Source organism: Hirsutella rhossiliensis (assembly GCF_020360975.1).
Source record: "Hirsutella rhossiliensis strain HR02 chromosome Unknown scaffold00014, whole genome shotgun sequence".
Lineage (NCBI taxonomy): Eukaryota > Fungi > Ascomycota > Sordariomycetes > Hypocreales > Ophiocordycipitaceae > Hirsutella > Hirsutella rhossiliensis.
In genome coordinates, this window is record NW_025408680.1 from 734,851 (window position 1) to 874,867 (window position 140,017).

General features: G+C 45.9%; 26 protein-coding genes across 26 annotated transcripts; 11 read left to right on the forward strand and 15 right to left on the reverse strand.

Annotated features, from left to right (window-relative positions):
• Positions 1–1,579: 1,579 nt before the first annotated feature.
• On the forward strand, positions 1,580–2,101 carry HRG_09968 (uncharacterized protein; the record flags this gene model as incomplete). The annotated part of the gene is made up of 4 exons (XM_044868439.1): positions 1,580–1,619; positions 1,704–1,753; positions 1,817–1,945; positions 2,030–2,101. The coding sequence occupies 4 exons, from the start codon at positions 1,580–1,582 to the stop codon at positions 2,099–2,101; spliced, it is 291 nt and encodes a 96-aa protein (XP_044716436.1).
• A 2,672-nt stretch (positions 2,102–4,773) lies between these two features.
• HRG_09969 (e1-E2 ATPase domain-containing protein) lies at positions 4,774–8,144 on the forward strand (the record flags this gene model as incomplete). Its single annotated transcript, XM_044868440.1, has 5 exons — positions 4,774–5,011; positions 5,080–5,151; positions 5,275–5,446; positions 5,531–6,230; positions 6,309–8,144. 5 exons carry the CDS (start codon positions 4,774–4,776, stop codon positions 8,142–8,144), a joined length of 3,018 nt encoding a protein of 1,005 aa, XP_044716437.1.
• A 394-nt stretch (positions 8,145–8,538) lies between these two features.
• Positions 8,539–10,128, reverse strand: HRG_09970 (fungal zn(2)-Cys(6) binuclear cluster domain-containing protein; the record flags this gene model as incomplete). Its single annotated transcript, XM_044868441.1, has 1 exon — positions 8,539–10,128. One exon carries the CDS (start codon positions 10,126–10,128, stop codon positions 8,539–8,541), a length of 1,590 nt encoding a protein of 529 aa, XP_044716438.1.
• Positions 10,129–11,102: 974 nt separating this feature from the next.
• On the reverse strand, positions 11,103–13,115 carry HRG_09971 (cytochrome p450 domain-containing protein; the record flags this gene model as incomplete). The annotated part of the gene is made up of 6 exons (XM_044868442.1): positions 11,103–11,228; positions 11,280–11,763; positions 11,828–11,953; positions 12,018–12,367; positions 12,431–12,627; positions 12,908–13,115. 6 exons carry the CDS (start codon positions 13,113–13,115, stop codon positions 11,103–11,105), a joined length of 1,491 nt encoding a protein of 496 aa, XP_044716439.1.
• Positions 13,116–14,265: 1,150 nt separating this feature from the next.
• Positions 14,266–16,062, forward strand: HRG_09972 (methyltransferase domain-containing protein; the record flags this gene model as incomplete). The annotated part of the gene is made up of 12 exons (XM_044868443.1): positions 14,266–14,268; positions 14,431–14,466; positions 14,529–14,619; positions 14,688–14,710; positions 14,792–14,810; positions 14,881–15,009; positions 15,067–15,089; positions 15,143–15,180; positions 15,233–15,370; positions 15,451–15,713; positions 15,781–15,937; positions 16,026–16,062. 12 exons carry the CDS (start codon positions 14,266–14,268, stop codon positions 16,060–16,062), a joined length of 957 nt encoding a protein of 318 aa, XP_044716440.1.
• Positions 16,063–22,330: 6,268 nt separating this feature from the next.
• Positions 22,331–24,133, forward strand: HRG_09973 (alpha amylase, catalytic domain-containing protein; the record flags this gene model as incomplete). The annotated part of the gene is made up of 1 exon (XM_044868444.1): positions 22,331–24,133. One exon carries the CDS (start codon positions 22,331–22,333, stop codon positions 24,131–24,133), a length of 1,803 nt encoding a protein of 600 aa, XP_044716441.1.
• A 1,525-nt stretch (positions 24,134–25,658) lies between these two features.
• On the forward strand, positions 25,659–26,418 carry HRG_09974 (uncharacterized protein; the record flags this gene model as incomplete). Its single annotated transcript, XM_044868445.1, has 3 exons — positions 25,659–25,848; positions 25,943–26,137; positions 26,321–26,418. 3 exons carry the CDS (start codon positions 25,659–25,661, stop codon positions 26,416–26,418), a joined length of 483 nt encoding a protein of 160 aa, XP_044716442.1.
• Positions 26,419–27,050: 632 nt separating this feature from the next.
• HRG_09975 (uncharacterized protein) lies at positions 27,051–28,202 on the reverse strand (the record flags this gene model as incomplete). Its single annotated transcript, XM_044868446.1, has 1 exon — positions 27,051–28,202. The coding sequence occupies one exon, from the start codon at positions 28,200–28,202 to the stop codon at positions 27,051–27,053; it is 1,152 nt and encodes a 383-aa protein (XP_044716443.1).
• Positions 28,203–33,244: 5,042 nt separating this feature from the next.
• On the forward strand, positions 33,245–35,313 carry HRG_09976 (permease family domain-containing protein; the record flags this gene model as incomplete). Its single annotated transcript, XM_044868447.1, has 5 exons — positions 33,245–33,325; positions 33,422–33,690; positions 33,760–33,785; positions 33,889–33,918; positions 33,992–35,313. 5 exons carry the CDS (start codon positions 33,245–33,247, stop codon positions 35,311–35,313), a joined length of 1,728 nt encoding a protein of 575 aa, XP_044716444.1.
• Positions 35,314–35,783: 470 nt separating this feature from the next.
• HRG_09977 (Clavaminate synthase-like protein) lies at positions 35,784–37,100 on the reverse strand (the record flags this gene model as incomplete). The annotated part of the gene is made up of 4 exons (XM_044868448.1): positions 35,784–35,814; positions 35,893–36,390; positions 36,442–36,519; positions 36,568–37,100. The coding sequence occupies 4 exons, from the start codon at positions 37,098–37,100 to the stop codon at positions 35,784–35,786; spliced, it is 1,140 nt and encodes a 379-aa protein (XP_044716445.1).
• A 704-nt stretch (positions 37,101–37,804) lies between these two features.
• Positions 37,805–38,728, reverse strand: HRG_09978 (NADH-ubiquinone oxidoreductase complex i, 21 kDa subunit domain-containing protein; the record flags this gene model as incomplete). Its single annotated transcript, XM_044868449.1, has 4 exons — positions 37,805–38,085; positions 38,248–38,453; positions 38,575–38,591; positions 38,654–38,728. The coding sequence occupies 4 exons, from the start codon at positions 38,726–38,728 to the stop codon at positions 37,805–37,807; spliced, it is 579 nt and encodes a 192-aa protein (XP_044716446.1).
• A 267-nt stretch (positions 38,729–38,995) lies between these two features.
• On the forward strand, positions 38,996–39,907 carry HRG_09979 (replication fork protection component swi3 domain-containing protein; the record flags this gene model as incomplete). The annotated part of the gene is made up of 1 exon (XM_044868450.1): positions 38,996–39,907. The coding sequence occupies one exon, from the start codon at positions 38,996–38,998 to the stop codon at positions 39,905–39,907; it is 912 nt and encodes a 303-aa protein (XP_044716447.1).
• An 813-nt stretch (positions 39,908–40,720) lies between these two features.
• HRG_09980 (leucine zipper domain-containing protein) lies at positions 40,721–41,981 on the reverse strand (the record flags this gene model as incomplete). The annotated part of the gene is made up of 3 exons (XM_044868451.1): positions 40,721–41,026; positions 41,095–41,632; positions 41,686–41,981. The coding sequence occupies 3 exons, from the start codon at positions 41,979–41,981 to the stop codon at positions 40,721–40,723; spliced, it is 1,140 nt and encodes a 379-aa protein (XP_044716448.1).
• Positions 41,982–45,987: 4,006 nt separating this feature from the next.
• Positions 45,988–48,315, forward strand: HRG_09981 (GMC oxidoreductase domain-containing protein; the record flags this gene model as incomplete). Its single annotated transcript, XM_044868452.1, has 3 exons — positions 45,988–46,502; positions 46,792–47,360; positions 47,420–48,315. The coding sequence occupies 3 exons, from the start codon at positions 45,988–45,990 to the stop codon at positions 48,313–48,315; spliced, it is 1,980 nt and encodes a 659-aa protein (XP_044716449.1).
• A 404-nt stretch (positions 48,316–48,719) lies between these two features.
• Positions 48,720–50,375, reverse strand: HRG_09982 (permease for cytosine/purines, uracil, thiamine, allantoin; the record flags this gene model as incomplete). Its single annotated transcript, XM_044868453.1, has 2 exons — positions 48,720–49,850; positions 49,908–50,375. 2 exons carry the CDS (start codon positions 50,373–50,375, stop codon positions 48,720–48,722), a joined length of 1,599 nt encoding a protein of 532 aa, XP_044716450.1.
• Positions 50,376–54,238: 3,863 nt separating this feature from the next.
• Positions 54,239–55,763, reverse strand: HRG_09983 (decarboxylase; the record flags this gene model as incomplete). The annotated part of the gene is made up of 6 exons (XM_044868454.1): positions 54,239–54,781; positions 54,853–54,895; positions 54,948–55,068; positions 55,125–55,264; positions 55,322–55,530; positions 55,617–55,763. 6 exons carry the CDS (start codon positions 55,761–55,763, stop codon positions 54,239–54,241), a joined length of 1,203 nt encoding a protein of 400 aa, XP_044716451.1.
• Positions 55,764–57,333: 1,570 nt separating this feature from the next.
• HRG_09984 (uncharacterized protein) lies at positions 57,334–58,051 on the reverse strand (the record flags this gene model as incomplete). The annotated part of the gene is made up of 2 exons (XM_044868455.1): positions 57,334–57,662; positions 57,901–58,051. The coding sequence occupies 2 exons, from the start codon at positions 58,049–58,051 to the stop codon at positions 57,334–57,336; spliced, it is 480 nt and encodes a 159-aa protein (XP_044716452.1).
• A 511-nt stretch (positions 58,052–58,562) lies between these two features.
• On the forward strand, positions 58,563–59,255 carry HRG_09985 (snf7 domain-containing protein; the record flags this gene model as incomplete). Its single annotated transcript, XM_044868456.1, has 2 exons — positions 58,563–58,907; positions 58,971–59,255. The coding sequence occupies 2 exons, from the start codon at positions 58,563–58,565 to the stop codon at positions 59,253–59,255; spliced, it is 630 nt and encodes a 209-aa protein (XP_044716453.1).
• Positions 59,256–59,708: 453 nt separating this feature from the next.
• Positions 59,709–63,607, reverse strand: HRG_09986 (rRNA-processing arch domain-containing protein; the record flags this gene model as incomplete). Its single annotated transcript, XM_044868457.1, has 5 exons — positions 59,709–60,389; positions 60,446–60,761; positions 60,834–61,883; positions 61,935–63,076; positions 63,155–63,607. The coding sequence occupies 5 exons, from the start codon at positions 63,605–63,607 to the stop codon at positions 59,709–59,711; spliced, it is 3,642 nt and encodes a 1,213-aa protein (XP_044716454.1).
• Positions 63,608–64,221: 614 nt separating this feature from the next.
• Positions 64,222–65,456, reverse strand: HRG_09987 (transketolase, pyrimidine binding domain-containing protein; the record flags this gene model as incomplete). Its single annotated transcript, XM_044868458.1, has 2 exons — positions 64,222–64,980; positions 65,061–65,456. 2 exons carry the CDS (start codon positions 65,454–65,456, stop codon positions 64,222–64,224), a joined length of 1,155 nt encoding a protein of 384 aa, XP_044716455.1.
• Positions 65,457–66,827: 1,371 nt separating this feature from the next.
• HRG_09988 (uncharacterized protein) lies at positions 66,828–67,121 on the forward strand (the record flags this gene model as incomplete). The annotated part of the gene is made up of 1 exon (XM_044868459.1): positions 66,828–67,121. The coding sequence occupies one exon, from the start codon at positions 66,828–66,830 to the stop codon at positions 67,119–67,121; it is 294 nt and encodes a 97-aa protein (XP_044716456.1).
• Positions 67,122–69,177: 2,056 nt separating this feature from the next.
• On the reverse strand, positions 69,178–69,504 carry HRG_09989 (uncharacterized protein; the record flags this gene model as incomplete). The annotated part of the gene is made up of 1 exon (XM_044868460.1): positions 69,178–69,504. One exon carries the CDS (start codon positions 69,502–69,504, stop codon positions 69,178–69,180), a length of 327 nt encoding a protein of 108 aa, XP_044716457.1.
• Positions 69,505–71,565: 2,061 nt separating this feature from the next.
• Positions 71,566–72,277, forward strand: HRG_09990 (copper/zinc superoxide dismutase (SODC) domain-containing protein; the record flags this gene model as incomplete). The annotated part of the gene is made up of 2 exons (XM_044868461.1): positions 71,566–71,824; positions 71,901–72,277. The coding sequence occupies 2 exons, from the start codon at positions 71,566–71,568 to the stop codon at positions 72,275–72,277; spliced, it is 636 nt and encodes a 211-aa protein (XP_044716458.1).
• Positions 72,278–72,839: 562 nt separating this feature from the next.
• Positions 72,840–73,964, reverse strand: HRG_09991 (uncharacterized protein; the record flags this gene model as incomplete). The annotated part of the gene is made up of 2 exons (XM_044868462.1): positions 72,840–73,222; positions 73,754–73,964. The coding sequence occupies 2 exons, from the start codon at positions 73,962–73,964 to the stop codon at positions 72,840–72,842; spliced, it is 594 nt and encodes a 197-aa protein (XP_044716459.1).
• A 21-nt stretch (positions 73,965–73,985) lies between these two features.
• Positions 73,986–75,553, reverse strand: HRG_09992 (uncharacterized protein; the record flags this gene model as incomplete). Its single annotated transcript, XM_044868463.1, has 3 exons — positions 73,986–74,247; positions 74,645–75,107; positions 75,463–75,553. The coding sequence occupies 3 exons, from the start codon at positions 75,551–75,553 to the stop codon at positions 73,986–73,988; spliced, it is 816 nt and encodes a 271-aa protein (XP_044716460.1).
• Positions 75,554–78,426: 2,873 nt separating this feature from the next.
• HRG_09993 (phage tail assembly-like protein) lies at positions 78,427–79,173 on the reverse strand (the record flags this gene model as incomplete). The annotated part of the gene is made up of 1 exon (XM_044868464.1): positions 78,427–79,173. One exon carries the CDS (start codon positions 79,171–79,173, stop codon positions 78,427–78,429), a length of 747 nt encoding a protein of 248 aa, XP_044716461.1.
• Positions 79,174–140,017: the final 60,844 nt, after the last annotated feature.

A 140,017-nucleotide genomic window follows, 5' to 3' on the forward strand; every position in this document is an offset into this window, starting at 1 on the left:
CAATTTATTTACCAGTTGAGATACTCTGCTTTGCTGTCAAGTGAGACGCTTACCGAGTTGATAAATGAAGGCCGTGACAAGAGAGCACATACCTCTGCCTAGGGAGCCCAAAAAAAGTAGAGAAGTATTATTATGCCTAGTCAAGGCGCAGCGCCGATACGACATATAGTATAGTCAATTTTGCATCGTTAATAACTTAATCACAAGTAAAGCTGAGTATTCGCATCCCGATTTCCGCTCCAAGCAACCGCCGCAATAGACTCTCTTTTTACCCGTACCTTCCCTATCTTCTAAGAGGCCCAAGCCGCTTGCGACACGGTGGCGCAAGCGCGACGAGGAAGAGGCATAGCAAGATTTATATGCAGACGAGCTCCTCGAAGGATAGTAACGTTAGGCAGGCGAGCAGGCGGATAGGCGGGCGGACATGCGGGCGGGCAGGCAGCAATTCGACAAATCACGCATCTTTAGGTTCTAAGCCCAAATATATTGAAATAACATTAAGCAGCCTACACCTTGGTGCCGTAGGTGCGAATAGCTTCACTTTATATAAAGGCAGATAGGTGCGCGTAGGGGCGTAGGGAATATGCGCACCTAATTATGGCCTTAGCCAGCCACACTACCCCATTTTTTGGGCTCCCTGGGCAGAAGTATGTGCTCCCCTAGTCACGCCCTAAATGGAGATCTCTGGTCGAGAAGTCGTAGACGTGTTGCGTAGGGTAAACTTATGCTGTTATTCCGCCTGACGCCTTTGCGGATGTGAAGCCCGGGCGTTGGCAGCCTCCATTCTTCCCCCGACACAATCGTCACCGACTTGGTGCAAACCTGCGCCGATCCGGATACAGGATAACACAAAACATCCGAAAAATGAATATAACGCAGAGAAGCCTGTAGGTGCTCTGCTGACGGGATTATCCAGCCAACTGCTCTACCGGCAGCACCATCCTGGACCTTCAAGTTTGGCATGTCTCAAGCCTCTTAAATCATGAAGTCATTTCCCGCCTTCATTCCAACATAGCGAGCCACAATACCGTGGCCGTTACCATTTAGTAGGCCAGCATCGTCAGTGGCTGAGGCAGTTGTCAAGTCGCAGCGTCGCAAGATTACAATACATGTTCCCGAGGCATCGAATTTTCGGCCAACTCGAGCAAAGAACATGGCTCACTTGATGCGCCATTGCCATAAGTAGGCCATAACTGTATTACGTAGGTGGTTGAAGACTGGTCTCAGCCCCTGAAAAGAACGTTCGGCTCAGCAACAACAAGGAGCCGCCCTGCCCTGTTGCGAAGATTAAAATTATAAAAGCGGCTTCGTTTCCTCTGGCAGAGAACCCCTTGGCATCAACATTGCAAGTACCTCCTCGATCTTCACAGTTCAAACAAAGTACAGCTTGCGACACGATAAACGACGTACAAGACTTCCTCGTCGGAGCCATCGAGACCTTTGAAAGACCTACCAAGCAATCAAGATGAGGGTAACGGAGCACTCCAGTCTCTTGCGAGGGCCCGATCCGAACGACAGTAATCTGAGACATTAGCAGTTTTCGAGCATCACCCTTGCTGCTTTTTGCACTTCACTCGCCATGGCGACTCCCGCACGCATGGGCATGGCGGCAGATCCTGGTAATTTAACACTTTTCCTTTCTTCCAGTACCCATGATGCGCCTCGAAACATATCAAGTGCGTGGAAGCTGACAGAGAACGTAGATGCAACAGTATCCAAGGCGGATGAGCTGTTCCAGCAGATCGACAAGCAAGTAAGTCAACTGCGCAGGCACCAGGGTTCTGGCCCTGTTGTCAGACGCTGACGCTCGATCTAGTGCACCGACTTAACCCCAGAGTGCGCCAAGAGTATGAAAGGGTTGGTTGGGGCAATCAAAGATGGAGCGTCCAACAAGAACGCCGAGAAGATCCAGCAGTCTGCTGTAGACTTTGGGCAGAAATTGCAGGTAACTGAAAGATTCCCTCCTGTCGAAACTCGAGGGGAGTCGACCTCTCCTCCATCGGACCTTGGACTGACGACGGTTTACTAGGCCAACGGTGGTTGTGTCCAGGCCTTGACGGCATGCGCGGAAAAGTTGAAGCAGACTGTGGCTCCGGCCTAATGACGTGGAGCGGGCACGTCGCGGCGGTTCATTCCGACCTTGGTCTCGCGCGAGAACTGGCGATCTATATTTTGGGTACATGCATGGCTGGCCAGGCAGTTGATGGAACCAAAGATGGAAAAGGGTCATGCTGACTGTCGGAAGTGCAATCATCCTGTACGCTATGCGACGTCTCCACGAGGCTATGTTAGATGTTTCAACGAATAGAAAACTTGGGCCATCTTGAAGGCATGGAGTCTGTAAGGTTGAATTGAGATTGACTTTGCTCCATCTCTGAGCATTAACCCTTGATGCGTGTCGAAACCTGGACTGGTCGGACAACCTGTGGCGACGGCCTGCTGAATGCACTACGCTTCGAAAGCCGTGCGAGGCAGAGGTGGCAGTTTTGACAGTGCATTAACAGAACATAAGCAGTGGTCATGCAGAGAAACATGAAGACGAGGGACCCAGCTCGCGCAGAATATCCACGTTGCGAGAAACGAAGTGACTTGACCTACGGGTTGGGGAGGGAGAGGCGGCATCGTTCTGTGAGTCTGTGAACTGGCCATCAAGGCCCCCGAGCAACGACATATGTGCGGGAGTAAGACGTCTGGACAAAGGTTGAACGTCGGGGAGTAGAAATTTGCTCCTGGTTTGAGCAAGCGCTGCGTCAATGTAAATCTGCATCTCCAGCGCCGGCTCCTGAGACGGTGTGACATGTTGGAAAACCACCACGGAAGTCCGATCTCGGATAGGGGCATCAACGTCGCACAACATGACCGGCATTGAATCCCGGCAGCTACCGCCGACCCCACAGCTCACACAAGCATGATTGAACAAGTCGGTGTGCTTTAGGAGCCTAAACCTGACCGTGTCACCTCTTTGGTGTCGTCTTCGCATGTCTACTTGCACTTCGATGATGGGCTGTCCGAGCAAGCCCGACGGCGTGTGGCGTCACGGGCACTGGGCTCGACATGGGGGGGATAGATAAGCTTGGTCTCGATGGCATCGACCAGTGGATAGCAAGCAAGCTTCGTCCTGACGCGGCTAAGCAAACCACTCTACGGCAGCAAGCTTTGAAGAGGTGGGTCGAATTAGGGTCGTAGGAGCACCCTTGAGGCAGAAGCAAGAGGCCAAATTCAGGGAACACGGCGGAATAGTCCGTGTACCACGTTAATGGCAGGGCGGGAAGGAGAGTGGACGGCCCATGTGCACTTGTGCGCGTCCAGCCCGAAGGGGGCGGGGGGGGTCCGAGGTGAGGCTGATGGGCAGGCGCGAAGACTACAGAAAACAAGGAAAACGGGGGACAAAGTACTTTTCCTTCTCTTCGTCATGCGCGTATCAAGTAAGTATAGAATATCCGCAGGTGACATAGAGGTTGAGCCGGTGGCTGCCACAAACTTGCGTAACAAGAAGAATGCTGTTGAGAGCCACGACCTCGGCTGCCCACCACCTGAAATGGCCAAGCCCTCCAAGCTCTTCACGCAAACTAGGTATCTATCTACCAGGTAAGCTTATGTTCTCTGCGTCAGTATCACGAGGGCGCCGGAAACGTGGCGTACTGCGCATGCATACATGTACACGTGCAGCCCTTGATCGTGCATACACTTGGCTCGAGCTGGACTGGACTCGAAGGCGAACGTGTCGGCTGAAAAAGAAAAAGCAACAGCGGGAAAAGAAGCGATGTGATGCGGATATACCCATATTGCCGGTGGTGCAGAGGTTCAAGGGTCTTTACACGATGAGCCGGCCGTTGCTGGAGGCGCGATTCGGATCAACTCCAGTTAGACACGGAACACTTGGCGAGTAAGTAACGCGAAGAGCCTGACGAGACATGTAATCGTCTCCTATCCACAGATTCAGGACGCGGACACAGGAAAGCAAATCAGGCCATCCCGGCTGGACTTAAGCTTTTGCCGGGGAACCTGCAGTGACATGGCGCTTCCCGGTTGCCACGCATGCCGAGGTCTTCCTCTTGAGAACTGCCTATTCCATCCTTTTCTTTTCTTTTCCTGTCGCTTGCTTCCTCCCGCTTCTGGACCCATCCACCATCGCGCAGGGATAAAGCCCCCTCCAAGAAACAAGAAAAACAATATCTGGCTTCGTGGCAAACACTAAACAGCAAGCCCCCTTCTTCGCCTCACGCCCCGCCTCCCCTGCTGCCTTCCAATCCCTCGAGGTTAGCCAAGAGTCCCCCCTCCGGTGACGAAGAAAAAGGGGGAACCATCAAGTATTGTTAGGTGTGACGTGCTGAGCACGTCACCCCATCTGAGAGCTGGTTAGACAGAGGACGAGGGGGTGTGGCCTCTTCGAAAAGCAAACTGACGACAAAGGCGCTGGCGTCGGCTGTAACAGTTCTTATGGCGAAGATCACTCCCATATTTGGGCCCGTCGAGCAATCATAAATCATGTAGACATCCATATGTGGAACGATTCAGACGAGCTGCAGATACGGCGCTTCAGAGAACCAACTGACGCCGATACCAAGGCGTATGCGGATCCAAAGTAAAAAGGGCAACCATCTCGCCATCTCCTCGGCCATATAACAGCGTCCATCTGGCCTCTCCTGTTGCCTTCTTTCGGCCGTCTTCTCTTTCGATTCTCAACCCTTTCCCTCTCTTATGCACCCTCCTTCTCGCGAATCATATTCCCGAATCCCCTCAAAGATTCCGTCGCCACCGACATCACCACCGATGGCAGCCGCCGGCTGCTGCCCGAGTGATGGGAACCAAGACGTCGCCCATTGTCCCGAACGTGCGGAGTGCCACGGCCACGGCCACGGCCCCGAGCACGACGCCTGCCACCACTCTCCTCAAACTCCCTGCGCCGACGAGTGCGAGTGCTGCGACGACGAAAGCTGCTGCGACGATGCCTTGCCCAACTGCTCCCCGACGCTCACCTGCTGCGACTCCGAGGAGGAGCGCTGTGACGGTTCGTCTAGGCCCGGTTCTCTCTTCGAGCTGTCTGGGTGCGCCCTCGAGTCTTATGCTGTCTTGTAGAGCAGTGCATCCTCGCCGCTGCCGCCTTCGAGTGCGAGAAGACTTGCGAAAATGACGTAGCAGGCCATGCTGGTAAGAATCTTGTTCCAGTCTGATGCACTCTCCCTTCTTTCATTCAACGTGTCGCGTCGACACCATCCACGTCGGACAAGAACGAGACTCGGTCGGCTTACACCGAACCCCTGCCCCGTCTAGGCACAACCAACCACGAACACGCCCACGACGAGTACGGCAATCATCCTGCCTCTGCCTGCAGCACCCATCTGGCCAAGGCGTTTGAGCAGTATAGCGCCTATCTGCAGTCGGCGCGCTGCATTTGCCGTGGCATCCTCGAGCGAGGTTGGGCTACTACCTGTTGCGCTGAACAGTCCGAGCGAACGGCAGTCACCTCGACCGACACATCCGTCGGTGGACAGCAAAGTGCGTCTGCAACCAGCCATGGTTTGCCCAGGCACGGCAGGTCCCATCATCACCATGGCACGAAGCGTCGCGGCAGGGAGGCGCACCACGAGCACGTCGGAACCACCGTCGTATTCAACCAGGAAGGCGGTTGCTCCGACGGCCAAGACGCGGGTCAGGGTCACTCGTCGGAGAAGACGGCTGCCGTCGTCAAGGTCGGAAGTGACGACGTGGAAAAGGCCGCGGGGTTTGAGCATGTCTCTCTTGCCGTCGATGGCATGACCTGCTCTGGATGCGGCAACAAGATGGCGCGCACCCTGAAGGCCATCAACGGCGTCTCTTCAGCGCGAGTCAACTTCGTTATGGGGTGTGCCGAGTTCTGCCACGACACGTCCGTCGCTTCCTCCGACCAAGTAATACGCGCGGCTGAACGAGCGACGGGCTTCCGCTGTATCAAGCTCTCAAGCGACGACCAGACCATCGACCTGCTGGCCGGCGGCCATTCGGCGAGGACGCTTGCCGACGCCGCGATACCGGGAGTCACCCAGGCCGCCATCCTCAGCAAAAATGTCGTCCGCGTGTCCTACGATCCTACCGTCGTGGGGGCCAGAACCTTGATGCAGAGGATCGGGACCTTGTCCGGAGGACTGGCACCCCCGTGCAGTGATCCCAGCGTGTCCAGCGGCAGGAAGAGGCTCTTTTACCAGCTCATCAAGACAACCGCCGCCGCTTGCTTCACCATCCCCGTGGCGGTGATGGCCTGGTCCAAGCATCTTGTGGACGCAAGGACCGAGGCTTACGTTACTCTCGTTCTCGCCACAATTGTGCAGCTCATCGCGGTGCCAGACTTTTACCTGCCGGCAATTTCAGTCCTTGTTCGCAGTGGTGCGCTGGAGATGGACATGCTGGTGGTCATCAGCATCACGGCTGCGTACACCTACTCCGTCGTCGCCTTCGGCTTCTTAATAGCCGGTAGACCCCTCGAAACCAAGGCCTTTTTCGAGACGAGCACTCTCCTCATCACCCTTGTTCTCCTCGGCCGTCTTGTCGCGGCCTATGCGCGCATCAGGGCTGTTGCTGCCGTCTCGCTTCGGTCCCTGCAGTCGACCACAGCGGTCATCGTTGAGGACGGCAAAGATGTGGAGATGGACGCGCGACTCTTGCAATACGGAGACACGCTCAAGATTGGTTCCCACACCGTCGTTCCCACCGATGCGACCGTCCTGAGCGGGTCGAGCGAGGTTGACGAATCAATGATGACGGGCGAGAGCATACCCATCTTCAAAAAGGAGGGCGACGGCGTCATCGCGGGCACCATAAACGGCTCGGGCGCATTGACTGCACTGCTAACACGCCTCCCGGGCAGAAACACCGTCACCGACATTGCCCGGCTGGTGGAGGAGGCTGCCAAGTCCAAGCCCCGGCTTCAGGATATTGCCGACCGCGTCGCCGGTTGGTTCGTGCCCTTTGTCACCTCGGTTGCCTTGATCGTCGTCGTTGTCTGGATCGTCGTCGGCCTCAAGGTGCGCAACTACGGGGTCGGAAAAGCCATATCCACCGCCATCACGTATGCTGTCGCCACTCTTGCCGTCTCTTGCCCCTGCGCGCTCGGGCTCGCCGTCCCCATGGTCCTAGTCGTGGCCGGCGGCATCGCGGCTCGCAACGGCGTCATCATCAAGTCGGCCCAATGCACCGAGCGGGCTCGCAAGGTGACGGATGTGGTGTTTGACAAGACGGGAACCATCACCGAAGCTGTCCTCGACGTCACGGACGAGCAGCTCCTGAATCCTGACCGGGACGAAGCCATTGCCGTCTCCAAGGCACTCGTCGCCGGCAATCGACACCCCGTGTCGCTTGCGATCGCCAAGCATCTCAAGCAGCGCCCTGTCCCCGAAGCGAAACTGGCCAACATCCACGTCGTTTCCGGGGCAGGTGTCGAAGCCGCCTTGGAGGGCAAAATGGTACGTGCCGGAAGCCCCGAGTGGACCCAAACCTCGGGCCATCCAGCCGTCGCCCGACTTCAGGAGCGCGGCATGACGATGCTCGTTGTGGCCCGCGATGCCGAGCCCATGGCCGTGTTTGGCCTGCGCACTCGCCTCCGTGTCGAGGCGGCCGGCGTCGTCGCCCAGCTCGGCCGTGGCGGCATCGACGTCCACCTCGTGTCGGGCGACCAAAGGCGCGCTGTCGAGGCCGTGGCGGCGCAGGTGGGCATATCATACGCCGTCTCGCACTGCAAGCCTGCCGAGAAGCGCGACTACGTGGCGAGGCTCATGGAACGGGGCAAAACCGTCATGTTTGTTGGCGACGGGACCAATGACGCCGTGGCCGTGACGCAGGCCAACGTGGGGGTTCAGCTCGCCAGCGTCCAATCTGCCAGCGACGTTACACGGGGCGCCGCTGATGTGGTTCTCCTGAATGGCCTTGATGGGATCCCCTTTCTGCTGCGCATCAGCGCCGTCAGCTTCCGCCGCATCGTCTTCAACTTCGTCTGGTCCGCCACGTACAACCTGCTCGCCGTCCTCCTCGCCTCGGGCGCCTTTGTCAACGTGCGCATCCCCCCGGCCTACGCCGGCCTCGGCGAGATTGTCAGCGTCCTGCCCGTCATCTTCGCAGCTATGACGATGCTGCTGAAGAAGAGCAAGACAAATAACACATGGGCTGGGTGAATGGGTGTTCGGAATTTGACGAATTGCACTGTCAAATCAGTCATCTTCAAGCACTTGGTGTAGAGAGATGGCGTGCAGAGGAGCCAAGACGCCAAGACATGGGGACAGCGTCGTCGCTGCATAGTTGAGCCGTTTCCAAGGCCGGAAACAATATCAATTACTCCGTACACGGTAGGGGATTATCTCCCCCTGTTGTTTTCCCCAGACTCAGCTTTCTGTCATGGTTTGACACCGTCGTGTGCTCTGCCCATCAATCCGCGGACCAGCCAGCTGAGATTCTCGGCCATCAGCCACTCCGTAATCGGCTCGGTAATGCGTAGACCTCAACCGTGCGTTGGGTTGCATCGAATGGGCGCTTAAAAGAAAAGACTCGTTTCCTGGTCGTCATCGTCCATCATGTATTCGGACTCGCACTGGCGATGTCCCCGAAGTCTATCGCCCCGTAGACATGCTGCAGGGCTTCTAGCTTCTCGCGTAGATAATCACGTTGATGCTTCTGCGTCCTCTCAAAGCTAAACAAGAAGCGCACGAGGAAGAAGAAATCCTCTATACGTGCGCGCGCCTCCTCGGGCGCCTGGCTGGTGGCGCGTGGTAGGGCCAGCACATCGGCGACGGTGCTGGTGATCTCGAAGAGCTTCTGAAGCAAGCCGCTGCCGTGATTCACGACACTCGAGATGCTGCCGAGACGGCCGACGAGACTGCGCAGTTGTGCGGAGAGGCGCTGCGCGGGAAAGTGCAGGGAGAGGCCCTCGTGAGAATTTTGTGGAGGGGCGGAGCGGAGGAGCCTGTGCGAGAGGGCGAGCTGCCAGACGAGTGTGCGGAGCCAGAGGCGCGTGACGAAGAGATCGACGTGCTGAAGCTCGCTGAGCGCGCCGTGGCCGCCGGTCGTCATATCTCCCGCGGCCTCGGCTGCGCGGGCCTCGTCTTGGTCCAGCTCGGCTTGCTTGATTTCGATCCACCGAGCTGTCACGGCGGGCGCGAGTTCGGTGGGATCGTGCTGCGCGGCCCAGTGGGTGAGCAAAGGCCCGTCCATAATGCCGAAGAGATGGATGAGGCGGTTGAAGCCGAGAGTCACCCACGAGGGGACACTGCTGTCCGTGATGGGCAGGCCTGTGCGAAGAGGGACCATGATGCAGGGGAACCCCGACACGATGCAAAGGAAGCGCTCATGTATGTAGGCTTCCCAGTACATGCGCTGCCTGCGAGAAACCTCCTTGGGCCCAAGCAGGGTATCGCCGTCTGTATATTGGTGGACATTGAGCATTTGAATCATGGCGATGGCCTCGCGCAGGGCGGCAAAGCTGCGGTCGAAGCGCTTGAAGGCCATGAGGGAGATTTCGTTGAAGATGCACGTCATGATGCGCTTGACGGTGATGGGCAGCTCGCTTTGCAGGCCACTGGCGTCGCTCTCTCGGGCCAATTCAGCCTTGCGATGGGCCCACAAGCTGTAGTGGACGAGCGAGGTCATCTGAGCGGCGACGTCGCCGTGCAGAGTCCACGACGTCTGCGTCAGGTTGATGGTGACGGCGCCAAAAGCATGCACCAAGGCGGCGTCCTCGAAGTTGGAGTGCATGGTTGCGATGGCGGCGCGTATCTCGTCGGGGGTCAGGACGGGGTTGACGGGATAGACGAGCTGCTCAAAGTCCGGGAGCAGCCCCAAGAAGAAGTCCCGGGAGTAGCCGCTGCAGCCGATGGACTCGGGCTGGGGGCTGGCGGAGTGGGTGGCATCGACGATTCCGGCGATGGAGGTGACGGCAGCGGCGGGAGACGGGTCGGGGTCGAGGGCACCCCGGATCTTGCTGGTTCCCTTGTTGCGCAGCTGGGCGACGAGGCGGCCCCGGACTGCGGGCTTCCTCTTTGCCGGGGCGGGGGCAAAGGCGCAGGTGAGGTTGAGGTGTGCGCACTGGGCGCAGGGCTGGTCACCGCTGCATCTCACCTTGCGGACCCGACAGGCATCGCAGGCTCGCGTGATCTTGCCGCCCATATGGGCCGGGCTCGGTGGTTGTGGGCGAGTGGGCGTGGCGCTGGTGATGGTGAAGGTGATGGTGATGGTGATGGGAGAGGCGGGAGGCGAGGATGAAGAGGCAGTGGCGTCTTCATCTCCGGGGCCGGCCAAGGGCTACCTGCTTGTCCGCCGGCGCATGAGTTTGTCTTATGCTGTTGCTGGTCGCATGAGCTGCGGGCAAAGCATGATGACGGAGCACTTCGAGATTGGGTTCGTGGTGTTACTGCAAAGTCGGGACCAGCTTCTGGCAGCTTCTGGGAAGCCTCGGCTGGTGGTAACGTTTATTTAATAGCGGCTTATGTAATGGGCCAGGCGGTACCGGGCTCTCTACTTGTGCGACAGTCGTGCAACGTTCGCCAGTCGCTCGGCCGACGGAGGCGCTGGAAAGGATTAGCACGGCCCGCATCATGCGACCCCTGAATACCTTATAATCAAGCTTATTGGCACCCGGCGCCGTCGAGTCATGCTGCTGCGTTTCGAAGACGTGGGCGTTACAAGTGCCCAGCTCAAGCCTCTTGCTTCTGCTTGCAATCGGAGGCAAGCAAGCGGAATGGAAGCAAGAAACGAGTCATTCCCCTTGCCCTCTCCTCGTCGATACGTGCCTTTTTCGAACCTGCAACCCGTGATGCATGAGTTGGGAAAGAACGGCAGGCGAGCAAAGGTACCTCTGCATAACCTTGACTGGGTGCACATGATGAAGGCAATCCAAGGTAGCAGCTGGTACTCTCCATCCACTGACTTGTCCTGTCTGTTAAATCCTATCCTCACCGACAGACATCAAACGCCCGCCCTCAGACTCACTGCAGCCACTTGGGATCGAACCATGATTTGACACGCGCGACTCAAGACAAGGGGCAGTCTGTCCGAGTTACGGTAGAGACTTTGTGCATCTCGTCTGGTGCATCAGGCTGAGAGGCTCCCACAGAGAACACGTCTCCGTCACCGCCTAGCGCTCACGCAGCCCCCTCGTCCCGTCGATACGCCTTGATCCAGTATTCCGACTGCAGGAAAATGCCATAATTGCTCGACTGCCACGGCCTGGTGGGATCCACGAGACAGAGGTCGAACCGCTTCACGAGCTGTGGATAAGGTCAGAGAATGGCTCCTGCGAGGCCGCGGGCCAGTCTTACCTCGACAATCACCTTGTTCAGCTCCATCAGCGCCACGCTGCGGCCTAGACACTGCCACCTCCCATACCCAAACACCAGCTCGACGGTGCCGTCCATCTCCCGGAGCTTGTCGGCCGACGCCTCAATCCACCGCTCTGGACGAAACTCGTGCGCATCGTCGCCCCAGATGTCGGGCCAGCGAGCAACGCCCCACGCACAGTATCCGATGCGTGTGCCCTCCGGGAAGAACATGCCCTTGTAGCTGTCGCCGCCTGCAGGCACCTCCTTGGCCATGAGCCCGGCCACCGGCGGGAACATGCGGAGGCCTTCCTTGATGACGGCTTGGAGATAGGGCATGCTTCGCGCCTCGGCATCGGTAATAATAGGCCTCGTGGGGTTGGTCTCGTTGATGTCGGCACGCAGCTTGTTCACGACGCGGACGTTGCTGATGATGTGCAGCATGGTGGCTCGGATCGCCGTCGCCGTCGTGTCGGAGCCGGCCAGACTGGCCCCATCGTGAGCGGTCGCTGCCGCCGCGGCCATCCGGGGGCGTTTGGTGGGTGACTTACATCTGCATGAGGATTTCGGACTCGGCCTCGGACTGGGTGAGGCCGCGGGCCACAAACGAGCCCAGCATGTCTCGCTGTACCTTCCTGTCGGGGCCAAACCTCTCGGCTGCGACCTGCTTGGCAATCCTGGTCACTCATCATTAGCCTCTTTGGCCAGCTAAGCTGCCGCAGGCTTGCGTATTCGACCTACGCCATGGTGCGACCGACTCCGATCACGTCCTTGTCCGAGGGCAGCATCCACCGAAACAGCGGCGAGCCCAGCAGCCCCAGCAGCCACGGGAGCGAGCTGGTGAGAATGATGTTGGGCATGTTGGCCTCCATGGTTGAGATGTACTGGTGTACATCAGAGTCCGTGGCAACATCGCCAAACGGCTTCCCGAACGCGAGGTCCGAGATGACATCGAGGGTAAAGTACTGAGCCTTGCGCCCAAAGTCGAACGGCCGCTTCGCTGACACATACTTTGTGTCGAGAAGATCGATGAGGGCCATGACGTTCTGGTCGATCTTGACCTCGAGGTTGTCAACCTCCTTGCCCGAATACTGGCGCCATGGTCAGAGCGCGCTCGCCAGAATCGTGTCGTGGGGATTGCTGGGTATGCATACACCGGCGGCCATCTTCGTCCGCAACTTGCCATGCAGTTCGTCGTCCCGCTGCGATAAGACATTGTCCTTGCCCGGATCGAGTCTCATGCCATTGTACCAGACGGAGCGCTTGTACGGGGTTCGCACGTTCAGCATTCGCTTCATGAGCTCGGGGTCGCTTGTGACGAGATCGTTGGGGCCCACACGGGCCACCGAACCTGAAGGACGCGGCAAACCGTTAGTTGTGTGAACGAATCTAGGTCGCTGTGTCCATTTTTACAGGGGATGGGCGGGTGCTCGATCGACTTGTTGGTGGCTGTCTCGAAATCGACATCGTGTTGTATCGCGGCCCGTCGCGGAATCGCACTCAAGGCTTCCAACTAGCCGCTGCCTGTTCCTCGGAATCCTTTGACTTGGGCGCAGGTAGTGTGCAAACGGCCCCAGGGCTACGTGTGCATTACATGCATATACATGTGCGAGCAAGGGGAGACGACGTACCGTGTTTCTGGCATGCTTCGTACAGGTCGAGATGCGTTCTGCCTCCTCCCACGGCACGGATGAGCCACCATTTGGAAAAGCCAGCACTGCGCGGGCCGGGGATATGTCGCAGGCGCCAATACTGGCGCAAGGTGGACAAGGTCCTCCACACGACGACAAGGACGAGCACGCAGCCGACAAGCGACGCATGGAGCAGCTCACGAGCCATCTCGTGGGGCGTCTCGGGGCAGCTTCCTCGGCAGAGGGCTCGTCAGACTCAGGGGACGGGGTCTGGGACTTGGTATCCGGCCAGGAGGGTCAGCACCGCACGACCAAGGGCATCTGGGAGCCAACGAGAGCGCGCAGACGACGGGGGTCATGGCGGATTATGAATGAAAACGCCCGGCATCGCGATTCGCATGAGACACAGGGACCGACGCCGCCTACACGAGATGGAGCAAACGCTAGCCATGAGAAGGTGGAGCGGCAGCGGCTCTCCGACTAGTCGTCTCCGCGAAGCGCCAATATAGTTTAATTATCCGGACCCAGAAATCAGCACCATCTGCCTGCCGAGGCGAGCAAGGAAACAAGACGAGGAAAAAAGAAAAAAAAAGGAGCCTGGCTAATACAGAGTTGACAGCGGCAAAACAAGGTGGGTGTGTGATGTGGGACTGCATGGTCCCCCAAGTGTGGGATGGAATGCAGCTTGGCGGAGCACCAGTCCCCCCGGCCACAGTTGAAAGCTGGGCCACGGCGCTTTTAGCACGGCAGTAGTGGCTGCGAGGCAGAAGCACAAGCACGCAGACGGTTGGACAAGACGGCCGTCGGATGGATGAGTGGGAAGCCGTTGCGGCAGATGGAGCCAACATGCTCGACCGGAAGCTCCACAGAAGCTCCAGGGGTCAAACGAACGCCGGGGCGAACCTTGGAATTATGGTCCCGGCCCAATGGACGGCGACCCATGTTGGCTGAAACGCAGCCCCGGCCGCGGGTGATAGGTATGCTTGAGCAGAGGGGAAAGCATGTTCCGCCGTCCGATGCAAGCTCGCTATGTACAGCATGTATGTATATCGTGTCACGCGAGACCTGTCCCACCATCATCGTCCAGTCTCTCGTCAAATGAGCATACATACAAACACGGCGTTGGGTCTTTTTCGCCCCCCTCCCGGACCGTCGCTTCTCTCCTCTCCTTGGACACTTTCTGAAGAATCCACGTGGCGTTTGTTTGCCCTCAATTTCCGTCGAAGAAACCTCGGCATTCGATATTCTCATCGCTGCAACAGCCTGGGCGCGAGTTTGGGAGAGGGCGCGAAGCCGAGAGCGACGGGTCGTTTCTGCTCCTATCAGACTGGCATGACAACGCAGCGCCTGTCCTCACCATGGTAGACCTGTCGCTGCCGTCAATGGAGCCGTTGCTGGCTTCCGAGGTTGGTTCCATCAACCGCTCCGCTCCCCGGCGCGGTTCTGCACAATCGGCGACAGACGGCGCATGGGGCTTGCTGAAGGCGTCGACTCGCTAACACTCATCTCCTCTTGTTGCGCAGGATGGCGATGACGATGTAGACGACGGGCTGGGCGCGGTTGGTCGCCCCAACTCTTGACGTGTGCGCGCGGCTGACGGGAGCGACGACGTCGGGTGCAGTCTATTGCGAGCTCGTCGACGTCTCTGGCCTCAAGCATCATGAGATATCGCGAAGAGAATGGGAGAACCTACCACGCCTTCCGAGCCGGCAGTATGCTAGTCCTCAGCCCCCTCTCCCCGACATGCAGCGCAACGAGGCTGACGGTGGGCGTTTTGGAGGGTATGTCCTGCCAAACGACGAGGTAGGATACACAACCCTCGGCCTGCATCCGACGACTTGCCAACGCATTGTCGCCCGCGCCTCGGGCTAACCGGCTGTGCAGGTCGAGAATGAGCGTCTAGGTAGGAAAAACCAGAATGACACTGCGCCTGACGGACATGGAAGCTAAGGGTGCTCTCCGTCCCTGAACAGACCTACAACACCACCTCTGCACCTTGACATTGGGGGGCAAGCTGTTCGCATGCCCCGCGGGAAAGGAAAAGCCGCTCCAGCGCGTACTCGACGCCGGGACTGGTACGGGTATTTGGGCGATGGATTTTGGTACGAGGCCAGCGAGCGAGGAATATGCGGGCCCGGAAGACTGACGGAGAACGGCAGCCGACGAGCACCCCGGGTCTGATGTACGTGAGCAGATGCCACACTTGTCGCGAGGCCAGAGGCTCAACATCTCCAGGTGACTGGCGTCGATCTCAGCCCGATCCAGCCTTCGTTGTACGTCGAATCGCATGTCCAGGCCCGGCCTTTCTAACCTTGCTGCCTGCAGTGTCCCGCCAAACGTATCCTTTTACATTGACGACCTCGAGGACGACTGGACTTTTTCCTACAAGTTCGACTTTATCTACGCGCGCATGTTGACGGCCTCGATCTCAGACTGGCCCAAGTTTCTGCAACAAGGCTACGAGTAATCCACCCCGTGCCTCTGGACAAGAGAGCCTTCTGGCCCCCTTGGAACAGTGGTGGCTGACTTGTTGCGCGGGACAGAAACCTCAACCCGGGTGGCTGGATCGAGTTGCTCGACGTCCACCTACAGCTCAAAAGCGATGACGGGACAATACCCAAGGACTGCGCCGTCGCAAAGTGGGGGGACTACATGCTCGAGGCGGCGGCCAAGCTGAACCGACCGCTCGACAGCATGACGTTTTACAAGCAGCAGCTCCTAGACGTGGGCTTCACAAACGTGACGCAGAGCCTGTACAAGTGGCCGACCAACTCTTGGCCCAAGGAGCGCAAGTTCAAGGAAATTGGTACGTGGCTCTCGACCAGCCAGAGAGCATGGGACTCGCTCGACCTTGTTAACCGGGTTGCCTGCAGGGATATGGACGTACGAGAACCTGGGCAACGGCGCTTCAGGACTCAGCATGGCCCTGTTCACGCGTGCACTGGGATGGAAATCCGAAGAGGTCGAGGTGTTCCTCGTTGATGTGCGGAAACAGATGAGGGACCGGTCCATTCACGCGTATTGGCCCATGTAGGTTCCAGCCCCTCCTCCTCACCCTTGACGCGCTTTCCGCTTTGCGCGGCCGACAGTGGGTTGCTGACGCGGCGGAACCGCACAGATACGTTGTATACGCCCAGAAACCAGAGCATGTGTGAGAGAGCTGAAGGAGGCGGCGGGCGCTGCTGCAGCATTGAGGGAGGGATTCGGCGAAATTGAGGCTGTCTGACAAGGGGACAGACGATGGGAGGGAATGGCCGATCGATTACAGTACATGCTGGCGGTGTCCTTTTTTTCCTGCTTCTTGTTTCTTTCTTTCCGCTCATCTCCCGTCGGATTTCAGCCATTGCCGCTGGATTATACGATACCGATGCATGCATGCAAGCCCTGACGAAGTGAGCAATGCAAGATGATGATCACCGTCCCCAAAAGAAGGAGATGATGAACAGGGGGAAGGGTTCTCTCACCGCGATTTGTCACGGATTGCAAATTGTGACGGAAATGCTCAGATCGCCCGGCCGTCTTGCGCTCCACCTTGTACGTCAACTGTCTCGGAGCCGGACCGTGGCCGTGGGATTCTTGCTCTGTGCGAGCCGCGCCAGGACGGGGGGTCCATGGGGAAAGGTTACAGATGGCAGGGGGAGAATGCACGAGGCAGAAGCAATAGGTCAGCTGTGATATATACTGTAGGGGACGCTGCATATGTATGAACGGAGCATCTAAGAGCGAGGGAGGCGGATGGAGGGATTGGAAGGATTGAGCCCCATGTCCTTCCGAGACGCACTGCTTCGCATTGGACAATGCTCTCCGCTGGTTTGCATCCCGTTGCTTTTCCTCGCTGACTCTGATTCCCCTTTCCCTCGATTCCGTTTCACCATTTGCCACATGCCGTGGCATCGACGTGCCAAAGATCTAAGAATAAATGCACACTCAGCAAGGGCAGCCGCATTGTCTGTCTTCCGGCTTTCTTATTTCGGCGCCATCCAGCAAGAGGCGCCCGCTCCGTACCGATCAAGCACATCCCAGAAAGGATGGTCAGCTCTGTCCCCATTCCCTACCTACTTTCTTTCCCCCTCCCCTGTTCCCGTGTCTCTCCACCTCTATCCCGCTCGTCAGTAATTATGTTGTATTTCTCCAAAGGCGTGGGGCGGGTTGCATGCGGGCGTACGTGCGGTGCCAGGCTTACGTTGTGTGGAGGAAGATCATGCAACATGATTATTCGAGAAAGAGGGGAATCGGGGAGAAAGGGAGGGCCAAGACCTTGCTGAGGATGAGAGGGGGGGTGTTCGTTCACCTTGGGGCTCCAATGTGAGACACGGCGGGCCCGGGGCTTCCGAGGCGTCGCGGGCGGTTGCAGACGCCGTGCGTGCACGTACGGGATGTGGGAGGATGCATGTGTGTCATATCATATCCACTGTTTCTCCTACTGGACGCCGACGGCTTCGACCCGGGCTGGCCATGGCCATGCCGCGTTGCAGCACGCCACTACTTCCTCGGTCAAACGCAACTTGTATTTACCTTGCATGCATAGGTAGATGGATACACGAGGTCCCCGGTGATCGTGTGATCGGGCTCCTAGAAGAGACGCATGCCCGATGCCGCGGTCGGTCCTCCCTCTTTTCCTGAATGCCTCGAATGCTCGGGTTGGATCCAGCCGAGCCTTGTCCTTCTTGCACGGAGCAGGGGGAACTGGTGTGCGGAGAGCGGGTGTTCGCAACACACAAACTGTTGTTGTCTGCAGCATCCTCAGCGGAACTTGTTGGCTCCTCCTGTGCCTGCTTATTTACACTCGTTCTCCCGCCGAAATCGCTGCTTCGACATAATTACAGCGTCGTACAGTACAGTACTACCCAGTGCTCAAAGAACAACCACGCAGATATGGATACGCAGGATATTGACGCATGTGGTGTATGCGGTGCATCACAGGCATTGTACGCAATGCCATGCTGCTATCCCACAGAGACTCGAACTGCATCGATGCCGAGGCCGTTGCCGTTGGAAGATGCAGGCGAGCAGGCAGAGACCGTCCGTTCGAAAGTTGCCGAGCCTGGTCTGGTATCTGAATAGCCTCGGACGTTGCCCGGCATTGCACTTCGGCCTATGACCTTGCTCGGCACAGATGACCTTTCCACGCCATCATAACGTATCGTGGTTGGCATCGTCTCCCTACCGTCCAGAGGCTGCATCTTCCTCGCGTGTGATGGCCGTCTCCGACTGCCATGAATAATTCCGTCACCCGCCTCACCGCATATGCTTGTTGGTCGACTGCACATATGTATAGGCCCAAGAACCTTGCACGAGTGGGAAGGAGAGCCATTCATACGCACAGACGTGATGTTTTGACATGCGTCTCTGGTTACACAACCACTGCTCCCTCCCGTCCAACAAAGCCATTGTCCCGAAGCGCACAGCGTAGACGATGTTTCTGCCCCTTGAACCAACGGCAGCTAGTGTGTCGTTGCATCCAGGTGGCAACGCCCCGGCCCGGCTTCTCAGAGGCGCGATAGTTCCCGTCGTCAGAATCGCGGCGGCATTCGCCACAGCTCACACCTCTCCAAGGGCAACAGGGGTCGTGATCGTAGTCTATGGCAAAGGCGCAGGCGATTCAACTGCCAAAACCAGCAGGGCCGTGAAATCTACCTCGTCCCGACTCTTCCTGTTCAACGTCGGGTCTTTCGCTCACCCTCTGGAGTAAAACACAAAATCATTGCCAACGCCGCCGCACCAAGCCAAATCACCCATATACAAGTACAGAAACATACGCTCGTCTAACGGCGTCTACTCGTCGTCTCGTCCGCGGCTCTTTCGCGGCATCCAGCCGCCCATCTACTTGCTCGCCGGTCGATCCTCAACGCGCTCCTCAAGCACCTTCTCGCCCTCAGACGAGCTGTCGACGTGGCCGCCGTCGAACCTCTCCACAGATGTCGACTTGAAGTTGCGTGCGCTGACGCGGTTCTCGAACAGGATATCGAGCTCGCCATAGGTGCGACCCTTGGGCTCAGGCAGGCGAAAGTAGGTCCAGATAGCGCAGAGGAAGCAGGTGCTGGCCCAGAAGAAGCCCGACTTGGCACCCCAGTTCCAGGCGCTGGGGTTGAGCATGCGGGGCGTGATGATGTTGGTGGTGATGCCGACAATGTTGTACAGGTTGCGAGCCAGCACCACCGACTTGGTGCGCAGGCGCGTCGACGACAGCTCCGACACGAGCGAGTAGCAGACTGGGCCGACGGTGGCATCGTAGATGAAGGTGTAGACGAGGAGCATGGAGCCAATGGCCCACTGGGCCGGCACGTTTTCACGGCCGGCAAACGAGGTGCAGCCGATGGCCAAAAGCAAGCTGCACATGGTCAGTTGACCAGTCAAATACAGTGTTCGACGCCCGGCCACGCTCATGAGGAACCAGGCCGTCATGGTCCCGATGGCGCCCAGGCCGTACTGGGCAATCGACATGTTGAATGAGTTCTCGACAGCCATGCCTGCCTGCTGGTAGAAATAGGTCGAGTAGCTCATAAAGGTGGAGCCGCAAAGGGTCTGCACCATCCAGGTGGCGCAGACAATCTCGGTGCGGCGCAGGTTGGTGCCCTTGAACAGGTCCCCGTACGATGTGCCGGCGCTGGCCGCCTTCTCCATGGCGTTGGTGTGTACCATCATCGACAACGTCTCGTCCGCGCGGAAGGCGACACCACTGTTGCGCGACGTCAGGCGAACGATGGACCGCTTGGCATCTTCGAGTCGGCCGTTGCGGACGAGCCACCAGGGGGATTCGGGGGCGAGATAGATGCCAATCATGAGGGGGATGGGCCAGATCCACTCGAGAGCAAAGGGGATCTTGTATCCCCACTTGTCGTCGCGGAGAATCATGGCACGCAACACGCCCGAGGCCAGGAACTGGCCAATGACCCAGCACAGGTTGACATAGGTGGTCAGATAGGCTCGAAGATGGGTTGGGCAGACTTCGGCGGCATACGTCGTCGTCAGGGTCTGGAAGACACCCCATGGGATGCCGATGAGAATCTCGCCGACAAGCAGCATGGGCAGCGACTCTGCAAAGACGAGGATGAAGATGAAGCCGATGCAGCCGACGAGGGCACCAATCAGGGTTTTTCGGTAGCCGATGCGCTCGGCAATAATGCCGTTGAAGAAGAGGCCGAGGATCTGTCCGCAAAGCGCGCCGTTGGACAGGCCCGACTGCCAGGCAGCCGTGAGCTCGAACGAGCCATCGGACTGCTCGACACCAAACTTGCGCTTAAAGGGCGGGTAGGCGTAGAGGTTGTTCAGGATGACAATGTCGTAGCCCTCGAGGATGATGCAAGTCGAGAGGAAGACGGACCAGAGACAGGCCTTCTTATAGACCTTTAGGGACTTGACAAGGCCCATGTTGCGCTCGGCCTCGGTGGCAGCCGCGGCCTCTTCGGCCGTCGTCGAGTCGTGCATCTTGGACTCGGCAATGGCAGAGGCTCGACGATCGTCGACGGAGGGCGACTTTGCTGACTTGGACATATCGGCGGCGTCTAAGTCGAAGGGCAAGATTTAGCCACGACGCTCGCTGACAACAAGAGACCGGACACTCGCTGAAGACAAGTCGAGCAAGAGGTGGAACGAGAAAAGGTTGGCAATTCTAAAACATGAATGCGGGCGTCCAAATTGTCGTTTCCGTTGACTAATAAGGGGGCCCAGGGTGAAAAAAAAGTCGCCTCGGAGAAGCCGTGGAATTCATCCGAATGCTCGCCTGATGGGGTCAAGCAAGCCTTGGCAGTCTGGAGGCGGGGACCGTCCCAACTTTATAAGTGTTTACAGGCTCGGGTTGTATGAGGCAGTCTCAAGCACGACTCATTGACAATTGTGCGGTGGCAGACTGGATCTGTTTGCTTCCCCTGGTCTGGGACTGCGGCGCTGACCGAATTGATGCATTGTATTAGTGGCTAGTCCAATAAGAGACAGAGGTCGTGCCAGAGCGGAGACTATTGGCGGCGCCTAAGAGAACCAGGGTCCGGGGAGTTGGCCAAGGTTGTTTGCTCAACACCGCCACCCGCTGGGAAATCCCGAGCTCTTGGTGGCTTCTCGTCGGCCCGGCATAGGAGCAACGGCCAACCGCAGGACGGGAGGCTGAGACATGGCGGCCGGACACGGTTGAGAGCCGAACAAGTCGTACATTCGCGGTGAGAGGTCGACAAGCCGGCAGCACGTTTGGAGGAGACGGTCTCGATGCTTCTCTCCCCATGGGGTGTCTGATCAGGAGAGGGAGTGGATCGCAGGCAGTCAGCATCATGGCGCCAAGCATCATCGGGCCGACCGTCTGTTTTCATTGAAACTCGCGTGTTGAGGGGCCATGGCCCGCCGGGTCTGCATGTTGTCCATCGGCCGACCCGCGTTGAGGGCCTTCTAGAAGTCGTCATGTGAGCCATGTGGAGGCGCGCCCGGCTGTCAAGGCTGAATAGGATTGGCAACAAGCCACTGCCGGCGAGGGCAGAAGCGGGATGCTAGCAACGCATTGACGAAGGTGCGTCATGGGCCGTTGCCGTGTCTTTTTCGGGCTGCTCGATTTGGGGACGGACGGCCTGAGCGTAACACAAACTTGGGAGCCACCATCCGCTGATCTGCTGCATACGAGCAGACGGTGCCCTGTATCTGTACGCACGCACATGCAGTCGTTTACATGTACGCGTACGTACACGCCTGTCCTCGTGCGGCGAGGAATGCTCGAAGCAGTGGGCGAGGAGCGACGTCCAAGGGCGGAGCGGGATGAGCGAGCGAAGCGGGATGAGCGAGCGGAGCGGGATGAGCGAGCGGATTAGGCCAAGAATGACAGGCAGGGATTCGACGGTGATTCTAGAATAGGGTTTCTCCCAATGCCGTAATATGCGCGCCTCGGCCAAGAGAATGCTGGATGAGATGGGATGGGCGAAGAGGGCGGATCTGGAGTCCTACTCCTTCCTACTCGGGCCACATGCGCGGCTGGATCATCGCTCGGTCCGGCATGCGACCAATCAAACCCCGCCGGCCCGACATTGATCCAATAGGGCCCGTGGCGTCAACGACCTTCATTTTCCTTTTCCTCGTCCTTTTTGGCTGCATCCAACTGGCAACACTGCATTTCCCCAGGTTCCGACCCAAACCACCGGCCTCCTGAGCTTGTTTCTCCTCTCGCCAGGTTTCCCCAGGTTCTTGGCTGTTTCGCCCCGCGCCTGTAACGTCGTTTCGGTCCGACAAAGACTCAGTCTCAGACGGCCAATCCAACCCTGACCATGCCCTGCCATGCCCCAGAGCCCTCTCCACACCTACCTCCGGACTCGCTCTTTAAGGACAATGTGTTCTCGTCGTCAATTTACTCGCTGCAGGCCATGTCCTCATGTCCTTTGCTCTCCCAAGTTTATTCCTAGCTAGAGTAGACTTTCCGCTGAGCCCATATCTCGTCCCCGAAAGCCCAACATGACGCTCGTCAGCCACGACAAGAAATGGTGGAAGGAGGCCGTCATCTACCAAATTTACCCTGCCTCGTTTTGCGACTCCAACGGCGATGGCATCGGCGACCTGCCCGGCATCACGTCCAAGCTCGACTACCTGGCCAGCTTGGGCGTCAATGCCATTTGGGTCTGTCCCATGTACGACAGCCCCCAGGTCGACATGGGCTATGACATCTCCAACTACGAAGACGTCTATCCGCCGTACGGCACTGTCCAGGACATGGAGACGCTCATCCGCGAGACGCACGCCCGAGGTATGCGCGTCATGCTCGACCTCGTCATCAACCACACCTCGGACCAACACGCCTGGTTCAAGGAGGCGAGGTCCGCCAAGGACAACCCCAAGCGCGATTGGTACATCTGGAGGCCGGCAAGGCACTCTCCAACAGGCGAGCGCTTGCCCCCCAACAACTGGCGCTGCAACTTTGGCGGCGGCAGCGCCTGGGAGTGGGACGAGCGGACGGGAGAGTACTACCTGCATCTCTTTGCCACGGAGCAGCCGGACCTCAACTGGGAGAATCCCGCGACCCGCAAGGCCATCTTTGCTTCTGCCATGGAGTTCTGGCTCGACCGCGGCGTCGACGGCTTCCGTGTCGACACGGTCAACATGTACAGCAAGCCCCCCGGCCTGCCCGACGCCCCCGTCATCGATCCGCAGGCCCCCTTCCAGCCCGCCGGCTTGCTGTACTGTAACGGACCGCGCATGCACGAATTTCTGGGGGAGATGAACGCCATTCTCTCTCGGTACGGTGCCATCACGGTCGGCGAGCTTCCCCACACTCCAGACATGAATCGCGTGCTCGACTACGTGAGCGCAAAGGCCAAGCAACTGGACATGGTCTTCCAGTTTGACGTGGTAGACGTCGGGTTCGGCGCGACTCACAAGTATGAGACGACGCCCAAGAATTTTGCCCTCGCCGACTTCAAAGCGGCCATCGATCGAACCCAAGGCTTGATTCGCGGCACCGATGGCTGGACCACCGTTTTCCTCGAAAACCACGACCAGGCCCGGTCCGTGTCTCGGTTCGCGGATGATGGCCCCGAGTATCGCGTCCGCAGCGCCAAGCTGCTGGCTCTGCTGGAAGTCTGCTTAAGCGGCACGCAATACGTCTACCAGGGCCAGGAGATTGGATGCGTCAACACCCCCAAGGACACGTACCCGCTTGAGAATTACCTAGACATTGACAGCTGCCTCTTCCTCAAGATGGTCAAGGAGCGCCACGGGGCCGACAACACGGCCGAGCTTGACAAGGCGTTTGATGCCTTGCAGCACCTGGCCAGGGACCACGCTCGAGTGCCCATGCCCTGGAACGGCAAGGCAAGGTTCGGTGGCTTCTCTGAGGCCGCCGAGAGGGCAGGCAAGGAAATCAAGGAACCGTGGATGAAGCACCACCCTCTGGCGGGCGAGATCAATGCTGCCTCGCAGCTTGACGACCCCGAAAGCGTTCTAGCCTTTTGGCGCAAGATGATAGGATTTCGCCGGGAGCACGTGGATCTGTTCGTGTACGGCAACTTTAGGGATCTGCGGCCGCAGGACGAGCACCTTTTCGTCTTCGTCAAGGAACCCCAGCACGAGGGCGGTGACAAGGCGCTGGTTGTCCTCAACTTTACCGCTCAGGAGAGACAGTGGCAGGTGCCCGGCGGGGCAGAGCTTGGGGTGTCGGACGCGACGGAGAAGCTCGAGGCAATCATGTCGACGCATGCGGGCAAGGCCAAGGCCGGAGTCCTTGCGCCCTTTGAGGGCCAGGTATATCTGGTCCGCTCCTGAGCGGGGCTCGGCAGACGGTGGAAGGGGGTGGGATGAGTGGGGAGAGCAATACCGCTCATGCAGACGACTGGGGTACTATTCTAGAAGGATCTGCTCCGACGAGGACGAAGGGGTGACGATGTACTGTATGTCCAGAGACTGCTCGCGCCGCGAACTTGGATCGCACCGAGCGACCTTGTCTACAGTTGGCTCCATATCAAGGCTTTGTTTCCTCCAAGGCCTCCGCGTTGACACGGCAAGTTGTAATTATTTATCGGCCGACTGGCAACGACTCATTTAGGAAGTACGCCATCAGACCACGCCGAGTCTCTTGTTCCCAAACTGGAGTATGTTGCGAACATTGAACGCGCATGGGTCAAAATATTGGTCAAAATATTGGCCAGGATGGGGTTCCGATATATTGGGAAAAACTTCGTTTCCCGGACATCCCGCTTCAGGGTATCCCTGGCTCCAGCTCTGCATGACGCATTGACCCCTGGCACCGGCTCAGCTGTCATGTCCCGATTAATAGCCAGCAAAGGAAATGGAGCGAAACAATGCCGGCCATGCGAATCGGCCCGTCACGAGCCGGTCCTGACACTGCCGGGCCGGAGTCGGCGCCGGCGGCCTCCGGCTCCGGGACTGAGAGAACGGTCTTTGCTTCCGACACCGACCTACTGGAGCACACACCCGCCCGGTCCAAGGGCGGCCTGGGGCTCCTTAGGCCGTCTGTAATAAGCATGTACGTCCAAAGCTCGCGCGGGCTTCACTCCCATTGGCGCGGCCGCTCTTCCTCCATCGCACACCCAGTCAGTTTGAACGTCATGCTGACGAGCTGCTGACCCTTTGAGTGCGTCGACTTATCGTCACGCTCGGCCGCACGGGCTCTCCTCTTCATTCACATGTTGATGAAAAGGGAAGCGAAAACCTGAACGATGCATCGACAAGCGCTTCTACACCAGTCCAGCCCCGCGGCGCCCCTGGATGCGAGCCGCCGTGGCAGCGGCACGAATCTCCGAGTCACGCTTCTCGCTGTATGCAGAGCGGTAGCTCTGTGCGCTGTCCCGTAGCCCTTCAGCTGGGCTCGAATACGAATCCGACCAAGCCAGAAGCCTAGCCGGCCATTGGCGCCCCCGCGAGCGCCTCGTCGTGACTGGCTGCGTCTTCGTATTCCCTTCCACCGGCGCGACTTGTGTCTGTGCCATCGACGCCGTCATTGTGTCCCATCGCAGCTTGCTGCTGCTTGTTGAAAAGGAGGCCATCGGGCCGAGTCGATGGTGCCAGCATTGAGACTAGGCCGCCCCTTTGCGCTCTCTCTCTGCGTTGTTCTGGACGATTCTCGACCTAGCCCCTTTCATCGTGTCCATCTTGTGCAAGAATGGCGGTCAAGAGTATAAAACGGCTCCGTCGAAAACGCCTTCCTGTGGGATGCTTTGTGAACATGGTCTTGCCTCATCACGCGTGTGCAGAAGCCTTCGCCTAACCAACCGCACTTTATTTCTTTGTTCCTTGCTCCAGATCCCTCACCAGTTCACATATTCTGGCCATGGTGTTGACCACGCTCTCCGCCTTGGTCCTGAGCCTCGGCCTGCTCGCCGGCAACGTCCTCGCCACTCCCGCACAGGAGATGGACGCCTGGGGCGATGTGCAGACGGCTCATCTCAAGTTCCGCGCCGCTTCGTCCCCCGACACGTACGACCTCACAGTCCAGGCCGACGGCAACGCTGTCAATACAGGTGCGTCCCTCCTCGCCCCTCTTTTGCGTACTGATATCCGACGCCGGCGAGAGTACATCCATGCTGGTAGCCCTGACATGGACAGGGCGAACAGGGAGAGAAAAGCTCGATATTGGCCTCGTCGATGCGCCAGACTACTTTGCCGTGTCGCTGTGCAAGTTTAAGACGCCTGGCAAGGTTGAGATCTCGTCCAAGGTGGCGAGCGACCGGTATACGCAGCAAGTTGTTATCGACCCGCCGCAGCCTATTATAAGTGTCAAATGCCAGGGCATGTGCGTCCAAACGTACGGTACGTCTGCTTCCACCATGAATCGTCCCTCCTGCCAAGAGCCATTTGGATTGCCCCTCCTTCTCTGAAGCCTGAATTCCCCCTTTGAGACTATCCTGAGGACATGGAGAAACGGGATGAGGGCTTGTAAACGCGCATGATGCGATGCGCGATTCTGCTCACGACCGTGAAAAACGAATATAGGCGCCTGCTACGACACACGCGGCCAGCCCGTGGGGCCTTGCTGCAACGGCTTCTGCATGGCAACCCGCTGCCGCCCTTGGAACATTGGTCACGGTTGATTAGGAGCGTGGGAGTGAGAGGCCGAGGGAGGAAGCGAGTGAGAGTAATGGACGAATGGCCCGGAGGCGCCGACTGATGTGGCGAGACTGAGTGGTAATCAACTGGTTCTCCCTCCCTGTCCATAGGAACACGGCTTTGGCGTATTGTATGATCAGTGTGGCGGAGTGTATCTTGAGAAGACTGTTCTCGATGCCTTGTGTGAAAGTATTTATAGATTATTGCGAGGAGACGAGGAAGTTGAATCAGGGGTTTGAGCCTCACGTCAAGATATTACAAATGCAATGATGCATGTCAATAACACAACAGTTGACCATCGACATACAATATTCAAGGCTGTCAATTCCCTCCTAGTTCCTGCACACATGATACAGCCTCTGAGCATAATGTCCTGTAGCATCGTAGCTCGTAATCGCAATTGCTCGGTGACAGCATATTCAGATTGTTCTGGCAATCCCACCGATTCTTCCAGAGTCGAGAAGCAGAAACCGAAAACGCCCCCAGCTACCGGTGAGTTGAGTCTATACCTCCAGATCGGCCCTGAACTTGGACAACGCGGGCGTGTGACAACGGCCACAACATCCACAAGTTGGTTGAGCTAACCACCGTCTTCTCGAATCAACCGCGTCCTTGCCTAGTGGTGATGGCGTCTCCTACTTCCACCACCACCACTGCTGCGGTGGAAGCCTTCCTTCTCGCCCGCGCTCCGCTTCGAGACGTCGCCAATGACGGCGTCCATGCCGTGGCGCATCACGTCCTGCCGCATGGTGCCCGGGTGCTTCTCGGCCATGAAGCCGTCGACAAGGGCGGCGCCGAGGGCCGCCGTCGCCACCTTGGCACCCTTGGCGCCGAGCCACGGGCTGGGGTCGTGCCGGCTCTGCATGGCGGCTTGCGCGCCGGCGCTGAAGGCGGTGCGAGCCCCGGCCTTGACCAGCGGGTTTGCCCACCATGCCGCGCCCTTTTTCGCAATGGCGGCCGGCATCGAGTTGCGCCGTGCCGCACTGCCAGACTTGCCGCCGCCGCCGCCACCGGCCGCCAAGGGTGGACCGCGATCACGGCCTGTTGGCTGGGGCGACGGCGCCGCGTCCCTGTGCATCGATCGGCCTCGGGAGCGGGCCTGGCGTCGCCGCCTGTCCCCGTCGTGCTCGTCGCTGTCGGGGTGGTCGCCAGCTCCACGAGCCGTCTGATAGGGAGGTGGCGGAGCCTGAGGCGGGGGCTCGTCGCCTCGTCGCCTCCTCGGCCGCGCGTCCTCGGAGGACGGTCGAGAGCGGCGGGAGCGAGGGTCGGGGCCGCCATCGGCATACGGCGGCGGTGGCGGAGGGCCCTCGCGGCCTCTGTGCCTCGGGCCCGGGGCGGGAGGAGACGGCGCCCGCGACCGATGCGAGCGCGGATCGCCGTCGCCATGGCGGTCCCGCTGCAGCGGCGACGGCGGGGGCACGAAGCGGCGATCGTGCCGGGGCGGAGAAGGCGAGGGCCGATGGTCCCGGCGACGCGGGGGCTCGCGGCGCGGTGGCTCGCCCGAGAAGTAGTGGGGAGGCGGCGGGCTGCGCGGACGGCGAGCCGGGGCCGCCCTCCACTCGCGAGGCGGCGGCGGCGGCTCCCGGCCTCGCCATGGGACGAAGGCGGGCTCCGGGCCATAGCCGGGCGGCGGCGGCGCGCGGCGGTGCCGGTCCGACTTGTGGCGGCGCGGCGGCGGGCCCCGGTACGGGTCGTCGAGGGGATCGTGTAGGTAGTAGTCGTCGGCCTCGAGGCGCGGCACACGACGCAGAGGCGGCGGCTGGGCCATGGCAGCAGCGGGTTCCTTTGATCGCTTTTACTGCTTTGAATGATTGTTTCGACCGAGTTGGAGAGGCGTGTATACAAAGGTAGATAAGACTCGAGTGTTTGAGTGGATAGACGCGAATGCAAAGAGGATGCTTGATATCGGAATTTCTATCTCATTGGAGCCTTTGTATATTAAGGGGGGGACGGACGGCGGCGACGGCGAGCAGATGGCGTACATAATATGGCTCGCCCCTACACAGTACACACGCACGCACGCAGGGCCTCACACGTCAAGGAGGAATAAAGATCAAAGATAAGAAGAAAAGGCGAAATAAACCCCTCAACGAGCTGGAAAGGGGTCTCGACCGTCGAACCAACAACCCCCGAAAGGGGACGCAAAAGGAAAACCACGGGGGCCTGACGTCACGCGGAACCAACGGCGCATGCAGCCGTCTGTCGACGTGGAGGGTCCGCGAGCCGCAGGACGAGATCATCTGACGTCAAGGGCCAGAGGGGGCCAGAGGGGGCCAGAGGGAGAGACGAGGGCGGGGGCGGAGGCCGCTTTCCATCATGCCATCATCCGGCATGGGCCGCGAGGCGGTGTCGCAATCAGCCACGGGGGGGCGTCACCGGGGGGATTGTGTGGCCACGATGGGCTCGCCCGTCATTCTGGCTTGGCTTGATGATGCTTCGATGTGGCAGAGGTAACAGGGGGGCGGCTCGGTCAACGCGGAGCGGCTGTCTACAAGGTCAAGTGTGTGTCTCTCCAGCACGGCCAGGCAGCTGAATAGTCTAGCCCCCAAGACACATACAGGAACAGAGTGCAGAATGGGGGCTTAGGGGGGGGGGGAGACTTGCGGGGGGAGGGAGCAAAGTCTCAGAGTCCGAGGCAGCAAAGAGGGCTCGGAAGATGACGCGGGCGGGCGCCGCCATCGGGTCGGCTCGCAGCAAGGAAGGGCGCGCGTACATGCGTGCATTCCAGGAATGAAGACGGAAAGGAGAGAAGACGTCTGGAGTTGCACGACGGGGGCATGCGGTGTTGGGGAGGACCAAGGGGATTTGAAGCCGCCGATGGGCGGTGTGGAAAGAAGAAGAGGAAGAGTTGGTATTCTTGGTTTCGGCCTGCGAGGAATCAGGTATGCCCTGTGCGACGTGAGGTGCAGGGGAGGCAACACGTGGGTAATGGAGAGAGAAGGAAGAGGAGAGATCGAAGGGCAAGGCGCACAATGTGTCATGAGGTCGAGTCCCTCTGCACCCTCCCCTCGAGACAAGACCAGAGGGACAGGCGACTGGACGAATGGCTTACACATGCCACCAACAAGCAAGGGAGGACGAGGGCCAGACCGACTGTAAATCCCGTTCCGGGCGTGGTGGATCAAGGCAGCAAATGACACGACGCGATGCCGGTCCATCACCGGGCCCCGGCAGGCCCGGACAAGGCGGCGGCCCGTCCACCGACGCTCAGGGCACGAGGCACCGCGGCACTGGCCCGGACGAAGACCGAGACGCTCTCGGTGCACAGTCTGATGGCCCGGGCTGGGCTGCTGTTACCTGGTTGTCTCTGTGTCTGGTCCACGCTCGTGTGCGGACGTTCTGTCTCCTCTCTGCAGGGGCAGATAGATGCCTTGTATCATGTCTCCGGCGCGGTAATAATTCTGGCGACTGCAGAACTGTACGTCTGGGAATGCAATGTGACTCGCTTGAAACACGGTGCCGCATGTACGTGGATGGACGAGGAGAATCCGGGGCCCGCGTCGTGACCGATCTGTACGACGCCCGCGAGGCCTCCTCAAACACGAGCAAATGATACGGAGCCCCCATCGTGAGCCAGCTGCTCTCCGCGGTCCAGGTTCCGCGAGCAGCCCAGCAATCAATGCCGGTCTCGCAAAGTCGAGTCCAGACTAGGGAGGTGGCAACATGAGCAAGTCCCCATGACCTCGCAAGACATACATATATCGACACATAGACAGCACGGCGGTGCCCAAGTCCAGACCGTAGCCAGCACACACCCATATCTGGAGGCTGGCTTAAGCACCGCACACGCCACGCCCGATGCCTTTCCCCTCACTCACTCATCGTAAAGGCAGGGGGGGCAGGGATCGGAGGGCGCCGGCTGGAGGCGTCGCACGGAGAGGCGCACAGCTTCAAGCATACCTCTATACATACGTATTCGTGCATGCATCCCAAACACAGGACCCGTCTGCGTGCCCTCATACACGTGTCGTTCGCCTGCACCGGCCCTTTACGAGCTGAACATGGCTCTTCTTCCCCTTTCCCCGCAGAGGCAATGGAAACCAACAAGACGAGACTACGGTACGATGAGGGCATAGCACTCGAATCTCCCGGTCTGCTTGCTTCCCCTCTTTTCACTCCCCGTCTTTGCCTCTCTTCTCTTCTCCTCTTCTCCAGCCTCACTCGGACTCGCGTCAAGTGCTGACGACACGTCACACAAGCGCATCCTGCCAGTCCCAGTCGGTCTGCCTGGCCTTGCAGCCGGACGCAAACCCCCTTCATGCTCCTCAGCGTCCATGGCCATGGCCGCTCTTATGTTGGTAAGCCAGAGCCACCACCGAAGCAGCAGCAACACCACGCGTACATACCGTATGCTATATGAAGGCCGCCGCCGTGGCCACGCGACGTGGTCCTGGGCTGCTGCGTCTTCTGCATCTACACTGCAACTCGAGGCATCGCCCTCAGCTGCACTCGAGGTCGCACCGAGCATCCCGCGGCCCAGGAAGCCCCTCGTCCCCTTGTGAACTGCTCCGTCTCCATGATAGCTTGTCCCTGCCGGGCCCCAGCTTCTCCCAAGCACACGATGCAGTCGGCTGTGGCGGCCCTGCAACCCTCGGGGCCTTGGCCGTCTTGGGGTCCGTCCGTCCCCGGCCCCGTCGCATGCAATGCACGCCCGGCTGTTGCGGCATCGCCAACGCCATCCTCGGACTGACAAACTAACCAACAAGCCCCCGCCGCAGGACCAACACAAACAAACACATTCGCCGCCGGACCGCTGAGAGGGGGGGGGGGGCGAGAAGGGGGCGCCGTCTGCACCGCTTTTCTTCAACAAGGTGCCGCCCGCCCTTGGTCGCGGATACAGCCGCCCACCCCCGGCACGGATGAAATGGAACAGGACCATGGCCGGATAGAGTTGACTTCCACCGCCTGCAGGCATCCAGGTACGGCCCTCTTGTTGCACCACCTGGCATGAGCCGTAACGGTTTCCGGCCGTAGCCTCCCTCCCTTCATCTGCTCCGTCTCCAAGTCCTCTCCCCATGTAAGCTTCAATGTAATTATAATCCAACTCACACGCCGCGCCCCCGACACATGACCCGTATGCTCTTGGCGCCCCCAACGGCCTAAGAATGCTGTAGCTTCCTCTCTCTGGCGTCTTCCCCTTGCCGTGGTTCCCTACCTGGGAAGGCCTTTGGACCGGAGGTTTCCGGTGTCTGGAAGGAAGGGGATTTAGCTCAGAGTCAGGTTTGGCGATAAGAGCTTGTGCCGGAAACGGTCGGGGTGGGGACCCTCGTGGTATCAGAAGGAGGTGGAGAGGAGCGAGCCCGCAACAGATGGCACCCCCCGGACGGGCCGTTATCTCCATCTATTTATAGTCTTCCTCGTTCTGTTCCTGCCCGTCCGCTGGTTCACGGCCGAGGCGGGACAGTAGATAACAAGGTCGGAGTCGACCGGCCAGGGGCGGGAGGAGGCCGGTCCCTGGCCCTCGTGCAACTCAGTAAGAAGGACGAGCCTCGCTCGACCTGCGATCGAGGGTGGGCTACACAACCTTGATGTTCTCCGTCTCTGGCTGGCAAATAGCGTGCTGCTTCCTCTTGGCGCCGCAGGGCAAATAAAACAAATCGACGCTCCTACAGGGCAGGCTCTAGACATGAGCTGTATCCGGACATCGCTGCAGTGCGGATAACCTACATGTCCACAGCATACAGGCGCGCGCGTGCATGCCTCCTGTAGAGTTCATGTGCGTCGAGTGTTTTCTTTTGAGCCTGTAGACTGCTGGTCCTCCTCCCCTTGCCATCATCGCCACTTATCGTCCTCTGCTTCTTCTTCTTCTTCTTCTTCTTCTTCTTCTTCTTCTTCTTCTTCTTCTTCTTCTTCTCCTTCTTCTTCTTCTTCCCCTTCTTCTTCTTCCTCTTCGTCAGCCTCTTCCCTCCCGCGCTCTCTCTTCCTCTCTCGGCTCCTCTCTTACAACCCTTGATTCCGCGCCGGAGACACTGTACACACATACACACGCACCGACAAGCAAGACCAGGCCCCGTCCAACCATAGCTCCCGGCCGCGAGCTCGCCGGCCGCCAAGCTCGTCCCGCCCCAGCGTGCCCAGTCCCGATCCGCGCGGCCCCACAGAGAGAGGGAGGGAGCCCCGGTCCGCTCGAATCCCCCCATTTATTTTCCCAAATTCTCTCTTTTTTCCCTCCCGTCACGAAGCTTCACCTCCCTCAAGGCCCTCTTCCTCCTCGTCACTCGCTTGCTTCCTCGCGTACGCTACTGTACGTGCGTTGCGAGCCTCGGCTGCCCTCTCGAACTGCGCGTGCCCCATGCTCGCTCTCCTCCGCCTCCTCCAGACTCGCGCGTTACATAGCCTCAAATCTCCCCCCGCCCTCGTCCGTCCCTCCATCTCATCCTCCCAGCCGCCCACACTAGCCCTGCTGGTAGTTTGTCATCTCTCCTCTCTTGTTTGGTTCGCTGGGCCTGTGATTCTGGCCGGGCTTCTGCATCCTGCTGGCATCGACGTCGAGTCAATTCCCGTCCGATCCTCCTGCTCCTTTGGTCGAAGCCTCGAGATCTGGGCTGGCCTCGCGCAGATCCGAGGGGACTTGAGATAACTTCAACTGCTAATATCAACTCGGCTACACCCTCTCTTTTCCCCTCTTGTCCGAAAACACGCACCCTCTCAATTTCCCCTTTCCCAGGATCCGGACTCCCCTCTTCTATTCGTACTCGGTGCATGTGTGCGTGTAAGAGCGGCTGTGTGTGCATATACATACATCAACTCTGAATCATCCGCACAGCTTTCATCCCCTCCCCCCTTCCGGCCCGTCATTCTTCATCCACCATGGCGTGGACTCACACAGTCAACACCAAGGTGGCAACCAGCCCCGTCGGCCGCTGGTTCCGCCTCGACGGCTGCGGCCATGTAAGAGCCCCTTCAACCCACCTCCTTGGCCTCTCTCTTACACGCACACGGGCATGGGCTGATGAAGCATCTGATGATGTTCTCCTACACTTGCAGCCCCGAGAGCGCAAACACTCGTACTTCCTCACCGAGATTCGCGCCGGCCTGGCCACCTTCTTCGCCATGGCCTACATCATCGCCGTCAACTCGTCCATTGTAGCCGACTCGGGCGGCACCTGCGTCTGCGCCCGCACGCCCGTCGACCCCGTCTGTGACAAGGACCAGGACTACCTGCTCTGCGTCCAGGCCATCAAGCGCGATGCCGTCACGGCCACGGCTGCAATATCCGCCCTCGCCTCCTTTTGCATGGGCCTCTTTGCCAATCTGTGGGTAGATGCCTCTTGCTGCCGCCCTGGTTGGAAACATGCAAGTGATTAATGGCTTGCCACATACAGACCCGTTGGCCTCGCCCCCGGAATGGGTATGTTCTTGTCCGCCTTGGCCCGCGCCTCTTGTCGCCTTCTCCCGTCCAGCCTCGCATCACTGGGTGAATGAATTCTGACGGGCTATTCCCCCTCTCACAGGCCTCAACGCCTACTTCGCCTACACCGTCGGTAAGCCGTGCGCCAGTCTCCCTCGCTCCCGTCCCCATGCCGTCCGCATAACGCGCTCGCTGACTGCTTCCAGTCGGCTACCACGGCAAGGGCCCCGTCCCCTACCAGGTCGCGCTGACGGCCATCTTCGTCGAGGGCTTCATCTTCCTCGCGCTCGCGCTGCTGGGCATGCGGCAGTGGCTCGCCCGCGCCATCCCCCACTCCATCAAGCTGGCGACGGGCGTCGGCATCGGCCTCTTCCTCACCCTCATCGGCCTCACCTACAGCGAGGGCATCGGGCTCGTCGTCGGCGGCACCGCCACCCCGATGGAGCTCGCCGGCTGCTCGCCCGGCCGCCTCGCCGCCGGCGCGTGCCCCAACGGCGACAAGATGCGGCGCCCGGCCATGTGGATCGGCATCTTCTGCGGCGGCATCCTCACCGTCCTGCTGACCATGTACCGCGTCAAGGGCGCCATCATCGTCGGCATCCTCCTCGTCAGCATCATCTCGTGGCCCCGCGGCACCGCCGTCACCTCGTTCCCCTACACCGACGTCGGCGACAATGCCTTTGACTTCTTCCGCCGCGTCGTCAGCTTCCACCCGATCCAGCGCACCCTCGACGTCCAGCAGTGGAACGTGGCCGAGTACGGCGGCCAGTTCGGCCTCGCCCTCATCACCTTCCTGTACGTCGACATCCTCGACTGCACCGGCACCCTGTACGGCATGGCCCGCTTCGCCGGCCTCATGGACCCCGTCACGCAGGACTTTGAGGGCTCGTCGGTCGCCTACATGGTCGACGCCATCAGCATCTCCGTCGGCGCCATCCTCGGCATCCCCCCCGTCACGGCCTTTGTCGAGTCGGGCGCCGGCATCTCCGAGGGCGGCAAGACGGGCCTGACGGCCATGGTCACGGGCCTGTGCTTCCTCGTCGCCGTCTTCTTCGCCCCCATCTTCGCCTCCATCCCGCCCTGGGCCACGGGCTGCGTGCTCATCCTCGTCGGCTCCATGATGGTCAGCGCCGTCACCGAAATCAACTGGAAGTATATGGGCGACGCCATCCCGGCCTTTCTCGCCATCGCCATCATGCCCTTTACCTACTCGATTGCCAACGGCCTCATTGCCGGCATCTGCTCCTACATGCTCATCAACACCGTCGTCTGGCTTATCAAGGTCGCCTCCCGCGGCCGCGTCGTGCCCCCCAACATGGACGACAAGGAGCCCTGGACGTGGCGCATCCCCGGCGGCTTCTTCCCTCCGTGGCTCGTTCGCCTCTTTGGCGGCAAGAAGGACTTTTGGCGCTCAGACCTGTCCCCCGCCGCCGATCGGTCTGCGCATCAGGAGCCCAAACTCAGCTCTGACCCCGGCGCAGCCTCGGACACAGGACACGCTGCGGATACCCCCTCGGCCAAAGGCTAGAAGGGGCGTCGAGGTGGTCGGAGATGCGGCTTGGCCAGGCGAGGAAGCGAGGCCTGAGTGGCGGCTCCCGGCGGCGTCATGCGGAGCCCAGGGGATGAATACAAGGCGGCATATGGTGCAGTGGCAGACGATGTTACGTCTTTTCTTGGGTAGAGCCTTGCGCCTGCAACGGCCTTTTTGCTGAGGTGGCGAGTGGGATGTGCAAATTGGGCCTTAAGAGCATGGTTGGGAGTTAAACGAACGACAAGGACGCTCTCGAATATGAACAGAGATGGCAATAAGATATGCTTCTGGTCCTTGGGGTACAGTGGCACTCGTTACCAACATGGACCAAACACTCGTCGATGCGTCACAAGCACTCGAAGCGAGCACCTGTACTAACAGCAGCAAACCTCATCAACGTCCTCTTCATGTCGTCGCCACCGCTCGACTTCCCCTTTGGGAGCTGACGTCGTACACGGCACCGCGTCTCATACCATCAAGGCGATGTGCTTGAGCTCGCTTGCCGTGTTGAAGCATCGTCAGTGGCAGGTTTTCGCCTCGCACATGACCTCGAAGGCGGGAGGGAACGCAACTCACCCTTGGACTTGGTGGCCAACCTTGATGGGGGGATAAGCAGCCACGTCGCCCTCGTCGCGACCAATCTTGGCCTGCTCAGCCCTCAGCTCGCGCGCACGCTCCACCAGCTCGGGCACGGGATCCAGGTCAAAGTCGGAGTTGAGGTGCCAGAACAGGGTGCTGGAGATGCGGATCAGGGGCCGGTCAGGGAACTCTCGGGAGCGCCTCTCGACGGCGGCGATGGTGTCGTCGTTGACCACGACCTCGTGATAGCCGGCCTTGATGAGACTGCCGGTGATGTGCTCGAGCTGCTTGCCGGCCTGGACGAGCAGGTGGTTGCCGGGCGGGATCTTGACGGGGATGCGGTTGCCCGTGTTGCGCGCCCAGATGTTGAGCCCCGGGTAGCGCGAGCGGCCGTGGATGGTGAGGAAGTTGAGGTCGGTGTGGAAGCCGGCGAGGATGGTGTCCCTTTGACCGTACTTGGCCAGGTCCGAGGCGGTCGGGGCGAGGAGATGGGGCCTGGGAGGGCATGTAAGTCGGGAGACGGGAGCTCAGGCTTGCGAGACGAACCCGTATCGTCCAGCGTCGCTGAAGAAGTGGGCGGGGAGGCCCAGGCCGATGGCGACCATTTCCGAGAGCTTGGAGACGCTGTGGGTTTTAGACGTAGTCATGGTGACGAGACAGGGGCAAACTCACGCATTCTTCATCGACGTCCCCCACTGATCCATGCACGGGGCCCAACGGTCCTTGATGTGCGGCGCGTCGGGAACCACGTTGGGCGCATTCAGCCCCGGGAACTGCGTCTCGTACGGCGGCGGCTCGGCCATGCGCCAGAAGAAGCGACACTTGGGGTCGGGCGCGTGGGCCGAGATGTCGAGGGGCCGCTGGGACGGGTGCAGGCGCTGGATGACGTCGAGGCAGGGCTCGTCGACGGCGCACTTGGGCTTCTCCGTGTTCTCGAGCGTGACGCCGATCTGGTAGCTCAGGTCGGGCCGCTCGTCGCGGCGCAAGTCGGCCTCGGGCTGGGCAAAGTAGTCCTCGACGAGGTCGAGGAAGCGCTCGTTGTCGCGCTCGGCGACGCGCGAGTCGTGCAGCACCAGCGCGCCGTAGGTGATGAGGGCGTCGGCGGCCCGGCGGCACTCCTGCTGGACCGGGGGGGACGAGGCGCACGGATTGTCGAGGTAGACGTCGAGGTTGATGACGGGGAGCTTCATGTGCTCTTGCTCCATGGTGACTCGGGGGTGAGCTGGATTCTGCATGCACAGGAGGAAGAAGGGGGACAGCGGACAGCAGACAGCGGACAGTGGACAGTGGACAGCGGAGAACTTGATATGCCAAAAGGAAGCGAGGGAAACGGCCCAAGTTGCAAGTTGTGAGAGGAAAGGCGAGACTCGACTCTTCAATCATCCGCCTCTCCTGCCCTCTCCTGCCCTCTCCTGCCCTCTCCTGCCCTCTCTCTTCAACTCTTCATCATGCAATGCAACTTGAGCCGGCCAAAAGTCGCAAATCGAGCAAGAGCTCGGAGCCGGCCGACCTCGCAAAGGAGCCATGCCGTTCAAAGACTAGTGCTTGCCGCTGGCCGGCCCGTGATCGCAAACAGCTGCTGCTGACCTCGGAAAGGCCTCTTATTGGTGCCTTTTCCTCCCTCTCTCGCTGTGCTTTCCTACCGACGACTCGACATGCGTCTGTCCAAACCCCAGACAATCGACACGTAACGAAAGGCAAGCCAAAGACGGCGGGCGCTGTTGTCTTTGTTTCGCTGTTGCTTCGAGCTGAGGCAGGCCTAGGGTAGGGCAAATCAACCAACTCATCGCTCAATAAAAACCCGCCAAACCACAGACTCTCAGGCGCATAAAACCACTTCTCCTTTTCTACGACGGGAGTCAAACGATGTCGAGGCACACCTCACCACTAAATATACACGCCTTCTCCCTCACTGCCCCTTGCTCGTCCGCTCCGCCTCGAGCTCCCGCTCTGCTTGCTGGTAGTACTTTGCCGTGTCGACGCCGTGCTGGTTGTGGTTGACAAAGTTGAACCACGGGATCGCGCTGAAGAAGAGTGCCGAGTACCTGCTCTGCCGCGCTGCCACTCCCTGCAGGTACGGACTCAGCTTGCTCTCGCCGTACAGCGGCTGCCCGGCCTTGACCTTGTCCACCATCTCGCGCATGTCCATTTCCACTTCGCGAGCGTTTTCCGTCGCGCCGTAGAGCCGCACTAGAGTCATGCAGATAGTCCATGGTTAGCCCGTTGCTGTGCTTCTCTCTGCCAGCGCCTCGGCTCTTGCCATGCTCTCCAAATAGTGTGTTTTTCGGCTCCATGTATACTCGGCCGTATCGTAGCACTGGGAGAGAGAAACCGGGACTGGATCAAACGTACGGCACGATCGTTGGTAAAAATAGAGAAAACCGCCCGCCAGGCCGATGAAGCCGGCCAGGCGCATGGCCTTGGCGAACCCGCCCTTGCCCACGTGAGACGGCGCAAACCTCTCGAGGGTCAAGAGCGCCGCCGGGCCAAAGGCCGCCGCAGTGGCGCCGGCAACGTAGTCTGATGTCCGCGCATATCCCACGACACGCTTGAAATGGCTGCGGCAGCGTCAGCAACCTCACACCCCAGCCATCCATATCCTCCAATCTGCAGAAAAACCAGCAGCTCGTCATCCGTCGAGAAAGGGCCGAGCGAGGTTGTGCGAGCGGAGAAACGTACGGATCATTGTCGATGAGCTAGAGTGCCAAGGTCAGCCAAAGCATCCGATTGCGCCTGTGCATCGCCAGTCTTTTCGTACCGGATAGTCCGTCTCGACGACCTTGCTCACCCCGACGTAAGACGCCGGGTTCTGCTTCGTCGTGGTGTCGGCCATTGATGCGGCTGCTGTTTGCCCGAGGCGTTTCCTCCCGATTGCGTCGCCAGATGGGGAGGAGTCGAAGCTCAATGCCTTGGGTGGATGGCTCCAGAGACATCACGTGAGTATAATACCGTCCAGCACGTGACCAGGAGCATTTCGTCACGATACGTACCTTCCTGGCGTCACGTCGCGTTCCGCCAAGAGAAGACGCGTAGAGTGAGAGACGGAGTCATTCTCCCATCACCAACACCACGAAAACAGTACGCAGCACCACCCACCACAATGCCCTCGGCCGCAACCACAAACGCCCCTCCTCCCCGGCACGACGACCTAGACAACTACGGCGTCGACGCCCCCCTCTTCTCCGACGACGACGACGACCCCTTCGCCTCGCCGCCGCCCACCACCACCAAGTCCAGGAAACGCACCGAAGCCGACGCCGGCCTCGGCATCGACGAGCAAGTCGAGGTCCAGAAGCGCGCCCGCGTCCCCAACGTCAAGCTCGACGAGGACCGCCTGCTCGGCCCCGCCGGCGTCCCCAAGCTGCGCGAGCGCGCCCGCAACCTTCGCCTCAAGGGCAAGGGCCACGAGTTCTCGGACGCCTCGCGCCTGCTCTCCCTTTACCAGCTCTGGCTCGATGACCTCTTCCCCAAGGCCAGGTTTCTCGACGCCCTCGTCATGGTCGAGAAGACGGGCCACAAGAAGCGCGTCATGGCGGCGCGAAAGGACTGGATCGACGAGGGCAAGCCCAAGCCCGCCGAAAACGATCGTGACGAGGAGGAGGAAGAGGTCGCCAACGAAGACGCCCGGAACCCGCTGCAAGAGTCTACTGGCGGTCCAGCCGAGTCAAGTCCTCGGCCGCGCACGCCAGCGCCGGACCCGGGTGTTCCTGACGACGACGATCTATACGATGCCACACCCCGGGCGCCTGCTCGCAGCGCTGATATGCTCGACAACGCGGATGACCTCGACGCCCTCATCGGGGAGGCGGAACAAGCTGACAGTCATCCGCTCCCGCCACTGCGAGCACGGCCCTCGAATGCGGAATCCGAGGAGGATGATCTCGACGCCTTAATCGCCGAGGCAGAGGGACTCGATCACGGAGGTGGCAAACATTCAAGTATTCCGCCCGGTGACCGCCAGACCAATGACTTTGCCGATGAGGAGGCAATTATGGCGGAAATGGCAGGGTAGTGGTGAAAGACAGACCTGGGGAAGGCTCTCAAGGGGTTCAGGGCCGAAAGACAGGCATCCTATGGAGGGCTCTGAACGGACCAGGGATCCAAGAGGCGAGCAAGCGGTTGAGGAAGGGCTCACAAATAATCTACAGCAATGCACAGCTGCGACAAAGGAAAATTATCGAACGGAACATCATGAGTCACATGAACGACAGGGTTCAGGGACCACTGGGGTGGGCGAACCGGTTCACGTCTAACCAGTTGCGCATCGGGATGCAAATCGTATTGCACATAAAATAATACATTTGACGCCTCACCGGTTGCGAGTTGCTCGCACTCGTTTCCTCGTGATACTTGAACCGACTTGCGCCTATATACCTTCCCCTCTTGCCCCGTCCCATCCAAACAGTCACACAGATTTTTGGTCTTGGAAAAGAAAAAAAAGCTCTAGGCCAGGCGATAGCGCTTCTTTATACCATCACCGGCTCCACGCCCACTCCGAGACGTTTTTGAAATTTGGAGTACATATTTTCTGGTTGGCTGCTCCGTTGGGATGCCACGACCGGCTCCGAGTAGTGCCTCGCTCCTCCGCTTAAGCCTCTGCTCCTCGAGCCTGAGGGCCCAGAGCAGAGTCAGGAGAACTTCACGAGACGGCAAGTTTGCGCCTCTCAGACATTGTGTCAGCTGGGCATTCTCGCCGCGCGTCGCACAGGACTTGGTCCCCAAGTCCTCGACCCGGTCATCGCATCTCTCGGAGACCAACCGCAATGCCTCCATCGTCGCATCCATCAAGGGACGCGCCAGATTGGGGCTGCTGGATAGGATCTTCCTAAGAGACTTGAATCTCAGAGTCGTGGACTTGGGGCTCGAGGCCGTGGTCCGCAGCGGCGTCATCGCTCGCTGCCACAAAGTCTGAGGCGGCGTGGTTTGCCTCGTCGTTGAGGAAGTCGTCGATGTTGAAGAAGTCGAAGGCTGACTGGGCCGAGAGGTCGGCGGCAGAGTCACCAACCAGATAATCGTCGTCAAGAGTTGAGGAGATGGGAGAAGCGAGAAGCCCGCTTTCGAGGACATAGCGATCTGCACCAAGGGCCGATGACAGGCCGAGAGAATCGCCGAGGCTGAAAGGAGCATCATCCTGAGCTGCAAGGTCCAGGCCAGGAGTGGCGAGGTCCGAATCTGCGAGCCCGGCAACGACTGGGACACCTCCGCCGACGTATGACACCGCAGGTCGCACAACATCTCTGCAGGACGTTGTGTCAAGTCGGGGGAGGTGGCCGTGGTCTGTTGGCCGGGCTGCGCTTCTGTCTTGACAGGGGCGGACGTCGGGGCCAGGTCCGGGACGGGGGTAAGCTCGGGAGAGAGGGAGGCGGGGTTGACGGTGGGATTGGCAGACGACATCATCAGCTCGCCGAGGTTAGAGTGCTCAGGGGCGGGCTTGAGCTCGTCTTGGGAGCCAAAGAGCTGCTGCGACAGGGTGATGGGGTTGTCGCGGAGCGAGTCTAGAGGTGAAGAAGAGCGGGTGACGACACCCGAGTCGCGCCGGAAGCGGTTGAGCTCTTCGACGAGCATCAGGTTTGCCTTTCGGGCGTTGAGAAGTAAGTTCTCGAGCTCCTTGTTCCGGATCTCGAGAGCCTCAACCTCGAGCCTCTTGCGCTCACGAGAAGACTGGGCGGCGCGACGGTTGCGGAGAACGCGCTCGACACGCCGCTGCTCCTTTTCGTCCTCCGTCTTGGCTCGTTTCCTGCGAACATGGGTCAGGCAGGAGTCCGAAATGGGAAACGGAAGGCAACATACCTCGGAGGGAGGTTGGTTTTGGGCTCGGGTAAGACTTGGCCCCATGATTTTCGCTTCTTGGAAGACTTCTTTTCCGACGTGGGCCCAGGGGTCTCTGACTGATCCTCAGGAACTGAAGATAACCGCTGGTCGTCGGCTGTGGGCTCGGGCGTCATCATGTCCATGGGGTTCATCGTGGTGGGCGCGGGAGACGAAGGGCTGGGTGACCGGAAGAGGCCCTCGCTGGGAAGCGTCGAGATGAGCGGCTCGGTCGAGGCCTCAAGCTTGACGGTGGGCGAGGGTTGCTGAAGCGCCATGTTGGGGACTCTTTGTGGTGTTGAGCGGTGAGTTTGGCTTTGCTTGGGTGATGACGCTACAGGAGCCCGTTCCGTCAAAGACTGTTATACGTGGGCGGCATGGCAGGCGGCGAGTGAGTCAGCGGCCGGAGCGGGGCCTGGATAAAGCGAATGAGTGGGCGTCGGGTCAGGTGACGATGGATGAGGGAAGAGGACAGCGTGTCTTGATGTATTTGGCGTTGGGCCAGGTGCAATCCCGTAGCTGGACGGCGGGCTGTGGAGGGTCTTTATCTAGAGGACACAGTGGTAGGATCGGGGGTGGGATGGGAGGAAGGGGGGGGGGGGTGCCTCAGGCAGGCAAGGGCCGACACGGTACGTACTCCGTACTGACTACGGATACAGGACACGAAAAAAAGGGGGCCCCCGCCACCAAGGGCAGTTGCGGAGGGGAAGGGACGACGGAGGGGGCTGCGCCATGATTCCAGGGAGGAGGAGCGAGCGGATACCGCTTAGCTTCAGGGGAGTGGAGCGGGGGAAAAGTTTCCAAGTTGCGGGAGCACAGCTATTTTTCACGGCATGCGCTTGGCAGTAGGTATCCGTATCTCGCCAGGGGAAGGCAAGCACCGAGAGGGAAGTTGCGAGTAGCGCCTGCCCCAGGCATGGAGACGCTGTGCCTTGGCAACGCTCGGCGGCAGGCATGCTGAGTTGTGCCTGCCATCCCGAGCCTGGGAGGTTCGAATTCTATCCGCGCCTTCCGGAGGATACAGTGAACTAGTGTCTGTCTTGTCAAAAGCCGGCAGCCAAGAGAAGGGAGACGCGCAGATCACCACAAGCATGTTGGACGTACTCTACAGCACGGTATTCCCGTATGCTTCTCGTATACCCGTGGTACCAAGTAGCTGTGCCCCAGTCCATCCGCATAGCCGGTACTTCGTATTTGCTGAAAAGGAGCGGCTGGAATCGCCCACGCACCTCCCAAGGTTCTCGCCCCTATTATCTCTAATAAGCAAGTCGCACCTTCCTGTATACACACGAGCCAAAGCAATGAATGCTTTCCCTGGTTTTTGATGCAAGCTGCCGACTTGGACTCGCGTCCGTCCTGCTTGCTAAGCTTGCTCGCCGCTCAAAGGCAGGGAGCACTCCCTCCTCCAAGGGCCTGGATCGCCGAGGGAGACGGCCGAGACATTGGCCAATCTCGACCCTTTTCGCTCATTCACTGCATTACAAGGCCTGCGACATTCGCATCGACAGACGTTAAACCACCGGGCCTTGCTATTGTTCAGGGCTCTGATTCACATTACACAGGCTCGGCATTAAAACCAATGCTTCGGGGATCCAGATAGCTTTTCATGACCAATCCATGGCCAAAATAGTGCTCGACTGCTTCGAATCTGTCGACGCATCCCAAAGACGCCGCATCTAGAATAGCCCCCTACTCCCTTATTCATTAGCCCGACTCAGACGCGACCCACGAGCGTCTGAGCGGCAGGACTATTCGGATACACAGTAATTACGGATAGGCCCACGGGGAGACCAAGACGGCATATTCCCTTGCGCCCCTGTTCATCTCCTTTCTTCTTTTTCTTTTTTTCGTACCTGACTTGCATGTTGCACGTCTCCATGTCTCCATGTCTCGCCCTCTCTTGGCGGGCTTTCACAACCACCTTCGGCGGCGTAAGGGAGCGCCCGAAACGACGGGACGAGGGTTCGGCCCGCCGCCAATCGGGATGGAATCGAAAACCTCGGCCTCGCGCTCGCGCCAGAGACACAGCTAGAAAACAAAACACGATGAGAATGAATGCCAAAGGGAAAAGAAAAAACGACGGATGCATGGCATCGCGCTCGTGTGTGCCCCCTGCCTTGGGTAGGGTGAGTGATGGATCGTGGGCATTTCCGAACATGAGCAGAACCAAGTATCCGTGGCATCCATCCACCTGCAGACCCTTCAGCTATAGCTAACCCGACACGCGTACTCGGCAAAATGCCATGTAGTACGGGTGAATGCAGGCACACATACTGTACATTTCACTGGAATAAGTCCCCCGGCCTGAGTAATTAGCAAAGACGTCTTTGTCCAATGTCAGACCGAAACATCCCCCCCCCCCCTTCGACTGTCGACTGTCATGGCCGTGGCGCGCAACTTTTGGCCCGTCACGACTAGCTCGTCAAATAGCTTTTGTTGTCATCCGATGCTACCGTAGCTGCCCGTCACATTCTCTCGATGCTGTTTGTTTGCCTCCCTGCCGCATCGTCGCATGTCTCGCCTCGTCTCAGTCGAGCCTGTCTGTGCATACACTCACTCACTCTCCTGTTGCGGACATAAGAAATTGATTGACCCACCCATCTTCCACTACGCACAGTAGCCATACAGTGCAGTCAGTGTATCCGTATGTGTGCGTCCAACGGCTGGCTGTCTGCATGGCCCCTCGCCGCGGGCAACATGAATCGCATCCTGTCCACAGTCAAGGGTCAGGACTCGTACGACGGTAGCCTGATCTCTCTGCCTGTCCCGCGCGTGCATAAGTTACAGTATTACATGTGCATTACTTGCGGAGTAGCCACACATACAAAACACACACAATGCTGTCGTGCCGGACGCGGCTCTTCTAGAAGCCCAAACGCTCGTCCAAGCTTCCCAATATACCTCGCGTTTCAGCATCAGTCGGCACCGAGCGTGGGGCCATCGTGATGATTCGCAAGGGACCACCTCTCCTTCCGCTCTCCTGAGGATTACGAGCTCTCAGCGCCGGCCCAAACGACGCGATGCGTAAGCGCTTGCAAATGTCGTGCGTGGGACACATGGCGGCATGCCAGAGCCGTGGTTTGCTTCCACAGAAAAGGCTGGCTGGTTGTGTTGCTTCGCAGCCTTTTCCCGCCGGCCAGGCCAGGAAATATTGAAGTCAAACAGGACCATGCTTCATCGAGAAACCAACCTCGATGCTGTGAACGGCGGCCACAGAGTGAAATAACTCTGCTGCGCCAACCGCCAAGTGATAGGGAGGCTCTCGGCTCCTCCGTCGCCGGCCTCCACTGCGTGCATGTCTGTAACGTCGGGCCCTCCCACGGCGGAGCCCCTCTTCTTTGTCTGCACACAGTAGTAAGTACTGTACGCACACATTTACCAGTCTGACCAACATACGATGCTTCGTAGGGAGGGCCATATTAACGTAAGCCCAAGCGAAACGACCCAGGGATATCAATGCAGCGGCAAGTCAGTTGCGCTGCGTGTGCGCTCTCGCTTATTAGCCTCGAACACACAGATGCTAGGGCTTTATGCGAGCGTAACATATGACGAGCCGGGGTCCGACCTGGAGGGCGCGGGTCCTGCTTCGCTCCTCACTGGACCCGTCTGGCCTTTATCAGATCCTTGGCTGCCGTGACCTTTTGCCTTTGACCCGAGTGTCCCATCGCCGGCTGGCCAGATGGGCGGGCCGTTGGAGCCAAGAGCCCCCCAGTCTTGAAAAAGGCTCATGTGGCACTCTCCGAGATTGCATGCGATGGGCGTCCGATGCTTGGGGGGGGGGGGCCGAATCATCGGTAAGACGGGTGACGAATGGGCTGAAGAAGGATGCAGAAGCTCCGCGAGGGGGGCCAGGCAGCCACCAGCTCACCATCAGCATCCCCAAAGCAGCAACACTTCGGTCGAGCCATCATGCAAGTATCTTTTCGGGCAGGACGCTTTTGCAGAACAGGCAGGTAGCACAGGAAGAATCAGATGCCCTTGGAGCCGTGCCCCCTGGCTGCTGCCTCTTCCGTACCGCATGTCTGTACGACATCCATCCATCCGTAGTTGCGTACATAGCTTGTTGGTCCATCCACGCTTATACAGCCGAGGTGCTTCCTTTGCCCCGGCACAACCGGAGTAGATAATGGACATTGGGGGTCCCTTGGCTAGCCGTGTCTCGGTCGAGCAAAACCAACGACACTCGGGAACTTTAGCAGTCAATCACTTGATAAAAAGGGCCGGGCCGGGAAAAACGGTCGCAGGAGATCAGGGGCGAAGGCGGCGACTGCTCTTGCAACCACGATGAAGACGACGGCGACGATATCGACAGATTCAAACTCGAGGTCGGCGCCGGCCAAGTCGTCAAAGGCGGCGGCGGCAGCAGCAGTATCGGCACCTCCCTCGCCTCCCCTCACGCCATGCCGCGTCTCGGCCGATGATTTCGCCAAGCAGGCCTTTGACTTCCTCGTCATCGGCGGCGGCACCGCCGGGCTGGCCGTTGCCTCGCGGCTCGCGGCCGCCACGAGCCCCTCGCTGACCGTCGGCGTCATCGAGGCCGGCGGCGTCGTCGCCTCGTCGTCCCGCGACCATGTCGAGATCCCCGCCATGTACGGCCGCGCTCTCGGCGGATGCCATGACTGGGGCTTTGAGACGGCGCCGCAGGCCGGGCTCCGCGGCCGGAGCCTCCCCTGGCCCCGGGGCAAGGTGCTCGGCGGCACCAGCGCCCTCAACTTCATGACCTGGAACCGTGCCAGCCGGGCCGACTACGACGCCTGGGAGGCGCTTGGCAATGCCGGATGGGGCTGGGATGACTTGCTGTGAGTCGTTTCCTTTGCGCATCCCTTCTTCCCCCCCTTTCCCGTCTCCCTTGTCGTGGTGGGCGCGGCGTAACTGCACATGTCGTTCGTACATGCATGACCCGACCACCCTGTGTAACAGGAAGCCCTTTCTTGTCCAGGCGCCAGCCTCCATATGGCCGAGACCATGAATGGCCCGTCTCTCTGTATCTCGCACCGCCGCTGCGCCTGTCCCATGTGCATGTACAGCCACCCATCTGCATCCCTAAACTTGACTGACACAAAGTGCCGTCCTCCACCCTCTCTCCAGACCCTGCTTCAAGCAGTCGGAGACGTTTCACCCGCCGAGCAAGGCCCTCGCGGGCGAGCATGATGTCTCGCACGATCCGGGCCTCTTTGGCTCCTCGGGCCCCATCCAGGTATCCTACTCGACCGACTACTCCCCCTCTCACCGGCTGTGGCATCGCACCCTCCACGCCCTCGGCATTGCCACTAACCCAGCCCACGTCGGCGGCTCCAACGTGGGTGTCTGGACAAACGTCAACGCCGTCGACCCTCGCACCGCCAGCCGCTCTTACGCGACCAGCTACTGCGCCTCGTCGCCACCCAACCTGCACATATTGACCGATGCCACTGTCCATCGCATCATCCTCGCCCAGGATAGAGGCGAGTGCAGAGCAACGGGCGTGCGCTTCGCGTGCCAAGGCAGGGAGCATGTGGCACTCGCATCTCGCGAGGTTATCCTGTCGGCCGGAACCGTGAGCTCGCCGCAGATTCTCGAGCTATCCGGGATAGGCGACCCAGGGGTACTGTCTCGGGCCGGCGTGCCTGTCGTTGTCGAGAACCCGAGGGTTGGGGAGAACCTCCAGGACCACCTCAGTGAGTCTAGACACGAGTCTGGCAGACGCGTGGAAAGGTCTGCTAAGACGACGCCGTAGTGCTGCCCATGGTCTTTGAAGTCGACCCCGATCTCGAAAATCCGGACAAGCTCAAACAAGACGAGTCGATGGCGGCCGCTGCGATGGAAAGATACGTCAGGGACCGCAACGGGCCTCTCACGGTGCTGCCCTGCTCCATGGCCTATGTGCCGTTCAACCACTTCGTCTCGGACGAGAGGCTGGCTGCCATGTCGCGTCAGGCTGGGGAGCTGGCGGCCTTTGACGCCGACAAGCGACCCGTCTTGCAGCAGCGGCTCGACGGCACGGCCAACTTGGGCCAGGTCGAGTACATCTTCGACCTCGGCAACTGGAGCACACGCTTCCAGGGCACCGAGGGGAAGCAATACGGCACCATGCTGCTGATGCTGCAGTATCCCTTCTCCGTCGGCTCCATCCACATCCGTCCCGGGGCGACGCCCGAGGACCAACCCGTCATCGACCCGGGATACTACGCCGGAGCCCACGGCCAGCTCGATCTGCAGGCCATGAAAGAGGGCGCCCGGTTCGCGGCCAGAATCACTGCCACGGAGCCACTGGCCGGAATCATGCGCGGCGCGGCGTCGCCCCCGGCCTCGACAGTGAGCGACGAGCACCGACTGAAGGAGTGGATCGCGGACAACACGATGACGGACTGGCACCCCGTGGGCACCTGCGGCATGGGCGGCCGCGCAGGCATCGAAGGCGGCGTCGTCGACGAGCGGCTGCGCGTGTACGGCGTCAGGGGCCTGAGGGTGGTGGACGCGAGCGTCATGCCGCTGCAGATCAGCGCACATCTGCAGGCGACGGTTTACGCCATTGCCGAGAAGGCGGCTCGCATGATTCTTGACGATGTCGGCGAGGAAACGGAGGCCGGGGCAGCATCAATGGGCAAGGTGGAGGAGGGGATGAAGTGTTGACTCTGGGCGGGAACCACGCATTGTAGCCATAGTTTCGATTGCCCGGATAAAGACGTAGAGACTCGGAGATGGAGCGCAATAACTGTAGAGCTTACGGGGCGAAATAGAGAGTCGTACAGAGAAGGTTGCCTTAGTGTATGTAGATTATGCTTCTTGCTGGAGATGGTCGGGTAGCATTTCTTTACACCTACGGAGCACGGGAAAAGTTTAAGCCGCCGCGGATACAAATCTGCCTCCTCGTCACGTCGTTCATCATGATGTCGAGACAACCAATCCAATCCCCCGACGCCGTCGCAGTCAAAGAGAGAACAGCCCCCGTCCCACCGAATCGAGAGCCATCGTGAAGGAGGCAAAGAAAGAAAAGGAGAGCAGGGCCTGGACGGTGGTCCCGCATGGCTCCATCCTCAGCGGCCGACCAGCTTGAGCTCGAGGTGCCGCAGCGGCGCAAATGTGACGAGGGTAAAGCCGCATCCGATCCATAAGCCAACATCGGCCGTCGCCGCCAACTTGGCCAGCGGGCCGACATACCAGGCTTGGCTCATGCCGAGGACCGCGCCGACCCAGCCGAGCAGGAAGGCGGCGAGGGCGGCCCAGCCGGCGGGTAGATGAGCGCGGTCCTCGCAGCGAGACCAGTCAAAGGCCTCGGCGACGCGGCGGCGGCGGAAGAGGAGGTGCTCCTCGAGCACGATGACGACCATGATGACGACCCAGTAGCCCATGAGGGCGAGGAAGTTTTGGAAGATGAGGAACAGGTGCTCGCGGCCGGCGACGGCCAGCACCAGCTCGACAAGCACCAGCAGCGACGACCAGACCCAGCGCGGCACCGCCTTGCCGTAGCGGCCGAGCGTCTGGCAGCCGAGCGCGGCCGAGTAGGTGCTGGGAATCGAGTTTGCAATGACGCCCAGGGCGACGACGACGGAGCAGAAGCGCCCGAAGCCGCCAAGGGGCTCGTAGCCGGCGACAATGAGGGCGCCCGAGCTGACGCCGTTGGCGGCGGACCAGGCCGGCATGTTGGCGACGCCCGTGCCGAGGCCAATGGCGATGAGATAGACGAGGCAAAAGGCGGTCCAGAGGCCCACGAGCGTCAGGCAAAAGATCTTGAGGCGCGACGTCTTCTCCGGGTAGTAGACGTAAAAGTCGGACGCGGCGGCGGCCCACGAGTTAGGCACGTACAGGCAGATGTTGAAAAAGGACAGGCGCTGGGCGGCCAGCAGCGCGCCCTGGGCCTTGGACGTGGACGAGGCGTCAAAGTAGGGGCCCGCGACGCCGATGAGGACGAAGAGGGCGAGCACCTGGGGCAGCCACGAATAGCGCTCGTACCGGTGGAAGAGGGCCATTCCGAAGACGGCGACGACCCAGCACACGACGGAGACGACGACGATGCCGACGACGATGGTCATTCGGCCGCCGCTGACGGCCGACAGCACCTGACCGCCTATGATGCCGTCAATGGTGGCGTAGCCGACCATGAGGACCACGTTGAGGAAGCAGGGGATCTTGGAGGGCCAATATCCCATGAAGAAGCGCAGCACAACCTGTCAAGGCCGTGTTGGTCGGCCGACGAGTGAGAGAGGGACGAGGAGTGGACTGACCATGGTGCGGTTCCCGCTCTGCGGCCCCCAGATGCTCATGTAGGCCGTCGTCAGGCTGCCGACCAAGGCGCCCGAGACGGCCAGCAGGGCGCAGTCGAGGAATCCGAGGTTGAGTACCAGCGGACCGAGCATGGCGGCCGCCAGGTTGTTGAGCGAGATGTTTGCGCTGAACCACATGATGGCAACCTGCATATCGTCGGAAAGACTGGGCGGGCGGCGCTCCTCGGGCGGCACGCGGGCGATTCCGCGGGCCTCAAAGCCGGCCAGGCCCTCGATACGGGCATTGAACGCCCCGAGCCGAGACGGAACGGTGGCGGCCGGGCGGGCGACGCCATTGCGGCCGGGCGGCGAGACGGCCGACTCGGCATCCGTGGCCGAGGGTGCTGGGCTCAGGGCTGCGCCCTTTTCGTCGTCGAACAGCTCGGCCGTGCCCTTGGGCGATGCCGAGATCCGGCCCTGTGCCGTCATGGTTTTCGTCGTGGTGGGCTGGGAGGACCAACACACACACCTCCGCCCCCCCCTTTTTACCTCTTGCTCGAAGCCTTTGCTATGCAGCGGCCCTACCACGCCGCTTCCGTTCTGAGAAGCAAGACGGGACGCAAAGAGGGAAAATGGTGAATGGCGGAGACAGGTCGACGGGCAGATGACGATCTTGGTCGTGGTTGGTTGGTGGTGAGACAGACTGCTCTTGGTTCCTTAGCGTTAACACAGTGCCGGACAAGACAATCCAGAGCCTCTTCCAGCTCGGTCCTCGTCGGTGAAGAGTCCGATGGAAAGCTGCAATGGAACGCTCTCAGAGGAAGAGGGAGGGGGGGAAGAGGAGGAAGGGGAGAGAGTAGAGCGGGAGGCGCGGGGTGAGGAAGGATAGGGTTTATGCCTGGGAGAGCTGGAAGGGCTCTTGGGCAACGAAGAACAAGACCCAGCCTTGCGACGGACGGAGGGACGGAGGGACGGACGAGTAAGAAGGGGGATGACGGGCTTTTGACCCTCGATCCAACAACACATGGCGTGCATGCACACCACCATGTACGTCCATACATATATACGTGCGTTGCCTGACTTACATACATAGCCATGCCATATACATACATACAGCCGCCAGAGAGGGAAAAACCATGTTTGCTGCATGCATCATGGGTAGCATGTAGGTATGTGTGTGTGTATGTAATATGCATGTATGTAAGTGGACGCAGGCTTGGCCGCGTCTGGGTGGAGAAGAGGAGGCTCTCTCGAGACGACGCTCTCCCACTCCGCCCTGCCGAAGGATGCGACAAGCGGCGATGCGACAAGCGGCGTAACCAAGGTGGCCCGGCCGCGGCCGTTGCTCTGGGCCCCGGGTGGAGAGAGAGGGACGCCGCTGCCCCAGCGAACCTTGCCGAAGGAGCAAAACAAGCCTGGTGAGCCGCCGAGGTGCCCCGGGAGAGAGAGAGCGGGCGGGCGACGGGGCCATCGGGCAGCCCTGTCTCTCGTCGGGTTTGCCCCCTTCTCGCTCTGCCGCGCCCGTGGCCTGCCGCGAACCACGCCGCCGGGCCGTGAAACACGTTTGCCACCTCGACGGCGGGCCGGGAATCTGCGTGCGTCGCTCGCTGCCAGGCACGGTGCCGGCTTGGTCGTCAGCCGTGGAGGGCAGACATCAAAGACAGACAACGCGGTGAGAGTGAGAGTGCGCGTGAGAGAGGGAGGGGATGCGGCAACGACCAGCCCGTTCCGCCCCGTCGTCTCGCCTCCATCTGTCTCGCGCCCACCGCCGCAGAGACAGGAAAAGGAAGAAGGAAGAAGAAAGGGCCAAATGCGGGGTGCGCAGCAGCAGCATCTGGCGGGGGCGAGGGACGGGTAAGGTAGGGGAGGGGGGGTTCCAGAAGGAGTCGACATATTCCCACATAGCTCCATACATACACATATACAGTATGCATAGCGTTGTACAGCATGCGCTGTATGGATGGACCGCAGCTGGCCCCCGGTGAAACAAGCCCGCGCGGCTGACGAGAGGCGAAGGCGAGAAGAGGCGAGGCCGGACGTGGTGGATGGTCAATGGGCTGATGATGCCCGGCTTCTCTGCATGGACAAGGAAACAAGCCCATGCATACTCCGTATGTCGGACGCGTTTGCACCAACAGATTCGTCCATGGCCGTTTCGCCATTGCGCGCAGCGGCCGCAGGAGGCCGAGGACGGATGGCGAGGCCTGTTTGCGCACCGAGCACGTACACCACCACTATGCAATGCAGTGTAATTAATGCGCCGGATAGGTACAGCGGGCGTAACTCGTTCTGCATGTGCGGCCGGAGCATAAGCTCTATCGAGCCGTCTCGCGTTTCACCTACCGAGAGGATATTCCCATCCACCCTCCGCTGCAAGACCGAGGACGAGCGTCGACATCGGCCGTCGTTGCCGGCGGGAGCGCGGGAACACGAGGGGGGAAGAGGAGTGATTGATAGCATTTGGTTGTCAGAGGCGGACAGGGGGGGCCTTGGACTGGCAAAGAGAGCCAGAGAGAGAGAGAGTGTGTGTGTGTTGATGCAAGACGGGCGGGCGGATGCGCTGCGACGGGACGAGATGCTTCGGCGCGGCACTTTGATGCTCGAACTCGTATTTTCCGCCTCTCCCACCTGTCCCCGGCTCTGCTATCCGCATGCCGTATCCGTACACACGCAGCCGTCGTCTCTGCCTCGTCCCGTAGTTCAACCATCTGCCTTGGCGAGATAAGCTCGGCATCCATCCGTCTTACGGATACACACCGTTGGGCCAGCTCCGCAGGGCGGCGTTTTGCCTTTCGGTCCCTTGCTCGCGCAGCAGGACATTCAATGCCTCTTGGTCTGCTGCGTGGGGGGCATCGGGCCGGGTATTTCGACGCCGGCCGGCTGGAATGCAAGGGGGAGAGGGTGCTTGATGGCTTTTTGTGAGCTGGAGCCGTGTAAGCGAGCGAGCAACATGGCGAAATGGGGCAAGACGACACAGCCGGAGACGGGCATAAAAAGAAAAAAAAGAAAAAAAACTTGCATTGACACACGGTGGAGATGCGAGTCGCCTTGGCCCACCGCGGTCCGTGTCCTCCATGTCCGGCCCGGCCCGGCCTGTCTCTCCCTGGTCCCCCCCGCGCCGGCTTACTGTGCTGTATTAATTAATACTCCCAGTACGGATCCAGCCATGTTTCCTTTCCCTTTTCCCTCCTCCCCTTGTCCTGCTGTGTGTCCTGGGGCCACGGGTGCAAATGGCATTGCATGCTTCTGGCCGACGCCGTGGCTGTCCATGCATGGAGTCCATGTATGGACATACTTGTGCATGTGCGTACAGCAAGGAAATGCGCCCATCATCGCGACTGAATATATGGGGTATCAAAGGGACGCTGCAGCAGAGTCTTGTTTGGTTGCTCGCGTGCGTGCTGCGGCTGCTTGCATGCAGGCATCCCGTGAAGCCACGGCATGGGGAGCGAGGTGGCTGGCATCGCATCGCTCGACTGTCCCTTGCTCAGCCGCCCGCCCCGTCGAAGCCCTGCCATGGCTGCCAGATGCAGTAAACCACTCACAGCCTCGAGTCGACAGTCGCCTGCCCGTCGGATGCTTCGACCCATAAGCAGCCCCCTTCGACTGACCGTGGCTTGCCATACTCTCTCACGCCCACGACTGTCTCTCGTCTCTTCGCCGCCGCCGCCGCCGCCACCACCACACCCACCCCGTCTTTTCCCAGACGGGCAATCTTCTCGGTCGCGCGGGGGGAGCCAGACTGCCTCACTCGGCCCACGGATGGCCGCATTCGGCAGCTGACGACGTAGGTGCCCGTCATATTCTCGTCCACGCCTCCCATCCCGCCATCCATCATCTGCCGGCAACGTGCTCACAGCGCAGGCGGCATGTAAAACTCACATCCAATGTCACGACCCCCGCCAAGACCGGAGCGTAGCACTTCACATCATCAACATTGCATCCCCCCCTCCCCCCCGTGACGCATTGGCTGCTTCACATCCACGAGTACAAGACGTCTGCATGACAAAGGGAAATGCTTCTCAAGCCTGTGGGGAGTTTGGATGCCGCCGCCAGGCTCACACTTCTGGCCTACCAACGCACAGACCGTCGCACAACATGCCCCTCTCCTCCCAGGGTGCCCCGATGCCATCATCGCACGTCGTAGGGTTACGTCAAGCTCCAGGGATCTCGCTCGCTCGGGAGCAACCGCGTGCGCGCCAAGCGACCCTGCTCGCTCATCAGTCATGTCGATGCTGTCCATGTAAGCTCATCAGAGCAAACAATTCTTTCCGCCGAGCCTCACCCCCTTTTCCTTTGTCACCCTCCCTCCAAAGTCCAAGCTGGCTTTCGTGCCTGGCTGGCACGGCTTGTCACCGCGGCGACTCCGACGACACGTCCACCGTCGTAAACACCATGATCTTGTCGCCGCCGCCGCCGCTGCTCGTCGAGTCCGCCACCCGCGCCGGGCAAGGCTGCTGCATTTCAGGTTCCTCGCCTCTATCGGCACTCACAGCTGCGTGGTGGTGGTGATTGTGCGTGTGTCCCTGCAGCACCAGTTCGATCTGGCTCCCATGGTCCGAACCGACGGGCTGAGATGGCGACCCCTCGCTCGCCGCCCCGGCGCATTCTTGATCCTCGAGCTTGTCCCAGTTGGTACCCATGACGGTGGTGCCCATTGTGCCCAGCGGGTTCCTGGGCCGCTTCTTGCGGGCGCTGCCGCTGATGGTATCGCCGTGGTATGAAGGCGTTTTGGAGATCTCGGTGTTCCCCAGCGCCAGCCGCAGGATGGGCCAGCACAAGGGTAGGTTGCCGACCATGACGGCGATGCCGACCTCGGCGACATACCAGTACAAGAAGACGTACGAGTTTGGCGTGCTGAAGTTGTAGTAGCGGTTGAGGATCGAGGCAAGAATCTTCAGTGAGATGGCAAGTCAGCAGACAAGAGGGCGGAAAGGGGGGCCGCAAGAAACCATAGTATCCTCACGTTGAACACACCCAGGCCCAGAATACAGCAGAGAATAACCTTCCTAGTGCAGTAGTCAGCCAGCTGATTGGAACTAAGCCCGTGTTCCTTCATACCTCTTGACCGCCAAGCGTGTCTTGATGATGATGGGAATCGGAATAAAGAGAAGCAAGAGGTCGGACGAGATGTTGCAGGCCGTCGCGAATATCATGTGGTGGTAGTAGGTTGCGCATTGCACTGCATGCCTGTCAGCCATTCTTGTGCCTCTGCCTGGGCTTCGCACTGCCGCGTACTGATCTTGACGGGTACCGCCCAGTACTCGTGGGTCGGGCTGCACCAGAAGAAGATGAACATGAAGACAACGACCAGGTACGTGACGGCGCAGTACACGGCGGCAATCTTGACGAGTGTGTGCTGCCTTGTCAACGTGTTTCTCCTGGATAACTGGTCAGTATAGAGAGCAAGCCACGAGAATAGGACGAGGACGCACGTCAGTCGGGCGTAGAGAATCAAGAGGCAGGCCTTGACTGTCCAGATGGCGGTGAGGGTAAAGATTTCGAGGACAAAGGTCATGATGCTGCCGTAGACGGCTCTCTGGACTTCAGCCGGGGAGAGGACGGCGGCGGCCTTGGGAGGCATGTAGTTGCTGCCATTCTTGGCAACCTCGTTGATGGTGACGACGACGCCGGTGAAGTTGATCTGGATCCTGTTAGACGGATCGAGCGTTGACAGGGCAAGCTTGGACGAGTCTTGCCAGCGTCGGGCCAAGGGCCGACTCGACGTACTAGAGCAAAGATCATGAGATAGTCGTCAATCATGAGGGCTCTCCATTTGCCCAGCTTGATTCGGCGCGAGGCAATGCGGCAGCCGACCACGACGACGCCCAGAGAGAAGAGGACCCATGATTCGATGGCCAAAGAAGTGGTGTCCATGGTCGTAGCGGCGTCGGGTTCGTCATGAGCAAGAGGATGGGCTCAAGCAGGCGAAGCAAGCGGAGGAGAGGTCGGTGTGTCGTTGGAGCGTGCGAGATTCGGGTCGCCGGGCACCGAGTTGCCTTGCTCGCCCTCGAGCAGCCTCTGGAGCGACGCTGAACCAGCTGTCGTTCAAACGGTCGAGGCGGGTTCTGCAACGAGGACGGCATGAGCCGTACCTGAAGCGCAACCACCCAGCTATATTACATGGTGGTGGATTCGCACATGATAAACACGCCCCAGCCTTTCCGGGGTCGCAAGCAAGGAGGTAGGCCCACCGACGGCCGAGGGGAGCGGACCATCGGACCAGAGCGAATGTGACCGGTTTGGGGACCCCTGTTGCAAGGGAATGCGTTGACATGGCTTTTTGCTCGTCGTTTCTTTTCTTAGAGTGTGCTGGCGTGACGGGTGCTGGGGCAGCGGAGCACAAGGAGCATGGTGATATCGGCCCAGATATTTCGTCGGAGCCGTGGCGAATCACACACAGGCGTCCATCTGCCGGCAGCGGCGCGCCCCCTTGGCGTGCGGGTCGCGATCTGCGAGCTTTGGCACCCGCTTCATGCACTGCATTGGGTATCATCAGCCACACGCACAGAGGCTGCCACTGCGACATGCTGAGCCTGCCCTGGTCACTGCGACCCATACTGATACTGAACCTGTCCCGGGGACGTGTGCGCGAGCGAGACGGAGAGCAAGAGGCTTCGGGAGAGGGCGAGAGGAATAGCGAGAGGACGAGAGGGGGGCAAAGAGGCCAGCGACGGGGGAAGAGGGGGAGGCAGCGGGTGTTTGGATGGCACCGAGCACCGTTTGCACTGTACTACACTGTACAACGCCGTGTATCCGCTGGGCCATGGAAGATGGCCGAGCCCTAACTTACAGCGATTCCCCCCACTGAAGAGCCCGCTGAAGATTTCGATTCCCCTGCGACTGACAGTGCCACCACCAAGCATGGTCCCGAGCCGGAGCCTCCAAGAACAAGTCCGAGTGGCAGGACCGGCCGATACGCCGTCCAATGAATGGCCGGGTGCCAGCCGCGTCATGTATGCATGGACAAAGCCGTACTGTGTGCCGGCGAAATGGAGTCGACGCCGAGAAGCAGACCTTGACGAGTGTGGTGAAAACCTGCACGCAGATACGGACACCCTTCTCGCCATTCCTCCTGGCAATGGACGTCGTCTTGTGCAGTACTGGACGTTTCCATCCGTCCCTCTCTGTGACTGAGAGAATTGGCAACTTGGAGTTGCCGTCGCCTCGCCGCTCGTGCATACTACCAGCATCTTGTTTTACATAGACACTCCCAAGTATGTACTGTACAGCAAACTGTATGTATAGTATGTATGCTTCTCTGTCCCACCCGACTTCTGACAAAAGCCTCTCGTGCCATTAGCCGCTACCCTGTCCATGGACATGAATTGGCCCCCCTTTTTCTGTCGTCGGCTCTCCCTACCCGCGCCGCCAGCAACGAGACCCCCTTGTGGCAATACATACATGGGCGGTATATAATAACAAAGCGTGTCGCCTCCAGCCGACTTCACACCACAGGGTCAACGTTCCCTCGCCTGCCCTTGACGATGCCCTCGATATCAGACGTGACCCATCCGCCGTAGAAATCACCCGGCTGCGCCTCGACCCTCTCGCCGTCGACGAAGCACTCCCACGGCGGCCCAGCGTAAAAGGACAGGTAGCCGCGCAACGGCGCAAAGCCCGCCGTCGGCTCCTCGTACGACCAGATGCGGTCCGCCACCACCACGTCCCCCAGCGCCACCAGCCAGTACGTCGCCGCGCCCTTCCACTCGCACCCCGTCGAGCGCCCGGTGCGTGTCAGGGCCGGCCTGACCGACGACGGCGGGAGGTAGTATGCTGTGCCGCCGACTCGCACGCGATATATGCGTGCCGTATTGCAACAATCAGCTGCTGCCTTTTCTCTCTCTCTGTCTGTGCGACCAAGGACAGGAGTAGACGAGGAGGGGGAAAGGGAGGCCGGGGGAACGGGAACTGCCCTATCCTGCAGACTGCAAGTGCCCACTCATGTGGTACTACATGCAACTGCATGGGCATGACATGTATGTATATAAATAAGGGGGAGGCGGAGACGCACTCGGTGGGTGATGCGTCTCGAGCACCCAGTAGCCGTCTCTGGTATCGGCCACCTCTTGGCCCTGATATGTGATGCGAAGGTGTCGCGACGTCTTTTCCAGCAGCGGCGGCCGCGGGAAGCTCTGGACGTTGAGCCTGCTCGTCGTCGTCATGTTTCGCGCCGCTCGGCCAATTTGCGCGGGTAGATGCGACGTATCGACGGCTGAGTGTCGGTCTCGGAAAAGGAGGATGTCACCGGTAAGAAAGCCGATGCAGAGGAGGAAAAGGCGGCTTTGACTGTGCAAGCTGAATGAATGAAGCCGTCATTCGTCAAAGGCGGTGCGTGTGTACAGTAACGTATCTTGTTACTTTAGTCGACGTGGCTGGTGGCCCTCGAATCTGTGGCGGTGCAGAACGTGCGTCACCTCGTGGCGCCCCGCAACCCCCTCCACTCACATGACAATCTCCCCGCCCCAAGCCGCTCCGATCCGCCTGCTTCACACGCACGGCTGACAGCGAACCATCATCCCATCCATCGCAGCCTCACCTCAACGTGTTGCCGCAGCTCCCACCGGCCGCCTATTGAAACGATAAGCCGCCCGCACCCAGGCCGCCCCGTCCGCGCGCACTCACCACCACCCATCCGTCCATCGCCGCCGCCGCGCATACGACGAGCCTTCCGCAATGTCGAACCGCCAGCTCGCGCGCGACACGCAGGTCGAGTTCCAGGCCCGCTTCCAGGCCAAGCAGGCGCGGCGCGAGGCGCAAAAGGCGGCCAAGCAGGACCCCGTGCTGCGCAAGCAGATCCAGGACCTGCTGAAAAAGGGCGAGACGCAAAAGGCCTACCAAAAGGCAAAGATGCTCCTCTCCAAGCAGGCCCTCGCCCAGCAGATGGATCAGATGGCCGATATGGCCGAGCTTTCCGCCGCCCAGATCCAGGCAAACAATGCCATGAACCGCATGACGCACATGATGGGCCAGTCGTCGCGCACCATGAACGCTGCCCAGAGAAACACGAATCCCGAAAAGGTCGGCCCCCGTCACCGCCACCTCGCCCTCTCAAGGCTGAAATCGCTAACCAATCTTCTTCAGACCCTCGTCACTCTCGAGCAGTTCAAGCAGCAAAACGAAGAGTACGCCATGTCCAACGGCATCTACCAGGACGCCATCACCCAGTCCACCTCGGTCCAGGTCGGCGAGGACGCCGTGCACGAGCTCCTCGGCAAGCTCGCCGACGATGCCGGCATCGAGCTCAGCCGCGAGCTCAACAAGGCCACCCCGGCCGCCGCAGAGCCCCAGGCCGCCTCCGCCACCAGCGAGCCCACGGCCGAGGAAGAGGATAAGCTGCAGCAGAGACTGCGCGCACTGCGGGCTTAGACAAGTTTCCACAAGGGGTAAGATAAGAAACGGACACGTTAAAAAGACGGATGAGAAGTCAAGGAATGCGGGAGACCTGGAGTCGACTCGGTCCACGGAGGATGACGATGACTACTTCTGGTCAGTCGTTGAGCGCACGGCTGCTTGCCCTGGACTATAGGATTATTGTTTGGCGTTTGGGAGAGAGACTTGGGCCCGCCTGTCAACTTGCGTCGGACTGTACCTATTTGCTCTTGAATGCGATTTCTTTTGGGTACCATTGCTGAGCCGCCTCCCCAGTGACTCGCCTTTCGGCCCCCTTTTCTTTCCCTAGTTCATCAGCCATGATGCATGTATACCATATGTGCGTATACAGAGCCCCGCGAGCCATCAAATGCCCACGTTCAACATCGTCCCGTCCCGCTAGGTACACTGTCCTGTCAAACGACACAAGCAGCCCGCGCACCCCCGCCCTCACATGTATAGACTTGCCACGGCGGTGATGTCCCTCTTGATCAACTCCTGGGCCTGCTGCATCTTGAGGTATAGCTCCGGATCGCCGACGATGCGCGCCGCGTTCTTGACCTCGCGGCATGTCTCGTCGAGCCGCGTAATTGTCCTCACAATGGTGCCCTCGAGCACATCCGTCAGCGCCGTGATGTTCTTGAAGCTCATCCCCCGCGCCCACTCGTACACCACCTCCATGAGCCCGAAGCGCGCCCGCGACACAAAGTCGTTGGAATCGTCCGACGCCTGGATCACCTGCAGCCGCGTCTGCACGTCGTTGACTTTTTCCGAAATGGCGACAATGGTGTCACGCCCGCGCGACAGGTTGCCCGTCAGTGTCGGCTCGACCAGCGTCTTTTCCTGAAACACAAACGACGACAGCAGTGCCGCAATCTCGGCCGGGTCAAAGTCGGCCAGCACGTTGTCCAGGATAAGCTCAGTCAGCACCAGCTCGTCGCCCGAGTGCACCTCGCACGCCACCTTGCCCTTGAGCTGGATGCGCGTTGCGTCGTCGATGAAGTCAAGCTCCTTGAGCACCTGCACGCGCTGCTCGTAGTCGGGCAGCAGTTGCAGGTTCTGGCCCGAGAGCGACTGCTTGAGCTGCGAGATGTGCTCCTTGATGAGCCATTCGTCGTGGCACATGGCAAACTGTCCAATTTCTGTCAGCGCAACCTTGACCGACACAAGTTCGTTGCCAGACTCACATGCTTCAAGAAGCCCGGGCACGACGTCGCAGGCGAATTCGACATCGACTGCACCAGCTGCGCCCTCTTGTCCACAATCTCTTGCAGCTGCATGCTCTTGATCTTGCCCATGTCCTGCTCGTCCCACCTGTCGTCCCAAGCGTAGCAGATCTCTTGAAGCCGCTCCATCGCTTGTTGTCCGACCTGGCCGGGCTTGAAAATGTCGGGCACCGTGCCCCTGATGACCCATCTTGTCAAGCACTCGATATCACTCAGGGGCACATGCAGCGTCCTCGTCTGCATCCGTCGCTTGCCCTGAGGCAACCTGTGCAAGTACCTGCGGAACGCGGGGATAAAGGGAAGCTGGTCGGTGGCGTCGCGCCGTTCCCTCAGCGGCTTCACGGCGCACACTTGGATCACCGGCTCGTCCAAGGAGCCCCGGGGGCTCATGCCCTCGGAAACGAGCAAGCCGACGGTGCGTATGCCCTCCCAGCTGAACACCACGAGGCGTTGGGGAGAAAACATTCGGCGTCCAATCGTGATCCTCAGAAGCCCTTTGTAGAGCTCGTGCGTAAGCTGCTTAAAGTCCTGAGCGGCCTGGTGGCACTCGTCCATGGCGGTGTCGCACGTGTCGCACGAATCCCGCTTGACCTTGGCCAGATCCGCCTGCGCCAGCTTGACATCCTTTTCGTGCTCGGGCAGCAACTGCTGGGTGGCGTGTTCGGAGAAGCTACGCTTAATCATCTCCTCAATCTTCAACGCCTCAACCCGTAGCAGGTTAAGGATCATGTTGTACGTCAGGCGGAACTGGGACCGCAGCTTGGACGGCTCGCCGAGGATCATGTTGCGCAGTTCCCCCGCGGGAGGCACATCGTCCGAGCCTCCCGGAGGCACGACGATGACCGAGCCAACAGTGTCCAGGCCGCGCCGACCAGCACGGCCGGCCATCTGGGTGTACTCACCGGGCAGCAGGTTCCGGAACGAGTGGCCGTCGTGCTTGCGATAGCCAGAAAAGACCACCGTCCGGGTCGGGAGATTGAGGCCCATGGCAAATGTCTCCGTGGCAAAGAGCACCTTAACCAGCGTTTGGGCAAACAGAATCTCCACCAGCTCCTTGACAATGGGGAGTAGGCCACCGTGGTGAACGGCGATGCCTCGCCCCAAGAGCTCCCGGAGCCTGATGATTTGGGGCAGCACCCTGTCTTCGGGCTTTAATCGTGCAACCGACTTCTCAATAATCATGTGAATGTGGCTCTTTTCAGACGCCGTGCAAAAATCCTGGTTGCTCAGCGCGTCGGCGTTTTCCTCGCATCGCTTCTTGGAAAAGACAAAGATGCATGCCGGGAGCAGGCTCTGCCGGCGGAGAAACTGGACAAGATGAACCCACAAGTTCTTGTCCTGGGCAGCAGACGACATGCCGCCGGGACGCCCGGTTCGACCCATGTGGCCGGGGGCGTGGCTGGCACGAGGAGGGCCGCCGCGTCCTCTTTGCTGGCCACCCCCCACGCGCTGCTGCCCGCCCCCGCCCCGGCCTCCGCCGCGTTGTTGCCCGCTCCTCGGAGGGCCACCTCGCTGGCCTCCCCGGGGATTGCCGCCCCGGATGGCCATAGCGGCTTCCGCCGGCTTCTGCCTGTCCTTGCCCTGAGCGATGCCATGTGCGTCTTTCCAACCCTTTTCGACAAACTTCTTGTCGGCGTCGACAATCATGTGGATGTCTTTGCCAGCCCAGAGGTAGTGCTCCAGGGGCACCGGACGCTTGGAAGTTGAGATGACGTAGATGTCCTTTTGCTTGGTGCGGCCCACCCAGGACGCGAATTCGTGCGTGTTGGGGACCGTTGCCGAGAGCAGGATGAGAGAGACGTGCTCTGGAAGCATGATGATGACCTCTTCCCACACGACGCCCCGTTCAAAGTCGTTGACGTAGTGCACCTCGTCGAAAATGACAAACTCGACGTCTCGGATCAGGTCGGCCCCTCGGTAGAGCATGCTGCGCAGAATCTCCGTGGTCATGATGAGGCAACTAGCCTCGGGGTTGATCTGCACGTCGCCCGTGAGGATGCCGACGTCGTCAAAGTCGTTTCTGAAGTCGCGGAACTTTTGGTTGCTGAGGGCCTTGATGGGGGACGTGTAGATGGCTTTTGTCATGTGCTTGGCCGCCAGGGCGATGGCATACTCGGCCACGACCGTCTTGCCAGCCGAGGTGTGAGCGGCCACAAAGACCGAGTCACCGTTTTCGAGGTGGTAGACCGCTTCCTTTTGGAAGGTGTCGAGCTCAAAGGGCCACTCTCGCGCCATGTCGGGCACCAGCTCCCTAAAGTTGGGCATGTCGCTCGAGATGTCGACCATGTGTGCCCATTCACGGCCAGCCTTCCTAGCGCTGGAAGCTGCGAGCACGCCATGGGGTTCGAGGGAGGGGAACTCGACTGGCAAGATGTCGTCAATGTCGTCGCCGTCCTCTTGGCCGTTGAGAGCATCGTCTTGTGAGACATGGGGGGAGCCGTCGTTGTCATCCCGCTCTGCGCCGCCTGGATCCTCGGGGTCCTCCTCGAGCACCTGCTTGATGGCATTCGCATCCTCGTTGTCGTCAGATGCCGCTTTCTTGCTGAACTTTATGCCGCGCCTCATGCCCGGCGCGACCTCGAGCAAGCCTCCCTGGGCACCGAGTTGGATGACCCTCTCAAGCTTGTTTGCACGAGGGCCATCCTCGTCAGCCGTCCCGCCAGCGTGAACCTGATCCTCGAGAGCGGCCGTGGCCTCGATGCCGTCAAGGCCGCCCGGGGCGAAGGGAAAGAAGCCAGCGGCCCCCCTCACAAATTCGGCGCGGCTTGCGGGCTTGCGTAGCAGGCTGGTCGAGTTCTTTGCCGTGGCACTATTCATCGGCACCGTCACGTTTTCGTAGCCGGTAACCCTGCCCTCGAGGCCACGGCGCAGGAACCGGGTAACGGTGCGGGTCTGCGGGGGGGCAAGCTTGAAGAGCGAGGCATAATCGGCCTCGAATTCCCATCGCTGCTGCAGGCGGTTGAGCCATTCTGTCGAGAAGCAGGCCGAGGGCAACAGGAATTGGTTCTCGAGTTGGCGTTTCACTTGTTCTGTGTCGTCGGACTGGCGCCTGACAGACGCGGCAGCCAAGGCCTCGTCGTCGCCATCAGCCTGCGACAAAAGCAGGGCGTCGATGCCAACCATGTCAACAAATCGGGGCTCTCGTTGTCGCCGGCGGATGCGGCTGTCTGGGGATGAGATGAGCTTTCTGAAGTTGACTCTCTCTTTGGAAATCGAGGTGAGTGTGATGCAGGGCGAGGTACCTTTTTGCTGCAGAGGTACAAGCCCCACAGCGGGCCATTGACGAGAGGTTTGGGCAGCGCTGACATAGGTGGTGACGTCCGCTGTATTTTAGGTGCCCCTGTACGGATACATAGCTCCTTGACTCGTGGGTAACGCAGCTGACATTCTCCTCAAAGCGGCATACCGCAGAGCCAGATGGACCCGGCATCAAGAGGCCCAACACGTCAGAAGAGAGGCAGTCACAAGAGGCCCGAGGCAAGGGAAGAGGGTGTGTTACATGACCACGCAAACTAATAAAAGTACAATGCCCCTTACCCTTGGTCCGTCTATCAAAAGCATCTTGGAAATCGTTGGGAGTGTATAGGCTGGCCGCATCCCGAGCCTACAAGAGTTGTCACTCGTGCTTCTTCTGCCCAGAGTTCAAAGTCCTCGCCTCTCAGCCCCTCCCCTCTTTGCACGCTGGTCGCCGATCCATCGCTTGCGCCGTTGCCTCTCGTCGCCTCCTCTTGGACCCCTTAGACGCGCAGCAGCTTGGCGGCATAGTCCTCAATCAGCTGCTCCGTAGGGAAGCTCATCTCCTCGAGCTTCTGGGCATAGGGGGTCGGGACGTCGGCGCCCGTGACGCGCTGTGCCGGGGCGTCGAGGTAATCAAAGGCATACTCCATCGTCAGGGCGAGAACCTCTGCGCCGACGCCAAAGGCGGGGAAGCCCGACTCGACGGACAAGAGGCGGTGCGTCTTCTTGACCGACTTGACAATGGACTCGACGTCGAGGGGCTTGACGGATCGCAGGTTGATGACCTCGGCCTCGATGCCGTGCTTCTTCTTGAGGTTCTCGGCGGCGACCAGGGCCTGGCCAACGCAGCGGGAGAGAGTCACAATGGTCAGGTCCTTGCCGGAACGCTCGACCTTGGCCTTGCCAAAGGGCAGGACAAAGTCGTCCTTTTGAGCGGCCTCGGACATGGGGAAGGACTGGCCGTACATGAGCTCGTTTTCGAGGACGACGACGGGGTTGGGGTCGCGGATGGCGGCCTTGAGCAGGCCCTTGGCGTCCTCGGCGCTCCAGGGGGAGACGACCTTGAGGCCGGGTACGCTTCCGTACCAGGCCGAGTAGTCTTGGGAGTGCTGGGCGCCGACACCGGCAGCGAAGCCGTTGGGGCCGCGGAAGGTGATGTTGCAGGGCTGGATGCCGCCCGACATGTAGAGGGTCTTGCCGGCCGAGTTGACGATCTGGTCGATGGCCTGCATGGCAAAGTTGAAGGTCATGAATTCGCACTGCCAAGGGTAACATGTGAGCCAGAGAAGCCAATTGACAGGCTGCGGTGGGCGGAGAGGCCAAGGGCGAAGGTACTGACCACGGGGTGCAGGCCGCTCAGGGCAGCGCCAACGGCCAGGCCACAGAAGCCGCTCTCGGTTATGGGCGTGTCAATGACGCGCTTGTCGCCGAAGCGGTCCAGCAAGCCCTTTGTGACCTTGTAGGCGCCATTGTACTGGGCAACCTCCTCGCCGAGGACAAAAACCTTTGGGTTGGCCTCGAGCTCCTCGGCCAGGGCCTCGTTGAGCGCATCTCGGACTGTGTATTCCTTGGTGCCGGCGCCGCTCTCGGCGTACCGCCTGCTTTGCTGGGCGCCGAAGAAGCCGGGCGTGACAAAGGGGCGCTGGGAGAGGGCGAGGGAGGGCGCGGCGGGAGCCTTGACGGGAGCGCGCGTCGAAGCGGCCCAGCGAGCTGCCGGTCGGAGAAGTCGGGACATGGCTCGGAGACGGTCGGTCGGGGTCGGAGGGCAAAGGATGATGGACGAGGCGCGACGGCTACGGCTGAAGCCACACCAGCTCTGGGCGACGCAGCGGCGGGAGGCGGAGGAGGAGGCGTTGAAGGTTGGAGATCTGAGGCTGCAAGGGATCGCAACTGGTGGAGAGGCAAATTTCCTGACGAGCTTTTTCCCGCGCAGCTAGAGGTGATGCGATGTATCTTTTCGCGGGGTTTACTAGCACGTGGGACCTGCTCATGTCGCTGGCTTCTACGGATCTACCTGATGGGAGCTCACCCACTGGACCTCCCCTGCAGCGCCTTTTTTTCGGCGCCCCGTTGAATCGCGGCGGGCAATTGGCGCCGTTCTGTTGGGGACGGGTCTCTGAACCCATTACCTAAGCCGCCCGTCCGTCTCTTCCTCGTCTCACCACTCGCGTGATGGCTTCAATTGCCGTGCATGCTACCAAGCACATCCGACGCCTTCAGTTCCAGTGATGATGCGATTGCAAATCCCGCCTGCGAACGCCAATCATCAGAGACCGTACGTTGCGTCGACTCCGGAGGCCTTTCCCCTGAGGCCATGGCCGTGAATTGAGCACCACCGCCCAAGGGTCAATCCAGTCCCAGTTCACGGTGGCAAGTCTTACCCCAACTCGATCACTGTCGCCTGTTGATACACGCAATGGCGGGATGCCTTTGTCCCGGTGCCAGTTCAGTGTCAGCACCGGCCGGTCGTACCTTTTCGTAGAACACGCTCGTTGGTCCCTCTGCCCACGCCGGCATGCCACAAATGCAGATGCTGAAAAGCAGCGTCCACTTCCTGTGACGCGGCATGTAAATATATATTCCGTGTACAGACACCGTCATCGAGTAGACCAAGACCATCGCATCAAGGCCTGCAACGTACGTTGGCATGCTACGGGGCGTCTCGTGTGTTGGTGAAGCGGTTCCACCAAGCAATGGGTGACGGTGGGCATTCGGTCGAGTTCGATGGCAGTTCACGTCGCACACTCAGGCTCTTAGCCCATTGCTATCCCCTCTTCACTTTCCTCCTTGCAGACCAGTCACAGAGCATTCTTCTGTTCAACATGGATCACATCTGTTCTGTCCGCGTCATTGACCTATAGCTTTCCCTGTGTCTTGTTCAGCTCATCGTCAGGTTATAAAAGGGCCCGATCCCCTCGGGTCTCGGGCTACTCTTTTCTGTTCCTCGACAGGCTCTCTTTGATCAACTCATCTCAACCACCTGCCACGCGGCACTTTCTCGTGAGCATCTGTACTTCCATTCAAGGCACGCTTCCTGCCACCGACGTCAATCCCAGGATTACTGTTCTTAAACCACTCAACAATCGGCCGAGACCCAGACTTCACTATGACCCGGATATATCCCTCCGAGTGTGAGATTCTCGTCGTCGTTGGAAATGATGACACGATCGACAGCATGTGGGAGAAGTTGCAAGATCTCTTGCGCGTCAAGGGCATGGAGAACACGTACGCGGAGAAGGAACGTCGAACTGAAGAAGATTGGATCAAAATCGGCTTGGCCGACTCTTACTCTCCGCCGAATCCAATGCCCGAGCCGTGCAAAGAAATCCGCCACTATCTAAAAAAGCTGGGTTATAAAGAGGGACTGAACACTTCGGGTGGATTCCGTTTTGACCCCTGAAGGCTGCCGAAGTCAGGTGTTGACCTTTGCGTTACGCTCCCTGCGTCATTATGGACGGCTGGCTTTGTCGGGTCTCGCCGCCGTCCATTCAATTTACCATTCGATGCTGAGCACTAAACATCTCAGCCAACACCTGACAAAATCAAGGGACTGGGTGAACTTCTGACATGGTCTGGTCGAGGGTGCGTTTCAAGGACAGCACTGGGGACATTCCCGCATTTGAAGCCGATTTAGCTTGGCCTAGACTTGTCGTCTATGTAGTCTAGACTTCACTTCTCGCGGTGAATACAGTTGCTTTCTACTCATGCTCCTATTTGGTCTCTGCCTCTGTTGAGCGTGATGCCTGGTACAAACAAGTACCATCTTGCCTGGTGGTCTAGGAGTGAATCGGACTGGCAATGTGAAAATGTCGTTGAAATAAGCGGTCTTCTGTCGCCTGGAGTAGACTGCGACTCAAAACCTTGACCCCCCCATGCTACTTCAGAAGAAACGACGATTACTCTGACAAACAGAGCTTACCTGAAGCCTCCATGGAGGCTCAAGGTCCGAGAAAAGATACTAATCGGTCAGCGATGAAATATTGAAGATCAAATGCAAGAGTCGGCTGAAGCCGGGGAACGAGATGCGTCGGAAGTCTGCTATTGAAAACATGGATCGTTGCGTTTTTTTCTTTGAGAACATCACGAGAACATACGGCCGTCTTGTTTCTCAAATCCTGCTTGTCTTGCCCAATATGCACTACCGTCAGCGGTTTCGATCTGGTTTTCGCTCTGGCTACAGCTCCCAACTGCGACGATTACGTCGGGCCGCTACTCTTCGTACAGGAAACTACCCGGCTATTTCGCACCGGTGACTTATATAGCATTCTACCAAGCCGTTTCGGTCCCCGTCCCCTCTATACGTGTACCTTTTGTCTTGAGAAAATGTGACGACGTGACCTCTAGCCGGGTGATTCTCAATAAATGAAGGCATAGAACTCCCCCTGGCGTATCCTTTTTGACTTGCGACTAGTATAAGTCTTTCTTCGAGCCTTGAGTCAGAGCAACCAGGATATGGGCTGTCCCACATCACGAGGGCCCTCAGCCCTACAAATTTAGTGCCAGCACGCGTCTATACTTCGTCGGCACACGGACGTGCAACGGCCTCTTGTAATAACATGTTTATCAGCACTTGCCACACGAGACGCTCATGGAAAAATATCTGATGGAATGTCAGGCTGGTTGGACTAAGAGTGTCTGCAGAAAGCAAAGGTAGGGGGGGCAAAGAGGGACTAACTAACATGAATGCCATGATTTAGCTTACAGGGTACGAGTTTGAGGAGATCAGTGACATTGAGTACCGTCATGGTCAAATATACAAACCATGCTGTCAACACATAGCGACTCCGTTTAAGGACGATGGGGTAGAAACCACGAGCAAAAGGGCAGAGAAAGCATGAAGACGGCGACCCGAGAGACGGTAGATGCACGAAAAGATGACATTGAAGACGGGAAGGTCATCGAAAGCACAATGTTCCACGGCACATGACTTGCATGTAGAGTGCGATGATGCGCTTGAAATAGCTGTGACCTGGCATGCAGCAAGCGCGAACATAATCAAGCTGAAGTTGTTTCTAATTTGCGGTACATATACACTTGAAAGTTGAAACGGTAATGCACTCATGGCTCGTGAATCATGCTTACTTTGCGAATCAGGCGGAACCCGTCCTTGTTTTGTAGGGGCGGAAAAAGTGATCGTCTTTAACTGTCCTTTATATGAGGATCTATCTATTGGGAGCAAGTGGGCAATGCGACGAGAGCCGGGTTCTAAATCTAGATAACTCGTGCCAGGGAGATTGTCTCTCTGCTTCGTACTCATCATATCATGCTCGTCCCTCTTGGGAGCAATTTTCCCATCTTGGGTAGATGGAAACGGCGCCTCCGGCGCTTTACTTCTCATCAAGTCCCGGACCGTGTGTTGGTGGTTGGGGACGGGACGGGCTTCCAAGTATTCTGCGTGGCATCTAACATATATGCGGCCTTGGGCTCCTAATTCTAAGGCGAAAGCAAGCCAAGAATCAGCCCCAGTGGTCGTCGTCGGTATCTGATTCGAAATCGCACTCGGAACACTCTGCATCCTTCCTAGCTTTAGGCCGCTGCCTCTTTTGGAGGGTGTTGTAGCGCAGCTTCGGATTCGCCGGCCCAGACTGTGTCGGTGTCGGTGTCGGCGTCGACGCTGCAGCCATGATTGGCGCTGAGATGTGGACACAGCGCATCTCCTCTTTTTCCTGCCGCTTCCGTAGTGAGAAAGCGGATAAGATAGACGAGAGCTTGGATTTGCAAGGAGGCTGTGGAAAGTCGAAGACGTCGACAGACTGATCCTCGGGGCAGTAGTCCCTGACCATGATGCCGGACTTCGCCCCTGTTGGCCTAATGTTCGCCAAGAGATTTTTGGTGTTGCAGAAGAGGGCTTTCGAAGCAGAAGCTAGACGAGCGATGCGGCAAGCTGGGTTGCTGTGCTCTTTGAAGCCCGTGACGTCTTCGTGTATCATGTAACGTGTATATCCTCGGCACCGTCCAGAGGCTTGCGTCTCGCGTAGAGACTGGAAGTCAAGTGAATGTGGTGAGAGTACAAAAAGCTAAGAGGAATCAAACGAAGGTAAGTTTCTTCGCTTAGAGGAGATGTGTAATGTTGCAGGTGGTCCATGAAAAAGATGAAAAGGTGGCATGTCATCTCTTATATGGAGGAGCCCTCGGGTGCGCTTTCCGAGTTACGCTTCTTGCAGCGTTTAGCATGTTATCGCGTTAAAGACCCGGCTACTCTGAAACGACTTAAATCAAAGTCTAAGTTTCTGACAGAATAGCCTTTCAAGCGAGTAATGCTCTGCGGTGCTGTTGGCAGAAACGGACTAGAGCGGCCAGCGCAAGATGGAGTGTTTCAAGCAAGACCCTTGCGGGGCACCAGAATGTGTGCATGGCTGACTGCCTTCACGGGCAGTGGCGATGCAAATCTACGACGGGGGCTGACAGCTGCCACACCCTTTGGAGGCCTAGAGGGTAGAGTTCCTGCACAGCTGCGCCTGGAAACACGGACCTCAGTGGCATGTGTGGTGGTTGCCGGTTTGAGATGCGAGAGTTCAGTTTAAAGTGTCATCTTGACTCTTTCTCTTATGCTTCTTGAGTCGGCGAGTAGGCTCTTTCCGCACGACCAGGCTTCATACCGGGGGGCTGTTTGGACAAGTTTACGCTCAAGCTCAACCCCAGGCGCGGCTAATGTTGAGCTCAGAGAGTAAGACATGTGGTTTGCTTCTACTGGCAGACAATCAGTGAACAAGAACGTGACTGGTTCAGTACGTAGAGAGTTTTGGCTCGTCTTGACTGTCCACCCGAGTAGTCTACAAGACGATGTTGATCCGCCGCAGCTCGTCATTTTTTTAGAGACAATCCGCTGAGGCTAGAATTGTGCCATGCCGTGGCTCAAGAAGAGCCAAAAGAATGGGGTCAAAAGGGGGTAATTTCTTGTACGCGGTGGCCTAATTCCGTCGGAAGCTCGGAATTCAGCACGGTCTCCAGCGTTTGACCACTTGGAGTAAGAGCATTATCAGGTTGAGAAATCCATTCGTTTCAAGGGCTTAACGCAGATCACGCCTTCCTAGGAAATAATCGCTCTCTGCAACCTTATTTGTTGCCAAGGACATCGGACTGTTTCCCCACGCTCCTCCACAAGGACTAGCGCTGCAGGATGCCGGTCATGGCCAACGGATGTGCCAATACCGGCAGCACGTCCAACCTTGTGTGATTGCCTGAGTCGTGATCTGTTTTTGCCTCCGAGCTACGAGGCCGTCATTCTGCTTCTAGAAAGACTGGAGCAGGGAATCAGGCGTTAGTAAATGCCCGAATCTGGTCCGGCCTAGCACGGAAGTGGAAGTCGAAGCTCAGCGGCTGACTGTCTGTGTGTATCTGACGGGTTACTGTCCATGACATTACTCATAACCTTCACCATCTCCAGTACCAATGAAAGTTCAGGCTTCGCCTAATTCAGTAGTCTCGACAATTTCCTTCCCTTGCCCCGCTGGATAGATAGATATAGCAACTCACCGGAGGCGATGCTTCCGTCGGAGGCGCCGCCATCCGTCCGCATGCCCTACAAGCAGTAGGGAGTTGCAGTCCGTAGGGAGACGCGGTTTATAGGGCAGACACGCAGAGGACGTGTTTTATAATGCAGCTCACCTACTGACATTGTGTCCAGGCAACTTCGTCGTAATAACAACTCATAAGAGTCAGGCAAATCACCAAGAAGACGATGTCCTCGCCTTGTCATACAACCAGATTCCCAAGCTGCACATGCTGCTCCACCTTATTCATCTTTACTCGTGTGTCTTCAAGTCGTTATTCAACCTCTTCTCTGTGCGGCCTCTTCCTCGCATTTTACTCACGCGCCTACAATTCTCTATCGGGCTGTCAGCATGCATGCTGCGGCTCTTATATCCGTTACATTCTCGGCGGCTCTCGTAGTCGCACAAGGCACGCAAGATGCCCCTCAGACCAGTGGCAACCCTACCGGAGTCGTCTTCGAAGCCGCCCTTCCGGCCGAAGCCTTTTCTGGCAAGGACGCTCTCAACGGCAACATCAAGGGCTCCATCCGTGCCGAAGCACCCCCCGACGGCGTTGGTGTGAAATTCACCGTCCACTTTGAAAATTTGCCCAAAGAGGGTGGTCCCTTCGGTAGGCGACTCGCTGTGACTTTAGGACCTGTGCAGCGCAGCCTTACCTGGCCGAGCTAATGTTATTCGTCTTGTAGCATACCATCTCCATGCTGCGCCCGTTTCTCAAGACGGCAACTGCACAAACACGATGGGCCATTTAGACCCCTTCGGCCGAGGCGAGCAGCCTCCCTGTGATGGCTCAGCCCCACAAACTTGTCAAGTGGGCGACTTGGCCGGCAAGCATGGCAAGGTCACCCAGGACCCGTTCGACGCCGAATACGTCGACCCCTTTGCCTCCCTTAAGGAGGATGACCAGGCCTTTTTCGGCAGCCGATCCTTTGTCGTCCACTTTGGCAACACAACGCGCATCACTTGCGCCAATTTTGCCAAAAAGGACGCCCCAGTTTCGGAGGACTCTGACAACACTACGTCGGATACGGAGAGCATGGCTCGACTCCGGCGTCGTTCGTAGTCGCACTGGCGACTTGATGCTCTTGGTTAGCGGTGCTAATTCCAACGAGTTGTTATTCTCCTCAATTATAGACTTGGTAGCTTTAAGCCGCCATTGTCCGTGAACGTGTATTCTTGCCGAAACGTATGGCATCAAGGACTGAGAAGGCCAACAACCGCATGGCAGGAAGGCAACATGTGTGAGGCAGGGAGCGCCTCTGTTCAGCTCGAAACCTGCGGTGCATTCCGAGTGACGACGAGCAATGCTTCGTCTAGTTGAGTCATTACCCATGGTACACATTGGGCGATCATCCCGGTCTCCAACCTAGTTATATTCGTCCTCTGTTTAGATATTATTGTCAGGTATGCCGACTGGACTTCGTCAGGATACGTGTGTAAAGTCGGCCGTTGCAAATTCCCCGCCGCCCCCTACCGCCATTCGCTTTAGGCAAGCCCCTTCCCCTTTTGACCCGTCGCTGCATACGGGATTGCTATAAGAACACCTATACGCCCTACCCCCTTCCACTCGGTTCTCTTTTTCTTCCTCTCTCTCTTTCTCACCGTGATCCCTGTCGGCCGGCCATCTAACGCAACTGTGCTTGAAGCTGGGCAGCAGCGAGGGCGGTCTGGACTGCGGTCAGCACGAAGGAGATGACGCCAAAGATGAGCAGCGTCCAAAAGGCCCTCCACTCGACCTGGTTTGTGCGGTCTCGCCATCGATCGCGGATCTTGATCACTTCGTGGGCCTGCACAAACTCCTGTACCTTGGCCAGCTGAGGTCCCAGGGACGCGAAGTCGGCCGCCTCGTAGACCATCTTATCGCGCAAGCTCCGGGCTGTCACGAGGCTCTCGATGGGGGCTTCGTGCCCGCACAGCTGGTTCAGCAAGGGGTCCAGATACGCCGCGTCGTCGGGCTTGGTGGCTCGGTGCCGCTCGATGCGGTGGAAGAGCCGGCGGGCGGCCTTGACTTGACCGAAGAGGATTTGATGGCATAGGAGAACCTCGCGGTGGAAGCGTCCGGTTTATGCGGCGAGGAGGTGCGTAAGTAGGTCGTGGTCTCGGAGGACGCTTTTGTAAAGTTTCTGTTTGTCTGCGACGTCATGAAAATAAAGCCAAACCCGACAACTACTATAGTTAAGTAGGAGGTGAGTGTTCTGGGAACTGATATGTTAAAAAGGCTGGAGCCGCCGGACTCGAAGTATTGCAGGGCGCAAACCGACGGGAAGCGAAAGAGGGACAAGGTGCGGGAGTTTTCGTCGAAGTAGAGATGGCCTCTCAAGCCGTCGATCCACTTAATGGAGATCTGCCTGCCTTTGATTTTGAGGCAGAGCGATGAAGCGTTTAGCATGGAGACGGAGAGCTTAGTACCGGCATGTATTACTCCAGCACCACCAGTCAGTGCGCGGCGTCGGCATCAAGCGGCATACCCACGCCAAGCGATCTCAGAAGAGGCGCAAGCGGACGGCTGGCCTGCGAGATTTTTTGGGGACCAAGCAACGGTGTCCCAGTGCAGCAGGGTTGGGAGACAGCGCGGCGGTGAAGAAGCCGGTGAGGCAGCCGACGATGGCAAGCGTGGCCTGGCGCAGCGCGTTCTCCAGCTGCTGCTGGGCCCGACATTCGCCGAGTCCCGCGCGGCGGATGAGCTTTTCGACGATGTGGTCGATGCTGCTTCGCTGGAAAGCCGGGTCGCGGACCGTCTCGACAACCATGAAGGGTAGATGTGGCAGCCCCTATGCCAGCTCTCCAGTCTCGTTGGCAAGCATTTGGAGCAGATACGCCGTCTCTGGAAACTGGAGCGTGGCGAGTCGGGCTTCCGGGAAGCGCAGCGCTGCTGGCGAGTCGAAGTTGTAGTTCAGGAAGACGGAGCGTTGCGGATTGTCGAAGACGGCTTCGGCCTGACGCCTGAGTTGTTGCTCCCTGGAACTTCCGACTATGTCGAGTTCGACAGCCGGAGCCTGGTCGGTGCGAGACGGAAAGAGCCAAGTGAAGTCCCTTGAGTTGTTCTACATCGCCATGCATTTGGGTCCGAGTCGGTGACGGCGGTCGTGCTGGTTGCCTGGGCGAGAATGAAGGTGAGTGGCTTGGTCGCTGCCCCCTAATCGAGCACTAAGGGCTTAGCTTTCCCCTGATATAGCGTAGGCGGATTGTAATGGGACTGTGAGGTAATTAACATGGCGGTGTTGAATAAGTCGCAAGGACGTTGACTATCAAGGGTAGTATTTTTACGCTCAAGACACGGACGGACACGGCTAGGAATGATGCCTAACTTATGTTCATGGAGTGGTATATGCAGCGCAAGCACCAAGTCTAAGCTATAGTCTAACGGGTGCCTTATATATCTTGCCTGCTTAGCATGGCGGTCATTCAACATTCAAGATGCTCGCGGTACGGGTAGTGAACCATCTCGACTCCCGTGTCGCCATTCTCCGCCAGCCAATGAATATTCTCGGTGAATGGCGGCGTCTCCTTGCACTTGTAGTGGGCGTCGACGCTCTTCCAGCCGATAAAGGACGTGAAGCGACGGCTCGGCACGCCAGCATGGTCGAACTCGACCTGGCCCCAGCCAGCAACGAGCCCGCCATCTGCTTCGGGCGAATGCGTGCTGATGGCCTTCTGGAACTTGGAGAACCCGTGCTTTACCTTGTTCTTCCTGTCGTCGTCCATATTGGCCGTCGGGTGAATCCAGGAGACCAGTTCTACCACTTCAGCTCCGAGGACCGAGGCGGGATCTTCGGAGAAGAGCACGACGTCTTCGTAGACGGGACCGGCAGCCAGCGCTTTGATCTGCTTCTTGACCGCTTCTCCGGCAGTCGAGACCGCCCATGCTTTTTGGAGGTCGATGGATTTCCAGGCTGGAACAAACCGGTCAGCTCACGCTTCTCTTTGCGACGCCCAGAACCTCTCTGGCCCGGGACCAAGAAAAAGAGACAAGAAACACGGGGATCACCAACTTGCTGCAATGCCTATAATATTTGCGTCCTCATGCTGCAATCCCCACAGGGTTGCCAGATTGCCCTCTGCGCTGCGAAGATGGGACACGACACCTGCCAGTGGGGATGACGCGCCGCTGGCCCGCACAGGAACCTGGAGAAGCTGCAGGCACGACATAGCTGTATGTTTTCGCCACGGGTACTTCGGATGTGAGACAGTGTACCAGCGACAAGATTTGCAGTAAAAGAGGGTGGTATCCGTACGATGGTGGCGTACTGGCAACCGGCGAGTTCCTGGCCACGTACGGGACGGCACAGCCCGCACGGACCGGAGACACGTGCCAAGCGCAGATTGCTTTCCACATCATACTGTGCCCGTGGCGGGATCAAAGGGTTTTAGGGGTTTAAGTTGGCTCCTGCGAAGGCCGGAGCCTGGGCAGCTCCTTGTTGTCTTTCCAACTCTCCAGGATCGACATGGCATGTTGGATGAACATCTCACATTCAGGCCACCGCGAGCGGAGGAATCTGGCGGCTACGCGTTCGGGAAAAGCGCGGTAGAGTAGCAGTGTCGCGTAGTCGAAGAGCCGTTGGCGCTCATACTTGCTGATGTAGAAGGTGAACTCTTTCTGGACCAGCCGGCGTAGGGTCAGGGCCCGCCCTTTCTGACCCCTGGACTCTTTCTTCAAGCGCAGTGTCAAACCTAAGTCGACCGAGGTGCCTGCTTAGCACTAGGAATGGCATGGAGCGAAGCCTGATAGGATATGGTTTACTTGAAGGTGTCCTTGCAGAAGTCCAGGGAGGAGGGGTTGCCTTTCTTGTCATTAGCTTGGAAAGTGCCTGCGGAATGCCGTCTGGAACCAGAAAACTCGAGATTCCGAGGAGGGTGTGGGAGGAAGTTTCACGCACTCCCGTCAGAGCCTCCCGGAATACCGTTTTGATAAAGTACCTGTAATTTGAATCAATTTTTACCTAGTCTGTCAGACTGTGCAGGGTCTTTGTCGCTCCTTGTAGAAGTCCAGGCACGCGCTCAAGTCCCATCCTCAGGACGTGATGAGCCCTACCATCTGAGTCAGGGCCAGGGCCCGCCCTCCTGACATGGACTGACAGCTCTTCCGCTTGCTCCCGTGCATCGGGCGTGTCGACGTCTCGGTCAATGTCCTGTGTGGCGAACAGATGCAGTAGGAACACTGAAGCTCTTGATCTCGTATCCTGCCGAGCAAGGCACCCGGGAAAGGTTGACGATTCTCGTCGTCACCGAAATAGAGCCCCGGTCTGCCTTTGGGACCAGCCGGTTCAGAAACCCTCCTCCTTCAGCGTTGCCGTAGATCAAGAGCCACTTGGACGCTAACCAGGGCATCAAAGATCAGCCACAGTCCCAACGTGCGAGATGCCAACAATCATGGCGGAAGCACAATTGCTGCGGATAACGATGCTCCTATGCGGAAGCAGAGCACGGGGACGTTTGGTCGGCAACGAAGAGCGAAGCGACTTCCGGGCTCAGGGAGATGAGACATAACTCCAAGGAGACTTATGATGTGATAGCAATGTATGCGCAGCGATGGCTGCGGGGAGCGCTTGTAATTACTGACGTACATTTGTGGGTGAGGAGAAGGTGACAGCGGCATGTTGGTTTCCATGCCTCATTTTTCCTTCGCAGTGCTGCGGCGGCTACCTTGCCTTCGATGCCTTGAGTGGTGTGTCATGATGGGCCCGGGTCTCACAACTTCTCTAGACCGGAACATCAACGTTCAATGCGAATAATATGTCCGTAATTAAGGGTTCTGCATTGTCCGTGCGTGTATCCTTCAGCCTTGGTCCAAGAACCCTCACAGGCGCGCGAGCGTAGTAAGTCCCTGCTCGGGCACGTACATTCTCATGGTGTACGGGCCAAGCCCACCACCACCAAACGAAGGCCAGGGCGAGGTTCTACACAAAACAAAGGAGACCTTAATCCGACATCTTAATAATTCTTCGCCTACCCTTATCGTTGGTCCCCTCAAGCCTCCACCGCCCATCGGTTCCGGTGTTCTTTCGCGCCGCCGCTGGGAAAGACAAGCTCGAGAGGATTGTGTCTTGGTCGGCTTAACTGATTGTGCCTCGAGGCAATCGAACACCATATCTGCAATCATGGCCCCAGTCTTCACGCCATTTCTGAAGATGATTCGCCTCCTCTACAAGGTGACATGCTTCCATCCGCTCCACCTGTCTGCGATTCCGTCGCCGAGCAGGACCACAAGCCACGAGCTGATCTTTGTTTGCTCAGGATCAACACAAGCCGCCACAGCCAAACAGCGAGGCAGCTAAGCCTGACCCGTATTCTGACATTGAACCTCCGCATGGTGTCGAATGGCAAGCTGAGCAGCCAACTATTCTCCATCCCTACAAATCACCCTATTCCCTCTCTTTAGGTAATACAGTTATAGGTTATTATTAGACGAATCACTATATTAAGTAGGAGATCAGCTTAGAGCTATGCTCGCGGTAGACTAGGCCGGGATCTGGGAGAAGGAAACACGGGTTAATAGACAAAAGAAATCTAGCCATATAGACTGAGCTTATAACTCTTAAGTAGGAGCTTAAGAGTATAGTAGAAGGTATAAGGGCTTAAAAACGTAATTACGGTCGCCTATGGACGGAAGGACTGGAGGAGCCGTGGCTGAAAGTAATGGGCACATCTTCATCTAATGCCTCGCAACTTGATGTTTGAGGACCAACTCAGGGTTTCGCGAAGAGGCTAAGGCTTCGTCGACTCCTCGTTGTTTCAAACTCAGCTCGTTCATTGCACATGAGCTGCAGCCGTGGATTGTATCATCGATTTCGCAAAAGGCGGCCCTACAAACCATCTCCCCTGTCGACCAGGGCTCAAACAGTTTTAGTCTCTTGAGCCAGAGCCTTGAAATCATAATCCAGTTTCGCCTCCACCATTTCCAGACAAATACCATTCCGCTGGTCACCACGGTCTACGATCATCTCGCACCGCATGTCAAGTTCCACGAGGGCTTCCCCTTGCATGTTCTCGAGATGTTAAGCTTCAGTTCATTATGCCTTTCCCTATTCAGAAAGCTGCAGAACCACCGTTTTAATGTGTAGGGTGGGTAAACGCAAAGGAAAGAATAACCAAGCTTTCGGCTCATATCCCGTGCCCGAGTACACGTCTATAAAACGCGACTGACGAGATAGGGATACCCTCGTGCCATTTTGATTTCGAGATTAGCTTGACTCCAGCAGTTGACTCCGCCGACTACATGGTCCTCGAATCTACCAAGGCATCCGCGTATTCCTCGATATCGTCCCACGTCAGAGCGCTCCACTTGGCCGGGTTCTCAACGGCATCGACGAAATGCCTGATGGCGAGGATAAACTGATGCGCCCACCTCTCTGCACTCACGCGACCGACACCTGTGGCCATGGGAGTGATTAGGATGCTGCGGATCCCTGCGTCGTCGGCGCTCACGCCGCTTTGGCCAAGCGCGCGGTTGTGCCTATCGATGGCACAGAGGAGACTCCAGACGCACTCGTAGATGACCTCGCGGTCCCAGACCACCTCTTGCGGCGTGCGCATTGTAGGACAGAGAGCGAGATAGCGGGTGCCCCAGACGTTCTTGGACCGCTCTTTGAAGCGTTCGGGGATCCGGACAAGCGTACAGGTCCCAGGGGGCGCGAAACCGCGCCACTCCTTGTACAGCTCGGCTTGAGCAGCGTAGGTCAGCGCGTTGTAGTCGTCTCCGGGCGAAAAGGCGCGTGAGATGGCGTCATCGAAGCTGCCGTCTAGCCGACCGTACGAGTTTGCAGGGGACACGACGAGGTCAAACTTCGCCGACGGAGGGAGAAACTGTAGTGCCATGTTGTGGATCTCGACGGAGACGGATGACGGCAGGCTCCCCTTGTACGTCGCAAGAGCCGTGGTAAAGGCATCGCTGAAGCGCCCGTCCATGCAGAGGAGGTGGATGTGCGGGACAGCGCGGGTCGCCACGGCGGCGGCTAACATGGTCAGCCAGTTGGGATGAGACCCGGGAATGAAGGGAAGCAGGTCCTGCCGTCGAGGCGAGATTGATGGAGGTCTTTGACTTTCCGTGGGCAACGGCTTTAAAATAGATTGTCGGGGAACAGGGTCTATTAAGGCGGGGCGGGGCGGGGCGGCGATTTAATAAGTTGTAGCATAACAACGATCCTGCTAGTGGTCGACTTAGCATGAACTTCCCTAAATGACTCCTTATGACCGCCAGAGCTCTCTAGACTCAGCTTTCCGGGAAAACCCCTTTCCATCATAAGGTGGGTAAAATAGGCCAGGTCTTAGCGGTCTAGTAAGGTCGAGGCCGCTAGGAGCTACTTTATTACTCGAGTCTCTACGGTATTAAAATAATATAAAGCAGCGAGCGGATCCTATAGCCGCGTTATAGGATATAAACCCCTACGTATTATATTCCTTCTAATTATAATGCGACTTTAGTTAGTCTCGGACACTATTCTTATAAGGCGGGACTATTTAGCGCAATTATTTAGGCTAACTATCCGGTATATGCAAGCAGTATCCGCTTAAAGGCGGGCTATTTATATATTCTATTTATGGTCTCTACTCTTTAGAACTAGGCTTAAAGGGAGCACGTAAATGCGACGTGTAGCGTGTGGCAGTAGAGAAATCGCGGTGCTAGCGTCTCCCTTTAAACCATAGAGGTAGGCATAAGGTAGCTGTTAAGGAGAGTAGGCATAAGAGGCTATAGTTATCCCCTACGTTATAGTACTAAGAGCTACTACCGTACGCCGATATAGGGGGGGTAGGATACTATAAGCCTACCGAAGCTAGCTACGCGCTATCTTATATACCTTTACTCCTTAACTATAAGTACTTAAGTCTAGCTCCTAAAGCGCGGCCCCTATAAGAGTCTTTAACTATTATAGGTTATAGGCTTAAGCTACGGCCTAAGCTATATAGTTATATATAAAGGGCTAGATCCTATATATATATATATAGGCTAGCCGCGTATAAAAGAGCTCTATATAGCTTATTAATATTATTTTATAGATAGTACCTATATATACGCCTCTACTTACTCTATAATAGTATAAGCTATTAACTAATAGATCTAATAGATATCTCTCTAGAAAGGGTGCCGCTTCCTTAAATAAGTACTCCGCCCCCCCCTTAGATAGATAGGAAGTATCGTAGCTATCTTAGAAGCAATTAAAAGCGCGATAGCTAGTAAGAAAGATAAGGTTCTCGCTATATTAAGGGAGCTATCTATAAGACTAGCGTTAACCCCTATAACCTCTATAACGCTAGTTATAGCAGCGATATTACTAGCGTAAAAGCCGCTCTATTAGCTAACTTAGGATAGTAAGCTAAAGTCCTTTTACTTCTTTCTTAGCCGGCTATAAATAAAGTTTATAATTAATAAGAAATAAGGCTTAAATAGCTATTATAATATAGCGTAGTATTCGCTCCTTTATATATTACTAGAGCCTTAAATATAGCGGATCTTTAGATTCTAAGATAAGGGTAGCTTTAAAGGTAAACGTAACCTATAGGACTTCTTTTAATACCTTATATATATATTTAGTAATATATAAGAATAAGAGAAGGTATAAAATAAGCTATAGACCTTTAAGTAAAGAGATAGATAAACCTTTAGTAAATTCCTTTTTAATTTTAAAGAAACGCTCTTATAAGTAGTAAGGACTATAGTATAAAAAGATAGTATAAAGCTTATATAGCTATATAATTTAATTATACTAGCTTTATAAGAGCTACTTATCCTTATAATTATACTTATTAGCTATAGTAAGTATATAAGCTAGTTAATAAAGGTAGTATAAAGCTATAAATTATAAGGAATAGTGTTTTCCTATTATAAATAAAGCAGCTATACTATACTCTCCCGATTATATAAGCTAATAAGTAGTATATTAATTATAGATAAAATCCTATTATATAGAGTAAGAATCGCTCGTTATTTTATATATTATTATATATTAAACGGGGTGCCGGTTATTATATAATCGGGAATCGAAAGAATAGAGCTAGCTTAGAATGCTAGCTAAGACCTCTTAAGACCTCTTAAGAATACCGGCACGACTAACCTCCTTTAAACACGAATATTAGTAGAACTAAGACACTTCTAGATATACTCGAGGTATTACGGAATTCCTTAGTCTTAGGGCTATATAGCAGCCTAAATCTAGTCCCGAAAGGTTCTTCTATTTAGCTATAATTGTCTATATAAGACAGCATGTCCGCTAGTAGATAGAGATAGAATTATTAACTTTAATACCTCTTCTATATACTAATATACTACTAATAAATTCTATTAAAAATCCTACCTTATACTCCTTCTTCCCCTCTATTATATAGTCTTACGTAATTCCTTAATTTCCTAAAATTCTGCTTTTACTTATATACCTTAAGATAAATAAACGCTATATTTCTAAAAGCTTTATAAGTATATATTATATAGTAGCGATAAGATTACTACCTTTTTATAGGATAAATAGCTAGCTATTAATATTAATAAGGATACCTTAATTTTAGCTACTTATATAAACTAAGCTAAACGTAGTAGGAAAACGCTATTAACTACCCCTTATACCGCCCTATAATTAAAGTAGTAAGTAAAGTAAGTAATAAGTAAAGAAATTAAAAGGAGGAAGGCTAATAGCCGCTACTAATATTATAGTATATTTATATACTTTATATTAAAAAGCCTTTTCTTTTTAATTAAGTAGCTTATAGCGGTTTAAGTAGCGAAGATAGAACCGCTCCTTACCTTAGATAATAAGGAAGACTCTACTCCTTTAGGCCTTAAAGAAAAAAAGTAGCTCTAAAGTAAAGATAGGCTCTAAAGCTTTAATTATTAATATTAGTAAAAGAGAAAGAGGATTTATCTACCTATATAAAAAAGGAGCTTACTTTAATATAAGTTATAATTAATAACTCCTTATTAGTCGCTACTTTTATAAATAAGAGCTACTAGTACTATACTATAGTTAATAAGGCGCTTATATAAGAGATATAAGTACTAGTAGAAAGGATTATCTTAAGGTAAGTAAAGGGCGCTTTAAGCGTAATAAAAAGTATAGAAATTAAGGGTATTATGTTATAAAGGCCGATAGCTACTATAAGCTTATTATAGCCTATATAATCCCTTAACTAAAGTTTCCCTTAATTCTTAGGAAATCCTAGTTATTATATATAGAGTTATACTTAATTTTATATTAAAAGAAGCTATAGTTTAAGCCTATATAATAGTAGGTCTACTATAATAATAGTTTTATAAGTATAGGACTAAGTATATAAGTATTATACTTAGTATAAGAGGTCCTTACTTTTATCTTTATAGGAACTATATAATAATTAAAGTAAGAAGAAGGTTAAGTAGCGGCTAATATAGCGGTCTATATAGTTAGCTTAGTAAATATTTTAATAGGTAAGATCGTACTTTTATAGATATTAGCCTATTAAAGGGATAAGACCCTTAGCGCTTCCTATCTACCCCCTCCTAAGTATACTTAAAGGCTTTAAAAAAGCTTAGATTATTTAATTAAGTATCCTTTTTAATTATAGTTAATTTAAACGTTTATTTTTCCCTTTAAAGTAAAGGCTATTAGTTATATAAATTTAATAGAAATAAAGAAGTATAAAGTAAAGAAATCTCTAAGACTTATATTAATAACTTAAGACCCTTAGAGCTATATATAGGACTAATAATTAGATAATTACGCGGTTAATTACTTTATTAATCCTTAGCTATATACTATACGTGCTTTAAGTATATACCTTTATCCTTATTAAAACTAGTTTTTAGGGCGTAAACTTATTATTCTATTTTATTTATATAGTAATAAGTAGCTTTATAAAGCTAAGAATATTTAGAGGATAATAGTATTATTTAGAAAAAATAAATCTAGGGATTTAATAATTAAATTAGTAACTACCTTAATAGCTAGAGTTAAGAACTTAATAAAGTAATAGGCTTACTAAGAAATAAATAATTAGATAATGCCTTTATTAATAGTAAAGGAAAAGTAATAAGGTAATACTAAAAAACCCTAAGATCCTATTATTAGCCCTATAACCTTTAATACTAGCGACTTAGTTAAGAAACTATAATCCTTATATAATACTTTAAAAGATATAAATAACGATAATAGCGTAATTTAAGCTATTTTAAAACCTTACTAAGACCTCTTACTTAAATATATACTAATAATATTAATATAGGTATTAATAAGAGATACCTTAATAACCTTAACCTTAGCTCTCCTTTATATAGTAGCTTATAAAGAACGCTTACCTCCCTTTAATAAATAAGAAAGTAAGTAATAAGATAGTTATAATAAGATATCCTTTAACTTTAAAAGCTCTAACTTTAAATTTTATAACCTTATAATCTATAGGTATACTATATCTAGAAATACTAGCTATTAAAAGGGATTATTTAATCCTACTACTAGCGATATTAAAAATATTAAGGTAGATATTAATAAGATTATTAATAGACTTAAAGATATACTTACTAAAAGCTAAGATAACTTTATAAGAAGACTTTATTAACTATAACTCTTACTTATTAGTAAATTTAACGGTAAAAATATAACTAAATTCCTTAAGAAGTTTAAATAAAAGATATATATTAACTATATTTATTATTATAATAAAATAGACTAGCTTAAAGTTTATATTTCTTTTTTATAAGCCCTTACTATTAAAATTCTTATAAATAGACTTACTTAAGAAGAGGTAAAGAAAAGACTCCTTTAATACTACTATATATATATTATTAAATAACTAGAAACTATTAATAACCGCTTAAACTTTTATAATATTAAAAAGCCTAAGACTATTATAAAAGTTATAGAATAGCTTAGTCTTTACTTATATATATAGTATAAGGTATAACTTAATAGCTAGGAAGAATCTATAGTTTAGTTATATTTTATTTATTATATAATACTAAAGGAACTTATTATTAACGTTATAAAAAGAAATAAAAAGATATTTAAAGTTATTTTAAAACTCTTATATAAAAGCCTTATCTATATAATTAATAACTACTTAGTACCTTACTAGGACGTTAAGCGATAAGATATAGTATTTAAAGTTTATAATTAAAAGCTTAAGAACTTAAAGAAAGATTAGATTTTAAGGGAAATTAATAAAGTAATAAAGGAAGCTAAATTTAATAAGGGTAAAGAAAAACTTCTTAAAAAGTTAAAGAAGATAGATAAGAAACCTAGATAGCTTATAAAGGAGATCTTAAACCTAATAAAAGCCTTTAAAGAAATAAAGATTAACCTTACTTACTAATAAAAGTAGATATTTAACTAGCTTAATAAGGAATAAAGATATATTAATAGTAAAGGCTACTCTTTAAGTTATAAATTATAAGGGTATTTACCCTTAGTATAGGTCTAGGTACTAGCTTAGACCTTAGCCGATAGCGTTATAGGGTAAGGTAGGTTATATATATAAATACGTATTTAGTAGTAGTAAGCGCGGCGTATAGTTAGATCCTATATAGCTTATTATTATAATATAATAAAAAGCACCTATAGTATAACCCTTTACTTACCCTATAATAGTATAAGCTATCTTTATATTAAACCTAATATTAAAACCTTAGTAGTACTAGCTAAGGTAGTAGTAATAGTAGTAGCTATTATAGAAAGAAGCTTAGTACTAATAGCTATTTTATTTTTTATATTATTACTTATATATAGCCTCTAAGGCTATAGTAAGGCTAGTAAGGGCCTAGGCCTTTATTAGTAGTCCTAGCTAGCTATAGAGCCTAGGGGCTTATAACTAATTAAGGAGAGGGTAGCTTAAAGGCAATAATAAAGGAAAGGTTAGTTTAGTTCCTCCCGCGTAGTAATTTTCCCCCCTAAGAGCCCTAGGGCCCCTAGGTTACCCCTTTTTAAGCTACTTAGCTATCCCTATCTATATTTTAGCTAAGAAGGTTAAAAGGGCTTCCCTTCCTTCTTTAGAGCTATAGAGAATAGGTAGGCTAAGCGCTCTTTTCTATCTCTTAAAGGTCTAGTAAAGGACCTCTCTTTTCCTCCTATAGTTTAGGCACCTTAGGATAAGGTGCCTAGCTATATACCTTCCTTAGCTATAGCGGTAGTCGTTTCGGTCTACCTTATTAGTCTTTTTTAGGAAGGAAAATAAGAAGCTAGCCTTAAAGAGGAGCTAGTAGAAAGCTAAGAAGGTCGGCCTAGGCCTCCTTATAAGGTCCTTTTCTAGGCTAAGGGCTAGGCGGGGGGTCTTTCGAATAAATATATAGTGCTTACCTAGGCCCTTAGCCTTAAGGCCTTTAGCCGCCTTAGTAGCTTAGATTCCCTTTTAATAGTCCTTAGTAGCTTACTAGACCTTTCTTTATAAGTAGCTAATAGAGACTAAGGGGGGCTAGTTAGCTAGCTCGTTACTAAAGATCCCTAGGTAGCTAAGGCACTAGTATAGCTATATATTATAAAAGGCTTCTAAGCTAAATAAGAGCCTTTTAATATATATAGCTAGGTCTAAGAAACGAATAACCTTTTTTATAGCGGCTTAGCTATTTATAAAGATATAAGTATCTATAAGGGGGTTAAGAGGGCTAAGCTTTAGGGGCCGAGGCCTCTTAGCTAGGTCCTCTAAGACCCTTAGTATCGCGAATAGCTCTACGTTAGCTACTTCGATTAAGGGCCCTAGGTTCTTATAGTACGCTTTAATAGGCTTATTTTCTAAGCCTATTTCGTAAAAGGAGTAAGCGTTAGTCTTTATAAGGGACCCCTTAAGGCACCCCTTAAAGCCGTTAGTATAGAAGGCTAAGGGCTATAACCTAAAGTCTTTTAGGCTAGCTAAGCTAGCTAAGAAGCGTTAGTATTACTTTTTAGCTAAGGGCTTAGGGGCCTCTATTATTATAATAAAGGCCTTAAGCTCGAAGGCCTATAAGGGCTCCTAGCTAGCTTTCCTTCTTTCTAAGTTATAATTAAGTCCTATAAGGGCTACTAAGCCTTTAAGGAGGCGGAAGAGCTATATATATAGCTTAATATAGCTTAAGGCCCCTAGGTTAGAGCCTAAGTTAGCGAGGTTATCCTATATAGCTAGGTTATAAGCTTACCTTATAGGGTAAATAAGTAAGAAGTATAGGGTTTAAAGAGCGTAGGAGAGGCATGCCCTTTTAAATCGTACCTTTAATAGCGGTAGGGCCGCTTTAGCTTTTAAAGCCCTAATAAGGGATCCTTTAAAGGCCCCTAAGACCTTTAAGAGAGCCTAGTTTTATAGCCTTTAAAATAGCTTTATAAGGCTCTTAGGGGTCTTAGGCCCCCTATACTAAAGCTAGGCCCTATAGTCTACTATAGAGGTTATATAGGCTTAGTAGAGTTATTTAAAGGCTCTAAATAATAGGCCTTTTTATATAAAGGTTAGGCGGGATAGTCCTTTAAAAGCAGCTTATATAAAAGCTACCTTTTATAACGACTAGTATTATTCCTAAGGGATAAACCTATTAAGGGGTTTATATTAGTAGATATAATAAGGCGTAGTCTAAGTAATAATATATATATTACGTTAGTAATAAGTTAGAGGTTATAGACTATAGACTATAACTAAGTAATTAAGTAATCGGAATTAAAGATAAGATTATAATAAAAATCGTAATAATTATAATATATTAAAACCTATCGAGCTATCTATTTAAAGGAGTATTTTATTCCTTCCTTATATATCTTAAGAGCTTCCTTAGATCGTTAAGAGCGCTAGGTAATCCTATCGCCTAGGAGCGCTAGAGCGCTAGAGCGATCCTACGATCCTAGCTATAGAGTATTAAAGGGCTAAAGTAACCTATCGCTTTAAACTTAATTAGCCTATCGGTCTATTTAATATTCCTTGCTCCCTATATTATATAACCTTATAATATATATTAGTCCCCGCGGTTTACTAGACTATAGTCGTAATAAGATACCTCCTCTCTTTTTAGTCTTATCTTTAAGACCTACTACTTTAGCCGTTATATATAAATATACCTTTATCGCGTCGTACGTAAGTATATTATTCCTTATTTTTTTATCCTTTTAAGATATACTACTAATAGTATATCTAGTTATATTTAAAAATCCCGTTCCTATAATTCCGATAAATCGCGTTAACGATTAAAGCTAGTATCCTAGACCGAGATCTATAGTATTAAAATTATACCTTACTCCTATTATTTTCGGTTAAGCTTAACTTATAAAGTTAGCGAGCGTTTTAATTAGTATTTTAAATATACTTTTATAGGCCGTTCTTATAATAGTTATAATATAGCGTCCGCTTATTTATTTTATCCCTTTCTTTCTTTATTATTCTTTTTATTAATATTCCTTCTTTTTTAGTTTATTATATTATAAATTAATAGTAAAAGATTAATTTAGATAAATAGAAAGTAAAAGAAGCGTTAGAGGAAGTAATAGCTCGCCTAGCTTAAATTAAGAAATAAAAGCGTTTCCTAAAAGACTAAGGTAGTAAGTTATTTTAGCGGGGTATATAAGCTATTAATAAAGAAGATAGTATAATACGTTTTTCTTAAGACGAATTAGTTTATTTATCGAATAAGGAAACTATTACTATTAGCGAGGTTTAATTATTTAGTACCTTAAACGTATTAAACTAAGATACTATTCTTAGTAACCCTATATTTCTAATTAAGGGTTCGCTTAATAGAACTATTAAAGTAAAGAGCTATAGTAAGTTAAGTACTTAAGTAGTTCCTAGGTATTTTCCTTTAGTCTATATCCCTTCTACTTAATAAGGTATTCTTATTATTAACCTTATTTTCTTATATTTAGTATTTATTTAGCTTTATATTTTTAATTATTATCGACTTTAATTTTATCTTATAGTTTAGCGTTTTATAGTACTAGTTCTAATAATAATATATAAAATATTAGGTATATCTATATTATTATTAGTAGCGAAAGTTTATAGTTAACTTTTAAAATAACCTTCTTAATTTTAAATAGTCTAAGTTTCTTAAAATCTAATTTATTACTTAGTCGTTTTATTTTAATATTTTATTATATAAGGTAGACTATATCTCCTTCTTAAAAGATTAGTCCTTATAATTTTTTCTAATTATAGTAAGTAGATATTCGTTCCCTAATAAATTAAAGTTCTTATTATATTTCTTTATATAATTCTTATAGCTAATCTACTTATAATATTACTCGTTCCGCTTATAGTCCTTATTAAGTAACCTTAAATACTTTTAGGTTATATCTATAATTAGCGTATACTAATAAGAGCTTAGTTATTTCCGTAACTAAGCTATTATAAGCTAGTTATACTATTAGTAGCTATTTAACTTAATTATTTTATTTATAGCTAATATAGTATTATAAATATTATTTAAGCGTTTAATTAAGTTATTCTATTTATCTATCTATTTATAGGTAATAAGCTATACTAAGCTTATATTTCGTCCTTAATTATACTATAAGAGCTTACTAAAACTTAGCTATAAATATACTTCCTTTATTAAAGATAATCTTATTTAGTAGTTTATAATTACTAATAATTATTTATAGGAATATATATACTAGCTCTTTTATATTACTTACTTTATATATAGTAAAAGTATTTATACTTTATTAATCTATTAGTAATAATAAATATACTATTATACTTAACGTTAGTTATAAGTTCTTTTAATAGTAATAGCTTTATAATATAGTTAAAAGCTATTAAATCCTATAGTTTCTTTAATACTAGTAGTAGTTATAATTCTCTATATAGTTTATATTATTTAGCTTTACTTTATATATAAAATTTATATTCTTTAATAACTTATTATACTACTTCTTTAAGCTATAGGAAGTTATATTATCGTTTAATCCGGTTTATTATTCTTTAGATTCCTTAATATCTATATATTAAATATTTATATATATCTTATATAACTTTATCTTATAATTCTAGTAGTATCTAGATTTTATTTTTATATATTAGAACTTTTAAATATTCTATATTATATCTATTTAATACTTTATATTCTTTTATTTATTTTAGGATCTTTTAGTATATTAAGTTATTAGGTTATACCTTAAATATTATATTTAGCTATCGTTATTAATAGTTTCTATTTTCGTTGATTTCTAAGAGCTATCTTTTTACTATAGGTACCTTTATATTATAGTTACTTTATTAAATAAGGGTATTAGCTCGACCGTTTTCTATTCCTTTTTTATAGATTATTTTATAGTTAAATTCTAATAAGTATTCGGCCTATTAAATCTATTATCTATTTAACTATTATATTATTATAAAGTATAAGATATTCTTATAATTTATATAGACCTTAACTTTATATTTACTTTTAAGAAGGTAGTATTAAAATTCCTTAAAAGCTTAAATAATTATAAGAAATTCTTTATTATAAATAAGGTAATTAAGTTCTATACTATATAGCTTTTTCGAGTAAAATATAATTAGTTATAGTCTTCCTTTATTATCTTTTTATTTAATTTATACTCTTAAAGTAAAGTCTAATATATTAGTTTTAAGTTCGATTTATTATTTTAGATCGAAAGTAGTTAAAACTAGTTCTTATATAATTATAGTTTTAATATATTTAAAAGCTTCGTTAGCTTTATTATCTTATATAAATTCTTTTTCCTTCTTTATTAAGTTATATAGTAGTACTATAATCTTTTTAAAATCTTTAATAAATCGTTAGTAGTAATTTATAAATCCTAGGAAACTTTATATATCCTTAACGGTCTTTAGCGTTAGCTATTCTTTAACTAAGTTAATCTTATCTTATTATATTTATATCTCTCTTAGTAAGATCGTATATCTAAGGAAGTCTACTTCTTATATATAGAACTTACTTTTCTTTAGTTTAACTAGTAACTTTATATTTTAAAGTACGCTTTAAGGAGTACCTTATAAATATATTCCTTATATTCTTCTAAGGTATCTAAGAAGATTAAGATATTATCTAGGTATACTACTATAAAGATATCTAAGTATTTATATAGGATATTATTAATTATCCGTTAAAAGGTAGCTAGTATATTTATAAGTTTAAATAGTATTACTAGATATTTAAATAGTCTAAATTTCGTTTTAAAGTCTATTATCTATTTATATCCCTTTTTATATATATATTAAGTTATAAGCGCCTTTAAGGTTAAGGGCTATAAACTATTTTTTACTATATAGTTAATCTTATAGTTCCGATATAAGCGGTAATAGTATTCGGTCCTTTATTATAATATTATTTAAGCGTCTATAGTTAATAACTAGTTATAGTTTACTGTTTTTCTTTAAAATAAATATAACTAGGTAGCTTACTTTAGATATTAACGTTTATATATATTCCTTTTATAGATTCTTATTAAGGTAGTTATATAGCGTTTATAGTTACTTTTTATTTAAGTTATAGATCTTATAAAACGTCGGCTTTATTCTATCTTTAAGATAAATTTTATAGTCTTATTAGCTATATTTAGGTAACCCTATCTTAAGTTCTTCTTTCAAGAGTTTATTATATTTTTAGTATTCTTAGAGGATATTCTTTATTCTATCTTATAAGCTTTATTTTTTCTCTTAAGAGCTAGTTTCTCTTAACTTAAGCTCTTTATTAATTTATTTAAGGTCTTTCCTTAAAGTAGTAATAACTCTTTAAATCTTTATATTATATCCTTTATTTTATTTATATCGGAAACTAAGTTATATAGCTATATTAGTTAGTATATAGGTCTTATTAATCGATTTTATTATATCTATTAGTTTAGTTACTATTTTCGTTTATATCGCTAAAGCCTATAATAATTTACTTAAATAGTTATCCCTTTTATTTTATTTAGTAGCTAAATTATTATAAAATTTTACTTTCTTTTAAATCTATTAGTCTTAGAAACTTATATCTTTATTTTAATATAGCTAGCTAGTTTTCTAGTTAATTAGTAAGTTACTCTCTTATAGCTATAGAAGCCTTAATATAAGGTTATATTCTTTAATATCTATAATATTAAAGTTAACTTATTCGTTATAGCCTTAGATATTAATATTAAGGTAATTAATCTTTATATTAATAATTCCGTTATTATAGTTAAAGGCCTCTCCTTTAATATTTATAAGTTTATATAGATCTATTTTATATCTTTATATAAATCGGTAATAATTAATAACTCTAGGTAAAACATAATTATCTATTACGCTATAGTTTAAAAGTATACGCGTATAATATCCTACGATTTAAATATCTAATACTATTTAGTTACTATAGCTTACTATTACTATATATAAGGTCCTTAGATCTTATTATATTATACTAGTCTATAGCCCTTTTATAAATAGCGTACCTTATTTTTTACTTAGTCCTTATTTATTTTATTTAAGTATTCTTCTTTAATTTATTATTAATATCGTTTCTTTATATTTTTATCGTATAGTATTATATTAGGGCTTAAGAGACTAATTTCCTATAGTTAATCGAAGATCGCTATATTATTTATATTATATTACTTTATAGTTAATTATATACTATACTTTATAATTTTATTTATTTTTATACTAAATATTAAGTTTTTATTTAGCGTCTTTCTATTTTTCGTATAGCGTTTTTATATTGATTTTTCCTTAGTTAAATATAGCTTATAGCCTTTATATATATTACTAATAATCTTTTAGTTTACTATTATATTATTTATACTATACTTATACTTTTTTATATTTATAAACTCTATAGTTTAAGTATATATATTTATTATAATCTTCTTTATTATATTTAACTTATTATATAAGTCTTTAAAAGATTAAGGGTTTAAATACCTTAAAGTAAGTAGTATTATATTATTCCTTTATTTTAGTATATTTATAGATTTTATATATCTCCGAAATATATCTCGTTAATAAACTATAATTATCGCGGTATTTAAGTAGTATACTATAATTAGGTTCTAATAATATAACTTAGTCGTTTAGGTAGCGTTAATCGATTTTCTAGTAGTTTAGTTCTATACTTAGGTAGGGTTTTAAAAGTACTTATCCTTTAAACTTAACTAAGAAGGTATTATATTATACCTTTATTTAAAAGTATATTATATAATCTAGGTAAATATATAATATCTATAAAATATACTTATAGTACTTATAAGTAAGTAGTATTTATAGATTATCTTTAAATTCTCCTTATAGTTACTATTCTTATTATAAAGCTATAAAGGTATTAACTATAATAATAGCTATAGTATAATATCCTTTATATAGTACTAGTTAATATTAAATTAGTATAGCTTATTAGTTTTCTATAAGAATTTAAGGTATTTATTAAGTTTTAATTTTAAGTATTTCTTTAAATTCTTTAAAGTATAAAGCGTATTCTTTAATTATAGTATTTTCCCTTAATAGTAAGGGTAGTAGTATAAGTTCGTTCTTATCTTTTATTTCTCTAGGTATTTCTTATTTTTTAAAGCTTATATTATTAATACTTTATTATTCCTCCTTAAGTTATTATCTAAGTTTTATAAGTATAAGGGCTATATCTATATCTTCTTTATTATATTATTTATAGACTACCTATTATTATTATTAGTTTTTATTTTATATATTTTCTTAGAATCGTTTACTATTCTTTTTAATTTAGTTTTAAGAGACTCTTTTAAGATAAGGGTATTTTAGTTCTATAAATTTAACTTATTTTTATATTTTAGGATCCCTTTATTAAATTATTATAAAGGTCTTTTTTAATAGCTTTAGGAACTATCTAGTACTATTCTTATCGCTTAAGTATACTATATATTCGTCGTTATAGTATATAGTTTAACTAAAGAGTTTATACTTTAGTTCTTATTTATTAATAGCGTTTAAGTATTTCTTACCTTTTAAGGCTAGTACTTAGTAGGTTTTCTTCTTCTTATAAAGTTATTTATATTCTTTAAAGTAATATCTAAGTTTCCTATAGTTAATATACTTTCTTTTATTTTTCTATATTATATTTAGATCTATCTTACCTAAGTTAGTTATATAAGCGTAGGTAATAGGAGTTTTACGCTTCTTTTTATAATTAAAGCGTTAGTTAAAGTTATTTTTATAAGAAAGGTTTTAGTTTCCTCTTCCTTATTTCTTTTCTTAGCGTTATATATACTATCTATTATCGATTTATACTACTATAGTAATATAGTCTAAGAGGTTATTAAGTCGATTTTCTTTATAGAGCTTATCCTTAACTTCTTTTTTAAGCTTATTATAGAATCGTAATATAAGAGGTTCGTTATCTTAATTAAGCTTTAAGGTAACTTAATAGAACTTTATAGTATAATCCGATATTAAGATCCTTAATTAAAGTTCTTAAAGTTTCTATTTAGCTTTTTATTCCTTATTAGTTATTTTAAATACCTTTATAATAGCTTCTTTAAATCCTTAGAAACTAATAAAGACTTTATCTATCTTATTATCTTATCGCGCTAGTTAGTTATCGAGAAAGTCCCTTATAATAGGTCTAAACTAAGTAAGTACCGTTCTAGATAAATAATTTCCTATATAGAGTACCTTTTTAACTAGGTCTAAGAGTTTAGTAGGGTAAAACTAGTAGTAGGCCTTAAGTTAAGTAAGAAAGTCTTAAAGTATACTATAAGTACTATTAAATAGTCCTAGCTATTTTCGTTTAACTACTTCTCTAAGGTCCTTAACTTATCTATTACCTCCTTTATTCCTAAGTAACTATACCTTATATTAAAGGGCGATAATTTTATATATTATATCCTAAGGCAATATAATAGCTTTAAAGTTAGTTAATCTAGCTTACTATATAAGTATATTAATAGTTACGATATTACTTAGAGTAATATAGTATTATACTAAATAAGAGCTTTTAATATATAACGACTAGTATTATTCTTAAGGGATAAACTAATTAAGGGGTTTATATTAGTAGATATAATAAGGCGTAGTCTAAGTAATAATATATATATTATATTAGTAATAAGTTAAAGGTTATAGACTATAGACTATAACTAGGTGATTAAGTAATTAGAATTAAAGATAAGATTATAATAAAGATTATAATAATTATAATATATTAAAAGCTATTAAGCTATCTATCTAAAGGAGTATTTTATTCCTTCCTTATATATCTTAAGATCTTCCTTAGATCGTCGAGAGCGCTAGGTAATCCTATTACCTAGGAGCGCTAGAGCGATCCTATAATCCTAGCTATAGAGCGTTAGAGCGCTAAAGTAACCTATTACTCTAAACTTAATTAGCCCGTCGGTCTATTTAATATTCCTTGCTCCCTATATTACGTAACCTTATAATATATATTAGTCCCTATAGTTCGCTAAACTATAGTTATAATACTTTCTTCTTAATATATTATTTAAATAAGAGCCTAGAATTAAATAAGACCCCTAGCTACTATATTAAGGGCTAGTACTAATAGCTATAGTAATAAGTAAAAGAGCTATACTAGTAATACTTATAAGAAGAGACCTAGTAGTAATAAGATAAATAAGCTTAATTTATAAAGCTATTTTACTAGATATTATAAGACCTAGACTAACGAGTAACCCTATACTAGATCCTTAATACCCTCTTAACGCTAGCTTTAATAAATACGCCCCTTACTATTAAGAGGTTAGAGTATAAAGCGGCCCTTAGTAAATAAAAGCTACTACCTTAGCCTACTTAAGATAGTAAGCTAGAGACCTTTTACTTCTTCCTTAACTACTTAATAGTAAAATACTATATTAATAAGAAATAAGGCCTTAATAGCTATTAGGAGATAGCTTAGTTCTCGCTCTTATATATACTATTAAAGCCTTAGATATAGCGAGTAGCGGGCTTCTAAGAGTAAGGCGGTCTTAGGGGGATAAAAGACCCCTAAGTATTCTTTAACTACTTAGTCTATACCTTTAGTAACGTATAAGAATAAGAGAAGGCATAGGATAGGCTATAGACCCTTACTTAGTAAGAGGGGCAGTCCTTTAAAGAGTTCTTACTAGAATTTAAAGAGACCTTAACCTAGGCGGCGGGTAATACTACTTAGGAAGACGGCGCTAAGCTTACCTAGCTATAAAACCTAATCTCCTTAGCGCTCTAAGAGCTACTTATCCCTATTATAATACCCTCTACTTATAAGGGCTATATAGCCCGCCTTATAAAGGTAGCCTAAGGATATAAGTAAACGCCGTGCTTTTAAAAGCTATATAAGCGCTTAGCTTTAAGCGGGACTAATAGGCTAGATAGTTCCTCCTTACTTAACCTATTTATACCTAGGCCTACTCTTAAGTTAGCGGTCGATATAAATAGCGACGTCTAAATAGCGGCTATATACCTTAAAAAGCGCGGTAATAGTAAGACCCTAGCCGCTCTATTAGCGGCGTAGTTTAGTAAGACGGCTAAGTAAGTACCTTATAAGGAAATTAGTAAATAACGTAAAGAGGGCCGCTATATATATTATAGTATAAGTATATATATAGTTAGGTCTTACCCCTACCTCTTAATAAGGAGGCTAGTAAAGATATAGGTTACTTATACCTTATTAGAATTTAATAATAAGGGAGATAAGGGAACCTCTACTATATATAAAGTAGAGGGAAAAGCTTAGCTTTAATATAAAGGCGGGCCCTAGAGCCTAGTAAGCTAATACTAGCTAAGGAGGACCTAGTAAGGTATATTAAAGAAGAACCTACTTTAATACTAGTTATTATTAACTAGACTTACCTTCTCTTTACCTTTATAAATAAAGGTTACTAGTATTATACTATAATTAATAAAGTAAAAGCCTTTAAGCTATACTTACTAATAAAGAAGATTTACCTTTAGCGTATAAATAGCGCCTTAGCTATAATAGAGGGCGCGGTTATTAAAGGCATTACTTAGGTAGCTATAGAGGTTAACGGCCTCTTACGGCTACTAATAGTATATATAGTCCCCTAGCTTAAGTTTCCCTTAATTCTTAAGAAGCTATAGTTAATATATATAAAGTTATATTTAGTACTATATAAAGGGAGGCTATAGTTTAGCCCTATATAGTCCTAGGTCTAGTATAGCGGTAAGGAGGGAGTACTAGATACCCTACTAAACTTATAAGACGCTTAAGAAGTCTTAGCCTTAGTATTTATAGGTATAATATAGTAAATCTATAAGCGGAAAGGGCCGGCTATAGCTATAGCGTCGATCTACGCGGTTAGCTTAATAGATATTAAGAATATACTATAACTAAAGCGCCTTATATTAAAAGAGGAGCTATAGTAGGCTATCCTACCGCGGTTCTATAACCTACTACTACTCTTTTAAAAGAGCGAGGCTAATAAGTTAAACCCCTATAAGCTAGGCGTAAACTACTTAATACTACTTTATATAAGGGATAATAATAAGGAGCTTCCCTTATTATTTAGGCCGCTATATAGTATATTATAAGAAGAACTATTAGTATTAAAGAAGACCTTTATAGACCTCCTTAATAAGGGATTTATTAGGGCTAGCTTCTTAAAGGTAGCGGCTCTAGTCTTATTTATATAAAAGCTAGGAGGGGGACTTTACTTTTATATAAACTACTAAGCGTTAAACGTAATTATATACTTAGACCGGTACCCCCTTTTACTTATAGGAGAGACCCTCTATAACCTAGTAAAGGTAAAGTAATTTATAAAGCTTAACGTTATCTAAGCGTTTTATAAGGTATAAATAGTATATAAGGAGGAGTAAAAGATAGCGTTTTATATAAGATATAGCTTATTTAAGTAGATAGTTACCCCCTTCGGCTTAGTAAGTGCCTTAGCTATATTCTAACGTTATATTAACTAGGTACTTAAGGGTTTCCTCGATAAGTTTATATTTATATATATAGATAATATTCTTATTTATTTAAGTAGGAGCTATAAAAACTATATATAGAAAGTATAAAAAGTACTAAACCGCTTAGCAGAGCACGGCTTATACTTAGACTTAGATAAATATAAATTTAGTATTAAGCGCGTTAAATACCTTAGCTTTATTATTATTACGGGTATAGGTATATAAGTAAACCTAGCTAAGATCTAAGCTATTTTAATAAGTAAGATTATACCCTTATAGATATTAGCCCGTTAAAGGGATAAGACCCTTAGCACTCCCCTTTTAACTTACTTTTAAGTATACTTAAAGGCGTTATAAAAACCTCGATTATTTAATTAAGTATCTTTCTTAATTATAGTTAATTCGAATTTTTATTTTTCCCCTTTAAAGTAAAGACCGCTAGTTACGCGACTTTAATAAAGATAAAGAGGTATAAAGTAAAGAAATCTCTAAGACTTATATTTATAACCTAAGGCCCTTAGAGCTATATATAGGACCGATAATTAGATAATTATATAGTTAATTACTCTATTAATCCTTAGCTATATACTATACGTGCTTTAAGTATATACCCTCGTCCCTACTAAAACTAGTCTTTAAGGTATAAACTTATTATTCCGTTTTATTTATATAGCGATAAGTAGCTTTATAAAGCTAAGAATACTTAGAGGTATTATAACTATAGTTTAGTAAACCGCGGGGACTAATATATATTATAAGGTTATATAACGTAGGGAGTAAGGAATATTAAATAGACTAACGGGCTAATTAAGTTTAAAGTAGCGGGTTACTTTAGCGCTTTAATGCTTTATAGCTAGGATCGTAGGATCGCTCTAACGCTTTAGCGCTCTTAAACGATAGGATTACCTAGCGCTCTTAGCGATCTAAAGAAGCTCTCGAAATATATAAGGAAGGAATAAAATACTCCTTTAAATAGATAGCTTAATAGCTTTTAATATTATAATTATTACGATCTCTATTACGATCTTATCTTTAATTTTAATTACTTAATTACCTAGTTATAGTCTATAGTTTATAACCTTTAACTTATTACTAACGTAATGTACTTATTATAACTTAAACTACGCCTTATTATATCTATTAATATAAACCCCTTAATAGGTTTATCCCTTAAGAATAATACTAGTCGTTATACGTTAAAAGCTCTTATTTAATATAATACCGTATTACTATAAGTAATATTATAACTATTAATATACCTATATAATAAGCTAAATTAACTAACTCTAGAGCTACTATATCGCCTTAGGATATAATACGCGAGATTATTACCCTTTAATATAAGGTATAGTTACTTAGGAATAAAAGAGGCAATAAATAAGTTAGGGACCTTAGAAAAATAGTTAAACTAAAATAGCTAGGACTATTCGACGGTACTTATAGTACGCTCTAAGACTTTCTTACCTAACTTAAGGCCTACTATTAGTTTTACCCTATTAAACTTTTAGACCTAGTTAAAAAGGTACTTTATATAGGAAATTATTTATTTAGAATAATACTCGCTTAGTTTAGACTTATTATAAGGGACTTTCTCGATAATTAACTAGTACGATAAGATAATAAGATAAACGAAGTCTTTATTAGTTTCTAAGGATTTAAAGAAGCTATTATAAAGGTATTTAGAATAACTAATAAAGAATAGGAGGCTAAATAGAAACTTTAAGAACTTTAATAAAAGATCTTAATATCGGATTATATTATAAAGTTCTATTAAGTTACCTTAAAGCTTAATTAAGACGATAAACCTCTTATATTACGATTCTATAATAAGCTTAAAAAAGAAGTTAAGGATAAGCTTTATAAGGAAAATCGACCTAATAACCTCTTAGACTATATTACTATAGTAGTATAAATTAATAATAGATAGTATACGCGACGCTAAAAAAAGAAGTAAGGAAGAGGAAACTAAAACCCTTTTTATAAGAATAACTTTAACTAATAGGCTAACTATAAAGAAAAGCGCGAAACTCCTATTACCTATACTTATATAACTAACCTAGGTAGGATAGATCTAAATATAATATAGAAAAGTAAGGGAAAGTATTTTAACTATAGGAAACTTAGATATTACTTTAAGGAATATAGATAACCTTATAAGGAAAAGAAAACCTATTAAATACTAGCTTTAAAAGGTAAGAAATACTTAAACGCTATTAATAAATAGGAACTAAAGTATAAACTCCTTAGTTAGACTATATACTATAACGATAAATATATAGTATACTTAAGTAATAAGAATAGTATTAAATAGTTCTTAAAGCTATTAAAGAAGACCCTTATAATAATATAATAAAGGGATCTTAAAATATAGAAATAAGTTAAATTTATAGAACTAAAATACCCTTATTTTAAAGGAGTCTCTTAAGACTAGATTAAGAAGAATAGTAAACGATTCTAAGAAGATATATAAAATAAAATTCGATAATAATAATATATAGTTTATAAATAATATAATAAAGAAGATATAGATATAGCCCTTATACTTATAAAATATAAATAGTAACTTAAGGAAGAATAATAAAGTATTAATAATATAAGCTTTAAAGAATAAGAAATACCTAGAGAAAGGGAAGATAAGAATAAACTTATACTACTACCCTTACTATTAAAGGAAAATACTACGATTAAAGAATAAGCTTTATACTTTAAAGAATTTAAAGAAATACTTAAAATTAAAACCTAATAAATACCTTAAATTCTTATAGAAAACTAATAAGCTATATTAATTTAATATTAACTAGTACTATATAAAAGAGACTATACTATAGCTATCGCTATAGTTAATACTTTTATAGCTTTATAATAAGAATAGTAACTATAAAGAGAATTTTTAAATAACCTAAGAATAGTACTTAGTTATAAAGAGTATAAGTATATTTTATAGATCTTATACGTTTACTTAGACTATATAATATACTTTTAGATAAAGGTATAATATAACGCCTTCTTAGTTAGATTTAAAGGATAAGTACTTTCGAAACCCTACCTAAGTATAAAACTAAACTATTAGAAAATCGATTAACGTTACCTAAATAACTAAGTTATATTATTAAAACCTAATTATAGTATACTACTTAAATACCGCGATAATTATAGTTTATTAATAAGATATCTTTTAGAAATATATAAAATCGATAAATACGCTAAAATAAAGAAATAGTATAGCGCTACTCGCTTTAAAGTATCTAAAGTATTAATCTTTTAAAGACTTATATAACGAATTAAATATAATAAAGAAGATTATAATAAATATATATACTTAAACTATAAAGTTTATAAATATAAAAAAGCATAAGTATAGTATAAATAATATAATAGTATACTAAAAGATTATTAGTAATATATATAAAGGCTATAAGCTATATTTAACTAAGGAAAAATCGATATAGAAATACTATATAAAAAATAAAAAGACGCTAAACGAAAACTTAACCTTTAATATAAAAATAAATAAAATTATAAAGTATAGTATATAATTAACTATAAAGTAGTATAATATAAATAATATAGTATAATATAAATAATATAGTATTAAGAAATAAGAAATCTTTAATTAGCTATAAGAAATTAGTCTTTTAAGCCCTAATATAATACTATATAACGAAAATATAAAGAAATAGTATTAATAATAAATCGAAGAAAAATACCTAAATAAAATAAATAAAGACTAAGTAAAAAATAAGGTATACTATCTATAAAAGGTCTATAGACTAGTATAATATAATAAGATTTAAGGACCCTATATATAGTAATAGTAAGCTATAATAACTAAATAATATTAGATATTTAAATAGCGGGATATTATATATATATACTTTTAAACTATAGCGCGATAGGTAATTACGTTTTACTTAAAGTTATTAATTATTACTAACTTATATAGAGATATAAGATAGATCTATATAAACTTATAAATATCGAAGGAGAGGCCTTTAACTATAATAATAGAATTATTAATATAGAGATTAATTACCTTAATATTAATATCTAGGGCTATAATAAATAAGTTAACTTCGATATTATAAATATTAAAGAATATAACTTTATATTAAGGCTTTTATAGCTATAAAAGAGTAACCTATTAATTAACTAGAAAACTAGCTAGCTATATTAAGATAAAGATATAAGTTTCTAAGACTAATAGATTTAAAAGAAAGTAAAATTTTATAATAATTTAACTATTAAATAAAATAAAAGGGATAATTATTTAAGTAAATTATTATAGGCTTTAATAATATAAATAAAAATAGTAACTAAACTAATAGATATAATAAAATCGACTAATAAGACCTATATACTAACTAATATAGCTATATAACCTAGTATCTAATATAAATAGAATAAAGGATATAATATAAAGATTTAAAAAGTTATTACTACTTTAAGGAAAGACCTTAAATAAATTAATAAAAAGCTTAAGTTAAGAGAAACTAGCTCTTAAAAGAAAGAATAAAGCCTATAAAATAAAATAAAGAATATCCTATAAGAATACCGGAAATAAAATAAACTCTTTAAAGAAGAACTTAAGATACGGTTACTTAAATATAGCTAATAAGACTATAAAGTTTATCTTAAGGATAAAATAACGCTAACGTTCTATAAAATCTATAACTTAAACGAAAAGTAACTATAAACGCTACGCGATTACTTTAATAAGAATCTATAAAAAGGATATATATAAACCTTAATATTTAAAGTAAGCTACCTAGTTATATTTATTTTAAAAAAAACAGTAAGCTATAACTAATTATTAACTATAGACGCTTAAATAATATTATAATAAAAGACTAAATACTATTACCGCTTATATCGGAACTATAAGATCGACTATATAGTAAAAGATAGTTTATAGCTCTTAATATTAAAAGCGCCTATAACTTAATATATATAAAAAAAGGATATAAATAGATAATAGCCTTTAAAACGAAATTTAGACTATTTAAATATCTAATAATACTATTTAGACTTATAAATATACTAGTAACCTTTTAATAAATAATTAATAATATCCTATATAAATACTTAGATATCTTTATAGTAGTATACTTAGATAATATCTTAATCTTCTTAGATACCTTAGAAAAATATAAGGAATACGTTTATAAGGTACTCTATATACTTAAGAATATAAAGTTATTAGTTAAACTAAAGAAAAGTAAGTTCTATATATAAGAAGTAGACTTCCTTAAATATATAATCTTATTAAGAGAGATATAAATATAATAAGATAAGATCGACTTAGTTAAAGAATAGCTAATACTAAAGAACGTTAAGGATATATAAAGTTTCCTAGGATTTATAAATTACTATTAACGATTTATTAGAGATTTTAGAAAGATTATAGTACTATTATATAACTTAATAAAGAAGGAAAAAGAATTTATATAGGATAATAAAGCTAATAAAGCTTTCGAATATATTAAAACTATAATTATATAAGAACTAGTCTTAACTACCTTTAATTTAAAATAATAAATTAAACTTAAAACTAATATATTAGACTTTACTTTAAGAGTATAAATCGGATAAAGAGATAATAAAGAAAGACTATAATTAATTATATTCTACTTAAAAATGCTATATAGCGTAGAACTTAATTACCCTATTTATAATAAAGAATTCCTTATAATTATTTAAGCTTTTAAGGAATATTAATACTACTTTCTTAAAAGTAAATATAAAGTTAAGGTTTATATAGATTATAAGAATATCTTATATTTTATAATAATATAATAGTTAAACGGATAATAGATCTAATAAGCTAAATATTTATTAGAATTTAACTATAAAATAATTTATAGAAAAGGAATAGAAAACGGTCGAGCTAATACTATTAGTCGATAAAGTAACTATAATATAGGAGTACTTATAGTAAAAGGATAGCTCCTAGAAATTAATAAAAACGGGAACTATTAGTAACGATAGCTAAATATAATATTTAAAGTATAACTTAACGACTTAATATACTAAAAGATCTTAAAATAAATAAAAGAATATAAAGTACTAAATAAATATAATATATAATATTTAGAAGTTTTAATATATAAAAATAAAATCTAGATACTATTAGAATTATAAGATAAAGTTATAAAAGATATATATAAATATTTAATATATAAATACTAAGGAATCTAAAGAATAATAAAATAGATTTAATAATAATATAACTTCTTATAGCTTAAAAAGGCAATATAATAAGTTATTAAAGAATATAAACTTTATATATAAAGTAAAGCTAAATAATATAAACTATATAAAGAATTATAACTGCTATTAGTACTAGAAAAACTATAGGATTTAATAGCTTTTAACTATATTATAAAGCTATTACTATTAAAAGAACCTATAATTAACGTTAAGTATAATAGTATATTTATTATTACCGATAGACTAACGAAGTATAGGTACTTCTTACTATATAAAGAAGTAAGTAATATAAAAGAGCTAGTATATATATTCCTATAAACTATTATTAGTAATTATAGACTACTAAATAAGATTATCTTTAATAAAGGAAGTATATTTATAGCTAAGTTTTAGTAAGCTCTTATAGTATAATTAAGGACGAAATATAAGCTTAGTATAGCTTATTACCTATAAATAGATAGATAAATAGAACGACTTAACTAAACGCTTAAATAATATTTATAATATTATATTAGCTATAAATAAAGCAATTAAGTTAAATAGCTACTAATAGTATAACTAGCTTATAATAGCTTAGTTATAGAAATAACTAAGCTCTTACTAGTATACGCTAATTATAGATATAACCTAGAAGTATTTAAGGTTACTTAATAAGGACTATAAGTAGAATAAGTAATACTATAAGTAGATTAGCTATAAAAATTATATAAAGAAATATAATAAGAACTTTAATTTATTAGAGAACGAATATCTACTTACTATAATCGGAAAAGATTATAAGGACTAATCTTTTAAGAGGGAGATATAGTCTACCTCGTATAATAAAATATTAAAATAAAACGACTAAGTAATTATAAGAATATACCCTTATATTCCTAATTTACTATTATAAAGAAATAATAGGCATAGGGAGGCTTTATAGAATAAGCGAGTAAAAAGAGGCTCTATAATATAGTCTAAGGGAATAACCTTTAAAAGACAAAGACCTTTACTAGATATCTATACCTTCCTCTAGGAATGGCGGGTTAGGATAAGCCTATCCTTACAAACAAAAATATATATAAAATGCATAAGTTAATTACGAGCAGAACGGATACCTTATTGCCTATTTTAGCCTAGCGGTTCCGAAGATATCCGCGATACGAGAATAGGTAGGGCATAGAACATTCTAGTTAAATCTACTACTTATACTAGAACCTATAGTCTTACGTTAACCACCACGCTATAATTAGACCACCTACTAAGTTAGGAAGATATACTATAGATAGAGCTTTTTAAGCACTATAGAATATACTAGAAAGCTAACTAATTAGTCTACTAGTAGGCGAGCAATAGTCTATAAAAGACGAAGGATTTCCCTAGGAGTAGTAGATAGAATAAGTAAGTTAGTAAGTATCTTTTATAACGCTATTCTTTTAATATATTATTTAGCCCCTTATATACTCGTTATAAATTCTAGACGAAATCCTACCCTATACTCCTAAACCGATCTTTCCGCTTACGTTATTAATTACCCGATTCTACGCTTATTGCTTATACCTTTTATAGGTTATAAGCCCGGCTTCTCTATAAGTCGGGTAATAACTTCGAAAAATCTTCGAAATTCTAATACGACCTCGAATTCTCTAAAATAGGCTCTAAGGATAAGTTCGAATTTACTAAACTTAAGGGTAGTTCTAACTATACCTTTTAGGCTATTCGAATATAGGCTCTTTTAGTTAAAGAGAAGCTTTCTACTACTATATAGTAAGAAAATTACTCGAAAATAAAAGAAGCACTTACTTTTATTTTTCTTCGTATTAAAGATAGTCCCTTAACCTAAATAAAGCATATAATAAATGCTAAAGAGGCGTAGGATAGGTTAAAAAACCTATATAACCCTATTTCCTTTACCTCGAATTACCTACTTATAAAGGAGCTTTTTAATACTTCGGTAAGGGATTTCGAATCCCTAGAAAGCTACCTAAATAAGGTAAAAGAAGTATTCGAAGAGCTAAAAGCACGGAATATTATAATTCTAAAAGTAGTTATTATAGCTTGGATTTTAAACAGCCTTTTAGGTTCGTTTTCTAGCTATATAACTAATATAATATAAGCTCTTTAAAATAACTTAGAAGCTTTTAATCTAGAGTCTCTCTCTAGTAGTCTTATAGACGAATTTAAGAGGACTAAGTCTCTAGAAAATCCTCCTAAGTAGGCTTTCTTTACTAAGAAGCCCTAGAAAAAGATAAAAATTATATTATAATATACTTACTATAAAAAGAAATAGTATCTAGTTAAAGATTACTACTATCTTTACCTAGAAAAGGCCCTTAAAGGCTTTTCTAAATATTAAAAAAATTAAAATAAAGGAATACCTTCTAAGAGGCTTAGAAAACCTTCTATAAAAGGAAATCCTATCGAATTAGACTCTTACGTCGATAAGAAGACGAAAAAACCCTCTTCTCTATATATATCGGAAGTAGAAAAAATAGAAATCGATAATTAAACGGATAAAGAACTAGAAATCGATTTTTCTATTCCTCCTCCTACCCCTAAAGGCTATAAAAGCTCCGAAGAAGAAGCAAAGGTATATATCTCTTCGAATATCCTTAAAAAAGCCGTATTTAATAATAGGTAAATAGGACCTTTAAATTCCTCTCGAATTAAAGACCTTATATATAAGGTAAAAGAGAAGGAAATCCCTTATAAAACCTTAGAGAATAGAAATTTCTATAATTTTATATTACCGGTGCTACCTAGTAGCACCGGTATTATATATAAAATTATAGAAATTTCTATTCTCTAAGGTTAACTAGGGAAAGGCATCCTATATAATTATTAAAGGCTACGGAGATCTTCTTTTTAGATTTCCGAAAAATAAAAGGCTATTTATCTTAAGAAACTGCCTTTTTATACCTAAATTAGGGGTAAATATTATAAGCTAATCGTATTTTAAAAATACTTATGCCTTTATTAATAGCAAGGAAATTTTCCTGCTAGATAACTAAGCTAATATTATATCTAAAGGAAAATAGTAAGATAACCTTTATATCTTCTCTTTAGAAATTCCTTTCTTAAAGAAGAAAACATTCTTATATAATATTAATAATATAAGGAATAATATAAAGGACCTTAACTTTTATTTATAGCATTTAAGGCTAGGATATATAAGTCTTAAAGCCTTACTAGAAACCTTTAAAAGATATAATAAAGATATAACTATCCCTAAGAAGGATATTATAAAAATTAAAGAATGCGAGGCTTATATTAAAGTAAAGGCAACTAATAAAAGGAATAAATCTCTATTTAATAAGGTATATAATTACCTTAATAGAGTTACTATTAATATTTAGGGACCTATAAAGACCCCTACTTATAATAAATATACCTCCTTTATATCCTTTTTAGATATAGGGATAAGATATTTAGAAATATCTTTAATAAAATCTAAGGTAGAAGCCCTAGATAAATTCTTAGAATATAAAGCCTTAGTTAAAAATAACCGGGATAATATTACTATAAAGAAAGTCTTTTTAGATAACGTAAAAGAATTCCTATATAAAATAAAACCCTACTACTTAAGAAAGGGAATAAAATATTATACTAGCCCTCCTAGAACTCTTAAATTAAATGGAGTAATAGAGAGGATTAATAAGACTATTTTAAATAAAGTCCGAGCTATTTTATTTACGGTAAAACTGCCTAAATATCTATAGGAAGAAGCTATTTTAATAGTAGCCTATTTATATAATAAGACCCCTTACTTACGAATAAGCTTCTAAACTCTTATAGAGAAAAAGGAAAATAAATCTCTAGCCTTAGAAGACTTAGAGAAAATTAAGACCTTCGGAAGTACTATTTATTATAAAAATAAAGACCACTTAGATAAGCTAGAGATAAGAGCTTATAAGGGTATTATTATAGGCTATACTAAAAATACTTATAAAATATATAACTTTTCGAAAAGAAAGGTAATAATTTCTAGAGATATTATTATCCTAGAAAATAAATTTATAGAAAATTAAAAGGAAGAAGACCTTAAGGACTTCGACTTTAATACCTTACCTTCTATAAATAAGGTCCCGGATAATTATTTATAAAGGGAACCTATATATAAAGAAGGCAATAACTCTTCTTTAGAAGAAGAGGAAAATAACCCTCTTATAAAGAAGGAAGATAACCCTCTTATAGAGAAGGAAGATAACCCTCTTATAAAGAAGGAAGATAACCCTTTTATAAAAAAGGGAAATAATCTTCTTTTAGAAAAGGGATTAAATAAGGATCTAAAAATCCGTATTAATATACCTAAGAAGCTAAACGGATTTTATAAAGACTATATCGTATACCCCGAAATAAATACTAGATTAAATAGTAAAAGTAAAGAGATTATTCTATCTTTACTAGAAAATAAGGATCCTATAGAGCCTAAAACATTTAAATAGGCTATAAATAGCTTAGAAGCTATAAAATAGAAAAGAGATATATTTCTAGAAATAGAAGAGCTCTTAAACTAAAATACCTAGGAATTAAAGCCTCTTCCTAGCGATAAGGAGGCCCTAGGCGGCCGTTAGGTCTATAAAATAAAGCGGGATAATAATAATAATATTATTAAATATAAAGCCTACTACGTAGTATAAGGATTTAATTAGGTCTATAGCCTAGATTATTTAGAAACCTTTTCTATAATAGTAAGACCCGAATCTATTAAAATGCTACTTATAATAGCTATTTCTAATAATTATACTCTACTATAATACGATATAAAAAATGCCTTTATATATACCGAAATAGATACGGATATTTATATAAAAATCCTATAGGCTACGAAGAGCTAATACTTAAAGACTAGTTTAATAAAAACTAATATAAGTATAATATTAGCTATTTATAGTTTCTAGAGCTATATAAAAAGAAAAGGCTAGTAGCAAAATTAAAGAAAGTATTATACGGCCTTAAATAAAGCCTAAAGCTTTAGTATAACTATCTTAGCTCTATATTAGCTAAGATAGCATTTTCAACCCTTCCTATAAATAAAGGGTATTTATAAATACGTAATATAAAATTACGATAGTAATCTACGTAGATAACCTCCTAATAATAGGGCCTAATAGAGGTATAATAAATAGTCTACTTAAAAAAGTAGTAGATTATATAAAGGTTTAGCCTCTAAGGGAACTAAAAGACTTCTTAGGAATATATATAATTATAAACTATAGTAAAAAGGAGATATTTATATCCTAGGAAAAATATACTTATAATAAAATACGAGAATATAATAAAGAAGACTTAGGGACTTTTAATACGCCTACTATAGTAGGAGTAAAGCTTAAAAAAGCTATTATAACGCCTTCGCAAAAAGAAATCCTTATTTACTAAAGGGAAATAAGGGCTCTATTATATCTAGCTATAATAAGTAGGCTAGACATTTTATATACTGTTATTTCCTATACTAGATTTGCTTCTAAACTAGATAATACGTATTTTAAAGCGTTAAATACTATCTAGAAATATTTAAATAAATATCCTAACCTAGGGATAATTTATTATTATAATATCCCTTATACTTATAATTTTATAAAAGGTTATTCCGACGCTAGCTAGGCGTCTAACCTTATAAATAGAAAATCCGTTTCTAGATACTATTTCTATATTTATAAAAATATTATAAGTTAGGCCTGCTAGAAGTAAAAATCTATAGCCCTATTAACCTACGAAGCTAAATTTATTGCCCTTAAGGAGGCTAATAAAGAAGCTTTATATCTAAATCGGCTATTTTATACGATAAATAATAGCTTATCTATTAAAATTCCTAATACTATACCTCCTATCTTAACGGATAACGAGGCAGCTATTATATTAGCTAAAAATCCGGAATTCTTTAAAAAGACAAAGTATATAGACATTGCTTACTTCTATACCTAAGAAAATATTAGGGAAAAGAAGATACGGATTTTCTATATTAAATCCGAAGATAATATTGCCGATATATTTACTAAGGAACTAAGAAGAGAAAAATTCTTTAAGTTCTAAGAGCTTCTTTCCCTTAGGGAATTAAAAGAGCCTTAAAAAAGAAAAGCTTATATCCCCTTAATAGAGGTTTTTTAGCTATCTTCTACTTTCTTAGCTTTTCCTTTATATATAACTAATAGGTTTTTCCTTTAAAAAGGTTTCTTATTAGTAAAAAACAACTTATAAAAATAAGGGTTTTCCTTATTAAAAGGTTTCCTATAATAATAACTCTATAAGGCTTTTTCCTTATAAAGGTTTGCCTAAAAAGAGGAGAAATAACTATAACTATAACTAGGATTTTTCCTACTAAGGTTTTTCCTAGAAAGGGTTTTAAAATTTTTCCCTTATATTCCTATTATATACCTTATTCTTAATAAGGATAATTCTACTATAAAAGAAATAACTAGTAAAGAGCACTATTTACCTAGTACTTTTTAAGGGAGGCTATAAGAATATACCCTTATATTCCTAATTTACTATTATAAAGAAATAATAGGCATAGGGAGGCTTTATAGAATAAGCTAGTAAAAAGAGGCTCTATAATATAGTCTAAGGGAATAACCCTTAAAAGATAAAGACCTCTACTAGACATCTATACCTTCCTCTAGGAAAGGCGGGTTAGGATAAGCCTATCCTTATAAGCAAAAATATGCATAAAATGCATAAGTCAATTACGAGCAGAACGGATACCCTATTGCCTATTTTGGCCTAGCGGTTCCGAAGATATCCGCGATACGAGAATAGGTAGGGCATAGAACATTCTAGTTAAATCCACTACTTATACTAGAACCCATAGTCTTACGTTAACCATCACGCTATAATTAGACCACCTACTAAGTTAGGAAGATAAACTATAGATAGAGCTTTTTAAGTACTATAGAATATACTAGAAAGCTAACTAATTAGTCTACTAGTAGGCGAGCAATAGTCTATAAAAGACGAAGGATTTCCCTAGGAGTAGTAGATAGAATAAGTAAGTTAGTAAGTATCTTTTATAACGCTATGCTTTTAATATATTATTTAGCCCCTTATATACTCGTTATAAATTCCGGACAAAATCCTACCCTATACTCCTTCGACCGATCCTTCCGCTTACGTTATCGATTACCCGATTCTACGCTTATTACTTATACCTTTTATAGTAATAAATTAGATTTTAAGAAACTTAGACCGTTTAAGGTTAAGAAAACTATTTTAAAAGTTAACTATAAACTTTCGCTACTAATAATAATACGGATATACCTAATATTTTATATCTTATTATTAGAACTAGTACTACGAGACGCTAAACTATAGGATAAAATTAAAGTCGATAATAATTAGAAATATAAAGCTAAATAAATACTAGATATAAGAAAATAAGGTTAGTAATAAGAATACCTTATTAAGTAGAAGGGATATAGACTAGAGGAAAATACCTAGGAACTACTTAAGTACTTAACCTACTATAGCTCTCTACTTTAATAGTTCTACTAAGCGAACCCTTAATTAGAAATATAGGGTTACTAAGAATAGTATCTTAGTTTAATACGTTTAAGGCACTAAACGATTAAACCTCGCTAATAGTAATAGTTTCCTTATTTAATAAACGAACTAATTTATCTTAAGAAGAACGCGTTATATTATCTTCTTTATTAATAGCTTATATACCCTACTAAAATAACTTACTACCTTAGTTCTTTAAGAAACGCTTCTATTTCCTAATCTAAGCTAGGCGAGCTATTGCTTCCTCTAACGCTTCTTTTACTTTCCGTTCGTTTAAATTAATCTTTTACTATTAATTTATAATATAATAAACTAAAAAAGAAGGAATATTAGTAAAAAAAAAATTAATAGGAAAGGAAAGGGATAAAATAAATAAGTAGACGCTATATTATAACTATTATAAGAACGGCCTATAAAGGTATATTTAGAATATTAATTAAAACGCTCGCTAACTTTATAAGTTAAGCTTAACCGAAAATAATAAGAGTAAGGTATAATTTTAATACTATAGATCTTAGTCTAAGATACTAGCTTTAATTATTAACGCGATTTATTAGAATTATAAGAATAGGATTTTTAAATATAACTAAATATACTATTAGTAGTATATCTTAAAAGGATAAAAGAATAAGGAATAATATACTTACGTATAACGTAATAAGGGTATATTTATATATAGCGGCTAAAGTAGTAGGTCTTAAGGATAAAACTAAAAGGAGGGGAGGCATCCTATTATAACTATAGTCTAGCGAACCGCGGGGACTAATATATATTACGAGGTTATATAATATAGGGAGCAAGTGTTACGACCACGGTTAGCGGGCCGTAGGAGAGCCGGCCACGTTCACGTAATAAGGCGGCTCGGAACAATAGTCGGGACGAGAAGTCACTTAGGCTTAGCTCACCTAGAGCGTACGTGAGCTAAGTGAGCCTTATATAGATAGATTACTATTTAGGAGCATAGCTTACGAGTGAGCTATAGTGAGCTACGAAGGGGATCACGGCTAGGACCGTGATCTAAGGACAGTCTCTACGGGTATATATAGCCACCTACTTTTACTCCTTTAGATAGATAGCTCTCTAGCTTTTAATATAGATCTTTATCACGATTCTATCTCTAATTCTAATCACCTAGTTATAGTCTACGGTCTACGACCTCCGACTTATCACTAACGTAATATACTTATTATTGCTTAGACCACGCCCTATTATATCTGCTAATATAAACCCCTCGATAGGTTTATCCCTTAGGAATAACACCGGTCGTTATAGCAAGGAATATTAAATAGACCGACGGGCTAATTAAGTTTAGAGCAGCGGGTTACTTTAGCGCTTTAACGCTCTATAGCTAGGATTATAGGATCGCTCTAGCGCTCTAGCGCTCTTAGATAACGGGATTACCTAGCGCTCTTAGCGATCTAAGGAAGCTCTTAAGATATATAAGGAAGGAATAGAATACTCCTTTAGATAGATAGCTCGATAGCGTTTAATATTATAATTATTACGATCTTTATTATAATCTTATCTTTAATTCCGATTACTTAATTACTTAGTTATAGTTTATAGTCTATAACCTTTAACTTATTACTAACGTAATATACTTATTATTACTTAGACTACGCCCTATTATATCTATTAATATAAACCCCTCGATAGGTTTATCTCTTAAGAATAATACCGGTCGTTATAAGAGGACGATAGTACTATTTAAAAAAAATAAAATCTAAGGATTTAATAATTAAAGTAATAACTACCTTAATAGCTAGAGTTAAGGACCTAATAAAGCGATAGACTTACTAAGAAATAAATAATTAAATAATACCTTCGCTAGTAGTAAAGGAAAAGTAATAAGCTAATACTAAAAAACCCTAAGCTCTTATTATTAGCCCTATAACCCTTAATACTAGCGACTTAGTTAAGAAACTATAATCCTTATATAATACTTTAAAAGATATAAATAACGATAATAGTATAATCTAAACCGTTCTAGAACCCTATTAAGACCTCTTACTTATATATATACTAATAATACTAATATAAGTACTAACGAGGGATACCTTAATAACCTTAACCTTAGCTCTCCTTTACGCGGTAGCTTATAAAGAACGCTTACCTCTTACTAATAAATAAGAAAGTAAGTAATAAGATAGTTATAATAAGATATCCTTTAACTCCGAAAACTCTAACTCTAAATTTTATAACCTTATAATCTATAGGTATACTATATCTAAAAACGCTAGCTATTAAGAGGGATTATTTAATCTTACTACTAGTAATATAAAGAAAATTAAGGTAGATATTAATAAGATTACTAATAGACTTAGAGATATACTTACTAAAAGCTAAGATAACTTTATAAGAAGACTCCGCTAACTATAACTCCTACCTATTAGTAAATTTAATAGTAAAAATATAACTAAATTCCTTAAGAAGTTTAAATAGGAGATACGCGTTAACTATATTTACGATAAAGATAAAATAGACTAGCTTAAAGTCTATATCTCCTTTATATAAGCCCTTACTATTAAAATTCTTATAGATAGACTTACTTAGGAAGAAGTAAAAAAGAGACTCTTTTAATACTACTATATATATAATATTAAATAACTAGAAACTACTAATAACTACTTAGACTATTATATTACTAAAAAGCCTAAGACTATTATAGAAGTTATAAAATAGCTTAGTCTCTACTTATACCTATAGTATAAGGTATAACCTAATAGTTAAGAAGAATCTATAGTTTAGTTATACTTTATCTACTATATAATACTAAAAGAGCTTATTATTAACGTTATAAAAAGAAATAAGAAGATATCTAAAGTTATTTTAAAACTCCTATATAAAAGCCTTATCTATATTATTAATAACTACTTAGTACCTCGCTAAGACGTTAAGTAATAAGATATAGTATCTAAAGTCTATAATTAGAAGCTTAAGAACTTAAAGAAAGACTAGCTCTTTAAGGAAATTAATAAAGTAATAAAGGAAGCTAAATTTAATAAGGGCAAAGAAAAACTTCTTAAAGAGTTAAAGAAAATAAATAAGAAACCTAGATAGCCTATAAAGGAGATCTTAGACTTAATAAAAGCCTTTAAAGATATAAAGATTATCCTTACTCGCTAGTAAGAGTAGATATTTAACTAGCTTAATAGGGAATAGAGACGCGTTAATAGTAAAGGCTACTCTTTAAGTTATAAATAAGGAGGTAGCGTAAATACTATTAGATTTTACTACCTATCTAATTAATATATATAGTTTTAGGTTAATACTTTTAACCGGCCTAAGAGATACTTTTATTATAATAAAGAAGGATACTACCCCGATAAGTATAAGGTATACTCTTAAGACTATAAGATCGGATTTATAATATATAAAGTTTTAAACGGGACTCTTTACCTTAAAAGAAAAGATAATAGAAGCGTAATTCCCTTAGTACTTACTAATAAGTTTTCTTAAATAGGTATATATATTTAAAGGCTTATTATATACTAGGTAGATATATAGCTAGACTCCTTTATATTACTACTTATAAAATAAGTTAAAGCTATAGTTATACTATCTTACTTAAATTAAGCTACTAGTAAAAGAAAATCCGGTTTCTTAGACTAGTTTTAAAGATATAGTAGCCTATATAAATTAAAGCTAAGGAATCTAAAAGTAAGCGATATAAGAAAAGAAGTAAGAAGGATACCGGTTATTATAATTATAGATAATATATAATAAAGCAATATATATAATTAAATAATTTATATAACTATAATAGGGATTAATACCTATAAGGGGAAAAGATAAAGAGTTAAAGAGAACGTAAAGGAAATCGAGATAATAAGAATAGTAAAAACTAGCCTAAAGATTATCCTTATATACTATAGATATAAAGTAGATCTAAATAAGAAGTTTAATAGACTTATAGATAAAATCGTTAGAGAAATTATATATAAAAGAATCCTAATCCCTTTAAATTACCTAATTAACTTTATTCCTTAACTAAGTAAGAGACTTAGTATAAGATATATAGATATAGCCTAAGGTATAGAAAACACTAAATTCTAAATCCTAGAGAAAGTAAAGAGTAATATAAGACCTTATAGAGCTATAATAATAGTTATAAAAGTAGTAAAAGATAATATAAAGAGTAGTTTACTCCTCCTTAAATATCTATAAGGAAAACTTATAGTAGCTTTAGTATAAGTTAAAGAATAAGATAAAGAATACTAGGTCGAACCGATTAAGCTTACTTACCTTACTTATAAAAAATCGGATTATAAGTCCCTTAAAGTCTAATAAGTATTAAAGGAAGTTAGGTTTATAACTAATATAATTAGTATAATATAACTAGCTTAAGGACTATTTAATTAATAAACTTTAAAAGTAATAAGACTAAAGAAAGATAGATTTATTATATAAGAAGTAGTACTCTTAGTAAAATACTAAGAGATAACTCTAAAGGACCTTATAGCGATTTTTATAATATATATAAATACGGTCCTTATACCTTTCCGCTCGCTTAAGTATATATAAGACCTACCTTATATTTAAGTATAGCTTAATAGCTAGAAAGCTAAAGTTCTAAGCGCCCTAATCGATACTAGGTCTAAAGGAAACCTTATTACTAAAAGATATATAAATATATATAGGCTTAAAATCCTATTAATAAGAGTATTAATAACGGCGTATACCGGGTCCCTTATAAATATAGTTAGGAAGGTAGAAACTAATCTCTATCTAGGTATAGCCTAGATATTAATCTATCTTTATATTACGCTAAATAAAGTCTTAGTCCCCTTTATCCTAGGTATACTATTTATTAGAGCCGCGTATATATTATTTAATTATTCCTTAAGGAACGGCGATATATAGGTTAAATATTAAATCGGTACTATTTAAGTAGTTACGCTAGCGGTAAGAGCTATTAAATAAGAGCTTCTAAATAAGGTCGATATAGTAAAATCCTTTTAGACTATAACCTTAATAGTTAATAAGGATATATATAAAAGACTAAAGCTCGAGGAGACTATATAGGAAATAGCTACTTAGCTCCTAAGAATTTTTTTAAGCTTTAGTAATAAAAGTTAAAGAAAATAACCTAGGAGCTACTTAATAATTATAGAGAGAACCTATTATAGATACCCCGATAGCCGAGATTCTTTTACTAAGAGGCAAGACCCTTAGTTATAAAGGGGGCGCTAACTAAGTCCTTAACTTAGCCTACGCTAGCGTAAACGAGCCCTTAATAGTATTAGTATAATAGTAATTAATTATAAATAAAGGAGATAAGGCGATTCTAGCTATTAGATCTAAAATAGTAAAAGAGATTATTAAAGTTATAGTTATAAAGGCTATAAGAGAATTTAAGAAAAATATTATTAGAGCTAGAAAGAAGTTTAAAAAGATCTAGAAGGTTAAAGTTAAGATAGGGAGGAAATAACCTATTAGATTATATAATCTAAGAGTTAATACTCTCTTTAAAAGAAAAGTAGATAAGATTAAACCTATTAATAATACTTTATTAAATAGCTCGACGCTAGAAGGGGACCCTAACTAAAAGAAGACTAAATAAAATACCGTTAAAGATAAGATATAGCCTAGACCCTACCTAAAACACTTAATAGGAAAATTTTTAAGTATATAAAAAGGAAAGCGGCTAATATAAGAAAGACTTAAAGTAATTTACGAATAATTTAAGGGCTTTCTTATAAAGGTAGAAATCCGGATCTTCGATAGTATTTTATTTAATAGGGAAGTAGCTTTATCCTAGGACTTTATAGAAAGAGGTAAAGTCGACCTAGCTATAGCCCCCTTATAGGTTATTAGGATAATAGAATATAAGGCGTAGTAAGTAGCCTTAATCCCGATCCTAAAAGTAATAGAGTAGCAAGTTATCGATATCCTTAAAATTAGACTAGAAATAAGAGTCCTTAAAGAAGGGTATAGGCCTTATAGGAACCCCTTTTTCCTAGTAGTAAAGAAAGATAAAGGACTACGCTTAATTAATTCTACTATATATATAAATACCGTTATAATAAGAGATATAAACCTACCGCTAAATATAAATAAGTTTAGCGACTACTTCTTAATATATTAAATCCTTTCCCTCCTAGACCTTTTTTTAGGCTATAATTAGATCCCTCTTAATATTAAAAGCTATAACTTAACGATATTTACGATACTTATTAGCCTCTTATATATATATATACTCCCTTAAGGGGCTATAAACTTACTTAGCTAATTTATAAGGATAATATAAAGAATCTTATAAGACCTTATACTAAATATCTATAGGAATTTCCTTAATAATATAGGTATTAAAGGGCTTAATATAATATATAATAATAAAGAGGTAGCGCTAGGAGTTAGGAGATTTATCTTTAAATACCTTATTAACCTTAATAAAGTCCTAGTTAATATTAAACTCTCTAGTTATACGATTATAGGGGCTAAATCGAAATTCTACTAGTAAGTAACTAAAGTTATTAGTTATATTTATAGAATAAATAAAAGGTGCCCTATAGAAGCTAAAGTTATTAAAATTAAGGAATAGATAAGATACTTTAATATAACGTATATTAGAGCTTTCTTTAGTATCGTAGGATACTATTAAATCTAGATTAAATAGTTCGCTATCTTAGTAAAACCCCTTATAGACCTACTAAAGAAAGAAGTTTATTAGGAATAAGGAGATAAATAAGTAAAAGTAATAGCTACCCTTAAGGAAGCTATTACTAATCTAGTCTTTCTAGTATCCCTCGACGTTAGCCTAGGAAGAGGAGATATTATTATAATATATAATACTAGTCTAATTAGCTAGGGGGCAGTCTTAATATAAATCGTCGACGGAAAAAGGCGCCTTATAAGGTTTAAAAGTAAAATATAGTTACTAGTAGAAACTAAATATAATATAATAAAGAGGGAGTATAAGGCTATATTAAGTACGCTTAAGAGACTAAGAATATACTTATATAGCGTATATTTTATCTTAGAAACTAACGTATAGGTCTTAGTTAATTAACTAAAAGGTACCCTTAAAGACGTCCTTAGAGCTATAGTAACTCGCTAGATAAGCTATATTTTCCTCTTTAACTTTACTATATAATACGTCGAAGGTAAGAAGAATAGTATAGCCGATAAACTCTTAAGAAAGCTTAAAGGACCTTCTAATATATTAAATAGGGAAATAAAAGGCGATATTAAAGAATTTATAGACTTTTACTTAAACGTAGTATAAAGGACTAAGCTATAAAGGGACTACTTAAAGGAATCGAGGATAATTACGGACTTCCTTTAAACGTTAAAATAGCTAGAGGGCCTTTTTAAATAAGACTATAGGAAGCTATATCTAAAGAGTTTAAATTTCTACGTTAAAGATTAAAAGCTTTAGCGACTCCTTAAAAAGGAAGAAAGGGGACCTATACTAGTTATAGACGACCTAAAAGAACTACTACGCGTAAATAGGATATAAAGGATAATAAGTTATATATACGTTTATAAAGAATAGGTATTAGTAAGCTAGCCTTTAAAACGATATTTATAGCGTAATCTCTTCTGATAAAGAATGCTAATACTTTACGACTAAGAGACCCTAGGAAGTTATAAAGGCAACCGCGCCTAGCTACCTTATAAGTAAGATTTACTTTAATAGCTAGTATATACTATTTAATTATAGGTATTCGTACCTTATAAAAGTATAAGACAACCTTACTAAGTAGGTAAAAGTAACCCTAGTTAAAGAAATTATTATAGGAGCTATAACTAAATTTATACTCTTTATTATTTATAGGTATAGTATAATACTATATACTATAATCGATAGAGCGCCCGAAATAAAGAAAGACTTTAAGTATATCCTAGAAGATATAAGCGTTAAAGTTATTTAGACTTTAGTATATAATCTAAAGGCGAACGCGGTAGTAAAATAAAGGTATTAAAGGTTAATATTAATACTTATAAAAATAGCGGAGAAAAAGGGTAAGTAGATTAAATACCTTAACTAAGCGATCCTTATAGACTAAATAGTAGTTAAAGAGTCTTATAGAATATTAGCTTTCTACCTACTATATAGATAGGAACTAATACTACCTCTTAAGGTAAAATACCTAACTTAGCGACTAATTAACTAAGATAAAGTAAAGATAAGAGAAGAATTATTTAAAGTATAAGTATAAGTTTTAAAAAGGAAAGAAAAAGATATATAAGAAGCTAAGAAAAGAGTAATAAGATATCGGAATTAATTAATAGAGAGGATAAATAAAGCTAATAAGTATATAATAAGTAAAGAAAGCCTATAACCTAGAGACCTTATCCTACTATTTAATATAAGATAATTAAATAATTTAAGGAGGTAAGCTAAGTATTAAATAAGGTAGAACGGTCCCTTTTAAGTAGTATTGCGCTTAGAGTAGTCTAGGGCGTATAGGATTAAGACTTTAAATAAAATCGTGCTTAATAAGATAATCCTAGGAGAGTATTTAAAGAAGTTTAAAAAGGATAAGGAAGGTTAGTAGTACTTTACTAAGGACGATTAGTTACTCTAAGATAAGATTACTCTTAATAAAAGGAGGAAGGAAGAAATAATAGATAAAGTAGATAATTTACTACTCTTACTAAGTAAAGAAGCTTTAGATTAAATAGTACTATAGTTATAATAACTCCTTAATAAACCTTAGAAAGATTAAAGCTAAGAAGAGAAAGAAAAGTAACTATAGATACCTAAGAAAGGCCTAAGGTATATAATTAAGGTTTAGCTACTATAACTTAGTAAAGTAAAAAAGGATCTTTATATAAGAGCCCTAAAAACGTTAATCTAATAAGAAAAGGAGGAGGTAAAAAGGAGCTAGGAAGGAAAAGGTAGTAAAGATAAAAATCTATAACTATCGTAATAAGTACGCTAGAACCTAACTAGTAACTAAGGCACCGTCTAACTATTTAATCGAAGGATAACTATAGTAGCTAAGATATTTACGAGCGCCTTACTTACTACCTTATTATTTTAAATTTTCTACTTAAAGCTCCCTAAGTAAATAAAGATAATATTTCTTACCCTTCCTTAATAATAACCTACTCTCTACTACCTTAAAGAAGACGAATAAAGATATAATTAAATAATAAAGTAAGAAAAGGAATATTCTTACTACCTACCTCTTTTAAGAATAGGAATTTTTACTTTATAGATAAGGACGTCTATTCTTTATTATAGAGGGGGAGACCTATAGTAGCGAAAATAAACGCGCCTATAAGATAAATTTTAATATATTTTCGACTTACTAGATTAAACGTATATAACCTTAAGAGAAAAACATTTACCGCTAAAGATAGTAACTAAATAAAGCTACCTACTCTTAGTAAACCTACTATAGACTACTATAAAGCGAACTTAAAGACTATCTAATTATTACTTAAGAGAGAGCTCGTTAAACCTATATAATCTCTTTCTAAGTAAAATAGGTATAAGGTTAATTTCCTCCCCTTCCTTTAAATCCTTAGTAAGACTAAAAGGATTAGAGATATTATAAAGAAGATAAGGGGCGGTCTCGTTACTAATATACTCGTCGTAAAATTTATTAGTCTTAAGGTTAGTATAGAAATTATAACCGTATATATAGTTAGTAAATCTATTAAGGTTATAAGTAGCCCTATAGTATCTAGCGAAGTACCGCTATTTATAAACGGGCGCTTTAGTTAAATCCTAGATATAGTTAAGGTAAGAGCCGCTAGTAGTACTTAAAAGAGAGATATACTTATAAAAAGGAAATATAATATACTTATAGGTAGAAGTTATAGTTATTTAATAAGTTCGAATATACCCTTAATAAAGGTAAGGATTATAGGTTCTATATAAAGTAATTAGGACTACTTAAGAGTATTCTTACTACCTTAAACTAAGCTAAGAAAAGAAGTATCTATATAGATAAGCGATTTCTATAAGGATATAAGTTACTAGCCGACGTTTATAATAAAGGGTATAAAAGACGATTTAATTATACCGACCTAGCGTACTCTTAAGAAAGTAGGAAAAAGGAGAGCGACCGCGCGCTTTAATCTTAATAATATTAAGAGCTTTTAACGGAACCTATAACTAAAAAGCAATCTCTATATAAATTAAAAACCCTTAGTAACCGATATTATTTCTACTATAGACCTAAGTCTTAAAGTAACTATAGATCTATAAAAGAAGACGGTTAAAATAAGCTAAGTAAGATTAAATAAGTTAGATAGTCGTTACTTAAAAGTACTTTATATAAAGAGGAATAACCTTAGTATAATAATTCTAAGTAAGAAGAGTAGTAGTAATAAAGGAAGGTCGTAAAAGAGTAGTTAAAGAGAGGTTAATAATATCTAGTAGCTCTTTAGTTTTAAGTTTAGCGGTCTTATAAGATATAATAAGGAAGAAGAGGTAGTCGTAAAAGAAGAAGATAAGAGGTAGCGGTCTAAAGAAATAAAGAAGATAAAAGAGAAAAGAAAAAAAAAAGAAAAAAAAGAGTAAAAAGAAGAAAAAAAGGGCGGAGATTAAATAGCTCCTTAATCAATAACTAGTAAAAGAAGCTATTTAAGTATAACCCCTAAATATACCTAAGACCTTACTACTATAAAAGCCGGCTAAAGTAATTAATAACCGCGCGCTTTAATAACTATTTATTCCTCTCGCTATACCTTCCTTCTTTCTTCCTTTTTCTTCCTTCTATATATATATATATATATACTCTATACGCTTCCCTACTTATAACGATCCCCTCTATTAATATAACTCTTATATATATATATAATACTTAGCCTCTTAGCGTTATAACTTAGAACTACTTACCTTAACTATTTAATCTTACTTTCTTTCTTTCTTTTACTTACTCTACCCTTTCCTAAGATATAGTAGCGAACCTAAATAGTATCCTAGGCCTAGCTATAGACCTCCTTAAGAATACCGCTATCTTTTTTAGCGTATTATTATTTAGGAGTAAGAGCTTTATTTTACCTACTTACTATAGCGAAGTTAAAGTAAAAGGTAGCGAAGGGCGCTTCTACGCTAAAGATAAGGAAAAGTTTATAAACTAAGACTAATAAGATATTTATAGGTAGAAGTAACCTCCCTAGTATATCTATAGAGATCGTTAGTACTTAATACTAATAAGCTCTATTAAACGGCGGGATATTACCCTTAAAGACGCTTAGATAATATATAAGGGCGTTAAAAAGATAAACGGATTTACTAGGAATAACACTTACTAAGAAAAGTATATTATCGACGTATATAACTTTCTTTATAAAGCTATCGATAAATAATAAGCTATAAGCTTTAGCCTTAGCGTAATAATTAAGATCTTAATAAGAGGTATTAAGAATATAGAATACCCCTTACCTTATTTACTATTAGTTTATACTAACTACTAAGGGGAACCTATCGAAGATATAGAAGATAAATATATAAAGTACTATAAATACTTAAACGATAAGGAGTATTTAATTAAGTTTACCGCTCCTACCTTTAACCTTAGTCGCTTTATATATAAATAAAGGTATATAACTAAAGTTATTAACTTTTTAGTAGGACTAAATAAAGGGGGACTTTATTAAGGAGCGTTCTTTTAGGACTATAAGGAAGGAAACTTAGTTATTTTTAATACTTAGAAAGAAGGATAGTATACTAGACTTTATATATTCTTATAAGTATAGCGGTAGTTTCTTTATATCCTCTAAGTTCCTTATAACTTTACTTATACGCTAGTCCTTTATACTACTTAGTAAGAAGGGTAGGAATATAGCTACTTAGCTTTAATAATAATCTAATACTAGGTTAAAGTATAATAACTAGTATTATTCTTAAGAGATAAACTTATTAAGGGGTTTATGTTAATAGATATAATAGGGCGTGGTCTAAGTAATAATAAGTATATTATATTAGTAATAAGTCGGAGGTTATAGACTATAGACTATAATTAAGTAATTAAAATTAAAGATAGAATCGTAATAAAGATTTATATTAAAAGCTATTAAGCTATTTATTTAAAGGAGTATTCCGTTCCTTCCTTATATATCTTAAGAGCTTCCCTAGATCGCCGAGAGCACTTAGTAATCCTATCGCCTAGGAGCGCTAGGGCGCTAGAGCGATCCTACGATCTAGCCGTAGAGCGTTAGAGCGCTAGAGTAACCTATTACTCTAAACTTAATTAGCCCGTTAGTTTATTTAATATTCCTTACTCCCTACGTTATATATCCTCGTAATATATACTAGTCCCCGCGGTTTACTAGACCGTAGTTATAATAGGATGCCTCCCTTCCTTTTAGTTTTACCCTTAAGACCTATTACCTTAGCCGCCGTATATAAATATACCCTTATTGCGTCGTGCGTAAGTATATCGTTCCTTATTCCTTTATCCTTTTAGGATATACTACTAATAGTATATCTAGTTATATTTAAAAATCCTATTTTTATAATTCTAATAAATCGCGTTAATAATCGGAGCTAGTATCCTAGACCGAGATCTACGGTATTAAAATTATACCTTACTCCTATTATTTTTAGTTAGGCCTAACTTATAAAGTTAGTAAGCGTTTTAATCGATATTCCGAATATACCTTTATAGGCCGTTCTTATAATAAGTATAATATAGCGTCTGCCTATTCGTTTTATCCCTTTCTTTCCTTATTATTCTTTTTCGCTAATATTCCTTCTTTTTCTAGTTTATTATATTATAAATTAATAGTAAAAGATTAATTTAAACGAACGGAAAGTAAAAGAAGCGTTAAAAGAAGCGATAGCTTACCTAGCTTAGATTAAGAAATAAAAGCGTTTCTTAAAGGACCGAGGTAGTAAGTTATTTTAGTAGGGTATATAAGCTATTAATAAAGAAGATAGTATAACGCGTTCTTCTTAAGATAAATTAGTTTATTTATTAAATAAGGAAACTATTACTATTAGTAAGGTTTAATCGTTTAGTACCTTAGATATATTAAACTAAGATACTATTCTTAGTAACCTTATATTTCTAAGTAAGGGTTCGCTTAATAAAACTATTAAAGTAAAGAACTATAGTAAGTTAAGTGCTTAAGTAGTTCCTAGGTATTTTCCTTTAGTTTATATCCCTTTTACTTAATAAGGTATTCTTATTACTAACTTTATTTTCTTAAATCTAGTATTTATTTTACTTTATATTCTTAATTATTATCGACTTTAATTTTTTTCCTATAGTTTAGCGTTTTATAGTATTAGTTTTAATAGTAAGATATAAAATATTAGGTATATCTATATTATCGTTAGTAGCGAAAGTTTATAGTTAACTTTTAAAATAGTTTTCTTAACCTTAAACGGTCTAAGTTTCTTAAAATCTAATTTATTACTTAGTTATTTTATTTTAATATTTTGTTATATAAAGTAGACTATATCTCCCTCTTAAAAGATTAGTCCCTATAATCTTTTCTAATTATAGTAAGTAGATATTCGTTCTTTAATAAATTAAAGTTCTTATTATATTTCTTTATATAATTTTCGTAGCTAATCTACTTATAGTATTACTCGTTCCGCTTATAGTCCTTATCGAGTAACCTTAAATAATTCTAGGTTATATTTATAATTAGCGTATACTAGTAAGAGCTTAGTTATTTCCGTAACTAAGCTATTATAAGCTAGTTACGCTATTAGTAGCTATTTAACTTAATCGTTTTATTTATAGCTAATATAGTATTATAAATATTATTTAAGCGTTTAGTTAAGTTATTCTATTTATCTATCTATTTATAGGTAATAAGCTATACTAAGCTTATATTTTATCCTTAATTATACTATAAGAGCTTATTAAAGCTTAGCTATAAATATACTTCCTTTATTAAAAACAATCTTATTTAGTAGTCTATAATTACTAATAATTATTCGTAGGAATATATATACTAGCTCTTTTATATTACTTACTTCTTTATATAGTAAAAACTACTTATACTTTATTAGTTTATTAGTAATAATAAATATACTATTATACTTAATATTAGTTATAGGTTCTTTTAACGGTAGTAGTTTTATAATATAGTCGAAAGCTATTAAATCCTATAGTTTCTCTAGTACTAATAGCGGTTATAATTCTCTATATAGTTTATATTATTTAGCTTTACTTTATATATAAAGTTTATATTTTTTAATAACTTATCGTACTACTTCCTTAAGCTATAGGAAGTTATATTATTATTTAATCCGTTTTATTATTCTTTAGATTCCTTAATATCTATATATTAAATATCTATATATATTATATAAAACTTTATCTCGTAATTCTAGTAGTATCTAGATTTTATTTTTATATATTAAAACTTCTAAATATTCTATATTATATCCGTTTAATACTTTATATTCTTTTATTTATTTTAAGATCTTTTAGTATATTAAGTCGTTAGGTTATACTTTAAATATTATATTTAGCTATTATTACTAGTAATTCTTATTTTTATTAATTTCTAGGAGCTATCCTTTTACTATAGGTGCTCTTATATTATAGTTACTTCGTCGACTAAGGGTATTAACTTAACTATTTTCTATTCCTTTTCTATAGATTATTTTATAGTTAAATTCTAATAAATATTCGGCCTATTAAATCTATCGTCCGTTTAACTATTATATACTTATAAAGTATAAGATATTTTTATAATCTATATAGACCTTAACTTTATACTTACTTCTAAGAAGGTAGTATTAAAATTCCTTAAAAGCTTAAATAATTATAAGGAATTCTTTATTATAGATAAGGTAATTAAGTTCTATACTATATAGCTTTTTTAAGTAAAATATAATTAGTTATAGTTTCCCTTTATTATCCTTTTATTTAATTTATACTCCTAAAGTAAAGTCTAATATATTAGTTTTAAGTTCGATTTATTATTTTAGATTAAAGGTAGTTAAGACTAGTTCTTATATAATTATAGTCTTAATATATTTAAAAGCTTTTTTAGCTTTATTATCTTATATAAATTCTTTTTCCTTTTTTATTAAGTTATATAGTAGTACTATAATCTTTCTAAAATCTTTAATAAATTATTAGTAGTAATTTATAAATCCTAGGAAACTTTATATATCCTTAACGTTCTTTAGCATTAGCTATTCTTTAACTAAGTTAATTTTATTTTATTATATTTATATCTCTCTTAATAAGATTATATATTTAAGGAAGTTTACTTTTTATATATAGAACTTACTTTTCTTTAGTTTAACTAGTAACTTTGTATTTTAAAGTACGCGGAGTACCTTATAAATATATTCCTTATATTCTTTTAAGGTATCTAAGAAAATTATGATATTATCTAGGTATACTACTAGAAAGATATCTAAGTATTTATATAGGATATTATTAATTATCCGTTAAAAGGTAGCTAGTATATTTATAAGTTTAAATAGTATTACTAGATATTTAAATAGTCCGAATTTCGTTTTAAAGGCTATTATCTATTCGTATCCTTTTTTTATATATATTAAGTTATAGGCGCCTTTAAGGTTAGGGGCTATAAACTATTTTTTACTATATAGTCGATCTTATAGTTCTAATATAAGTAGTAATAGTATTCGGTCTTTTATTATAATATCGTTTAAGCGTCTATAGTTAATAACTAGTTATAGCTTACTATTCTTCTTTAAAATAAATATAACTAGATAGCTTACTTTAAATATTAATATTTATATATATCCTTTTTATAGATTCTCGTTAAGGTAGTCGTATAGCGTTTATAGTTACTTTTCGTTTAAGTTATAAATCTTATAGAACGTTAGCGTTATTCTATCTTTAAGATAAATCTTATAGTCCTATTAACTATATTTAGGTAACCCTATCTTAAGTTCTTCCTTAAAGAGTTTATTATATTTCTAGTATTCCTAGGGGATATTCTTTATTCTATCTTATAGGCTTTATTCTTTCTCTTAAGAGCTAGTTTCTCTTAACTTAAGCTCTTTATTAATTTATTTAAGGTCTTTCCTTAAAGTAGTAATAACTCTTTAGATCTTTATATTATATCCTTTATTTTATTTATATTAGATACTAGGTTATATAGCTATATTAGTTAGTACGTAAGTCTTATTAGTCGATTTTGTTATATCCGCTAGTTCGGTTACTATTTTCCTTTATATAGCTAAAGCCTATAATAATTTACTTAAACGGTTATCCCTTTTATCTTATTTAGTAGCTAAATTATCGTAAAATTTTACTTTCTTTTAAATCTACTAGTCTTAGAAACTTATATCTTCGTTCTAATATAGCTAGCTAGTTTTCTAGTTAATTAATAAGTTACTCTCTTATAGCTATAGAAGCCTTAATATAAGGTTATATTCTTTAATATCTATAATATTAAAGTTAACGTATTCGTTATAGCCTTAGATATTAATATCGAGGTAATTAATTTCTATATTAATAATTCTATTATTATAGTTAAAGGCCTCTCCTTTAATATTTATAAGTTTATATAGATCTTTCTTATATCTTTATATAAGTTAGTAACGATTAATAACTTTAAGTAAAACGTAATTACCTATTACGCTATAGTCTAAAAGTATATATATATAATATCCTATAATTTAGATATCTAATACTATTTAGTCGCTATAGCTTACCGTTACTATATATAGGGTCCTTAGATCTTATTATATTATACTAGTTTATAGCCCTTTTATAAATAGTATACCTTATTTTTTACCTAGTCCTTATTTATTTTATTTAGGTATTCTTCTTTAATTTATTATTAATATCGTTTCTTTATATTTTTATTATATAGTATTATATTAGGGCTTAAGAGACTAATTTCTTATAGCTAATCGAAGATTTCTTATTTCTTAACGCTATATTATTTATATTATACTACTTCGTAGTTAATTATATACTATACTTTATAATTCTATTTATTTTCGTACTAAAGGTTAAGTTTTTATTTAGCGTCTTTTTATTTTTCGCGTAGCGTTTTTATATCGATTTTTCCTTAGTCGAATATAGCTTATAGCCTTTATACGTATTACTAATAATCTTTTAGTATACCGTTATATCGTTTATACTATACTTATACTTTTTCGTATTTATAAACTCTATAGTTTAGGTATATATATTTATTATAATCTTCTTTATTATATTTAACTTATTATATAAGTCTTTAAAAGATTAATAGTTTAGATACCTTAGAGCGAGTAGTATTATACTATTCTTTTATTTTAGCGTATTTATAGATTTTATATATCTCTAAAAAGCATTTTATTAGTAAGCTATAATTATTATAGTATTTAAGTAGCGTGCTATAATTAAGTTCTAATAATATAACTTAGTCGTTTAAATAGCGTTAATCGATTTTCTAGTAATCTAGTTCTATACTTAGGTAGGGTTTTAAAAGTACTTATCCTTTAAACTTAACTAGGAAAGCGTTATATCGTGCCTTTATATAAAAGTATATTATATAATCTAGGTAGACGTATAATATCTATAAAATATACTTATAGTACTTATAAGTAAGTAGTATTTATAGATCGTCTTTAAATTCTCCTTATAGTTACTATTCTTATTATAAAGCTATAAAAGTATTAACTACGGCGATAGCTATAGTATAGTCTCCTCTATATAGTACCGGTTAATATTAAATTAATATAGCTTATTAGTTTTCTATAAGAATTTAAGGTATTTATTAGGTTTTAATTTTAAGTATTTCTTTAAATTCTTCGAAGTATAAAGCGTATTCTCTAATTATAGTATTTTCCCTTAGTAGTAAAGGTAGTAGTATAAGTTTATTTTCGTCTTTTATTTCTTTAAGTATTTCTTATTCTTTAAAGCTTATATCGTCGATACTTCGTTATTCCTCTTTAAGTTATTATTTAAGTTTTATAAGTATAAGGGCTATATTTATATCTTCTTTATTATATTACTTATAGACTACCTATTATTATTATCGATTTTTATTTTATATATCTTCTTAAAATCGTTTACCGTTTTTCTTAATCTAGTCTTATAAGACTCCTTTAAGATAAGGATATTTTAGTTCTATAAATTTAACTTATTTCTATATTTTAAGATCTTTTCGTTATATTATTATAAGGGTTTTCCGTAATAGCTTTAAGAACTATCTAGTACCGTTCTTATCGCTTAAGTATACTATATATTCGTCGTTATAGTATATAGTCTAACTAAGGAGTTTATACTTTAGTTCCTATCTATTAATAGCGTTTAGGTATTTCTTACCTTTTAGGGCTAGTACTTAGTAGGTTTTCTTCTCCTTATAAGGTTATTTATATTCTTTAAAGTAATATCTAGGTTTCCTATAGTTAAAATACTTTCCTTTACTTTTCTATATTATATTTAGATCTATCTTACTTAGGTTAGTTATATAAGTATAGGTAATAGGAGTTTCGCGCTTCTTTTTATAGTTAGCGCGTTAGTTAAAGTTATTCCTATAAGAAGGGTTTTAGTTTCCTCTTCCTTATTGCTTTTCTTAGCGTCGCGTATACTATTTATCGTTAATTCGTACTATTATAGCGATATAGTTTAAGAGGCCGTTAGGTCGATCTTCCTTATAAAGTTCGTCCTTAACTTCTTCCTTAAGTCTATTATAGAATTGCGATATAAGGGGTTCGTCGTCCTATTTAAGTTTTAAGGTAACTTAATAGAATTTAGTAGTATAGTCCGATACTAAGGTCTTTTATTAAAGTTCTTAAAGTTTCTATTTAGCTTCTCGTTCTTTATTAGTTATTCTAAATACCTTAGTAATAGCTTCTTTAAATCCTTAGAAACTAGTAAAGACTTTATCTATTTCGCTATTTTATTATACTAGTTAGTTATTAAGATAGTCCCTTATAATAGGTCTAAACTAAGCGAGTACTATTTTAAATAAATAATTTCCTATATAGAGTACCTTTTCGACTAAGTTCGAAAGTTTCGTTAAGTAAAACTAATAGTAGGCCTTAAGTTAGGTAAGAAAGTCTTAAAGAGTACTATAAGTACCGTTAAATAGTCCTAGCTACTTTAGTTTAACTACTTTTTTAAGGTCCTTAACTTATCTATTACCTCCTCCGTTCCTAAGTAACTATACCTCTTATTAAAGGGTAATAATCTCGCGTATTATATCCTAGGGCGATATAGTAGTTCTAGAGTTAGTTAATCTAGTTTACTATATAGGTATATTAATAGTTACGATATTACTTAAAGTAATATAGTATTATATTAAATAAGAGCTTTTAATATATAACGACCGGTATTATTCTTAAGGGATAAACCTATTAAGGGGTTTATATTAGTAGATATAATAAGGCGTAGTCTAAGTAATAATAAGTATATTACGTTAGTAATAAGTTAGAGGTCGTAGACTATAAACTATAACTAGGTAATTAAAATTAAAGATAGAATCGTAATAAAGATCTATATTAAAAGCTATTAAGCTATCTATCTAAAGGAGTGTTCTATTCCTTCCTTATATATCTTAAAAGCTTCCTTAGATCGCCGAGAGCACTTAGTAATCCCGTCGCCTAGGAGCGCTAGGGCGCTAGAGCGATCCTATAATCTAGCTATAGAGCGTTAAAGCGCTAAAGTAACCTATCGCTCTAAACTTAATTAGCCCGTTAGTCTATCTAATATTCCTTGCTCCCTACGTTATATATCCTCGTAATATATACTAGTCCCCGTAGTTTACTAGACCATGGTTATAATATAAAGGCATAGTTAGGCTACGCCTTAAGATAATTAAGTAGCGATACTTAAAGGTTAAAGTAATTTTAAAGTAAAGGTATAAGGTAATATAAGAAGCCCTATAAATAGATAAAATCTTATACTAAGACTAGTATTTCTTTAAACTAGATAAAAGGATAAGTATAAAAGGCTACGTTAATAAGCTAATATATAGAATCTAAGCTATCGCGGCGAATAAACTTAATTATATATAAGCGATATTATAGGGTAGCGGAGTTTCCTAGTAGTTTAATAGCGGGGTTAAACGACTATAAAGGATACTATTTAATTAAGGTTTAATAACTTTTAGCGGAGTCTTTCCTATAAAGATTCCTAGGTATAAATATATTTACTAATATAACTATATTATTCTAAGAGATTAAGAAGAATAAGACCTCTAAGAAGTCTTAAAGGTAGTTAACCTTTAAGATATACTTAGTAGATAGAAACTACTACTTTAAAGAGATATAAAACTAGCTTATATAGTAAAGAGAGCGAGAAAAGAGCTAAGTATACTAGCTACCTTTATAAAGTAACCTAACTTAATCGCTTAAGCTATACGCGGGTTTTTTACGAAACTCCTCCTTAAAAAGACTCTTAACTATTTAATCGCGCTAATAGGAATTAAGAATAGGCCTAGACCTTCGTTACCTTAAGCGTTAACTAAATTAAGCTCCTTATATAAACTAAGTAGCTTTTCCCTAAATAACTTTAAGATAGGATCCCTACCTTAGAATCTATAAAAGAGAGAGCTAAGCGCCCTTACTAGTCCCTTTATCTATATAGAAACAACGCCTTTATTTTCCCCCTTAGATATATAGCTAATTAGGCCTACTCCTCGCCTACTACTAATAACCCCTTTAAATATATAAAGGAGCGAAAGACTTATAACTATACCCCCGCTAATAGCCCGATAAGAAGCTAGTATAGAAGAAAGGTAAATAGCGCGGCTATTAACTCGCCCTAGGACTCTAAAATTACTAGGCGCTCGGTTAATTACCCTAAGGCTAAAGACTTTAGTAACGCCTATAGCGCGCCTTATTACTCCCTAAAAATAAAGTATAGTAATAGCCTCTCTAGCTATAGTCCTTATAAGGTTTATACTAAGCTTTAAACCCTCCTAGGTTAAAGGAGTTAAAAACCTAGGAATATATTAAAACTACTACTAGGATATTAACGACTATAATTCTATATATTTATATAGAACTACTAGCGACGCGATAATAACTAGTCTATAAGACTTTATAGCTTATCTAATCTAGCTATACCTAAAGCTATAGACTAGTAAAGATATTAATTACTTTATTTCCTTAACGCCCTTAAGAATAATAAGCGCGAATACTTAGGAGCGTATATAAGGGGTAGTAGATAATTATCTAAAAAAGGAAGTATATAAGTAAAGATAGGAAAGAGCTAAATAAGTAGCTTATAAGTAAAGGGAGGAATAAATAACGTAAAAGGAAAGGATTATAGTAAAGGAGAAAAGTTCTATTAACGGTTTATTTACTTACTTATATACTAGGAAAAAGAGCTTTACTTATTAGTATTACGCCCTTTCTATTAGTATCTTAGGTCGGAAAGTCGCTAGGGAGGAGTTTAATAAATAAGATCGTACCCTTATAGATATTAGCCCGTTAAAGGGATAAGACCCTTAGCACTCCCCTTCTAACTTACTTCTAAGTATACTTAAAGGCGTTATAAAGACCTTAATTATTTAATTAGGTATCTTCCTTAATTATAGTTAATTTAAATTTTTACTTTTCCCCTTTAAAGTAAAGACTACTAGTTACGCGACTTTAGTAGAGATAAAGAGAAATAAAGTAAAGAAATCTCTAAGACTTATATTTATAACCTAAGGCCCTTAAAGCTATATATAAGACCGATAATTAAATAATTATATAGTTAATTACTTTACTAATCCTTAGCTATATACTATATATACTTTAAGTATATACCCTCGTCCCTATTAAACTATCTACGACTAAGCGACCTTAATATTATAATAAGGTATATAGAGCTTCCTATAAGAGTCTTTAACTATTATAGGTAATAGGCTTAGGCCGCGGCCTAAGCTATATAGTTATATACGGAGGGCCGGATCCTATAAGTATAGGGGCGGGCTAGCCGCGTATAGAAGAGCTCTATATAGCTTATTAATATTATCCTATAGACGGTACCTACGTATACGCCTCTACTTACTCTATAATAGTATAAGCTATTAACTAATAGATCTAATAGATATCTCCCTAGAAAGGGTGCCGCTTCCTTAAGGGAGCACCCCGCTACCCTTTAGGCGGATAGGAAGTATTATAGCTATCCTAGAAGCGATTAGAAGCGCGATAGCTAGCGAGAAGAACGAGGTTCTCGCTATACTAAGGGAGCCGTCTACGAGACTAGCGTTAACCCCTACGACCTTAGTAACACCGGTTACGGCGGCGGCACTACCGATATAAAAGCCGCTTCCCTAGCCGACTTAGGACGGTAAGCCTAAGTCCTTCTACTTCTTCCTTAGCCGGCTATAGACGAAGTTTATAATAGATAAGAAATAAGGCCTAAACGGCTATCGTAATATAGCGTGGTATTCGCTCCTCTATACGCTACTAGAGCCTTAGATACGGCGGATCTCCGGATTCTAGGATAAGGGCGGCCCTAGAGGCAGACGCGACCTATAGGACTTCTTCTAATACCTTATATATACGTTCGGCAACGTATAGGAGTAAGAGAAGGCGTAGGATAGGCTATAGACCCTTAAGTAAAGGGATAGGTAGACCTTTAGCGAATTCCTCCCTAACTTTAAAGAGACGCTCTTACGAGTAGCGGGAACTATAGTATAGGAAGATAGCGCGAAGCTTATATAGTTATAGAACTTAATTACGCCGGCCCTATAGGAGCTACTTATCCCTATAATTATGCCTACTAACTACGGCGAGTACGTAAGCCGGTTAATAAAGGTAGTATAGGGCTATAAGTAGACGCTGCGTTTTTAGAAGCTTTATAAGCATACGCCGTATAGCGGTAATAGGATTACCGCCCCTTTATAAGAGGAATAGCTAACTATCGATACTAACGGAGATACCCTAATATCGGCTACTTATATAGACTAAGCTAAACGCGGTAGGAAGTCGTCTTCGAATATCCCTTATACTATCCCGCTCTTTAAGTAGCGGGCGAAGTAGGTAATAAGCGAGGAAATCGGGAAAAGGAAGGCTAACGGCCGCTGCCTATATTACGGCGCGTCTATATACTTTATATTAAAATGCCCCTTCCTTTTAGCTAAGCGGCCTATAGTAGTTCGAGTAGCGAAGATAGAACCGCTCCTTACCTTAGATAATAAAGAGGACTCCGCTCCCTTAGGCCTAGAGGAAAAAGAGTAGCTCTAGAGTAAAGATAGGCTCTAGAGCCCTAATTACTAGTACTAGTAAAGGAGAAGGAGGAATTATCCGCCTATATAGAAAAGGAGCCTACTTTAATATAGGTTATAGTTAATAACTCCTTGCCTATCGCCGCCCTTATAGACGAGGGCTGCTAGTGCTACGCTATAGTTAATAAGGCGCTTATATAAGAGATATAAGTGCTAGTAAAAAAGATCGCCCTAAGGCGAGTAAAGGGCGCCTTAGGCGCGATAGAGGGTATAGTAATTAAGGGTATTACGTAGCTAGCTATAAAAGTTAACGGTTACTATAAGCTTATCGTAGCTTATATAATCCCTTAACTAGAGTTTCCCTTAATCCTTAGGAAACCCTAGTTATTATATATAGAGTTATACTTAGTTCTATACTAAAAAAAGCTATAGTTTAGGCCTATATAACGGTAGGTCCGCTACGACGACGGTTCTATAGGCATAGGACTAAGCGTGCGAGCTTTATACTCGGTATAAGAAGTCCTTACCTCTATCTTTATAGGAACTATACGACGGTTAAAGTAGGAGGAAGGCTAGGTAGCGGCTAACGTAGCGGTCTATATAGTTAGCCTAGTAGATATCGATAAGGCCCTCTAGGTAAAGAAGCTAAAGTCGCCCTCTAAGCTATAGTAGTAGATACTAGAGCGCTTTTACGACCTCCTACCGCTATTTAAGTCCTAGGAAGCGGATAAGCTTAACCTATATAAGCCGGGGGTAGACTATAAGATCGTACTTTATACCGATAAGAAGGGGTAGGAACTACCTATACCGTTTAGACCGCTATATAGTATATTATACGCGGAACTACTAGTGCTAAAGAAGACGCTAAGGGACCTCTTAGATAAGGGTTTTATTTAAGTAAGTAGCTCCGAAGTAAGAGCGCTAGTCCTATTTATACGTAAACTAAGGGGCGGGATATAGTTCTATTACGACTATAGGGCTCTAAACGTAATTACGAGGCTAGACCGCTACCCCTTACCCTTAATCTTAGATATACTTTATAACCTTTTAAAGGCAAAGTAGTTTACGAAGCTAGATATAAAATAAGCGTTCTATAAGGTATAGATCTTAGAGGGTAATAAGTAAAAGACAGCGTTCCGTATACGCTATAGCTTATTTAAGTAGCTTATAACGCCCTTCGGCCTCTTAGGAGCGCCCGCTACCTTCTAGCGTTATATTAATAATATACTTTAGGACTTCCTTAATAAGTTCGCTTCTATATATATAAATAATATCCTTATTTATATAAGCGGCTCCTATAAGGACTATATATAGAAAGTATAGAGGGTCCTAGAGCGCCTCTAACTTTATAGGCTCTACCTCGACTTAAATAAGTACGAATTTAAGGTTAAGAGGGTTAAGTACCTAGGCTTTATTATCTATACTAGCGTAGGTATATAGGCGGATCCTATAAAGATCTAGGCAATTTAGGACTAAGCTGCCCTAACTATATAGATAGGCGTACGGAGCTTCCTTAGGTTCGCGAACTATTATAAGATGTTTATTAAGGGCTTCTCCCGTATTATAATACCCCTAAACGAGATTACTAGGAAGCGGACCGCTTTTCGCTAAGGGCCTATATAGGAAGGAGCGTTCCGTACGCTTAAGGACCTATTCTCTTAAGCCCTAGTACTACTCTAGTAGGACTTCGACCGGTCTACGTTAGTTAAAGCGGACTATAACGGCTAGGCACTTAGAGGAACGCTCTCCTAGGAGGTAGATAGGCGGAAGTAACCGGTAGCGTTCTACTCCTATAAGCTAACCCTAGCGGAGCGGAATTACGCTATTTACGATAAGGAGATACTAGTAATTATTAGCTACTTTAAGTAATAGTAAGTAAAGCTCTAGAGCTATAAGAGCTTCGAGGTTCTTATAGACTATAGGAACCTCGAGTACTTTATAACCCGCTAGTACCTCTCGGAGCGGTAAGCCCGCTAAGTAGAGTATCTCTTACGCTTTAACTTCTTAATTAAGTACCGGCTAAGGCGGGACTTTATAGTCCTAGATACGCTTTCCTAGAGGGATTAGGACCGGCCAATAGGAGCGGATATCGAGGCCTAGGATCTATAGCTTATCCCGTAAGAAGCGCTATAGACTTATATAGGAGCTTCCTTAGTAGAGGAAGGCGTAGCGCTAATAGATAAGCCTTCCCCTATACCTTTACCTTAGCCCGGCGAGGAGGGATAGACCGGCCTAGGGGCGCGTACGGCGCGGGTGTTCTAAGATAAGGTCCTCTAGCGCTTATAGGATAGGATATCGTCTCTAGACTATACCTACGAGAGTATACGCTACGCCGTTAAGTCCGGCGCTCGACGCCTTAATCTAAAGCTAAAGCTAAAGGTATAAGTAGCTAACTATTATATCGACCTACGGGGGTACCTACGTTAGCGGGGGAGACTATAGGTACCGGGCGCGCCGTATACTATAGAAGCTAGGGAGAAGGATAGACCGCCGGAGCTAGATAAACAGAACGAGCTCTAAGGGAAGCTAGTCTAGCTCGTCTATAACTCTAGTATCGTAGGCTACCTAGGTAAGCAGGGCATAGTAGTAGGCCTCGCGAGGGATTTCTACTAGCCCCTCCTATAGTACTACGTTCGCCGCTTCCTCTATAACTATAATATCTATAGCTATACTAAGATTTAGAGGGCGTAGCTTAAGGGGCTGCTTAAGTAGCTTCCGGTGCCCGACTAGTTCTATACGTATATATAGATAGACTTTATAATAGACCTCCTATTTATAGAGGGCAGTAACCGCTATATATAGGTAATTAAGGACTAACTTAATAAGTCTATAGTATTAGAGCCGATACTATCTATAGATATAGAGTCCTATATAGAGCGCTTCCTATAGTACTAGGCCTGCTTATATAGCTAGCTAGCCTTTATTATAAGCGATAAGGGATTAAATTAAACTAGCCGCTTTTAGTAGTACTTATACTAGCTACTTTAGATTATATAGCTACTTAGTACGGTATATTACTTATAGACTAATAAAGGGCTTAAGAGGGTTAACTAAGAGGCGTAGGCTTACCTATAGGCCGTCGTAGCCTATAAATAAGTAGACTAAGACTATTAGCTCCCTACGGCCTAACTTACGTTAAATAGTAAACTATATACCTCTATTAAGATAGCCTCTTTCTTTATAACGTATAGCTTTAAACTACCCTTACTAGTTCCCTTTACTATAGGCGTAGTAGCGGAGTAGTATAGTAATTCGTTACTAGAGGGCCGCGCCTCCGCGTTTATATAAAAGCTATAAGAGACTATAAATTATTACTAATCCGCGATAGCCGCCGCGGCGTAAGATTAAGAGCGGCACGCTAATAAGACTAGGGCCCTAGTAGATAGGTTTATAGTAGGAGATAAGGTATAGCTAGACCTCCGTAACTATAGGTCGGCACGGCTAAAGAAGAAGCTTAACTAGCTATACGTAAAGTTTACGGTATAAAGGGTTATTAGCCTATAGGTTATAAAGCTTAATAGTCTCTTAATAGGGGTTTATAATAAGATTAACATAGACCTCCTTTATAGAGCCTCCTTTAACCTACTACTTAGATAAGAAGTAGCGGACGCTTAACCGCCTATAATCGAGGTAGAGGGAGAGAACGAGTTTAAGGTTAAAGAGATATAGGCCGCGCGCTAGAAAAAGGTCGGTAAGGGGAAACGCTAAGAGGTCCTCGTTAAGTAGCGCGGGTATCTCGACCTTACGTAGGAACCTATATATAAGTTTATAGGAACTATAGCCCTCGATAAGTTTAAAGCCTTATTTAAAATAGTAGACAAGAATAATAAACTAGCGGACTACTAATAGTAGCCTAGGCTAAGACTATAAAGTAAGTATAGCGGAGGAGGTAGTTATAGTAATATAGGTAATATAAGCGTAATAGTATAAGCGGAGATAAAAATAGCGTTTATTATAGGGCGGAGCCCTTAAACTACCTAGGCCTATTCTTTATTATTATTATTATTATTATTTTTATTATCGTCGTCCTTATTAGCCTCCTCCTTCTTATTAGCGGCGGCGGCGGTCTTTAAGGCGCTAAGGCGGCCCTCTAAGCCTATAAGCTAGTCGGCGGCGGCGGCGGCTCTAGGGGTAGAGGGGCGGCGGCTAGCGGCGGCGGTAGGGGCAGCGGCGGTAGCGGGGGCGGGTATAGCAAAAAGGACCGCCGATAGGGCGACGGAGGCAGTATCCCTAGCGCCGGGTACGTTAGAGGCGGAAATAAGGGAGCGGAGGAGTAGGACTTACTTAGGTATAAGGCCCTATCGCTCGAGGGCGCGGAGGTTATAATAGGCGGCGGCGGCGGCGGTAAGGCGCTTCTTAGTAGCCCCCCGCGCTTGCCCGTATAAGCCGGCCTTCTAAGCCGACGCCGTAGCGAGTAGGATAGGAGGCGCCGCCTTATAGGCGCGGCCGGCTCGCGCGTACTAGTAGCAGCTGCCGCCGCGGCGGCGCCCGGCCTAGTCGGAGTAGTCGAGCTCCTACGACGTATAACGTATATAAGGGGCCGAGTAGGCGGCGCCGGCCTATACTTAGCGCTTATACTATAGGAGGTTAGCGGATAATATCTATTACGCTTACTTAACTACGGACTTATAGGGGTAGCGGAGACGGAGGCGGGGGCCGAGGGGCCGGGCGTTATAGGTAGCGGCGGGGACGGCGTCGTTACCTTAAGGGGCGACGTAAGAGCGAATAGCGTAGTAGAGGCGGCGGCGGCGGCGGTAGGAGCGGTAGTAGCGGCGCGGGTAGGAGCGGCGGTAGCGGCGGAGTCGTCGTCGGCCGCGGCTAGCACGGCGTCGACGAACGACTCTATACGCTCCGAGAAGGAGAAGGTAAGAGAGGGAGAGGCGGATATATCTATCGCGGAAGTTAGCACGATAAAATATAGCCTCTTACTCTATAAGGCGCGGAACTTACTAGTTAGAGTTATTATTATTATTAGGGCTATTATTACTACTACTACTATTACTATAAGTATACGTTAATAGAGCGGCCCGTATAGCTAGGAATAGACTAATACCCTAAGTAAAGCGGAACTTACCTATTAATACTATTACTATAGTTAAAGAAGGGAGAGAAGGAAGGGAAGGGGGAAGGGGGGGATGCCGCCTTATATACCCCTTAGTAGAGGATGCTACCTAAGGTAGAGGGGACGGGCAACTTAAGGCTTACGTAGGTCTAGACTAGCCGCCGGCTACCTAAGGGCGTATATAATAGGTTACGCCCTTATTTAAACGGCTAGCCGGCCGATAAGTATAGAGCTAGGTCCCGGCTACCTAGGCTAATAGGCATAGGGATAATAGGGCTAGTAGGGCCGGCCCTATTAACGGGAAAGGGCAGGGAAGAGCCTACGGCACGGGCCTAATTATACGGGAGCTATTAATAAGGCAGCGCTATACCGCGCTTAAGGGAGGGTATTATATAAGAGTCTTTAACTATTATAGGTAATAGGCTTAGGCCGCGGCCTAAGCCGTATAGTTACGTATAGAGGGCCGGATCCTATAAGTATAGGGGCGGGCTAGCCGCGTATAAAAGAGCTCTATATAGCTTATTAATATTATCCTATAAATAGCACCTACGTATACGCCTCTACCTACTCTATAATACTTTCTTAGCTTTACTAACTACTACTAGGTTTTTATTAAGGGGTTCTTATAGATTATACTACCCCTTAATAAGCTAATAAGAGATAGGGCCCCTTTCTCTTAAGGTCTTATATAAGTAGAGGCGTTCTAAGCCCTTAAGGACTTATTCTTATAGGCCTTAGTACTATTATAATAGGACTTTAATAATCCCTTAACTATAAAAGTAAACTATAGTAGCTATATACTTAGGGGAACCTTATCTTAAGAAGTAAAAGTATAAAGGAGGCCTATAGTGTTTTACTCGCGTAAGCTTACTATAGTAAAGAGGAACTACTTAATCTATAATAAAGAGATATTAGCGATTATTAGCTACCTTAAATAATAGTAAGTAGAGCTCTATAGCTATAAGAGCTTTAAGATCCTTATAGACTATAAGAACCTCGAATACTTTATAACTTAATAGTATCTCTTAAAATAGTAAGCGCGCTAAGTAAAGTATCTCTTATACTTTTAGTTCTATATTAAGTATAAACTAAGTAAGGAGGCTATAGTCTTAGACGCCCTCTTATAAAGAGAGTAAGATCGGCCTACCTTTATAGACCTTAATACGCGAGATATATAGATAATCTTAGATAAAGCGCTTTAGACTTACCTTAGCGCTACTTTATTAAGGGCGGAGGGTAACCCCTTAAGAGCGGCCGGGGTCCTAGCCCCCTTTAAGGGTACGCCCGATATCCCTTAGTATATTTTCTAAGATAAGGAGC